Consider the following 116,741-nt stretch of genomic DNA (forward strand, 5'->3'; position numbering starts at 1 on the left):
GTAGACAACACGCCATTTTGAATTCTGCAACGATGAACCCCGATGGTTGGGGACTCCTGCGCTGTTCTATTGTTACTGTGCTAGAAAGTGCCATTTTTTTGTTCAATGGACTTATCATGAGGGCCCTTATGCCATGGACTCATAAACCTTCTGTAATACAAGCAAGTAACGGCAAAATCGTGAAATAGGCCCCACCGCAGTGCGCGTGCACCCGTGCGTTAGCAAGCAAGGGTAGGTCCTAGGGTTAGGGTTAGGGTTAGGGTAAGGGTTTTTAGGGTTAGTTAGGGTTGTGTTTATGGTTAAATTGGCCGTTAAATTAGTCGAGGGACATTAGGGATCAAGGGAGTCCTTCCGACAATAAAAAGTTGAAGACCAATATAATGCTGTGGAAATCGGCCCCACCGCTGTAGCAATCTCGCGTAAACGCCGTTTGGTGGGGCCGCATTCACGAGTATTATACTGTGGAAGGAAGCCCCACCGCCGTGCTTACCTACCGATGAACCCCACACGGTGGTCGGTGGGGCTGAATTCACGAGTATATTATAGGCGAGCAGCCGTAGTATTTGTACGGACACGCAGTGGCGGGGCCTATTTCACGAGTATGCCCAAGTAACATATGAATTTTCATAAATTTTGTAGTTGTGTTGTGGTTCCCCACTTTGAAGGTGCATGCCTCGACTGTCAGACGCTGTAAATTAATGTATTCGCACAGCGTACACAGGCTCTGGTCGGGCTAGTGTACTCCAGTTGTAGGCCGAGTGTCTGTGCGGCTATTTTAGGGGGTCCGGGTCTACGTACTCTGTCTAGCTCTAAAACCTACGTCTACTGATCTTTGAATGCCATTGAAGTTTCATAACATTAACAGACATCGTACAAGGGAATGGGCAGGAAGGGTTCCATAAGTCGAACTGGCTACTCACTTATTTTAGGGGAATCAAATGTCGATACGCAACCGGCGTGCGAGTGCTGTACACAGCTTTCTTTCCCATTCATTCATACGACCAGACTTCTCACTCGCTCAATTACACCTAGCACACATGCACAAGGTAGGAGTCGTGCGTCGATGGCTGTGCTGTGTCCCCTCACATCACACGCACGGCCTATTATAATTGCGCGCAGTTAGTCTCCTTCTCAAATGCAGACTGTCACGAAACTAACACTTCCTAAAACTGTCGAAATCATCGTACCTACCCTGTTCTTTACAGCTCCAATGTTGGATAAGATGATAGCTTAGAGATTTCATGCGTTCACATTTTTCAATTACTCCTCAGTAAAGGTAAACTTGCATTTTCCTTGATTGGAAATCCTCGCTCTCTTTCAGCGGCTCGGAGGTCTCTCAGCATCATCAGTGCACAGTGTCTGCTACGCGCGCGTACCATCTTAGGCACTATACCACGTTACATACAATACATGTACGAGTGGCGCGCAGCGTAGTAGCCGACTACGACTACGTCCGCCCGATGCACTCATGTACTGTACTGATCTGAAATGCTGCTTTGAGCTCGATGGCGGCAAATGATGTTCCGACGCAAAGGGGAAAAAGAGAACAAAATAACAACAAAAAGGTCAAATGACCCGGAAGCAATAATTGGCGTCGTTGTTGTCATTGTCTTCTAGTTGACTTTTTGTTCTGTAAAGAACACAAATCAAGGTACAAGTAGGGCTTACCAAACTTACATGAGTATTATTACAGTGATTTTGAAGGGGAAGTTTCTTCCAGGCCACATCCCTTCTGCCTCTCATAAAACGTACGATGTAGGACCGACAATTGAGAGAGAGGGAGAGGGAGAGAGAGACGGGGGTGGGGGGGGGGGGGGGGGTGGGGTTGTTAGTGAAACAAGAAGACAAAACAAGATTTCATTTCATTTCATTTCATTTCATTTCATTTTATTTCATTCTTCTCCTTTTTCCAACAGACCATAACACAGTATAAATTAGGAATCACGTCACAATCGTATACATACAACCTGCAAATTTTAATGATACAATAATAAAGTTACCTATATATGCATGTATACTTGCAAAATAATACAAGGTCATGTTTCAGTTGAAAAAAAAAAACAGAGAGGTCCACTAAAAAGCAAGCTTCTAGATTGTGAACCACTCAAGAAAAATCTAATGAAATACTTATTTGCATATGCGTAGCACAAGTATAATTTAAGATGAAGCGAGTAAAGCAATGACCGAAACAGCGTAGAAAAATGTTGATCAGTGAAATAAACTGACAGTGTTCAAAGCATAGGCCTATTAATCATTTAGGAAATCTGTCTCCTTCATTCCTGATGGTAGCTATAATTATGACATGGTCGTTTCTGTTGCGCCCTATTCATGCTCTTCCCTAGAGGAGTGCTCGAAGCTGATTAATTCTTTTGTGTGCATATCCAGGGCAACTATAGTACAATGTATCTCTCATAAAACTCATGTGGGGGTTGATCAGTTTCCAGGATGGGGATGGGGAATGGATGCAAAAAAACTTGGAGAATAATTAGTGTAGGCCTGCCCCCTTCGAATATCACAAAATGATGGAGCTTTTGCATTTTCAGAACTGAATTTCAACAGCTCCTAAGCGTTATACTTCAAGTTTTGCAGGCCTATTTCTATTCACTAACGAACCTTTGGTATGAACTAAAGGCCGCGAGTATATTTCGTTTTCGGATTAAAGATGGCTTTCGGAATAAGGATTTTATTTTATTTTATTTATTATTATTATTATTATTATTTTTTGCATTTTCGGACACATGAACATCCGGAACAATTGATACAACTAGTATACCCCCTAACCTTATTACGGTGATGTCCGTTGTTCCTGTTCGTTAATCCAAAAATGAAATAAGGCAAGTTCGTTATGAGTCAGAAATGTTCGTCATTATGAAAAAAAAAAAATCCCCTATTACTGATGCCTTATAGAGGTTCATTAGTTCGAAAATGCATGAAAAGGGGGTTCGTGTTACATCCGAACAGTGGTGTTATTAAGAAAGTTCGTTAATCGTTCGAAATATCAGCTATAACGGTGCATTAATTCAAAATGACAAGAAGGAGTGTATGATTTTTATCGGAGAGTTGATCGTATCACCGGACGCTTTTTTTTTTTTCGTGGCTCTGAATTCCGTACTCAGAGGATGAAATTTCGGTCAAAAATAGCACCAGTTATTCACAAAATCCTGAAAATTACGAATTTGGCAAAATTATGAAACTTCACTACGATTTTTTGAAAATATAGACTTCAAATATACCCCTCTTCAAAAAGTTGTCTTTTTGCGTGGTGTAAAATCGCATTATAACAGGGGCCCCGGAACCGGGGGGGGGGGGGGGGGGCTGAAGGGCTGCAGCCCTCCACACTTTTGGATCGTGAAAAAAAAAAGAAAGAAAGGGAAAAAATCACACTACCCGAATTTCTCACAAAAAGTGTTCTTCAGATCGCTTTATCTTTTTAAAAACGCAAAAGCTCCGTCGAGTGGGAGGGGGCATCCCCCTCCCACACCCTCCCCCTCTACCTCATTAGACTTTGTACATACACATAGAATGCGCACGCGGAATAAGAGCTGAATGCCGTGATTTTGCTATTAAAAATTTTCCTGAAAAAAAGTCCAAATTATTTCCAGAAATATTTTTTCTTTGGGGGGGGGGGGGGGTGGGGGAACTATGAATAGAAAAAAAATCCAAGTATTGCACCAAAGGTTTGCACCAGATCGCTGAATTTTAGGTCTGAAAATGTAAAATCACCTTCGTGTGGGAGGAGAATTATCCCTTTTGTATACCATAATATACCCTCGTGAGCATGCCTTTTCTGTTTGATTGCTTAATAGGCAACGACCATGAAATTAATTGTAACAATAGATTAATACAAGAAGTTTATTTAAATGCTACCACTTTATAGACAAATTGTTCAATGATAATCCACATCAAAATATCCTGTACCTTAAACAAGTGGGGCCGTTTCAAGTCGATAAAAGACGGAAAAACATGCATCAAATTGCACCATTTACAACATAAAAATGCAAAAAGTTCTCACCGTGATGGGAGGGGGAACACCCCCCTCCCACACCCTCCCCCCCTTCCTTCCGCTCGCTCGGGCTCGGTCGCTTCGCTCCCTCGCATAGTAACCCTCGCCCTCCCAATATCACAAAATCTCTATCCAGGCTATAATACGCCGGTGCGTCCAAGCGGGGGGTTTCAAGTCGATAAAAGACTAAAAAAGATGCATCAAAACTGCACCATTTACAACATCAAAATGCAAAAAGTTCTCCTCGTGGGAGGGGGAACATCCCCCTCCACAGCCTCCCCCCCCCCCCCCCCCTTCCCTCCGCTCGCTCGGGTTCGGTCGCTTGGCTTCCTCGCATAACCCTCCAAAGATCACAAGATCATTATCCAGGCTACGCGCACGCCGGTGCGTCTAAGGGGGGGGGGGGGGGGGATGACGTCTTTCGCACCTTTTGGTCCATTCAACGTTCTGTGAGGCTAATCTATGCAGTCTCGCGGGTATTGAATGTCATTAGTGCGCAAAAAACATGTGCGCGTCCGGAATTACCATGCTGTCTGGTTATTAAGCAAATAATCAACGTTGGTGAAGGTGATGGGACAAACTATCACTTCCGAGGCGATCTGGATATAGCTATCTTTCCGAAGCGCAGCTGAGGAAAGATAGCGTACACATTCAGATCGACGAGGAAGTGATAGTTTGTCTCATTGCCTGAAACTAAAAGTTGATTACTTGCTTTATATTCCACGTCTTACAGGGTCCTAGAAATTCCCATTTTATTCCACATCTGAAACCATTTTAGCTGTCTTTAGGTATCCTTAGGGCTTAGGCTTCGTGTGCGCGTATAAGATGACAAAACAATGACTTTGCTGCGCGCACCGCGCGGCACCGAAGTGAAAGTGCGTTGCACTGTGTACTATCAAGTGACCTAGGCCACATGATAGTCCACAGTGCAACGCACTTTTATTTCACGCGTACTCATCTTGCGTTATGACTGTGTGGAGATCAGCGAAACAAAAGGGACTATCAACATAGAGTGTAACGAACTTTTCTTCTCAGGTGATGTGATGGGCAAAACTACGCTTCATCACGTGATCAGCTCTTGACCAATCCTATTGCAACATTCTTAGTATGTGGAATATAAACCACAATATCTGTGGTATAGCCTTCGGAATTTAGAACCTCATTTCGTTTTCGGAATAAAGCCTTTCGAATATCTTTTTCATTTTCAGAGTCACAACCTTCGAGATGACAAAACTTCGAAATAACTAAACTTCGGAAACTGTAACCCGAACCAATGTGACTGTTTTTGTGAAACACAAAAATACTCTGAAATTCAGTGAATAGGTCTATCTGCGTTTGTCTTTATCAAACTATGCCGCTTGCAATTTCGTTTGCTTATTTTGTAAAAGAGGCAAATGAATCAGTATATAATTATAACATGCATGGAGTGAGATTTTTTTTAAGTGTAATATTAACTGATCATTACCGCAGATTGTGATGTATTCTAATTAGGTTATAGAGAATAGTTTTATGATAAATATGATTATGACATTGTATGCAATACATAGAGCGTACATTATAAGGCCCATGAGAGTCGCAAGATTTTTGAATTAATGATCATCAATATAGGGCCTATGGATTCCGGAATAATTTTTTAGCTCTTATGAACATTTCGAACAAAATTGTTGATGCCTTTGAACAAAACTCATTTCTAGCTGGCGTATTAATTTACCTCTCAAAGGCATTTGACATCATTAATCATGATAAATTAGTTTGTTATATGAATTATGGAAAACGTGGCGTCGCAACACTGACTGGTTTCACAGTTTATACCTTCAATATACTAATTGTATGTCTATTTTATCGGATTTTAAAGAAATTGTTTGTGGTATCCCACAAAGGTCCTCATAGGACCACTCCTACATCTATACATCAATGACATATAAGTAATGTTATCGACGCATATTCTTATACAGTATCTAATATGCATGGAGATGTTGCTCTCTTTGCTCGGAGTATGATTAATTTACTCTGTGAAACAATAAATCATAATTCAATTTAATGAATAAATGGTTGAATGCAAATCGACTCTCTGTTGATATAATCGACAAATGTTATTTAGTAATCATTTACGATCCCGTGCTGATCTAACAATATTCAATCTTACTTTTTTTATATATAACATGCTATTGTGAACAATAGTCAACAAGGCGTAACACTATAAGTATCAAGATCATGCATACAAGATCATACATAACAACCTCATGGCCTAATCAAGGGTTCACAGCTTTAGTTTACTTTGAATGGTGTTAATCTTCCACTCCGTGTTGATGTAACGAAATTTCTTGGAGTATAAAGATATGGATTCTAGACTATCGTGGAAGGATAATGAGGTTCAAAGGAGAATTTCTAAACATACCGGTATCATAAAGCAAACTTTTCACATAGGCCTATATTGCCGAGTAACGTCTTTCGAATAATATCTTTTAGTGATGGTGAATTCTGTAATCTCATTGGTCAATCACGTATGATAAAATCCGGTATTACCTGTGTTACTCAGACCAACCACCGAACATTTCCAGTATTCCGTGAATAATGTCATACTGTGCGCATGCGCTAAATCCGCCACTGAATATTTTCCGTATTCCGTGATATGACGTCATGATGGTACACAGGCAAAGACGCTTAATTAATTATCTTTAGATTCCACATACTAAGAATCTTGCCATGGGATTGGTCAAGAGCTGATCACGTGATGAAGCGTAGTTTTGCCCATTACATCACCTGAGAAGAAAAGTTCGTTACACTCTATGTTGATACATGTATAGTCCCTTTTGTTTCGCTGATCTCCACACAGTCCACACAGTCCTAACGCAAGATGAGTACGCGCGAAATAAAAGTGCGTTGCACTGTGGACTATCATGTGACCTAGGTCACTTGTTATAGTACACAGTGCAACGCACTTTCACTTCGGTGCCGCGCGGTGCGCGCAGCAAATTCATTGTTTTGTCATCTACGCGCACACGTAGCCCAAGCCCTAAGGATACCTGAAGACAGCTAAAACGGTTTCAGATGTGGAATAAAATGGGAATTTCTAGGACCCTAGATGTGGAATATAAAGCAAATAATCAACTTTTAGTTTCAGGCAATACACAAACTATCACTTCCTCGTCGATCTGAATGTGTACTCTATCTTTCCTCAGCTGCGCTTCGGAAAGATAGCTATATCCAGATCGCCTCGGAAGTGATAGTTTGTCCCATCAACTTCACCAACGTTGCTTACTACTATCTTTGGCACACAGCCAGCTGCGCGTGTACGTATGATGCGCGCATAATCAGCTCGAGAGACGTAAGTCAACATGGCTGACCGCCGGCGATTTCAACATTATTCGCGAGAGGAAATCAGCGAGAAGAAGTTTAACCCAAAAATTGCCTGTGTAACTTTACCAGTGAGATTACACTACAGAATTCATGTAGATATAAACTTAAAAAGATAAAATCGTTACCCCCTGCTTGTTCTTACGAAATACGGGAAATATCTACGGTCTGGTGCCATATTCCATTCGGCCTCTGGCCTCATGGAATATGGCACCAGACCGTAGATATTTGCCCGTATTTCATGAACAAGCAGGGGGTAACTAATAGTATTCTTATATTCTTCCGCTTTTATCGTATTGTAACACAGTACGTATTGGCAAACACATCAACTCAAATCTAAAACATTCAATAGTTATATACAAAATAAAGTAATCCGAATAATTTCAAGAGCACAGCTACGATCACAATCATGTTAAACCCCTTTATCACGGATTGAAACTTCTAAATTTTATATATTCACTCAGCGTATGCAATACAAAGAAGATATTTTTATCTACCTATACCATGTAGTGGGTCAATGGCCTGCTGCCAACTCAATTCTCTAATTTGTTTTCATTTACTGACTCTCATTGTCAATACAACCGTTCCTCTCTATCTTCGCACCTGCGCATACCACGCCACCGGACCCTTCAACATAATGTCAGAATTACTGCAATGGCCCAAAAATCTTGAACGAGTTGCCACCCTGCATAAAAGCTTCCAGTTCGCTCAACAACTTTAAAACTATAGGTCTATATAAAGACTCATCTTATTTCATAATGTTCTTTAATTCTACAATATAGACCTACCCACTTTTTAAGACTATAAGCGTGTGGCGTTGTGAATGTATATAATTTTTTAAATCTTTTTAAAGGGACTGTAATACACACTGTAAAAACATCGGTGTTAGATTTAACACCAGGGGTGTTAAATCTAACACCGATCAAACTTCAATATAGGACCACACCCACAGGTGTTAAAAATGCACTGTGATGGTGTTGAAAAGTGTTCACTTGACACTTCGTGGTGTTAATTTGACACTGTACCTGGTGTTATTTTGACACTGTACTGGTGTTAATTCAAAAATGACACCACATGGTGTTGATTTGATATTTGTTGGTGTTAATATCAATGGTTTAACACCCGTCCAGCTTCAATAAGAGACCACACCAGCTGGTGTTACTTTGGTGTAAATTTATTTTCACATTTTTTCAAAAATCTAGTATTTTAATGTAAAATTCTTGATCGTCTTGTTTAAATGAAAAATCAACAAGAAGTGCAGTTACTAAGAAACTCTTCAAAAAACAGTTTAAAATTTGGAAATGACACCCGGAGGTGTTAATTTAACACCGTAAATGAGCACTGAAAATTTAACACCAGCTCGGTGTTCACTATTTAACACCGGACTTTTTGCAGTGCAGTAATGGTTTAGGTGAGGATTCAGCTTTTTTGTAACGTTTTGCAAGATATTTAGAAACCACTCTATGAAATGTTAAAGAGCATACCAGTTTTGAAATGACTGAGACATAGAAAACAAGGTTAAACAAAGAAATCCTAATAAAAGTTGTGCCTTGTCAATTTATTTTATAAGGATCTTTTTTTTTTAATATCTCCGCCATTTCAAGGCCAATTTTCGTCAAATAAACGTTGTATCCTTCTTGAAATTACACGCTCTTTCATATTTCATGAGGTTTGTCATTATCTCACAAAAAAGTAATAAACCTATATCCTCGCCTCAACCAGTACTGTAGAGTCCGTGTAACTGTCTGATTGCTGCCCTCCACCCCCTCCCCCATTTTACATTATTTTGTATACCCTCTACAATCCCCCTATATGCTACACGTTAAACTTGTAGGGACCCATGTCCCTATATCGTTATACAATACTATATAGTACTTGTATAAGTCGAAGTTGATGTCCCTGTCAATGCCAATGTCCGTATTATTATGTCCCTGTCTTTGTTTCTGTTACTATGTCTCTGTATCTGTTTTGTCCTATATAAATAAGCCATATCCTCGGTTTTTTATTTTTATTCATATGATACTGCATATCGAATTTAATACTTATGTAAAGTCACACGCGTCACAAGTCTTTGTACTTAATTAGAGATGCGCCCCCAGCATGTTCAAATTGACCGCATGTTGCATGTATACTTATATATTCCTATTTGCTGGAAATAAATGTCATTGAACTTGAACATTAATGGTCGTATAAAACATACAAATTACACAGAAACTGGAGGAAAGCAGATGATGATGGAAAACGAGAAAGTTCAGTTGGGATTTGGTTATGTTATTGGATATGCCTATTAAAGAATACATGCGATGACTTATTCGAGTCTCAGCTGAGTAATGTTTTCAATAAAGCAGCATCGGACTAGTTAGCAGAGGAAAAGATGCAGAGAATTATCATTCAAATGACACATAGGCCTACATGGACGACTTGCGGGGCTTCAGTGAAGTGCGAGGCTTCAGTGAAGTGCGAAATGCAAAGTAAGCCTTAAATATCGTCATCTAATATTAGAAGCCATTAGTGATAATGTCGCAGTGAACGTTGTGATAATTCAATGCTTCGGGATAGGAATCCACGAGTAAAGTGTGGTCCCATGGAGAGTATGATTCTTTCAATAATGGGTATAAACAATGAAAAAATAAACATGTATTATGCAAGCAGAATTTAGAGTTTAATGAATAGTTCGTAAAATGTGTCTCAAGAAAATAATCACAAGAAGGAAAACTGTAAATATAAAGGATGTAAAAGCATTACATCTATTGGTATCGATTACCCGAGTTACAAGAGCTGTCCTGGAGGATCTGTGATGCTTGATATTTATCTTGTATACGATACACCCTCATTCTGTTGGTCTTTTTTGATGACAACGAGAAATGTATATGATTGTATCCCAATCAAATGTGGGAAGAACGGCATGTTGTATTTAGATACATTAGCGCACGGCGCAAGATTTTGACGTACGGACCTAACTATATAGACTGACAACAATGATAAAACCCGTAACTTCAAAAGGAGTTGTAAACAGTACATCTCGCTGTATTTTAAGACATACACAATTTGTCGGTCTATAGTAACTGTTGTATATTGATTCAACATATTCATTGCAGTGCGTATTATAGTTGAGTTTTAAAAGTTATATTTTAAGACATAAGACATTTTAAGACATAACTATGGGACACTATTGTCGGTCTATCCAAGATTCAACATATTCATTGCAGTGCATACTATTATTCTAGTTGAATCTACACACATCGACAATAATGATAAAACCTTATACATTGTACGTTAAAATACAGTTGTCAAAAACACATCTCGCTATAGTTTATGGCACATGCCACAGTGTTAATACGTGTAGTTGAATGGGGCAACTTTAAAAATCATATCATATTCTTCATAATAGATTATTACGTGCACACTTTTGTTTGTGATCAATGCTTACTTTTATTGTTTTTTATTTATGCGGCCTTCAACGGTTTGCTGAAAATGAGTCTCGTCTGATCGTGTATTCCACTCTGAGCCTTGTCTCAGACTGCACTGAATAAGTGGTCCAAAGATGCGCTTTCAATCTGATGGTGTGTATCTCTGATATCATACAATGTTGGTAGGCCTACCACCATCGTTTAAACGTCTCAACAGAACTATTGTCAACACGATTACAAATGCGTTTGAGCATTGGGAAAATGCATTTTTTTTTTAAACGGAAAATACAATATCTTTCCAGGACGAAACTCTCCCTCTTTTTACCTAATTTCTTAATTTTACGATCCTGTCATAATAAGGCGAGAACATCAATATCACATTTTTCATAAGCGATTGTTACCCATCTCGCTTTGTTTTCACCGGGAACACCTTTTACAGTTGACGACTCTAGTGTACTACAAAGTATATTATGTTCTCTTTGGTCGAGTCAAAAAGCTGGAAAGTTGTTTAAATTCCACTCACGTCCAGTCTGATCCCAAGGGTCTCGTGAACAAATTAGTCAATGAGGTTCAAGAGATGAGTTCCAACGAGCAACAGTTATTTTTACACATCTGCCAGTTTTCTGCATGGATGCTCAAAATAGTTCACAGGTGCATTGTGTCTTTGATCTTGGCGTTTAATGCTGCTATCTTTCTGAGCAATTTGAAGATTCATTTTAACAGCGAACATAATATCGAGTACATTTTGCTTGTTTATTCGTTGAATTGAATAATCCTCCAGCCAATGATAAAATACATGTATATGAAACAAAAGTCAGTCAGTCAGTCGAAAAATGTTGGCAAAAGTGTAAATGTGAGCTATATGTTGTGAAGTGTTTGAATAATATTGTACCTTCCTGGAAACCAGATTTCATCACTATTCCAATGATTAAGACAAATGCAAGTGAGTGGTAAAATATTCAAATATCAGTTCTTTATAAATTAATACGTCAGATTCTTGTCCAGACAATGTCCAGACGAGTAGGGCCTTGTAGGTTGGTATATACACACACAAAGTATTCACATTTATATATAAGTTCATAAAGCTTTTTCGCGTTAAACTAGACAGACAATACAACATTTTCCTCTCCCTATTAAAATTCCGGTCAACTGCATGCAACAAGATTTATGTAGCTTATTTTATACACTTTATTTAAAAAAAAAAAACATCCGTTACGGCCACGCTATAAATAAGCAATCACACAAAGAGTTGTTATTTAATGTGATTTCAGTTTTGTTTATTTCACTATTTGTATAAAATTTCATCCCGGTGAACGAATGAAAAATGCAGTACTGTACAATGCATGATACCAATTACTGTATTCTAAAAGAGCTTCCAACGAACATTCGTATTACGGGGATGGTGTGGCTATTACACACTATATACAGTAGGTCATCAAGATTTTCGTTAACGAGACATACAAACGCTTTGACCTGCATCATTCAAAGAAACGTCAGAAAATGGCGTGTATTTTCATTTCGTCATTGTTGAAACCACATATAAAAAATAACCACGACTAAAGTGTACACATAGCGCTGCAAATTTGTTTTGACAACTAAACAGTATGTATTGATATCATGTTTATAACTTGCCTTATAATAGTGTTATTTTTCACGATTTTTCCCCATGGGAAGCATATCGCATACATCCAACATGATTATCTTTAATGTAAAGATCTGAAGCCATGTAATAGAAAAATAAAAGCGATCAATATACATATCACAAGAACGTGGCAGTTTTGACTCGATTCTCCCATATCACTCCCCACAGCCGAGTGTTGATGACCTATTAGCACCTGACTTGGTAACTTTCACACAACAGAATATGCCCTTAAAGTGATTTATGCGGCATAAGTTAAAAGATATTCACAAGATCATTTTATAAGTACTAACAGGCTGAGTGACAGCGTTATATGATAATATGAACATAAACATCGAACAATACAAATTCTTTTTTTTTTAGTCGAAATCACATGCTACCTGCACTGATAGTGTTCTGATACACAATACTAATTAGCATGAAAAATCGCTTAGTCGATTGTAACTCGTAGAATTGATCCTTCGTATATCTATTACAGCTCCACATCTGAGTTCAGCATACAGTGTTCCTGTTTGGCATGGACAAAATATTGCTTGATTCATTTCTTTGGTATAGAAGTTGCCAGGAATTATACCCGAAAAATGTAATAGGCTCGAATCCCTTGAAATGACACATTGACATTTAAATCAATGGCAGACACATTGACATTTAAATCAATGGCAGACATCTTTCAAGACATATCTTTTCAATTCAAATTGGTAGGATCCTTACGCACCGTTTTCAATCCGGTTTTTTTTTTCTAATATCAATAAAAACATCACAAAACATCCGTGTATTTTGCGATGTATGAAAAGAGATAATTAAGATGATGCTAATGGTGATGAAGATGAAAGAAAGTACACGCTATACACAAAATCAATGAAAATCTATGTTCGGGCCAACGAGATATACAATTTGAATGTCATTATACCCTATCTAACAAGGGATGAGGCCACTTCAAAAGAGAGTGGCTTTGACGATGCTCGAGCAACTGTCGAGTGGAAATCTTGAAAACTCCTGAGCTTCATTATATCATTATGAGTGAAATGACCACAGTGTCACATTATCTAAGTTCCATTTCTCAGTGAATATCATGCTCTGGATATCTTTTTTAAAAGAAAAATAACAATAATTATTTATCATCAGACAGAAAGGGAAGATAATTATGCTGAACGTGTACAATTTTGTCAAGGGGTAAAACCTTGATCTGCCTTTGGCGACCTTTGAGGTGTAATCTGCGCAGATTAGGGCAGGATGGAAAGGAGGATGTGCTTTTGCGCGCGTCCTAATAGAAGGTGTCTGTGTCTTACCAAACAGCACTTAATGGTGAAGTGAGTTTTTTTTTTGTTGTTGTTGTTTTTCTAGTTCTTTTTATTTTGCCTCAGTCCTGTTTGGGCTTACTACTTATCATACGTCTACATGTCAGTTTGCAGCAACGACAGGTTAATTTGCACGTGTAGTAAAATATGACGACAAAAAGCAGAAAGCAGGTGAAAAGGAAAGCATAGACATCTATCAGGTAAAGTTGCACAAAGTTCAAATCTTTGACGGGTGAGCGTAGGTCTTTCCCACCGTATTTCATGACATGTTCCACCCAAAAGGCAGCCCGATCAGCAGGGGACTGTGGCCGGTCGCGGTAGATTGCAGACAGTCGCTTTGCCGTTTTCATGTACCTACATGGGAGATAAGTATGACCAGCATAATGGCAAACAAAACAAATGAAGTTATACCATATGATAATATCGCATTGCACTGCCTGGTCACAACACACACAAAAGCCTAAAAATGGACATTGAAAAAAACAGATGCCCTTCTAAAAAGCCCTTCTGAAAATAAAGTTGAAAGTTGAATCAGTTCTTGTCCGTAAGTCACACACATCGAAATAAGGCATTATGCACAATGCAGAGTCTTAAAAAATCCAACAAACTCTAGAGTTTGCAATACATTGTACCTAATGACATGAAAAAAAAAACTGCACCACATGGCATCATGTATGTTGGCATCAGAGAAATAATAACAATAATGATAATAATAATAATAATGATAATAATAATAATAATAATAATAATAATAATAATAATAATAATAATTGCATTTATATGGCGCTTTATACTGGTGTTTCTAAGCGCATTGGTGCTATTCATACACAATGAAAAAAAGTACGTGTGATACAGTGATACAATAATAAATGACTGACTGGGTGCGCCTCCAGAAAAAAAAATAATATGGCTGTAAGTTTGATATGCTACTCATTGACGCTATTTGACTTTCATTGAAAGCAGCAATCACATCTAATACGATGTAACTTCAAGGACACAAACTACGGCGGAGGATACGAGTTTCGACTGCAATTTTATACACCTGTATAAAACAAGAGACCCGCGGGTATAGCGCTCACCTGAGTATCGCAAGTTCACCTTTCACGCAGTCACTAATCTAAATTATTCACAGCTCTACCAAAATTTGACCAGGCATTCTCAAGTAGAAGATGAAAATGTACAATAAATGCCAAAATTTTTAAAGATTCCTTAATTTGGGGGGATTGGGGCCCCCTGGGGCCCTCTGGGTGGGGCATGGTGCCCATTTTGATAAATTGAGATCCTGACCCCCTAGGGATGCTACCTGCCAAGTTTGACGAAAATCCATCATGATGTTTTCAGGAAGAAGATGAAAATGTACAATTCAGGTCCCTATTTGGACCTTCCCAACCCCCCCCCCCCCCCCCCTGCCCCCAAGAGGGGCACCCCTGGATCTGCTATGAACAAACTTGGAACTACAGTCATTAATGTACTCACTCATAGTATTATCTTAGCTCTGAGCATAGTTTCTGATTCTAGAGAAGATTTTTAAAGATTCCTTTTTTTGGGGGGGGGGTTTGGGCCCCCTGGGGGCCCCCTGGGTGGGGCATGGTGCCCATTTCAACAAATTGAGATCCTTAACCCCCTAGGGATGCTACCTGCCAAGTTTGGTGAAAATGGGTCATGGGGTTCTCAAGAAGAAGATAAAAATGTACAATTTAGGTCCCATCAGGTGAGCTAAAAAGCGTCGGGAAGTGCTAAGGTGATGCGCAAGTTTACCAGCTCCGACTAAGCCCAGGGCACTGTTTCATGAAAGTTGTTCGCCCTGACAAGTTGTCAGTCTCTGATAATTCCAGTAAAATCCTTGGTTTTGATTGGCTGAGAAGTTCGGTCACGGACCGTTACTACGGTAATTGTCAGACTGACAACTTGTCAGGGCTGAGAACTTTGCTGAAAAGGTGCCCTGGTTTGTTCTAGTACACTCACGTGTTGTTTTGGGTGACAGTGTTAATAGCCGCCTCCAAATTCTCTGCAGTGATGGAGTGGATACTGAGTGACACGCCCATTCCCTTTTCCGTCACTCTAGCTGCTACACTCAGCTGATCGGAAAACACTGGTAGCACCACGATGGGTACTCCGTGGTATAAGGCCTCGTACAAACCGTTGTTACCGCCCTGATACATGAAAAGCCTTGTTTGGGGGTGACCTGTAAATACAATAATCATTATTCGACTTATTTGCGATGAGAGATGGGTAAACGTATTAATGTGTGCAAGACGTTTCTTGTCGCTACCTCACAACACACCGTGGCTTCAGATCATCAGTGTGTGCGCTACAGGCCTACGCAAAGAAAGGTTAAAAAATCTTTCAAAGTTTTAATACTAATTTCAGGGCAGGTGCATTTCTAACGGAAATGAAACATGCATTCCCAAAGGACCATTTCATAAAGGGGGTTTACATTATCGGCAGATGCAAGAATTTTTGTTGCAATAGATATAAAGATATTCAATCACCAAGTGCCGTGTGAATAAGTTTTCACCATGCACAATTTGAAGTGCAACTATTGCAGCTTAAAATGAGATTGTAATCGCAAACATTCTTAAAACGCGCCCACGACATCATTTCTGTCGTTTCTGCTTCATTCTACACTTGGGCCAATTAATGCTCAAACGTGTTTGTATATTTATGCATACATCATGCAGATGTACTCAAAGTATTATATGATTAAAATGAAAATATGATAAGGTTCATCAATTCGAAAATGTATAGAGACGGCGCGCACTAACGAACCTTATTTCATTTTCGGATTATTGAACCTTTGGAATAATCAACTATAATATAATCGATCTGCGTATATAGATTTATGTGCGGAACAATAGTTTCTCTATAGGTGTGTGCCAATCACACAGAATCACTACACATGATACTTATGCTGAAAAGCGTAAATAATAAAGCATCAAGTCAGAAGAGTGACTTTACCAAGGAGATCATTTTGAGGCAGCCATTCCATGGTCTTGATGTTGTCTGCAAGTTTTGTCGGAGTCCCGTCAGGAAGCTGCCACACCACTTTCTGCGGAAGTCTCGCAAACACGGAGGCGAAAAGATCGTTGTATCGCTGCGGCATGGCCTTGACGTATGTCCCCAAGGAGAACACAATGACGCCCTCATCGCCAGCACTATTCATGAAGTCATCGAGTTCCTACAGGAGAATTGGTTCAAAGAATAGAAAGCGACGATTCAAAGGGGGCATTCCAGACGATTTTCGTAATCATGTAGTACATAAATCAGAAGTTCCATGTATAGACTTGTGGTATTTAATTCAAATTATTGTGGCCCTTGAGTATAGAGATACCAATAATCTGAAAATCTTAAACAAATTACATTGAACAGTCGTGATGACTCAGAAGCCTCACATATTTAAGAAATGTATAAATGTAATATTATTCCATTACAAAACTGGTTGCTTAACAACTTCACTTGTGTACAATCTATTCGTGCCCCCTTATTTTGCGCTGCTTCCTGGAGCCCCAACTCATGCGTTCTTCTGGTGAGGCTGCCATGTTACCATCCTCGTTCATTGCAATGTTACAAATTTTGAGAACATTATCATTCCTCATTCCAGTCTCTATAAATTCTGAAACTCTGTACTCAGTACATTTATAACTTATATATATATATATATATATATATATATATATTTAAAGGTCCCCTTTAAAGGAAATGTTCCGATTTGGAAAGGAGATGCGAGAAGAGATTAAAAAAAATGTGCGTACGTATTGATATGTATACAATTTACCATTCTACAGGACACACACAGCGAAAGAGGTGAATAAAGTATTACTATACAGTGTGATACTTCATATCACTGATTCCTGTCAACTAAGATCATTTCTAATGATTATCATTAGACAATAGTCAGTTAACCAGTAAAATGTCGTATTATGCTTTTCGTGACGACGCTGAAAAATTTTACATTTTGTTCCCAAAATGTCTGAAGAATGAGCGTTGTGCAAAGTTCAACCTTTTCCCTAACTTTATACAGTATTTCAATGTCTCCTACACACAAAAAACCCCACACAAAACAACAAAACAAAAACACACACACACAAACATGAACAAACAAAATCCAAAAACGAAGCAAACAAACAACCAACGAAAACCCATGAACAAAAAAGAAAAGAAGAAATCAAGAGCTTAGTATCATATCGGCAAACGCATTTAGCCCTGCTATGATGTTCGCATTGTTTTCTATCCATTTTTTTCTGACCTACTGTTGTTTGGGGTTTTTTTTACCGCAAATCATATTCTTCCATAATTCTAGAGAGAGAGAGAGAGAGAGAGAAAGGGGGTTATAAACTGTATAATCACTTATTGGGAATTGCGGACAAAAATTATGTTTATCTATCGTTGTTTATCTTTTTATTTGAAACATACGTCGGCGGCAAAGAGAGCTTCTTTACTAAAACACACACACACATACACACACACACACACACACACACACTTACTTGCTATTTTGAGTGTTACGATGGTAACTGAAGGAAATGAAAACTAATCTTGTGGCCGTTGTTACGGGGCATTATTTCCCTGAAATTTGTTTGCTCAAGCGTGTACAATGTTTCTCATGTAGACTTTATATGGAATGACGAAAATCTTACATTTTGCAGGTATACGAACATAATGTATTGCCATTCAGCTTAGTGCTGTACAGTTTAACACTTTTTTAGATGTTGTGCGTACACACTACTGTTCTTTTTTGTGTCCACACACACCGACCGAAATAACAAACCTGTCCATAACACATTCTTGCGCCGTTAATCGCTGTGACTGTTACGTGTTAGGCCTATACTGTCGCTCAAAACTCAAACCAATGTAAAATGGATGCTCCAAACTTTCAAAAACTACCTTCTCACAAAGATTTATAGTATTCTCTCATATAGAAAGTGATTTTCACTTCCTTTAATGCGAAAGTATCAAACTTTGCGACATTCCTATTTCGCAATGCTTCATATCGACCAGGCCATACTTATGGTTTCTTTACTATAAACAAAACTATCAACTGAAAAAACCCCAAACGTTGCATCTGCTGTCTGCATATTTTATAGGCCTCAGATTACGATCAACCAACTGGCTCTTAGCAACACTCACTAAATAGTGAGTTACATGTATTATTTCATTTTTGCTCACTGCATTTATACTGGTATCATTGACGAATGTATCGGCTGACGTCGTGGACTGTTTGTGAATCATTATTAGGAATAGATTTTCAAATTCGATGGTTTTGTTTTTACTATTCAGAATAAAGTCTGTGGGTTGTCTGCTATGACAAACTGCATGTATCCTCAACAGTCGTCTGGCAGACTTAACGGTAACAAAATGTACATTAGTTCCCCGTATTACTTCCACGTGACTTCCGTATGCACACGAATGATAGGTGCGTTTATTATTATGCATGAACTACGCATGCATCTAATCAACAAAATATAAAATATGTCACTATCAAGGAGATTTATATATATCTCTCTCTCTATCTCTCTCTCTCTCTCTCTCTCTCTATATATATATATATATATATATATATATATATACAGTGTATGTACTGTTCTAATAGGTCCTTATCTTATATTACCATGCAGTTTACATGCATATGTGTGTTTGGGTTTGTTCGCAAAAGCATTATAAAACCAGAGGTGACGTATTTCTTCTTTATGTTTTAGTACACTTTCTTATGGAGAACCCTAGCTGAGACTTTAATGATACGTACCCGAGTTAATTTGTTGGCAGGCCTTGTCAACAGGCCACCAACTTCAATGACTGATGGAGGCATCGGGGCCACTAAATCGATCACAGGATCGGAGTTTGTCAACGTCAGTACAGACTTTTCTAAAAACTCTGTCATCGTCTGTTCTTCCATTATACCGAACTCATGACGAAGGGGATTGGCAATTCCCACAAAATATTCCATGATGAAGTACCTGGCCAAAACGGTTATGATCAAACTCTTGAGTCTCTGCCAAAAGTTCATCCTCTGTGGAGTGCCAGAGAGGCCTTCGGGGATGACTGCAGGCATGAATGGTGCACCGGCGAGTTCTGCTACGGAGTATTGGGAAGCTAGAGGATTATAGAAAACGGTTGGAGTGCCAACATACGCGTTTAAAAGGATGCTGCATCCCCATGTAATATCAACGATAGTGATGTCAAACTTTGCATCACGTAACCTTCCCATCAGCGCCTCGTCGCTGAGAGCCGCCCGACAGTCCCAGACTAATGGCATTAGCCATTTCGACGGGGATAAAATGAGATCGGTGTTAAAATCTGCCTGGAAGGCAAAGGCTGCAATCTCACGCGTGCGTCTGTACACCTTCTCCACGGGAACGGAGTGGTTGAAGATCTCGTAGCGAAAGAGTTTGGAGTGTACAGGATGTCTTGCACGGTACTCGTATGCATTGCTAATCAGGTAGGTGACGTTGTGACCCCGCTTCACCAGGGCTTCGCCGATAGCTGTGGACGAGACGTAATGGCTACCCTCACCGTAAGTTACGGTTATGAACACGTTGAAGGGTAAAACACCAGCAATAAGAGAGGCAAAGACAAGTAATATGGCTTCATGTCGATCCGTCCGTATCATTCTTACCCCCATTGTGACTGAAAATTTGCCGCCAATCATCAAAATTACGCGATGTGTATAATTATTACACTAATCTCCGACAGGGAAAGGCTTCCAGCTAATTCACGTAGGGCCCACTGTTAGTGCTTCGATCGCTTTTCCCGCACGTGTTATACGGAAGCTATTTTTGCACTGCCCGGCCACACTGTTTGCTTACTCGCTTTGATCAAACAAGGTCAGGGCATAAGCCGAAATTCACACGCACATTTTTATAGGGCCTATCATGTTCATTGCCACTATACTACTGCAACTAATGTCGTTCAAAACGGATCCCACATAGGCATGAATTCATGAGATCACAATATTAGCCACTCATCCGACAACCAGGACAACCGTGGAAACGCAAATTATGCAAAAGAAAGAAATTTCCATATTGCGATATTCAAATCACGTGGATATCACTTCTATTGTCCACTTTAGTCAAGAGTGAACATTTCCACTCATTTTCTTTTCTCGAGAGAGTATACCTCTTTAAGACGATGTTGGCACTGAAGACGATAGTCACATAAGACGATAAGCACCACTGTCTCAATACCATACCACTTGATAAGACAATATAAACCACTTCCAGTGAAGACAAAGTATAAGTACATTGTTAAAATGTGTTCAGCCTGTAGGCAAACCGAAAGACTGTTTTAGGTGCTTGCGTATAGGCTATAATAATAACTATCCACGGAAGGATTATAGTAGCAGATTACCATACATCGATGTGCACAGAGTACACCACGAAGAATCCTCATTATTACATGCATGACTTCCCTGCTTGGAAATTTCATTTGACATGCTTGGGGTGTTCAGGGTTTCCATAGCACACACACTACACACAAACACACGTACAATCCATATCATAGAAGATGCCTGTTGAGATTTGACTTATTAAAAGTTATAAGAAGCTTTGTCAAAGACGTTATTTTCTTCATTCTTCGCTAATGCTTTTGCAATCGACCCCTTTTATCATTAATCTAATGGAATTATAGCTTTTGGAAATGCATGATAACATGACTTGTATCCCTTTTTTAACATGTCTGTGTCGCTAAACAGGAAAATAGTGATAAACAGGGGCTTAATTTCCTGATGGTGTAAATAAACATACCATATATTATATTATATAGCAAAGAATCTCTCATCTGTATCATCCACATGTTGACTGAATGGTTTCGTATTCACATAGACCTAACGTGAGATTCTTGTCAGAGTGGGGAGGGAGAGTAGGCCTATAGAAGACATAATACTCAGTGTGTACATAGCAATTGCTTACTATCGCTTAAAATATTCCCCATCGAAATTTGACATACATGTATGGAGCTTTAACTGAACTATGACACATCAGTATCAGTAAATCAAAAGCACGTGATGTTTAATGTACACGCTCGTGATCTTTGCCCCACGTCTATCAGGGAAGTGTTACAAATAAGTAACACCGATATCACCGAGTACACTGCAAAAAGTCCAGTGTTGAATAGTGAACACCGAGCTGGTGTTAAATTTTCGGTGCTCATTTATGGTGTTAGATTAACACCACCGGGTGTCATTTCCTAATTTTAAACTGTTTTTTGAAGAGTTTCTTAGTAACTGCACTTCTTGTTGATTTTTAATTCAAACAAGACGATCAAGAATTTTACATTAAAATACTAGATTTTTGAAAAAATGTGAAAATGAATTTACACCAAAGTAACACCAGCTGGTGTGGTCTCTTATTGAAGCTGGACGGGTGTTAAACCATTGATATTAACACCAACAAATATCAAATCAACACCATGTGGTGTCATTTTTGAATTAACACCAGTACAGTGTCAAAATAACACCAGGTACAGTGTCAAATTAACACCACTAAGTGTCAGGTGAACACTTTTCAACACCATCACAGTGCATTTTTAACACCTGTGGGTGTGGTCCTCTATTGAAGTTTGATCGGTGTTAGATTTAACACTCGTGGTGTTAAATCTAACACCGATGTTTTTACAGTGTACCTCTTTCTGTGCCAATGGGTCAAACCTTCACACTCATGGCCTGGAAATCAATGTGGCAAGAAGAGGGTTAAATGGCCGTCAGTTTTTCTCAAGCAGTCACTATAGTGAGCTCACGAGCATATAGCGAGACATTGAGACAGAGCAATAAAAACGTTTGAACCACGATGCATACTGTTACAAAACGTTTATCATTTTGTTCTGTAGTTACGGAAATACAATGTATTTCTCTTAATCAAAAATGTTTTGCAAAAAAAGAGGGATTTCAACATAGCTACGGCTATATAATTCCTACCCTGTGGTTTGTTCATCTTGCTTAAATAACAATGGATAACCCAATATTTGATACCTTTTCTACCGGTAGAGCTGGCCTTGTAAGAAGTCCGCCAACTGCGATGACGGATGGTGGGAAAGGAACAATACAGTCTATCACTGGGTCCATGGCCATAAGAGCTAGATGAATGTTTTCTAAATATTCTACCATAGATTTGTCTGTCATGAGGTGAAACTCTTCCCTCAAGGGGTCAACCAGGCTAACATACCAATAGAACATCCGCTTCACCATAACCAACGACACTGCATTGGAAACTCGCTGGAGGAAGGTCATACGCTGTGGAAAATCAAACAGTCCTGGTATTACAGCCGGAAGAAAAGGTGCTCCTGAGAGCAAATTTGCCACGTAATACTGGGACGCCATGGGGTTGAGGAGCACGTTGGTTGTATTCAGGTATCCACTGAGTAACAGGCTACATAGCCACGTGGTATCGAGAATTGTCACATCAAATTTGGCGCGTAACAGGCGATCCATAAGATCTTTGTCTCCCAGAGTGGAGCGACAGTCTTCTATGTAAGGAGAGATGAAATTAGAAAAGTTGACTAACAGATACCACTCAATACGCCACTCAAGAGCACATTTTACAGCTGCATCTGGTCTATTCTTCACTTCCTCAGCGGGAAATGGATGTTTGAATATTTCAAACGTGAAAAGTTTTGAGTGGATTGGATGATGAGCGCGATGTTCGAAGGCATCACCGATCAGAACCGTCACGTTATGTCCGCGTCGTACGAGGGCTTCTCCCACAGCAGTGCCCGCCATGTAGTGGCTTCCCTCTCCAGCGGTTGCGGTGATAAAGACATTACCACCTGATGAAAGCGACACACAACCAGAGACTATCGCCCCTATCACGAGAATTGCTTCCCTGATTTTGTACATCATACTCATGGATCGTACTTATGGTTGTATCAAAGTTATGTAAGCATCGTATGCGCAACACATAAAACAGTGATCTTTCACAATCACATCGTGTGCAGGATCCCCACTGTATGATAAAGCACGTCAAAGCGCTATCCATGCGTAGTCTACTTTCCAGGCGGTCTATTCATTCCAAAATCTGTCCCAACTTCCAAGTAACTGTAGGTGTGAAACGCTTCCACGTGAAAAAAAGACTATCCAAAGTAGAAGTTATTCTTAATCTTCACAGAAAAACTAGCGTTACTTTGAATTTACATTACACCACTCTCTTATGGGTTCCCATAACGGTTAATGCTTTTTATGAAAAATGTAGGGTCCAAAGTTTCTGTCTATATGGACTATTTTATATGTACACACATCATTTTTACTAATATGTTCGTTATTCCTTTCTTGATATTGCGTCATGCACTGTGTCAGGACACGGGGAAAAGACACTGACAGGTAAAATACAATTTAAACTATATAGGAAGTCAATATTAACGTCACTTTGTAAATGATATAACTGCAGTGTCACAGATTATGAGATTTTATGTTTGTTTGGGTTACAGATAATAACAATAAGCTCTACACCATTAATTTATCAAGTCATTAAAGGCACTATTCACCATTTGCAGATGCAACAAAAACACTGCTTTAGTGCTTCAGTTTTTAAATGTGAGTTAGGGATAGAAACAATCAATGTAAAAAAATGAATAAGTATAAGCAATGGTAATTATTGTTAAATATACAAAGTATGAACAATACTTGTAACAAAATGTTTCTAGACTAAACCGTCTATACGGTTATCATAATATGGTTTATTGAGAAAATAGTGATCTCCTTATATTTTAGGCTTTCTGGCGAAATTTTTATATGGTAGAATGTTTTGTGATATAACTAAATTACACTAAATACTTCGAACTTTTTATATGGCTGCGCCCAATGGTAAACAGTTTACCTTTAAACATAATGACATTCATAGTCTATTTAAGTCCACAGTTGCCCATGACTCATCACATACTACATCCTTCACTGCGCTGACTGAATCTAACTTACCTAGACACAAGTATATACCCAATGAATATATCAAATGGTGAACACTTTGAGAGAAAAGGAGTATTGCTTACCATGATTCAGAATAAGGTTTATGATCGATATAAAATTCGGGAGTGTGAAATGTCTCTTAAATCACTCTTTCGCAATTGGATAGCCAATAACAATGTAAACATTGCCTTTATACACAGGCCACGATAGCGAGTTCCGTAAAACCAAATAGGGTCCTACATTTACATGACAATCTCATCTTCAACCACAAAACAAATCAAACAACCCAGAAACAACTTGAACTACCCTAAAAGCGAAATGATACTTCACCTTGTTTAGTTGTTGAGCTGGCTTTGTAAGCAATCCACCGACTTCAATGACAGAAGGAGGGAAAGGAACGATAAGATCCATCACTGGATCCATTGACATCAGAATAAGGGAAAAGTTTGCCATGTAATCTGAGACAGATTTGTCTTGAAGTATGCCAAACTCGTCTATAAGTGGATTAATCAAAGTCCCGTACAGGTGGAATAACTGTTTTAAGACAGTAAACCAGACTACATTGGTCACCCTTTGGAGGAAGGACATTCGTTGTGGTAATCCGAGTATTCCTCCTGGTATTACAGCGGGAAGAAAAGGTGCACCTGAAAGTAAATTTGCTATGTAATACTGGGACGCCATGGGGTTGAGGAGAATGTTGGTTGTATTCAGGTATTCACTGAGTAAAATGCTACATAGCCACGTGGCATCAAGGACTGTCACGTCAAATTTGGCGCGCGACAGGCGATCCATGAGATCGCGATCTCCAAGAGTCGCTCGACAATCCTCAATAAATGGAGAATATATTTCGCTGAAATTCGTAATCAGTTCTAGATTGAGAGTCTGCTTGAAAGCCTGGCTGATTATTTTTTCCATTCGTGCGTGTACCTCATTAGCGGGAAATGGATGTTTGAATACTTCAAATTTGAAAAGTTTTGAGTGGATGGGATGGTGAACGCGATGTTCGAAGGCATCACCGATCAGAACCGTCACGTTATGTCCGCGTCGGACGAGGGCTTCTCCCACAGCAGTGCCCGCCATGTAGTGGCTTCCCTCTCCAGCGGTCGCGGTAATGAAGACATTGCCACCTGATGAAAGCGACACACAACCGAAGACTATCACACCTATCACGAGAATTGCTTCCCTGATTTTGTACATCGTACTCATGGATCGTACTTTAGGTTATAAGGCACCTACAGTGTATTTATGCGCAGCACATAAAAACACTGAGCTTTAAAAATTTTTCACAATCACATAGTGTGCAGGGTCCCCGCTATACAAAAACACGTCACAGCGCTATCCGCTCGTCTACTTTCCAGGTGTTCTATTCATTTCAAAATCATTGGCCCGTATTCACGAAATGAAGCCATGGTTTGAACCTTGGTTTAAACTATGGACAAAAACGATGGAGCGCCAAGTTTAGTGTCGCAAGGAATATTTCGTTACGAAATTGGTCATTTCGTTGACAAAATAACCGTTTTGTTAACGAAATCACCATGGACGAAATGTTCATTTAGTTACAGAATGTTGTCATATCGTTACAAAATAATCATTTCACCGACGAAATGACTGATTTCGCAACGAATTATTCCATGCGACACTTGGCGCTCCATGGTTTTTGCCCATGATTTAAACATGGTTTCATTATTTTGTACCACCTTCGTGAATTCGGGCCATTGTGTCCCAACTTCCAAGTAAAACACTGTGGGTGTGAAACGCTTCCACGTGAAAAAAAAAAAAGACTATCCAAAGTAGAAGTTATTCTTAATCTTCACAGAGAAACTATAGATTTACTTTGAATTTACATTACACCACTCTCTTATGGGTTCCCATAACGGTTAATGCTTTTTATGAGAATTGTAGGGTCCAAAGTTTCTGTCTATGGACTATTTTATATGTACACACATCATTTTTACTATTATGTTCGTTATTCTTTTGTTGATATTGCGTCATGCACTGTGTGAGGACATGGGGAAAAGACACTGACAGGCAAAATACAATTTAAACTATAATGTAGTCAATATTAACATTACTTTCTAAATGATTTAAACTGCCGTGTCACAGACTATGAAATTTCGTGTTTTTTTAAATCTTAAGCTAATACAGATAATAACCATTATTTTTTAAGCTATAAACCATTTATCAAGGCATTAGAGGCACTATTTACCATTTGCAGATGCAACAAAAACCCAGCTTTAGTGCTTCAAAATACTTCTGAAAGTAATGTGAGTTAGGGACAAAAACAATCAATATAAAAAAACTGAATCAGTGTAAGCAATGGTAATTATTGTTAAATATACAAAGTGTGAACAATAGTTGAAATAAAATGTTTCTAGACTAAACCGTCTATGTACGGTTATCATTTTATGGTTTATTGAAGAAATAGTGATCTCATATTTTAGGCTTTCTTGCGAAATTATTATAAGGTAACAGAATATTTTGTGATATAACTAAACTACACTAAATATGCATTAAATGTGATACCTCGAACATTTTTTTAGTGGCTGCGCCCAATGGTAAACAGTATACCTTCAGACATAATTCATATACAGTGTATATTATAGTCCATTTAAGTCTATGACAATTACTCATGACTCATCGCATATTACATCCTTCACTGCGCTGACAGAATCTAACTTGCCTATCCAACACAAGTATACCCAAAGAATATATTGTATGGTGAACACTTTGAGTAAATGAGTATTGCTTACCATGATTCCGAATAAGGTTTATATTCGATATGAAATTCAGGTGTATGAAATGTCTCTGAAATCACTCTTTCGCAATTGGAGAGCCAATAAAGTCTTTGCCTCTATACGCAGGCCATGATAGCGAGTTACGCTTAAACCAAAGAGGTTTGAGAAATGGAGTAACAACAGTCTCATTTCCTTTGATCCCATGTTTCATGCCGCCACTCAAAGATATTTGAAGTACGTGGTAAACTGGCGATGCCCCACAGATAGGAAGACAATTGATTCATGTGTCATTGCATCATGACTCGTCACTCTCAAAGGAAGATATGTCTTTATGATGATAATTGATTTTCGCCGTCCCTTCTTAGAAAACAAGCGGCACATTAATAGCACAGGCACGGGGATGTGCGAATAAACATTTTACAAAAATTGATGAAATGAAAATCAAAATTACTCATTTTTACATGACTTTACACTAATCTAACATATAGATGTATAAAGAACAATACTCGAAAATTACACCATATCAGTTTCATTTGTCGGAAGCGATCGGAAAGATGATAAAATCAGCTTTGTAGTGGGGGTACAGTTACAGATATTTTCACGACATACAGCTCAGGTTTACATTTTTGCGCATAATCTTGGACGGGATTTACTTTTGTTTCATATGCTTTATCATTAAGAGAACATTCATTCTATTTGACAAATAAACAAGCAGAATATAGACGATAGAATGTTAGAGTTTAAAATGAATCTTCAGATTGCTCAAAAAGACGGCGGCATTGAACCCTGATCATCAAAGGCACAAGTGCACCTGTGGAATTCTTTTGTGCATCAATAGAAAAATGGCAGCTGTTTGAATAATTACAGCCAGTTGGAACTCCAGCTCTTAAACCTCCTTGCTTAAACTAAATAGGGTCCTACATTTACATGACTCCTCCCCCACAAAACAAATCAAACAACCAAGAAACGATTTGAACTACCCTAAAAGCGAAATGATATTTCACCTTGTTTAGTTGTTGAGCTGGCTTTGTAAGCAATCCACCGACTTCAATGACAGAAGGAGGGAAAGGAACGATAAGATCCATCACTGGATCCATTGACATCAGAATAAGGGAAAAGTTTGCCATGTAATCTGAGACAGATTTGTCTTGAAGTATGCCAAACTCGTCTCTCAGTGGATCAATAAAAGTCCCATACAGGTGGAATAACTGTTTTAAGACTATTAACGAGACTACATTGGACACCCTTTGGAGGAAGGTCATACGTTGTGGTAATCCGAGTATTCCTCCTGGTATTACAGCGGGAAGAAAAGGTGCACCTGAAAGTAAATTTGCTATGTAATACTGGGACGCCATGGGGTTGAGGAGAATGTTGGTTGTATTCAGGTATTCACTGAGTAAAATGCTACATAGCCACGTGGTATCAAGGACTGTCACGTCAAATTTGGCGCGCGACAGGCGATCCATGAGATCGCGATCTCCAAGAGTCGCTCGACAATCCTCAATAAATGGAGAGAATAATTCACTGAAATTCGCAATCAGTTCTAGATTGAAACTCTGCTTGAAAGCCTGGCTGAATATCTTTTCCATTCTTGCGTGTACCTCATCAGCAGGAAATGGATGTTTGAATATTTCAAATTTGAAAAGTTTTGAGTGGATGGGATGGTGAGCGCGATGTTCAAAGGCATCACCGATCAGAACCGTCACGTTATGTCCGCGTCGGACGAGGGCTTCTCCCACAGCAGTGCCCGCCATGTAGTGGCTTCCCTCTCCAGCCGTCGCGGTAATAAAGACATTGCCACCTGCTGTCAACGAGAAAAGCATACATAAAATCAATATAATATGCCATTCCATAGCAGTTCTGTGATGGTTGTTGAAGCAACATAGGTCAAACATTTTGAATATGGTGCACTTGTGGTGCAAAGGATTTCCGTGTAGTGATTTCTTCTCTTCCGGTGTCTCGGCGCGGCGACCAGCATACAGCTTTTCGTGATTGAGTGATCAAAGTGTGTTGCACGCGAATTGATGTCAACATACTAGCCAGCCGCGAGCGCGAGGTTTACTTGTACATGTACACTTGACGGTTGATAACGAACGTGCACTCGGCACTCCAAAATCTCCATGGCACATTTTCTTTTCACTGTCCACCCCCACCCCTCCCCGTTTTTATGGCAAGCCAAGTGTGTGTAATATGCATTGTCTTGTTCACGGTGGTTTCTGCAATAGCTCCGAATCGGGTGTTCTAAACGCTGAACCACTTACACAGTTATGTAGTGTTAGAAGAACACGATGAAACAGATCTGTGTTCCTATTCGCATGTGAATTTAAGATCAGGCTCAAAACATGACTCGATCATCTATATTTTTCTTGTATTGCTTGAAGGTCTTTTTTTCTTTTCTTTTCTTTGTCTTCTGTTCTGGTGCATGGATAATGTACATTTATTAGTCCGCCAACATTGTAAGATATCACAGTATAGAAGTTAAAATTGCAGGCACACAGCTCAAGAGAGAGAACAGACGGAGAGATTGTATGGAGTGAGATATGGCAAGCATGGCATGATGGCATATCCCTCAGTGAAGGGTTTGACAGATCTAATGTTTCGATTTCCCTTGGGGAAGGTTATACTCCAAACAGTTCTGCTTATACTCACGGGGGCCCCTAGAAGGAGGAAAGGCCGCCTCTGTATGCTATTAACCACAATGATGGCAGTTTGTATAGTTCATGTATGGTGTTTGTTAGGCTTGTTAAAGGACAAGTTCACCTTCATAAACATAAGGATTGAGAGAATGCAACAATATTAGTAGAACACATCAATGAAAGTTTAAGGAAAATTGGACAATCGATGCAAAAGTTATGAATTTTTAAAATTTTTGTGTTGGAACCGCTGAATGAGGAGACTACTACAGCTTGTGAGTCATATGCGTACAACAGTATAAAGAAAATGTAAAGAAAATTCAACATATTTTCACTTTTTTCGCATAATCAAAGAGCACTTGACTTGACTCTTTCTAAAGGCAGGGGGAATAATATTACCCATAACATTTGTCGGTAACGAGTCGGGGGAATGTGTACTTTTTGCAAAAGATGAAATTTTGTGAAATTCTCTTTATATTTTCCTTATATTGTTGTACGCATGTGACATCTAAGTTATTCACACACTGCAGTAGTCTTCTCATCCAGCGGTTACTGCACAAAAACTTCAAAAATTCATAACTTTTGAACGGATTGTCCAATTTTCCTCAAACTTTCAATGATGTGTTCTACTAATATTGCTACATTCTCTCAATCCTTATGTTTATGAAGGTGAACTTGTCCTTTAATGCGGCAAATGCATCAAAATAAAACGACTATCCATCCTGCCCTCGCCGCGAGAGGACGTCAGCCAATGTGAACAAGTTTTCTTCTACTAGTATTCTTTTGTACTGCCACTCCCGAGGTAAAACAAGAAAGTGTGTGTGTGTGTGTGTGTGTGTGTGTGTGTGTGTGTTTGTGTTGGTGGGGGGGGGGGGGGGGGGCAAAGTGCTGACATATCGCTATGTATTCCTATGTGTAAGGGTTCAAAAAAGGGGGAGGGCCCGATCGAGCCCCCTGCCCCCTCCCCCTGTTCCGCCGGCCCTGTATAGAGTCACTCATGGTGCATGGTGAAAAGTAATTCAAAGGCAAAATTCGTTTTATCATTATTATGTATTATATTGATAACATACGAATCAACGTGCGGTTTTACTTGCCTACTTCAAAATCATCATCAGCAGGCCTATGTTAAAATGGTAAATATTAGGTGTATTACGCACTTAATCTTGCTACATTTTTATAATTATCCTTTTTGACTCGTGCACAGAGAATCCACTAGCCTAAACAAATCAAATTATAAAAGACGCTTATTTCGTGCACTGTACCCAAAATTCATAATCAGGTGATGTTCGTTATTTCGAAATGCACAAATTCGTATACAATGTACCTATAGATTTTCGTGAATCCAAAAATGATGAAAGTGGGTTCCTTTAACCGCTTTTGTGGTGTTTTTAAGAAGCTTCATTGTTTCGAAAATGAAATAAGGCGCGTTATACTGCAGGTTCGTTATTCCAAAGTTTCCTTAATCCGAAAATGAAATAAGGTTCGTTCATTCGAAAACGAAAAGAAGACATGCGCATGTGTCTTTTTGCTTTTTAGGGGACCTCTCATTTTTTTTTTTTTTTTTTTTTTGGTCAACTGAAGCATAACTTTGTATTTTTGCTAGTTTGCATTCTTATGTTTATCTGTATCATTATTTTTATCCATTGTAAAGTCAAATGTTTATGACGAGTTACGAACCTTATTTCGTTTTCGGATTAACGGATTTTCCCTATGGACTAGCGAACCTTTTTTTTTTTTTGCCATTTTCGGAATTATGAAATTTCGAAATAACGAACCTCCGGATTAACGAACCACATAATCGTTTTCATCTTCGGATTACGAACATTCGACGCCTCACTATTCCTCTGTGAGAAAAGTAAAAAATAAAGAGAGAGAGAGAGAGAGAGAGAGAAGGCATAAAAAGGCAGATGTGATTTTGTGTAGCGTACATATAATTTTACATCAATTCAAAGACATATACTGCCGAGCCACGGTGAATAAAGGGATATGGCGCATGCATGGCTAACATAACAAAAAGGGTTATGATACTTGAAAATATACGCCTGTGCACATTTACGATTCCTAACCAAACTTGACCTGTTTCAGAGCCAGTCGTGATAAGTCAGTGTGATATATGCCTTTGGAGATCCTTCTACTTGATTCCTACCAAAATGATTAATACAGGGTAAGTTAACAGTCTTACTTTCATGCGCTTCCATGTGCTATCATGGTCATGCATACGTCTTTTTTTTTTGAGAGAGAGAGAGAGCAGGTGATTTGAGGGCTAACATCTCTGTAATGTCTTACCATGTAGTTACCGTATGCGATACCTACATATACGATATCACAATGGTAACAGGACGTACGTAGTATTATGGTCATAGCCGGTAATAAAGTGCCTCAAAGTACTTCACGCTGCACAGAAGTGATCCTGCTACTGTCCCTGCTACAAAATCATCTAGAAATGCACATGCACTGCATAGAATGTTCCTCTGAAATGTAAACTGGGCTACGTAGTTGTTCATCTGAAAAATTAATGTCACGTATATCTGGCTAGTTAGCGGAATTCGAAAATATCTATTAAAAAAACGGAAGAAAAACATTATTTAAATATGAAAGCTACATCTCTGGATTGGTCGTCTGTGTGCCATCGATTGCTCAGAAATGATACATGTACTGTCATATCAATCATAAGAATTTAATATAATTATTATCTATACCATCATCTTTTCAGAATTTCACAACCCTATCTACAAAGAAGTTACTGCATGAAAGTCGACTTCTGAACTTCAGATGAGATAATACGTTATATATTCATTGCATGTGAACGTATTTTGATCCTTATATTCGTGAGATTAGTAAGGAAGCATCACAATACCTATCTTGAAATAGGGAAAGAATGAAGCAGCTTTATCTAGACGCGTCAGTAGACGATAGCTACACATGCAATATGTAAATAAGAAGGGCTTATGACCTGGAATAAAGATTAGGTAGAAAGGCAATTTCAGTTCTTTTTCAACAGCACACATGCCACATAATAGATGAATAACTTAATTAAAATACAGGTAGATTTATGGCAACAAGGCATGTACTGGTTTACTGTACTAATTTAACAGATTGACGAGCTTTTAGACATTTGAAATCATGGCTGATTAAGAGACTATCGCAGTCGATTAACACCAATAGCACAGTCTTTTGATAATAAATCGTACGCAAATGCATCGCACGAGCGTCTTAAGGGCTTTTTACACTTGTGTTTCTTAACCCCGGACTTTCTCTGACCCAGGACTATCGTTAGTCCCGTACCAATTTTTTCAGCTTTTTACACTCGCCAATTAGTCCCGTACTATCTCTTGTCCGGGGCTAAGGAGAAAACTGACCTTTTTACACTCGTATTTCTTAGCCCCGGACTTTCCAAACCCCATGAATATTCATAATTACGCTGTGTACTGTACACGTACACGCACGCACCGGCAGCACTTGATTACCTCGTTTCTGATTGGTCAGTGAGGGTCGGACTTCGTCTCCGTCGCTTAGCCCAGGATTATTTTTTCGTTCTGTTTACACTCACTTGCTTGGCACCGCAATTGCGGTGCTAACCCCTGCTATTTTGCAGGGCCAGATAGTACCGTACTATCGGTGGGGCTAGCCCACTTTGGCAAAAACGAGTGTAAACAGAAAGTGGGCTAAGGATAGTCCCGTACCAACGGTGGGGCTAAGGCCCCCCCCTTAGCCCCACCGTTGGTCCGGGGCTAAGCAAAAATTTACAAGTGTAAAAAGCCCTTAACTTTTTCTTTTAAAGGACAAATTTGTTTGGTTATACATTTTCGTTTTTCAAATTCCATTAAACCGTCTTATCTGTCTAATAATAATATCTCTATATTTGATAGCTATATAGGGTGATTCCATTGAGAACTGAAGAAAAGTTAAGGAGAGAATTTCTAAATCATTACCATCCCATCTGTCGTCATGTACTAGAGCCAAGCGAGTGTTTAGACATGTTTATCAGCATACACGTTTGAGAAAGTATGAATTGGCTAGTCCACATAAAATAATGACTTCATTAAGATTGACATTTCCTTATAGCAGAAAATGCAAATTAAGCAAAAACTTTTAGCACTTTGGGCAATTTTGCACTGTATCATTAAGTAAACATGTTCCTACAATATCTGACAAAATGATGACTGCATTTGCTCCATACTTGTGGAGACTTAATATGTTGGTCACGAGTAAATGATAAAGAAAAATATTCAAAGTCCATTTCTGGTAATATCTACCACATAATGTTAAAGAAGCATATTCAAAGTCCATTTCTGATAATATCGACCACATTGGCCATCTATTTACAGCGTAAACCTTGAACAGCACGTTGGTATTATGAACGTTGGAATTTGGAAGTGTTTGGGTCAGTAAGGTCACACAATCACTACTAGTATGTCAAGAGACGTCAATAACAAATCGTCACCTCCTGAATCAGGAGGAAAGAGGATGCATGTACTAGTACTCGACACGATCTCTCGTTTTATGCCAATATGCCGTATGAAATGTTTGCGCAATTAACATAATTTTACAAGTATATAGAGAGGGCCGAGGGATTGGTTTTAAAGCAACTATACGGTGCACTTGATCGGCAACACCATATATAACACACAGTTATGGACTCACCCAGTTTACATAAATATACATGTATAAATAAATAAATAAATAAATAAATATATATATATATATATATATATATATATATATATATATATATATATATATTATATGCATGCATACATGATGTGTGTGTGTGTGTGTGTGAAAAATGAATAGATAAATATAATGTTTAAAATTTTCATTTTGATATACAAATATAATCATAATCACGTTTTTATGTTTGCATCAGAAGTCTCCACGAATCCCCTTATTGTGCTAAAGGCCAAAAAGTGATTGAAAACGAATCATCGTACCATAGCAGTTGCTGCCATGAGGCAAATATATATACATTATGGATGTATAATATATATTTTTTCAGCTATAGTTTCGATTTGAAACGAACTCGAAATCAAACTGATGGCTGTATATAGACCTGTTGAAGCCTGCGTATTCTCTTTTTTTTTTACCATTTTGAAACATTCTGAAGTTTATGAGTTGCTTTGTAGCATTTACTTTTTTGTAATATAACAAATTATCTCTCAAAAAATGTTTGAAACCTTCAGGAAACTCGCTGGAAAGACATTGTTCATCACCGGGGCGAGTCGAGGCATTGGGAAGGCCATAGCACTCAAGGCAGCCAAAGATGGCGCCAATGTTGTCATAGCAGCCAAGACCTCAGAGCCACACCCAAAACTTCCTGGAACCATCTATACTGCAGCTGAAGAAGGTTTGTTTGTTTCGAATTGTTAACCCCCCCCCCTCCATTGTATAAATGTTGTATGAAATACAAGCCCTGCGTATAAAGGGTGATGGATAGGGATAATAATTGTTTGCTGCAGTATCTTTTCTTATCAATAATATAAGACTTCGAGTAGGAAATAAAACATGGCACTATTATTGTTTATTTATTTATACTTTGTCTCTTAGCTTGTTTGTTTGTTTGTTTGTCCTTGGTTCCCTTTTCGTTGCCACAATCAAGCTTTCTCAAAATCTGTGCGTGATGAAAACGATAACTACATATACTAAGCGACAACAATGCACCACACGTTTCTCCATGCAGCGGATTACACGAACAAGTTTCTAAATTGCTATTTGACTTTGATATCTCTATACAGTGTGAGGCGATTAAATTGAACACATAATTTTTTTTATTATTATATGTATATGTATATATATATATATATATATATATATATATATATATATATATATATTCATATATACTGTATATATTCCAGTGGAGAAGAACGGCGGACAGTGTCTGCCGTGTGTGGTAGACGTGAGAAAAGAATCCCAAGTTGTGTCTGCGGTCGAGAAGGCCGTCAAAACCTTTGGTGGCATTGACATCCTCGTCAACAACGCCAGCATCGTCAGTCTTACAGGTTCGTGGATTTAGCCATAGGAATAGTTTTTAATTTGATCTTCATGATTTAATGGTGGGTAAGACGGCAGCACATGCCAACAATAGTGTGTTTCTCATTCCGTTGTATATGTAAATGAGTTACCATTGACAATCTACATAATATTTATCCAATATGATAAAAACGTGGACATTTAGCGCTTACAGTTAGTTATTTCGAAGGTTTGTTATTTCGAAGGTTTGTCAATTTGAAAATAAAACAAGATCCGTTATTTCGAAGGTTCAGTCCTAAAATGAAAACAAAAAGTTCCTTATTCTGAAGGTTTGCAGATCCGCAAAAGAATCAAGGTTGGTAATTCCAAAAGTTCGTTAGTATGACCAGGGGCGGATCCAGGAATTCCGTAAAGAGGGGCGCGTTTAAAAAAATTAAAGGGGGGGGGGGGGGGCGCACGCACCCCTCCCCTTTTTTTCTTTGTATTTCTTTTGTTTCAACAAAAAATAAAGGGGGGGGGGGGGCGTGCGCCGGTTGCGGTCCTCCCTGGATCCGCCACTGATGACGGACCTTTACCACTTTCGGATGAACAAGCCATTTTTCTTTTCCGGACTAACAAACCTTCAAAACAAGGACTCTTATTTCATTTTCGGACTGGAACCTTCGGAATGATAACGAATCTTTGGAATGATAACGGGTCTTCTGAATAACACACAAATGTTAAGTTAAACGAACACAACTTCATTTTCATATTAACGTTTTCATATTAACGAAGAGAATCTAGGTATATTATGGAATTTGTGTGTTTCGAAACAACGGACCTTCCGGATAGGGAAACTTATTTCATTTTTCGACTAACGAAACATCAGAATAACGAAAGCCATTCCATTTAGCAACAGTTCTTGCTAGTGGAATGGAGCTAGCGTAATCCATGGCAGTTGTATAGTTGTCTTTCGAAGCATCAATTAAACCTGGAAGTATATTGTATATCGCATGAACGATTGCTGTTTTGTGCGTGTTTGTGTGTTTGAGTGTTTAATCTAAGACCTTATTTCCTTCGATACAGGCACCGCTGAGACATCCATGGACAAATACGACCTCTTGAACTCCATTAATGCTCGGGGCACGTACCTTTGGTGAGAGCAGGGTTTGACTGATCATTTCTTTGTTTGTTTGTTTCTTTATTTGTTTTTAATCATTGTTAAATACTGATTTCAAATGCAGAAGGCAGGTACATTAATTTACATATCAAGGTTATATCAAAATCACAGCAACGTATCAGTATTTCCAATATTTAAAATCATTTCCTGAAAAAAAAAAAATGATTGTATAGGGATCAAAGACGGGGAATAAGAGAGATAACTCATTATTATATCATCGATCTTTAAGGTTGTTGCAGAGGTCGCATCTGATTGCAAAGGCATTGGTTTTAGGTGTTCTATGTTATGAGTTCATTCCAACCATCAACCAAGCATTCATAGCAAGTGACGAATAATATCACTCGATGAGATATGCTTTATGCTCTTTTGATTGGGCGCCTCCCAACATGAACCACATCCATCGAATACAATAACCGTGGGCTGTATTCTATGTGAAGTAATGTGCAGTGAGTTGAATGTAACGTAGCTGAAAACAGTCAAACGTTGTTGGCAATGATAAGATTGAAAATATTTTGACCAGAGCTTGTTCTACATGTACATTGTAATCTGTGACGCGTTGTCTATCATTAAAAAGAAAACAAGTTTCATTATTCACCTAGAGGGCGGCAGACTTGTATCGTTGTCATTATGATATCACGATCACAGTTCCAAAGTCTGCCTCCCACACCTGAAGAATGGAACCAATCCTCACATTCTCAACATCAGTCCACCACTGAACTTTGAACCAAAATGGTTCAAGGGCCATGTCGGTAAGACAAGATACACGTGTAGTTATGATTTAATTGTTTTATCACAATATTGCCTACACAATACCGTTTTTAAACCTACCGTAAATTAAACTTTTAAACCTTGGTGTAAAATTTTGTTGTTCTTTTTTTCAAATTGAAAAACTGGCATTCAAAATGTAATTTGACCACAAAAAAAAAAGAGAAAGAAAGATGTAATTAAGGACATTGGAAGTATTCAGCAAACACATCTACTTTTATGTGAGATGATTAACCAACATACACAAAAAGAAATTCAAACAACTTTTAGACCCCAACATCTATATTATTATTATCATTACATGTATCTATTTGGCATTTGCAAGACAATACAGTGATAACATATAAGATTTTATTGTGATGATAACATAATTTGCCCCATTTATGTTAATGATGTATTATATATATATATATATATATATATATATATATGTATGTATATATACACATGATTGTGTGTGTAGGCCTATGTTTATGTGTATACATTGTACATACTTATTCCTACTGATCATCAATATCTTGAATCATTCCACTTTTTAAACTATGAATAGTATGAATAATATGAATACCATGAATAGTATTCTCAAGTAATCAAACCCATTGACATTAAATCTGTCTATTATCATGCATAGTCGAATTGCATCTACCTTCTGTAGAGTTGGCCAATCATTATGTCATACTTTGATTATAGCCTACTCCATGGCCAAATATGGTATGTCACTGTGTGTCCTGGGAATGGCCGAGGAGTTCAAAGCAGACGGGATTGCTGTCAATGCCCTGTGGCCACGGACTGGTGTGTATTTCAGTATTTTTACCACGATAATGTAACGCTTTTACAATATGTGCAACAGTAGCGCAAGGAGTGTTGGTAATCTCAAATTGAAAACAGGAAATGGAATGATTGCAGAACTTTGATTTTATATTCATTTGGCATGATCCCACATACGTATGCAGACAAAGAATATGTAGGCCAAACCATGTGTAATTTGCCAAACTGTATTAATTTTAATGTACCGGTACTCACTTTTGGGCGCCATGGTCATGGAATAATGTTAACTGAATGCATTCAAGTCGATTACTAGAATAGCCGACAACAGTCAGAGTTAGAGATGGGTTGTTTACTCACCAGGGTATATTCTCAAGAATACTTTGTCAGTAGGTATTTTAAAGATGGCTGTTGGCTTAACTAACCGGTATCATCGTTTTCTAATCTTGGCAACGCGTTTGATGGATGAGTCTCTTAATCATTGTGGATTAAACCAGAAAGTGTTTGTTAATCGGATCTTGAAGTATCAGTCATACTATGACCATCGCTGAATCCTACTCTTTCCTAGCCATCTGGACTGTATCCATGGACATGTTGGGTGGATGGAATGAATCCACCATAAAGGGTTGTCGGTCTGTTGACATCATGGCTGATGCAGCGTACGCTATCCTCTCCAAAGACAGCCAGTCCTTCACAGGCAACTATTGTGTTGATGACGTCATTGTCAGGGCGGAAGGAATCAATGACCTTGAGCAGTATGCTTGTGTCAAAGGTCAGTCTTCTTTACGACTTCAAATTTTCACTCCAAAATATTTTTAAAAAGGGAAATGGATATATACCCTCATCAATATTATGATTTGCATGCACAGTGTAGAAATAAAACTAAATGGGTTATGATGGTACTGTATATTGCAATATGAACCTAATACATTGTACATGTACTTGTTATTATGTCTGTTAGAAGTATACAGTTGCAAAATTTCATTTTTTTTTTTTTAACATCACATTTTCTTTTTAAACACTACAGATTAAGCCCTATGATTTCCGGTATAGACCAGTCATGTATCTATCCCACATGAATATGATACATGTACGTGGCATTGTTTACCTTCAACTACTTGGGTAGTGTGGCCTTTTAGAAATTAATACCTTTGATATAGATATAATGTACTGTTAAAATACACTAATTATACAGACAGCTGCTGTTGACGGAAAATAATCATTTTCATATAACATCTTGACATCTAGGCCAATGTTGAATACAGAAAGCAAAATTCATGAATATTAAATTGATGTCATAACTACATGTATGCTGATGTCATACATTGTTTTCTGTCTGGTCTCTCACAGGACAGCCTCTCATTCCAGACTTTTTCCTGGAGCCTGATCCAGACATGGAACTAGCTACTGAAATCATCAAACTCACTGCTAAAGAGTAAGGCTGAAAAACAGCTGATAGTGGAAGGTCAAAGTTCAAATGATCTACTGGATGGATTCAGGAAGAATGGATATAGAACCTCGGGTACACACACAAAAAACAAACAAACAAACAAACAAACAAACAAAAAAAACAACAACCCAAACCTTAGTACATATATCCTGGAATATAAATGTAATGTGAGAATCGATAGCACATTATACAGTGCATCCAGGCAAAAAACAAAAACAAAATTCCTAAAACAAAGGCTTAGTGCAGAAGCAATGGGGTGTATCTACTTGATGATTTCGAAGTTGAAGCTTATGAATGCTTATCCTGCATACACTTACATGTATTACCTGTTACCTAGTCAGCTGCATGAGACAAGTACCTCTAGTATCACTACACTAATCCCACTTTGTATGTCGGTCTGCTGTATTGTATACTGCACTGCATTGCATTTTAAATTACATTGCACTAATTAGTGTAAGTCAATATTCAGATTTTAATGTCCTCTATCATACTTAATTTGTCCAATAACAAAATGGGACTGTGGGGACTGAGATTTAATGAATTCTGTGCAGCCATAACAGAGTTATAGTCAACTTTGCCCAAGTCTGCCTAACATAAGTCCAAAAAATTCAATAAGTTAAATAAAATTTTACCTCAGATATACACATGTGTTAATTCTATTGTGTAAGTCAAAATTTATGTCTCAAAATTTTCTCTTGTCCCTTAAGATTCTGCTTAGGTGAGGTTGACTGTACAGCATTTATCAATATTAGTTTAATGTGTTCAATAAATGCTTTACAAAGCTTGATTCACAATACACAATAGACATTTCATTTGAAAGTATAAATTTCTTTTATTTGGCTTCAGAGAAGACAAATTAATAACATTCATAGTATTTTTACAAACTGAAAGAAACATAATTTGTCAATAGACAGCAATATGAAACTTGTAATATTTCTGGGATTGTAGATGTACATTCAAAGTTTTTGTTAGGCCTGTGACATTTAAAATGACACTTTTGAATGTACAAAATGAATACATCTACATTAATTAATATTACTGCTAATAAAATGTTGTGTATGAAAGGAGATGAAAACAATTTATTTGTACCAAATGAATCTCATCAAATATAATTGAATACAGGATCTTACACTGAAAGTTAATGCGGCAGAACATCTCATGTATATCAGACTTGTTAATATCATCCTTCTAGTAGCTAGAAAGCGATACAGGTGTATAAACAAATTTATATGCACAAGAGAGCTGAACCAGTTTGTTGACAAACCTCACAGAATTGCTTGTACAGTGCACTCCTGTTATAAATTCTTGTTACAACAAAGTACAAATTAATATCTCAATATTCTCATCAATCTGCATATCTTTATATGCTTTTCTGTTCGGCTTTAATGAAATTTTGATATTAAAAAAATAAACAACAACAACTGCCAGTCCCGAGGACTTCGTTATAATGAGAGTCGCCTGTATTAGTCACTATCACTGCGAAAATTGGTCTGATACTGTTGCCCTACATGAACACTGGACATTCAATGTTTGAAGTTGCTGCAAACATTTATGGATAAGAATACTTCAGAAAATATCATGACCCACATTAAACCTTAAAATGTGTTATGATTTCTCCTCCAGACTTCATTTCTATCAGGAAAAAACACAAACAAAACAAAACAAAAGAAAAGAGAGAAAACTCCATGGAGCTGATGAGATAAGAAGAGGAAAGGAGCCAATGTGGAAGACGCTGATAGGAGCATTAACTATGTTATAGCTTCAGCAATCATAATACTGTTTTGTTCCTTATTTCAGCTCAGATACACTGTGAGCTTGCTTTAGATGTGTGCTGGACGATACTAGTCTCCTGGCACTCAGAGAATACATGGTGAAATCAGCTGTGTGGCCAAAATGACACCACACAAATCAGGACATAAAAGCACACATTAAAAGCTGACAGAAAATAGGCTTTTACCTATTCTCCACAGACAAAGAGACAAATATTTTGTGCAAATCACATACATACATTAAATTTTCTACTGTTTGGTGGCCAGAAACAAGTAGTACTAAAATCAATAACCTCATTGAGAACCACATACATGGACTAACATAGACTACATGTGTGAACATAAAACAAAAGCTCCTGTCTGACATAAGTACAAGCACTATACACACATTAATATATTGCCTTTTCATTAAGAAGAAACAACAAAGCTAATGCCAAGATTTCACCACATTCAAGTCAACTATAACTAGCCTACTCCACATAGTCAACAGATACATGGATGCAAACTATACAATGAATCAAATAAATTACTTGCTGTACAGTATAAAAACGTATTGGCACCAACCAAATCAAAATGTCTGTAAGACTTCCATACATATAGCTACAATATATGTCTGCTCCCTGTGTTCATTTAATAACAAACAAGACCAGACATCACCATAATCATACATGTCCACTAACATGGCAGTACATCATAAAAGCAGTTGGAACAAGCTGACTACTCACACTTGTGGAAAAATAACAGTGGCAACTTCTAAACAAGCTGCTTCCTCATCAGAATACTTAAAGATTTTAGGAATTCAAATGGAATTTTGTGCACCTGTCATGGACGGTTAAAAATGCTTTTGTGGTTTTGCTGTCTACCTTGAATCAAAGTGTACTAAATGTGAATAAAATGTGACTAAAATTTCTAACAACTATTCTATAACACTTTTTACTTATCAAATGAATGATAGGACCATGGTGATCATATCTATACTGATGTCATAACCAGTTCTCATGTGGCACTCACGATTATACCACAAATATATATAATTTTCAAAGAACTTAAAAAGCTTTCCAACAAGCTATGATCAGAGCCCACATAATTTTTAATAAAAATGTCAATAAGAAGTAACTTAAAAAAATATTTTCTTCCTGGTGTCATTGCCAAGTACATCTAGAATGATATCCTTGTGACAAGTTTACATGTCTATGAACTTCTGAAGACTAAGGGACATCAGCAGACACTAATGACTGATTTCTACAATAATGTCATACCATCTCTTTTTGTAATCATTAAAGTCTTGTCTATTCTTTGCACAAAACACTTGGTGAAAAGCCAAGTACCAACATAATAAATATTGTTGACTTTGATTGTTGGTCAATTTGTGTGATTCCTTCTGGTCTGAAGTGTTTTACAACAGCTGTGATGCATTTTAGGGGAAATATTTCTTTTTTTGAAGGTGTTTACATGTCAAGGAGTACTGAACCTAGTAAATCCACCAAGGCTTACATACATTACACTGTATGTGTACTATTTCTAATATAGTGGTATGATCCATTGAGAAAATATTTCAGTCCTAAATGACATCAAAAAAGATTATTTCCCTTAATGGCAGATGATAATCAAGTTCCCTGTATAAGTCATAACTGTACACATAAAGCTAACTTGACCATAGAATTGAAGTGATTGTACTGGTATTCAATTAATATCTACTCATTCAACCATATGTGACAGAATTTAAGTACAATACGATATAAGTACAAGAAAGTAATTCATCCCGCATCCACTGTACAATCACAAAACATATGATCCATGCTTTTAACACAATAACATGTTCTAACAAATTTGTGCGAATATTTGGGGGAAATCTTGAGAGGGCCCCAGTGTTTACTCACTGTGCATTTAAAAGCAGTCAAAATCCATCTAATATTAAAGGGACACACCATCCTAATATCATGTTGCTTTGTAAAAAAACAGAAAATATCATAAATGAATTAGTGAAAGTTTGGGGAATGAATTGGACACACAAAAAAAGTTCTGAATTGATAAAGTTTAGAGAGTAAGAAAAATTGGCAAATCTGTGTGACGTAGTCATTGAGCAGCTCTCCACTTGGATTGTACACAAAAAGTCAGCAGTTTTCATATTTTAGCCGAAAAAAGAACAGACCTATTCTTAGTATAATTATAATAAGAGTAATACATTTCTGCATGTCCTTCTCAGTGATTAAGTTCTGTCTGCACCAAAATATTTACTTATCAATATATATTTTAAAAATGAGAATTAGTGAGATTGTGTGTATAAAAAAATATAGAGCTGCTGAACACCTACATCACACAGAGTTACCCATTTGTCTTAATCTCAAAACTCTGAACAGGTCATTACTTTGTATGTCTGATTCTCTCTCCCCCCCATCTTTCACAGATCTACTTCTCTGATTTGTCTGTTTTCACACAAAGCAACATATCAGGATGGAATTTCCCTTTAAAATACTAAGGTGCAATCACTATACTGCTTTCCATTATTCAACACTACAACTGAGATGTTTAACAAATTGTATTTGAGTGACATAAAGTAAATCAGAGGATTACCCTTATGGACAATCTATTGTCTGCAAAGTTAGATTCACCATTTCTCTGGCTTTGTCTCAAGTTGTTTACCATGCATAACATGACATAAAACATTACAGCTGAAAATATCTCAGTGATAGACCACTTGGTCTATTAATAGTAGAAAAATGTGGTCAATGAATATCTCACTTGCATCATGTATGGAAATACCAACTAATACAACTAATTCTTTGGAATAAATACAATGTAACTTTTTGTATTTTCCTTGCCAAATGTGGTGACATTTCACAAATGACCCACCCCCTCCCCCTCCCCCCCCCCCCAAAAAAAAAAACCCTAACAAACCAAAACAAATGATATTTTACTTTTACTGTATTTATGCTCTTCCATCAATTCCAAATATAATGTACAGCCAATAAACTCTACCCAACATTTACACAGCGTTGGTACAGTAATTAATACTACAAATTTACATTAAGTCATTTGGCATGGTATGGAATAGAAAAAGCAAATATGCCAAGTACTGGTAAATAATCTGAATAAGTACATGTGCAAGGTGTTGCTTTATCATCTGATTAGAGACAAAACACATGTGACCTGCACTTCATGTAAACATGTCAAATCTAGAAGCTCAAGTCAGCTGTTCTGTCCACTTGCCATCCCCTCCTACCTTTCACATCTAGCATACATTTTGTCCATGGTAATCCATGATCATCTTTCAAGCATCATATGTGAGAAACTTGTGTGTCAGTTGTGTTTTTACGAGTCATGTAGGAAACAGCTTAAAATATCTCAGGTCGAGGATTACATCAGGCTGGTACCAGTAAGTCATGTCATGGATCAAGTACAAGGCACATGTGTTTGCAAGGTTTGGTTGGACAAAAGGTGAATACTGCTGGCAGAGTTTTGCTTTTCCTACACACAAAACGTTTAAAGCTTGTTTAATTGAAGATTGACACTTTTCTTGGCTAACTACATCATTAGCACCAACACAATGCTAGCAGTGCAACGAATTATGTAGTCAGACAGTACCAACACTTACTGTGACGTCAGTTTATATTTGTCAGTAATGGAAGATATTAGTATCTATATTCCTTACTACAGTACAGACTGACACATCAAATTGACGTATACACATATTTCAAGTACACCTTCAAAAGCAAAATATACAGAGTTGTAATGCATAGGTTCATTACACAATGGAATGTTCTGAACTTTATATTTGGATCTCTTCTTCATTTGCTGTGGGGTGAGAGAAGACAATGCCTCCTCCATTATAATGCAATCTTTGAGGAGTGGTATTACCTGATGCTACTCTACTGCTCTGGGAGCTAACTCCTGTGGATGTCACCAGGGGTGATAAGGATGGAGATCCTGGCGCAAGGGGTGAGAGTGAAGGGGAGAGGTCTGGTGAGACAACAGCAGGTACGAATGCACTCTCCTGGACCACCGGTGACCTTGGCAAGTGATGTGGATGATTCATTATGGAGGTATTGTTCAGCACTCTGTGTGCTACGGGCTTGATAGGGCCCTGTGGAGTGTTTGTCAGTAATGGAGGTGGGTATGTCTTTACATTTGCTTGCAGGCTCTTCTTCTGCTGTAGTCGCGAGTCTGTGGTCTGTCTCTTGGCCACAGTGTCATCCTTCAGCTTGGCAATTTCTGCAAAAACATGCGCTAGTGGCTGAAACTGGGGACCCCAGTCTAATAAGTAGTCCCAATTATAGCTACCTGATAATTCTTCATCACTGTTCACAATAGAGCTTAGTGAGCCTGCCATGGATGGATGGCCATCTTCAGTGAATCCAAAGACTCTGGTGCCATCCATGACTGCATTGTCTTCTTCAGCATCCACCTCATCCAGCCTGGCACTGATGAGGTGACCGATGTCAAGGCCCCCTCCGGCCTCCCCTCCTCCTTCCTCTCCAAACACATGCATGCTTTCTACGCTGGTGGAATTCAAATAGTTCAGATGCTTCTCGCGTGGGGAATTAATATCAGACACACTTCCATCCTCATGGTCATGGGCTATGCCCGAGTCGATCACTTTCTCCCTGACATTGCTCTTTGGTGCTCCAAGTCCACCCTCATTGATTCGTCTGATTTCTTCATCTTCCATGGTTGTTGATCCCCGACCACTGGAAGCAGAGTTGGACGGTTCTGACACATTGGTACGTGCCATAGTCCCCCCTGCACCAGGTATTACATACAGCTGGCTGTGAGGGTAATGACCAGAAGAATTCATACCAGGATTCACCATTCCTTGATCACCCATCTCCACTGGGTCCACTGGGTCAAGGGTCATGTCATATGAGCGTGGGGACATTGACCCAGCAACACTACGCTTGTCAGCTTGAGCTTGTTTTTTCTGACGTTCTCTGCGGTATCGCCATACAAAGATTATGATGAGAAGGAAGAGGACAACCACAACTGCTATGACAACACTGACTGTAATGACCAGTGTCTGTGGCATCTGTGTAAAGGAACCAGTTCCTGGACCAGAATTTATCACCGTCACTGCAGCTGATGTGTGAGCAGAGCGAGAACCAGATTTGCCAGAACTTGCACTAATTAATAGGGCATAGATAACAGCACTGTCTGTTTCTCGCTTAGAACGCTCCTCTGATGTAAGGTCAACATTTCTCCTCTTGCGAGAATTTGCTGGTAATTGTTTGGAGACCTTCACAATACCCGACTGAGGTTCTATGTAGAAATATTGATGGACCAAACTGTAAATGACAACCCCATCCTCACCACCATCTCTATCTGTTGCTGTGACTTGACCGATGGCAGTATTGACGGCTGCACTTTCATTGACTTCAAACTTGTATTCCTGGTCCAAGAACTGAGGGCTGAACTCATCTTCACCAGTAATGTTGACTTCAGTCTGGACAGAGTTGCTGAGTCCACCCAAATCCTGAGCTTGAACAAAGAATCTATAGCTGTTGGTGGTCTCATAATCAAAAACTGCTGTAGTATAGACTGCTCCAGTGGATCGGTCAATGGTGAAGTAATCTACACCATTGGAGCTTGGGTGACTTTTGTTGGTAATAGAATAAAAGATTTGACCATATTCACCAGCATCTTTATCCAGAGCAGTAACAGTAAAGACATATGTCCCTATTGGTGAATTTTCTCTGACCAGCTTGGAATAGAACAGGACTGTGAAGTATGGGGGGAACTCATTGAAGTCTGTGATATTGATAGTTACTGAAACCAGTGATGCTAGAGATGGGGTGCCTTTGTCACTGGCCTTCACAGTGAATTCTACTACATCATATTCTTCCCTATCAAGGCTTCCTTTGACAGTGACAATGCCTGTATCTGGGTGGATTCTAAAGAGATCTGTGTTTGAACCTGACGTGATGCTGTACACAATATCACCATTTTGTCCAACATCCCTGTCTGAGGCACCAACCCTCAATACTTCAGTGTTTGCAGTTGCATTCTCTGCAATTGATCCAAAGTAGTGCACATGATCAAACACAGGCTTCTGGTCATTGACATCATCAATGCTGATTACAACCTCTGCTGTAGCATTATGCTGAGGATCACCACTGTCAACTGCCAGAACAATGAGGCTGTAGGAACCCGTTTCTTCACGATCCAAACTGCGCAGTACAGTGATGGCCCCAGTCTTGGAGTGGATCTGGAACATACCCTCCTCATTTCCACTGATAATACTGTAGTCAATATTACTATTCTCTGGCGAAAGATCGATGTCATTTGCTGTGACGGTTACAACATTTTCTCCCAAAGCAGCATTTTCAGGAACATGGCCACTATAGATGTCTTCCTCAAATTGAGGGGAGTTGTTGTTAACATCAGTTATCTCAATTCGGACAGTGGTAAGTTGAGACAATACAGGATTTCCATGATCTTGGGCCTTGACATACAGCTGGATGGTGGTCTCACCCATGTTGAACACAATGGTCTGGTTTGTGTAGATTGTACCTGCATATATAAGTAGAAAATCAACACAATATTTCTCAGTACTCAGTGATGTCTTGGTATCATTCCATATATGTTTTACTTTAGACTGTAGTGAAGGCATAATAGTGAAATATCAAATGAACCATTACAGCCTCTACAAATGTGCCATTCAAGAACAAAGAAATACCCTCTCACATTTTGCAAGACATATGAAGCTAAGTCAGAAAATCATTCCATTACTTCAGGATGTTCACATTCTCCTCCTAAACTAATCCTATCCACTTTTTAAAGACTTTAAGAGCATGTGATTCTAAAAATGGTGAACATGTTTACATCAAACTCGTGCAGAAACTCTGATACAACGAAGCCATACCAGCACTTAAACTCATGCAGTCACAATATTTCTCAGACAGTCATGTACCAAAACTGGCAAACTTACCTGATTCAGGACTGATGTAGAAAGCCTCTGTGGGATCTACAATAACATAGGTCAGCTGGGCATTCTGGCCACTGTCACTATCAGAAGCATTGACAGTAATGACAGGAACATTAGCTTGTGTCAGCTCAGGGAGGGTCACCTGCAGGATCCAAAGAAATCATACTCCAAAAGTTAGTAATGCAGCCATTGATCACAGACATTCAAAAGGAGATGCATTGTAATGAACACCATATTTTTCCTGTTTCATAGTACAAGGTGATAGAGGAAGATACATGTTACGCCTGCAGCACGATTCTGAGACTTAAACGACACCACTCTGTGATTGAAATGACAATTATGTAACATGCCGCACTCAATCCAATCTCATATTTTGCCCACCTGATATGATTCCTGATGGAAGACAGGCTCATTGTCATTCTCATCCAAGACAATGATCTCCAGTGATGTTGTAGCCACATGTTGACCATCAGTAGCCTCCAGCCCAAGGATGTAAGATTCCTGCTCTTCACGGTCCAAACTCTTAGCCAATGTGATCTCTCCACTAAATGGGGCAATGGCAAACTTGCCCCCAGGGTTTCCTCCACTGGCAAACCTATACTGGATGTTGGGATCTGTATCTGCATCACTGGCAGTCACCGTAGTAACCAAGGTCCCCACAGTACGACCTAAACAAAAATGTACATCCAGGAGTAATTATTCCTTAAACTGACGCCATTCAAATCAATCATGCAACAGATGCAATAAACCTGTTTTGTAAAAGTGAAAACATACTAGAAATAGATGACAGCTACAAAAGCTTGAATCATGCTAAAACACTTAAAACAACAGCTTTCAATTAGGCACACACACACACAAATTATGATGGCTCATGAAGTCACTCTGCTGCATTGAGCTGAAATTAGTATGTCTTTCATCACCCAGACACTAAACTCAATTTAATGAAAAAAACAAAAAAACAAGATAAAGTGAAATAGATTTACATTTACATGGTATTATAGACATAAGTCAGAAGATTTGCTTCTTGCCTAATACTAGCAGCCTTATAACATAGAGAACTTACCTTCACTGACACTAATAGGCTCCATAGTCCCAAACACTGGTTGGTTGTCATTAACATCCTTTATACTGATTCGTAGCATTGAGGTGCCAGTAAGCTGGGGTGTTCCTCCATCTTTGGCAATGATTGTCAGCCGATATGAGTCTTGAATCTCATAATCCAGACTTGTGGCTGTAGTCAGGATGCCTGTTGACTGGTCAATGTCGAACGCGTTGTTGGTGTTACCACTGCTGATCTCATAATAGATGGCTCCATTTGTTCCCTCATCTGCATCAGTGGCTGACACCTGGAAAAAGCAGCAGCAAACATTGGATAGTTGGGTCTTGCAAAAAAACAAACAAACAAACAAACAAACAAACAAACAAAAAAACAGCACAGTACTGCAAAAGTGGAAATTTTCGCAGTGTTGAAATTTTCGTGCATTTCGCGCAACCAGAAACTAGCGCAAAAATAAGAGCACACGAATTTATTTGCCTGCCATATGTTCCTGTGCATGATGTCTTGATTTCGCGGAATGAAAAATCGCGAAACTCTTCTTACCCGGCCAAGCGTGAAAAATAACTCGCGCAAAAATATCCACTTTTACAGTATGCCAAATTGGATCACTGTCGATAGCATATTTTATTTTGTTTTTTTAAATTAAATTCTATGATTAATGATAAAATCAATTTTAGCCAATTAAAGCCTTGAGCAGTGACTGCACTGGAGAGTGTAAACTCTTGCAAGACATTTAACATACCGAAGAGTGTTCCTTAGGTTGTAATCATTATTCAGTCAGCCTATATGCCAACAAGAATTCTTATTTCATTCAAATCAAGAACTAAGCATAAAGTTGACAGAAGTCTTGTAAGTTAGCATGTATTTATTATCATAGTGACATTGGCAACAACAACAATAACAAAAAGCTGATGTTATGACTTAAGGGTTTCACCTGAATGACATAGAAGTTAGCATTGGGGCCCTCCCAGACTAGACTGTTGTAGCGGTCCTGGGCAAACTGAGGAGCATTGTCATTGGCATCCTGCAGCTCAACGAGGACAGTGGTGTAGCCATACTGGGGGCTAGCACCCTCAGGGGACAGGCTGGCTTCCACAACAAGGCGCAGTTCTGGCTCTGTTTCGTAGTCCAGCTGGCTAGTGTCTGCCACCATGAGTAGGGCATTGACTGTGGAACAGAGAACAATCAACATACTCCTTTTCAATGCAAATACCAGCACATAATTCTGCCATACCTGTCACAGTCCATTATAATGCACACAATTTGATTTTAAAAGGAATCAACATTTTTTAACAGATTTTCTGCAGTTATGTAATCATCTTCACATGACAAAGTATGCTGTAAACTGGGGATAACAAGCCATTCACATGTTAACATTACAACCACAGAAGTCCAGGTAGAGCGTCAATGTCTGTAACATAAAGAATAAACACAAGAGTAATTTAGCTGACCTGAAGAAACCTGGATAGAGAAAGCTTGTTTCTCATTGCCACTGACTAGGCTGTATGTGATGCTACTTGAGGCTGAGCCATCAGAAAGTCGTGCCTGGAGAGATAGGACTGTCATCCCATTCCCTTCTGCCTCTGACAACGCCACAATGTACTCAGGCTGTGAGAACTGAAGGCCACCAGATGTGGATGAGCCAACCCATACCTCCACGATGCCTGCAAGACAAAGAAATCACATTCTGGTTTACATCGTTTGGACATTGTTTAGCATTGTAGGAAGAATTGGAACATTTTTTGTCATCCCTTAGGGAGAAGGCCATAAGAATCTTGAGGGAAGATAAAGAGTCCCAAATTCTGCCACTTTTTCTTTCATCAAGAGCCCGGTAACTGCACAGACTGCAGCATGATGAATAAAATTTGTAACAATCTCTACAGGTGGCTACCAAGACATTTGATGTCTTACTAGAAAGCACTAGGAGACTTTCACAAAGCAGCTCATTTCCACGCACATACATGCATGCTGGAATCGCCCTTATTTCCATATGATAAAGAAGCCTTTCTGTTAAGTCTCAGAAGGCGTTTTCACATCAGCCCAATGTTTCGAAATAGCGCGCTATTTTCTGACATGAGAAGTTAAAAAATATCTCGAGCTTGGATTTTTATCGGGCTGATGTGAAAACGCCTAGAGTCTACCTCCTCAGCAGCTTACTGACCAATTGACAGCTGACAATTTACAATAACAATGACAATTATATCACTATTCCTCGTCACCCTTGTGGAGTATTGGGGAGAACAATGAATACATTTTACTGCAGGCTGTGCCTGGAGTGCATGCTCATCAGTGCCTGTAAATGCGCACCTCAAATACAAACAGCTTGAATGCCCTGGTGTGAAGGTCCCATTTTCAAATGATTATCCTTAAAAAAAAGAAAAAAGTATCCTGTATCCAGATGGCAAACTGGATCACTACCAACATTTTATCATCCGTTCCTTGCATCGTTATCAAGTTTTCCTGTAAATCTAATCCACATCTGTTCACTACTTTTTGAGTTATTTTGCTAACAGACAAACAAACAATGCCGGTAAAAATGTAACCTCCTTGGTAGAGGTAGACTAAACTTCTTTCCCACAAAATGGCCATAACAGAAGTCACAAAAGCCTAAAAGGCTCATTAGAATAATATATGTAGTTTACTGATTTCCTTACCATTAAAGGGATAGTACAGTATTGGTGGAGATGAAAATTTGGCTTTTAAATTTTTGCAAGATACCAAGAAAACACTTATGATATAATTCAGAGCATACCATTTTAAGAGGAATTCAAAATTTATTTGATGAAAATCGGGTTTGGAATGACTGAAACATCCAAAAACAAAGTAAAACAAAGCGATCGTGATAAAGTGTGGGTCCCACACTTTATTAGAATTACTCTATTTTGGATATCTCAGCCATTTCAAAACCAATTTTCATCAAATAAACGCTGAATTCCTCGTAGAATTAAATGCTCTTTCATATTTTATAAGAGGTTTCTCATTATCTCACCAAAAAATGTTAGAAACCTGAAATTAGGTCTCAACCAAAACTATACAATCCCTTTAAGATCTTTTTGTGCTAGAATCATCTCATCATTAAATCGTAGAATATGTATTGGAGTAAAATCATCAGAGATTCTCCCCTGGAATAAGAAATCCATCTATGTACAGTTCCTTCTGCAGAACACACACACACTCACTACAAAATGTACTTCAATTAGAATCACAGCACTGAATTACAGCACCATGTTTCACCCTTATAAAGTCACATACCAGTGCTGCTGAGTGAAGGTGAACCCCCATCTTCAGCCACCACCTCCAGACGGTAGAATGTGACACCTGCCACAAGATTCTTGGTAGTAATGACCCCATTGGTGGCATCAATGGCAAATGCTGAGGACTGCTGAGCAAGTCTGATTGACAGAATGACATAAGAAGTGAAATAGTTCTGTTGCTTTGCGCTTGTCTTAAAGCAACTCAATATTCACACTAGAAAAGTTTAAAAGAGTATTTTACCTTTTCAACTAGTACAGAGTCCCCATGGCAATATACAGATAGTGAATGGTCACGAGTGTGAAAGTTTGTTCCATTGCATGAGTAAAGACCATACACTATTTGTTTAATACAACATCTCGGACATCAACAGATGTGGTCCACACAGATTCTTGAATTAAGCACGGAAAAGGCAACCATTTTTTGGGAAAGGTAAATGAGTAGCACAGTCTTGGTCAGTGTAGTCGTATGTGTACATACACCACGCGAAACCGATCGGTTGAAGTTGTTTACAGAATGAGTGACAAAATGGACATTTGTAATTGTTGAGTGCACGCAGTAAATGTTTGTTGAAAGTGACATCAGAGCCATGCAGTGGAACAAAAACTTTGAGTTAAATGCCCTATTCATTTTTGCTCAAACAAAATTGCGGGGCGGCTGACAGCAACAGCATGCAATGGAATTTCTCACTGCATGTCACATGGTGAGCAATCGACCAATCGGAATGCTACATTCTTTTTAGATGTTGTATAATGTCATAGAATCTTACACTTAGCTTGCCATCCTGTGAAGATTGAGATGTTGTCATTCAATAAACAAATTTTCAGAGATGGAAGTGAAATTCTTGTCATAGTTTGAGAGATACCTGTACGTGACTTCTCCATTGGTGCCACTGTCTTTGTCCTCTGCCTGGACAGCTGCAACCAGGGTGTTGGGGGATGAATCCTGGCTTACATTGGCTCTGACAGGGATTGTCTCAAACACAGGTGCATTGTCATTGACGTCACTGATATCAATTCTGACCTGCACTCGCTCACTGCGGGGTCCAAACATACCGTAATCAGTAGCTGTAACCTGGAAGGTGTAGTGGGTCTCCTTCTCATAGTCAAATCTCCTGTGGAAAGATTCAGATAGTCTGGCATTATGTAGTTGAAGCAGATGAGTAATGCAGGTAATGTTCATGTGGATGAGAAGTTGTAAATTGAGATTGTTGTCATAATAACCAGACAAGACCTTTCATCATCGTCATTGATCCAAATTCTGTAAGAAATAATTCATGAATGTACAATGAGCTATCAAGTGCCTAACATTCATGGTGCTTATCAATTCTTTCTCTTTTTTGTTTTTGTCAGAGGTTTATACATTGGTGAATCTTGCTATAATTCAATCTTAAGTCATCACCAACTTGTATATCCATTGATGCATTATGAAACAATAAATAACCATTAAGTTCAGGTAAGTGGAAGTTCTGGTGTTGTTACTGGTTTGATATTTCAAGAAACGTAGATTCCTACCCTGTGGATGTGATCTCTCCTGTGTCAGGGTTGATACTAAACAGTCCAATAGTGGTGTTATCTAGAGTGTAGAACACCTCTCCATTGAGTCCTTCATCATCATCCGTTGCACTGACTGTGAGTACTGAGCTGTTGACTGGCAGGCTTTCTGCAATGCTCTGGTAATATGATGCAGACTCAAACACAGGGTCCTTGTCATTGAGGTCTGTGACATGAATCTGTACAGACGTGGCTCCACTACGGGGTGAAAGCCCCTGATCTGTGGCAGAGATGATGAGTGTGTACATGGACTCCACCTCCCGGTCAAGAGGCTTTGCAGTGGACAGATCTCCACTCACGGGATCAATGGAAAAGGCATCCCCTGTGTTTCCACCTGTGTCAAACCATTAACACAGATATCAGCCATGATGATAATGGTGACAGATCAGTGGAACTAACACCCTCATTGCAAGTTTGAGGTACATACTCTAATATTTCACAAATAGACATTGGTAGAACTTTCATCAAGGTATTCCTTACCAAATACCAATAAAATGCAATGCTTATCAGGTTTTGGAGTCTAAGCTTCTATTTATGACTTAATTGAATTATATAATATGTTACATGTAACACAAATGATAACTTCACATCATGATAGAACTTTGTATTTTGTATGAGATCAAATTACATGTCATTACATATAATCTCATCTCCTCACAGCTCAAACCGCTTAGGACCAGTTTAGCTGCTGAAAGTCTCACCAGCAATAGAGTAGATAAGGTCACCATTGAGACCCTCATCATTGTCCACAGCAACCATGTTATGAATGATGCCTGGAGGTTGGTTTTCAGGAAGGCTGATCTCAAAAGACTGGGTAGCAAAGGTTGGATTGTTGTCATTTACATCCATCACAAAGACTAGAACGGTAGCCATGTCATAACGTGTTGGGAAAGCTCCATCCATGACGTATACTGTCAATGACGAGAGAGAGAAAAAAAAATGTTCATGATGATTACATCAGACTAATCGTCTCTTAATGAGGTGTAACTCAACAATAACATCAGGTAAAAATTACAATACCAAGCAGAAACTATGTACACATTCTTCACATCACATTGAAAGACAACATATTTGATCACAACTACCGGTATATTAAGACTGTGAGGCAATAAATAACAGGTGAAATTAGTCGGATACTCTCATCAAAGCCACATCTACTTTAAGAGCATAGCTCCTACCATCATGCTATACTTAAGATTATTCACTTTTGGAAACAACAAATAACAAGTACAATATCTCTGATGGGGTCATGCTTCTGGTAATATACCTGACATATGAATATTAGATATTGCCATTGCAAACACTATGTGTGCATTTATTTTTGCTCACCAGTGACTACATAAGAATCCTGGGTCTCTCTGTCCAGTGGTCCCTGGGTAACTATCACCCCAGTCATTTCATCAATGGTGAACTTCCCATCAGCTATCTCCTGTGGGATCTCATATGTTAGCTCACCATTTATTCCTAAAATGGAAACAAAAATAACATTACATATCAATGACATCACACAAATGATATCAGCAATCTCAACAAAATAATTTCGGAATGGCTATTCACTTGAAGGAGATTATTGCTTCTCATAGAAAAACTAGAAATGTCGCTATGGTGACTGGTATGCCTCCGCCATAATGCATGATTCTCCTAATAGGTCTATAGTACATGTGGACAATGTGTGATTACATTTTCACAAAATTGGCAAAATATTAAAATGACATGTTTGTCACAAATGTATTGAATGTTTACCTTCCTTGACCTATGTTTAACTGGATGAATAGGAGAGCATGTATTTGGGGATTTAAGAACTTTAAATTGACTTTGACCCTTTCATAAGTTTATGCACTGAGTAATTTTCAAGGTATGGAGAAAAAGTGCAATTTCTGTATTGAACAGTAAATTGTTATCATTTTCATCTGGCCTTTGATTTATAAGAGAATCACTGTCAGTCAGAACATACATAAATATGTACTAAGTTTCAAGATATTCTTGAGCCACTTCCGAGATATGGAGAAAGAAGTAAGTGGCAGCACTTTCAATTGATGTTTGACCTTTTGACCTTTGGTCTTCTTGGCAAAAAAAAAATCCCAGAGAATCTCTATTGGGTTATACATGCATACATCAAGTTTTAAAAAAAATAATCCTGCTGGCATTGCATAAATATAAGGAAAATAGTAAAAATTTGAAGTATTGCCCTTGACCTTTGACCCCTGACCTTTGACCCCATGAACCCTAAATTCCCTAGATAACCACTGCCAGTCAGTACATGCATATATACTATGTTCCACGAAGATACCTTGAACAATTTTCAAAATACAGAGAAAAAAGTGAAATGTTAACATTTTACTTGACCTTTTGACCTTTTGACCTCATGACCCCAAACTTTCACCAGAGAATCTTAATTTGGTAATACATGTATACACTAAGTTTCAAGAAAATATCTTCAGGCATTGCATAGATATGGGGGAAATAGTGAAATTTTAAGCATTTGACCTTGACCTTTTGACCTTTGACCTTGAGCATGTGCACTCAAAAGTTGATAGGCACAACTTCACCCCCTAATACACATACATGCCAAGTTTCATTAGGATACCTCAAAAGGTTTTGGTAGTTACCCTGTCCACAAAATTCATTACGGACGGACGGAAGGACGGACGGACGGACGGACGGACGGACGGACGGACGGACGGACAACCCGAAAACATAATGCCTCCGGCACCACTTCGTGGCGGAGGCATAAAAAAAAAAATTGTTATGAATGAAGTGCCAAACTTGATTACACAGAATAAGTACATAACAAAGTGCCACTCCAGGAAACAGTGTAAGAAATGGTGTGAAATAAATGACTTGAAATCAATGAAAATAATGAGTGATTTGAATTTACCATCATCTCCATCAGTAGCAACAACCTGACCAACATACGTCCCAGCTATCTGATTCTCGGTAACATTCATGATATAAGTAGACTGCTCGAAGCGCGGTGGGAGGTCATTGACATCAGAGACTATGACAGTCAGGGTCTGAGAAGCAGTGCGTGGTGTGGTGCCATGGTCACTTGCTTGGATGACCAGAGAGTATGATCGCTTGTGCTCATGGTCCAGAGAGTGAGCTATGGTCAGCAAACCTGGTTAGGAAAAAGAAGATCTCAAAACTAAGTACATGTATCAAAATCTTGTACACTGTTTATGTGTGTATTGTCAGGACAGTTTTCCAGTGCAAATTAGTCCATCATGCCCCTACTCTATGGAAGCAAAACTCAGCCACATCTGTTGTTTTCTTGTGTTGGCTTCATTAGAACTTGATCAAAATGTCTAGACAAAATAGTGATTGATTAAAATGCTTGATTAATCATGTCTTGGATGCATTTCTAGCAACCCTAAATGCACACTTACCAGTTACAGAATCAAGACTGAACTTCCCGTCTTCGTTTCCAGACATAATCTGATATCCAACCCTGCCATTCTCCTCACTGTCTTCATCCATTGCTATAATGTGAATGACATTGAAGCCAACTGGTTCATCCTCCATGACGTACACCTCGTTCGATGACACAAAGACAGGACTGTTATCATTGCTGTCATAAATGAGAATCTCTACGGTAGTTGTGGCAGCTCTGCGCTCAGATGGAACGAGAGCCTGATCCTTTGCCTGGACAACTAGGAAGAATGTGTGGTTGACTTCATGATCAACATTCTGGATGGTACGAAGTGTGCCTGTGTACTCATCTATGCCAAAAAAGTCTTGCTGTGTGAGGATGCTGTATCTAATCAATCCATTGACACCCGAGTCCTCATCAGTAGCAGACACAGTCCACAAAACATGATTAATACCAGTGTTCTCCTGCAGGGTGAGGAAGATCAGGTCCTGGACAAAGTCTGGAGAATTGTCATTTTCATCCAGAACATTGATGTTAACAGTCATTGTGATGGAATGTGTCTGAGGGATGCTGTTGTCTTGAGCCATGATTGTTAACTGATAGTGTGCAGCCACCTCATAGTCCACAACTCGTACATTGAAGATATCACCTGTAGTGTGATTGACGTCCCATACGTCCATGTCATTACCCTCTGTGATGAAGTAGTAGATCTTGCCATTGTCGCCAGCATCTCTATCTATAGCAGACACTCTTCCAATCACAGTTGGTGGTGTGATGTTTTCGTCACAAGTGAAGACATAGGCTGTATTGTTGGCTACAGGCATATTGTCATTAACATCCAGTACTCTGACCCTGACAGTGGCGCTTGCCTCCTGAGGAGGGGTCCCTCCATCCTGGGCCAGGACTGTCAGGGTGTAGAAGTCTTGCTGCTCTCTGTCTAACACAGCTGCAGTACTAATCATGCCTGAGGAGTCGATCATAAACTTTGCGGAACCTGTGACAAAGAGAAAAAAAAATAATGCTTGATTAAGATCTTTTTCATCTAAAGAACAAGAGGTTCAATATATTGCTTGCAAAAACTGCACAAAGGTTCTGTTTCCCAAACTTGTGACATATCATGATGTAAATAAGTCAGATAAATTGTTAGATATATAAAAAAAAATCAACAACACAAAGAAAAAACCCATAAAATAATACTAATGGGAGTGAATTTCATTTTTAACTCATGTCTTTCTTGTTAGGCAGTCAATTCCTGAAAATTTTAACAGACTTTTGCTTATGCACCCAAAACAATAAGATACATAGAAATGTTTTCTTGGTTACATTTCCCCTATATCATCAACTGTAACAATTACTCAATGCTAAACAAACCATTTCATCATGCTATTTCCATTCTAAGTCATATGATCAAATTATATATCAAAGGCCACGGAACCCTAACCCCTACAATCATTCCACGAGTCCTTGATTTCACCCAACGCTTTCCATGGAAACGGGTTCAAAGTTATATTACCTGGAGAAATATGAAAAATGCAACAACAAAAAAAGAAGTACAAAAATCACTCTATTTGCAGAATAAGCTATGATTAAAATATCATTAAGTATATAAATTTGAATATACATTCTAAACAGCATGTCAGACACAATGTTATGTGTATGCAAAGTTTGGTGGCGTTTGGCCAGCAACAGTCAAGATCTCAGGGAACCCCCACTGCCTTTCACCAGTCTTTTGAACCTCCTAAAAAGCCCAGTCATTGTTTAAACATATTCTCCATACTAAGACTACTAGATACTTAATGACAGCCTCTAGTAATTAGGTTTCATCTTGTCAAACATGACATATAGGCCAAAATTCATGAAGATGGTACAATTGAAATCATGGTTTAAAGCATGGGCAATTTGTATGGAGCGCCAAGTGTCGCATGGCCTATTTCATTAAATCAGTCATTCATCGACAAAAAGACTGATTTCGTAACGAAATAGGCCATGCGACACTTGGAGCTCCATACAAATTGTCCATGGTTTAAACCATGGTTTCAATTGTACCACCTTTGTGAATTCGGGCATCAGTGTTCAATCAATGCCATGCTGTAACATTTGACAGAATATGTCATTTGGGTCATTCAGGGCACCACTTCAGGAAAGTTGACAGCCCCGACAAGTAGTTGCTTTCTGACAATTTCAGTAAAACTCTTGGTTTTGATTGGCTGAGAAGCTCTGGTCATTGACTGTTACTGACAACTTTCATGAAACAGTGCCCTGAAATGCATAAAGAAGAAAGCGACATACTTTCAACCAGTGTGTATGAAACATTTCCCAGCACCCCACTGTCAGTGTCGGTGGCAATGATCCAAGCTACAAAGGTCCCCACTTCCCGCTCCTCCTGGACTGAGGCTATGTACGTTCCATCTTGGGAAAACATCGGTGCATTGTCATTCAGATCATTCACATTAATGTAGACAATGGCAGCTGAGGAAAGAGTTGGGTTTCCACGGTCTACGGCCTCCACTGATATCTTGTAGCTGTAAGCTAACTCGCGATCAAGCTCCTTGATTGTGCTGATGGTACCTAGAGTGAGTAAACAGAATATATCAGCACTTAGTTTACGCATACCACATGGTAACACATGAGCAAAATGATTGAGCGTCATGTAACCCTTGTGATCCATCAGAGTACAAGGTGCATTTCAATCACAGTATATATAACTCACTACTTCAAGGAGCATACTTTGATTTGTGTTAAAATCATGATATGGACATCTTGTCACAAATACAAAATATAATCATATACCTAGTAAGGCGGTTTTTCAGCTGCACCTCAAGGTTACTGGAAATTTCATTCTTTGTAATATTTTTCACTTGTTTATGCCAAGTACTGTCCAAAACAGTTCTAATACAAAGAAAGCAAAGACTGTGTCAATGATGCTTCTTACCTGATGAGTCAATAGTAAAGTCCCCAGTAGAAGACAAGGAGTAGACCACCTGTCCATTCAGGCCTTCGTCTGGGTCCACAGCTTCTACTTGGCCTACCTCCGTGCCAATCGGAACATTTTCATTGATGTGGAAGTGGTAGCTATGTTGGAAGAATTGGGGCGTATTGTCATTGAAGTCCTCTACCGTCACCTGGACAGTGGCCGTGGAGTTCTGAGGAGGGCTACCACTGTCAGATGCCACTACCTCAACCACAAAATTGGACTGCAGCTCACGGTCAAGGACCTGCCTGGTGTAGAGCCAGCCGCTTTGGGGGAAGATTGCAAAGAAGGACGAGTCGACGCTTGGAACGAGAGAGTATGTGATAAGGGCATTCGCACCACGATCATTGTCTGTGGCAGTGACTTGAATCACCCGGGTGCTGATGGGTTCATTTTCCACCACAAAGACATGAGAGAAAGCCTGGGTAAATATGGGTCCGTTGTCATTGACATCTTGTATTAATATCAAGAGGGTGAGGTTATCTGTCAATGAAGGAGACCCCATGTCATAAGCTTGGATAACAATTTCATAGCGACTCTGATCATTGTAACTGACTTCCTTTGCCAATGTGATTTCTCCTGTTGTCTCAGATATTGTGAAGACATTGTTGGGATTTGACGTCAGTCGATACCTCACCAAACCATTATCACCACTGTCACGGTCAGTGGCAGAGACAACATAGACTGAATCACCCACAGCCGTATTTTCAGGGATGCTAGTGACAGTGGATGTGCTGATGAATTGAGGAATGTTGTCGTTAAGATCAAGAATGGTGATATTGACTTGCACATCATCATATGTTGCAGGCATCCCACTAGCAGCTTGAATCGTCATCAGGATGTAGGGCTGTTTCTCATGGTCAGGTCCAGTGCCTCTTGTCATAATCTCTCCACTTGTCATGTTTATAGTGAAGTAATCATTAGGATCTCCTGCTGTTATCGTGTATGTGATTGGGAAGGCATTACCTGAAAGATAACAAGATAAATTGCAATTTGTAAGGACATCAAGAATGCAACTCAGTTAATGATGGTGTTCTTACATGTTTGAACACACAATATGCATGACATAAAGTATACATACACCAGTGATAAATGTGACAAACCTAATGATAATTCTGCTTTTCTTAATTGTTTGTAAAAGAGTACAATAATCATTATAAATGACAAGATTGCAGATATAGTCCACATGTACATAATTCTTTAAGATATTCAAACATTATCATGGCACAGAAGCCTTCCAATACAGCAATTTAACAGGAATAATACATTTTCATTACTTAAACTGTGTTGATTCCTTTAACATGGAACCCCACATACACCTGTGTAGGAATTTCTTTGCGTAAATACCGGTAGAGCAAATCTCTGAGGTATAACTCACTTGGAGGAGAATTTTGGGCACGGACTCTTCCAACCACTGCCTGTGCAACATTTTCCCGTACAGAGAAGGAATAGGATGATTTCTCAAACAATGGGGGTGATATGTCCGGTCCTGCCACTGTAATAGTGACAAGGGCATTGTTGGTGGCTGGCTGTCCTCCCCCATCGGTGGCGGTCACTTCAAAGCTGTACAGATCTTGCTGTGTCCAATCAAGTGGTCCCACAAGGGTGATCCATCCTGTATTTTGAAAAGAAGAGAACATAGAATCAATAAAACTTTGAATAATTCTGACCCACATAGACTGAAATATCTACAACAGTATTTCAGTAAAAATTTCCTCTCATTAATTGGAATGTCCATTACAGCTCAGAACTCAGCCATCAGTTTTACTTGGAAAGTTGATCTAGTTGAAGAGTCAATTACTTAGAAGCCATACTCAAATAACCGTGATTCTATATTGTTAGGTAAACTAAAAAAAAAAAAATAATAACAATAATTCCCTTTTGAAACCAGCATTTTTTAAGTAAATAGTTCACAGGTGGAACCTACAGAGAACTAATTCCAATTAAGGAAAAAAACAAACTTTGCAACCAATATAAAGAGCTATGCTCTCACCAGTAGTCTCATCTACGGCAAATGTTCCATCACTTGTTGAAGGGAGGATAGAGTAAAAGACTTGTCCAAAGTCACCAGCATCAGAGTCTTGAGCTGTCACCATCTTCACCTCTGTTCCCTGGGGAGCATCATGATCTATATGACCTGAAATAACATAACAGACAAAAGAACATGTGTACTGAGACATCTTAAAAACTCCATGACTAAAATTATGCAGTTGGGAAAGGTTTACTTAATGTACAACTTAAACATACCTGGCCTTTTGCCAAGGCCCTATCGCTGTATGGTGGTGAGCGATGGGGGCGAGCAAAGCGAGCTCAGCTCAGTTGAACAGTGCGAGGGCCTTTTGAGATTTAATTCGCATCCTTATGTTAATCCTGTGAATTACCCTTGCTCCCCGAATTGGGGACCAACAATCAACCAATCTACATGTCTGTCTACCTGAGCCTGATTTGCATACGGCGAATGCACGCCACAGACTTCCACTGGTAGTCGGTAGGGACTTTTTGATTGTGTGGACAAGGACGTTGTTATGTACAAGAGCGATTCCAAATTGCTGCAGCCCACTCGATATGTCCACGGTATTATCATCCATTTTGATTTTCAGTGCAAACCATTCACAACGTACTGTTAAGATGTCACAGCCCTGGCCCCTCCCACTGGCTGGCAATTGGTGTGCCAAGCAATGATGTCATTCCCATCCTGAATCTTGGAGGACATGAAATCCTTGGAAGACGCGTTCTTGATTCTGGCGTTGGACATGCTGGAAAACCTGGAGCATGGGCAGTTCTTTGAATTGACATCATTATCTCGTCGTCCACATCCAGGACGTGAAATCGAAAAGTCCCTAATGATGCATGCAAACAGGCAGGACAACACCAAGACGGGGGATTTGGGGAGCATGCCATTCCATTGGTGAACCAGAATCCATGAATACGACTATTCAGTAGGGTTCATATGTCACAAATAATAATGTGTGAAGCAGATCTCAAAAGGACCTCGCGCCGTCGCAGTCGGCTGGGATCACTTCGCTCACCCATTATAGCTGTCATACAGCAAGAGGGCCTTGACAAAAGGCTAATACATATCCAAAAAGAGCATTAATCAGAGACCATGACATACCAATTGGTATGCCCTTTATCTGCTGCTTTTCATTTAATATTTTTGATCTAAGTTACTGGTCTATCTCCTTGTGTTAGTTTTTTTTTCACTTTCCTAGTAAATCCCTGCCACATGTTTCACCTTGACCTCACAGGAGCTTTAAATCTTAGCATGAAATTGTTTTCTGTTACCATTTATCCATGCATATAGTCCGAGATTTCAAAGTTTTCCCATTGACATAAGATGAGCCTAGGTTTTGACCCTGATCTTTGATCCCATGGCTGAAGACATGTCAAAGTCAGATCATCTTAATTACCTGCTGCCATTGTTTATACCTGTTTGAATATAGTCTGTGAAATATTTCTTCTGTCTTACTAAATATGTTGCTTAGAATTTGGCCATACACTCATGTTTTGCAGACATGCACTGTTCTGTCACAGTTCTTATAGCATATGAAAATAAGGTAGGGGGAAAATGTGCCCTCCTTGGGCTTTATAGGGTTAACTGTATCAAATTCAGTGATTTTTTTCTTTTATGGGAGGGGGGGGGGCATTTAACCAACTATTTCATAGATCTGAATTTGCCCTTGACCCTCACTATATCTATCCCAAATTGGACAAGAATCTAAACTTCATGACTTGTCTTTATCATACTTTCATTGACTTCTAACTTCTAATCCATGCTTCTAAGCTTTTGCTTCAAACTTAAAAGATTTTGGTCTGTTACATTGACCTCTTGAACTCTGATTATTGACGTCATGTCCCAAAGTCTAACCATTATATCACTGTACTAATATACACATTTTTAATAAGTTTCACTTAACCTATAAAACATAAATGATCCATCATATTGATGTCATGAAGTATTGAATATGTTCCTTCTTTTTAAAAAAGGACAAAATGTGCAGCTTCCATTGCTTCAGACTTCAAAGAGTGCTTCCTGACAATGTACATGTTGATTTTAATCAAGCACACTCTACTGATATTTGCTGGCATGAAACTGGCATGCAATGCACCTAGTCCTTTCTTCAACCAGTGGTGACCTCAGCGTATTTGTATTAGCTATTCCGAGAAAGTGTACGAAGAAATTGCAGCTTACACTTAAACGCTATTTATGGAAAAGAGTAAACATAATGATTTATGTTATGTTTATCATGTAAGTTAATCTTTTTGTTCTTCAATTTTTTTGAGTTCTTCATATTCATGCTGAAATATCTGATGTTCATGCAACAATAATCACAAAAGTGTTATTTCAATAGGCAGCACCCCCCTCTATCTTGTTAATAATATTCTAGTGACGACAATTTGAACAAATCTAACATTTTTTTTTTCTCACTGCAGCAAAGAAGTTATCTTTTTGTTAGATACTATCTCTCCGGTCCATTGGTGGTATAAGTGATATAATACATGGAGTATGATGGTGATATCTCCCTACCTTTACATTGTAGTATTGAGAATACTGATTCTTTATGTTGGGGAGTTTCTATTTCTATGATTGTGAGTGTAAAAATTGATGTCAGAATACTAATGTCCTCCTACCTCTGTAATCAAGTGTTGCAAATACAGGTACATTATCATTGATGTCTTCAAGAAGAACTTCAATGAAAGCGTAAGACATGAGTCCACCACCATCTGTAGCCTTGACAGGGAATTGGTATTCTGTCTGTCCACTGTCCCTGTCCAGTCTACTAATGGCACAGAGTTCCCCTGATCTGGAGTCGATAGAAAACTGGGATGGTGGTGGAGCAAGTCCACTGGCCAGAGAGTAGGACACTTGACCTGATGACCCTTGGTCCAAGTCAGTCGCAGTCACCTGTAAAAAAAAAGAAGAAAAAAGTCATATTTAGAAAGATTCATTTGTATTCAGTCATATAACGTTGGAAAAAAAAGAACCTTTGTATTTTAAGTCATGGGCACAAAAATAACGCTAGTCATAATGATATGAACAACACATCATCATTCATTGCGTGACTTGCAGTCGTTAGAGATACATGAGCAGATGCAAAGATCAGTTGCTGCCGGCTCTGTCCTCTGCACTGTGCATTACTTTGGGGCTATCAAGTTGTGTCCTTTGTCCTGTGCAACAATACATGCAACGCCTTTTACAGCAACATTTTGAAGTGCTTTACAGTTTAAGATGTATTACAATATGAATACTGAATTAACTTTAACAAAAGAAACAACTGGGAAGTCAATTACAAGTTAAAAAAATGAATTGCAATATCTTCATTATTATCATTTATCATACATAGTCTGCTTACAATCAACATTTACGGGGGCCTACATTCTTAAGAGAAGGTGACACAGGTTGATAAGAGTATGGTGTTGCACTGAATTCTCATGTGTTCAGTAAGGAAAGTCATAACTGGCTGTAAGACTATTTTGAGAATAATCAGAAGACCGCATGCTGGCTCTACCACAAGCCTCATGTAAGCAGAACGAAAACCAACAAAATTATCAGGATATTGATACACTTGTAAGCAGTGATAGACAATATTTTGGAGAAAACTCACGCTGCATTTTGCACTGAAATAGAGATTAAACCTATGTCACATATGGGGGATATGCTTCTTGGGTTTCCCTAAGAAGTTTTCAAGGATAAATGACAAAAAAGTGACAAAAAGCTTGGGTGAACAAGAGAGACTTGAAGCTGGTGTGTCACATTCCTGGCAGGTTTGAAAACCATCACAGAGCACTGCCTCCCAGTGATTCATTCTCTCTTCACAAACAAGCTTTTGGCCAGACTCAAGGAACTTGTCTTGTGACAACAAGCTGCAGTGAGATTTTGCTCAAAGCGCAGAGAAAACATTGCTTGAGCTTTGTTCCTCTCTTCAGACCGACAAGGGAGATGAGGAGAAGGGGAAAGGGGAGAGGGCTCTGTGCGGCTATCAGTGTGCTCCTACTATTGAGAAGTATTAAGCGTCTGCCACAGGGATTGTGGGATGTTGTTAATGGTGTTCTCACATGCACACTCTCACACAACTGACTCACAGCAAATCATATGGTATGTCTGCCTACAAAATAAAATATAAGAAATCCTACCAATTCTTGCCTATTGGCTCTCATAAAACAAAACAAAGACAACATACAAAAAAAAGCAACCTTACAATACACATTCTCTACAATTCTCTGTCACAGTGCTATTAAAATGCTAAGGGAGAGCGCAAAGCAAAAGAAAAGTCTACACTGTGACCTAATGATATTACAAAAGACAATTCACAATTACAACTTGCAAACAAGGTGTTACACACCATGTAACATGGAATTCCACTTACTAGAAGGAATCCAATTATATTTTGATGACCCATGTGACTTCATCACAGTGGTGTCAATAAATCTCTGGTTTCCCAGATGAAAAATTCATGCATGAGTCTCATTTGTGAATTTGTATACTATTGAAGAAATTGCTGCAATAGGAGAACATTGATGCACATTTGACATAGCAGTATGCAATCTAGAGCAAACTATAGCTGTGATAAATATATTCTCCCAACTTGAAGGTGTTGCAGCTTTTCCCCACTGGCAGAAGGGGAGAAGAATAACACTGGCAGTAGTAAGGTCCTCCACTGGTCTAAAGGAGATTATAGACTGCCTGCAGCTTGTAACTTGCTTGTCTTCCCAACAGTCCAAAGCTTCGGTAACAAAAGAGTATTCCAAGCCAAGTCGTACTCTTAACTTACAGGGCTTCACCACATCGACCTCAAAGTGTTTGCCAGATTGGATTATTTACTGAAGTCTTGCAAGCATTCAGGATACCCAGAGTTTCAGCTTTATTATGACAAAACACCTCACCATGTCATGAAAGCCTGAACACTCTACATATTTAAAGCCGGAAGACAAGATTCTGTTCAGAGAGTTCCTCTGATAAATGCAGAAAAAAAAGCGATATTTTCCAGATGCTTCTATCTGAATCAATATGGGTAACACACAAGAGACATGCAAAACACCTAAGTCATCAGTATATCAAACAATACAGTGCACTCCCGTTACAACGAACACGGTTATAACAAAATTTCGTTATAACGAAGTAAATCTTCTGGTCCCAAAATTATCACCATTAAAGTCTATGGTACAAAATTCGCTTATAACGAACACGGCTATAGCGAAATTTCCGTTATAACGAAGTCTTTTCCGAGCGCCACAGACAAAGAAAAACAAAAGAAATGTGCTCCGTTATAACGAAATGCGAATCGCTTTCGAAAATACGTAGCGGAACAAGCATATAGCGTTTCTGCATGGGTGAACGCTTCTCACCACTGTGTGTTCGCTCCTTGTGTCACACACAGTTTCTGAGGGGAACTTGCATTTATTATTGTAATACAGCTATCCCATCACATTTCACAGAGCTTTCCAGTGTATGATGAGTATTCAGCAAACAGAATATGATATATATATATACGTGGTTTCCTTGTTTTTGTTATATATTGTATTTGTTCGGTTATAACGAAATTTCGTTATAACGAAAGAAAACTGCCGGTCCCGAGCATTTCGTTATAACGGGAGTGCACTGTATTTTAATACACTTCATCTACAAAAGTAGTTCTCGTCCACTGCATTTCAGAACATTGCTTCCTGGTAAAATGTTCATCACTGCACTTTTCTCACAACTTGCCGAGTTTGGGTTTTTTTTTGTCAGAAATCTCTGCTCTTATCAAATTTCTCTACATGTTACCAATTGGGAGAAGATTTTATCACAGATCTACCTACATTCCGTTAACACATAATCCCTCTTTGCTCCACCCTGATCTTCCCCCTGAGATAACCTATTTTAGGGCATGGGAAGGAGGGAACAATATCAAATTCAACTGCAAAACACAGCCAGGCAGCTTTCTACCAAGGTTGGGAATATTGACGGATCGACATGGGTTCCCTATTGGAAGTAACCGAGGCTGAATTGATGTGAAAATAATGACACTGGGTTCAATTAAGTCTCTATCAGTGTTGCCTGTATGGCGGATTCTATCACCTATCTCAAAAGATGACAAACACAATTCTTCATCATCATACAACCATCACATTTGATTAGAATACCAGATTGTAGCCTTGCAGGAATTCAATTTCTACTGTCTTTGTTACTAAAACAATATGAATATTGAGGGGCTCATAATTGTTATCTTAAGAGGCAATTAGTACGGGAATTGTAATTGCATTCATGCTGTAAGCAGATACTACACAAGATGACAGTGGATAGCATGGTACCTTGAGTTGCACTATTAAATAAGGCCAGAGTTCATTTAGATTTTTCATAAACCAGATGATTTTTTAAATATAGGCCTATTGTTTACGAAGAGGCTTTGAGGAGACATGCTGACCTCAATCTTGTATCATCAACTAAACAAAATGTGCTTTTGGCTATTAAACCAGAAAATAAAGTCTCTAAATATATAAAAATGCTATATTCCTAGAGCAGATGGTAAAAATCAACGTTGAGCAAGCAGTGTGTCAATGAAAATGTCTTATTCCTGATACTCCTTTTTAGTAATACAGCCATTGTTAACAAATATTGAAGGACAAATGATTTAGGAAGAGTACTGATGATTGGAATATCTAATGAATCCAGCATCTCAAATGCTTCTCTTTCTTGGTTTGTTCAAAATCTGTTCCCCATCCCCAGCCTCTGTGACTAACTCACATGGGTCCCTTTCATCACTACCCAAGACATGTTGGGAAATTGGAGGCATGACATAATTCAAACCATCCTAAGAACACATAACGCATGTATTTGTTGAGGGTAGACTTTAGTCAAAGGCATAATACAAGCATTAAAATGGTATATAATATGTCGGCTATGGAAGTACTGCCCTATGAGAGAAACACACATGAAGGCAATGCTGCTCAATGACATGCATCTACATTATAGACAAATGACAACCATGTCAATGTGCTACCAGATCTGGAAAGCACCATGCCACAGCAGGCATATTATCTTATTTCAAATGGAATGTGATACAACAAAGAGACTGATAGAATGTGACACATAATTCCCCTTCCAAGTCAATACAAAACAAAAGGAAAGAATGAATATCTGAATAAATCCTGGTGTAACAATTCTGAACCGCTGGATACCATCAAGAAATCATAAGCATGACATGTTTTACTTCACACAATTTCACATTCATTACAATGTACATTGCGTGTCGTACTGGCCCCTTAATTTTGACCAGTTTATAAATTTCCAAATATATCATGCACTTCTGTCAAAGATTTTATGAAAGATACTTTCTCATACATGCAGATATCCTTCTTCTGTTGTTTCAACACATTGATTTATTATTAACAGAATTTAACCCACATTTGTGCCACATCCTAACCATTATCTGCTATTAAGATGAATGAACTTTCATAAATGACCAAATAACATTGGATTTTCTCTGAAGGTGGATCTATAGCAAAGCTTTTATTTGAAAGAAGTGAACCATTAACATGTCATCTCTGGTAGACACATAAGCTTTGCCAAAAAAGCTGCCACTGCAAGGAGTGGCTAATCACTGCATAAAATGTATGGTAAGTTCCCATGCGACAGTACTATGGCTTCAGGTATTTGTGGATGCCACAATTTTCGCATTACGACTCCATACACTAGCAACTGCATACTCCTAAGACACTGAGCACTGCAATACAGGCCTAACAAATTATGAAGACAGTAGAGGCACATAACCGGGTAAACCTTTGAAACTAGATATTTTCAGTGACAATAACAAGAAGAACAATTATGTTAATAGTCTTGATATTGTTCAACACTACACTGATATGGATTGTGCTAGAGGACTTCTAGACTGTAACTCTTCACTTCAATCATACCTCTCAGCTTTCAGGACAAGGAAACATAAAATGAACCATAATGTGAGGTTTTATGTCATTGCAATGAAGTGTAGAATAGCCCTACTGATTACCCACCTATCAGCTCATATGGTATGCTTTTACAATACAATTTCACTGCATCCTGAGCATATGAAACAACGAATGTAAAACTGCATATTCCATAGTTCTCATCCCTTGTGCCATTTTATCTACTGAACATCACAAGCCATTCTGATAAGCATCCTATAAAATTCTAAAAATAGTTTAGACAGTGAAAAAGTCAGAGCCATCACCTGCCTCCTCTTGTATCTCATTTTACTCCCAGCTATTGATCCTTGCACTTTCCTTTCCTCCTATACATTTTGTACATTTGAATTTGACTTTTTGCACGAAGGCTAGCCTTTATATGCCACATTAAATACTTGAAGATAGAGAATGTCATACTGCCTACGGAAATGTGAAAAGTTGGACAACTCTCACTCAACGTATGCTATCTAATGACAATATAAAAAACCCTCCAAACTTTGAAGGGTTTTTTATTGAGGGAAGAACAGACAGACAGAACAGCAAATACTAGTAATCTCTTTGAAGAATCCGTCATTTCTCACATGGAGACATCTGGGTTGGAGTCTATGAAGAAATTGGTCAGATGAGCACCAAGACCTAGAAATAAACATCCACAGTGTGAAGCAATGGAAACATTTTCCATCCTGAATCACAGCTTGCACTGAGTGTCTAAATCAACTCTGAATGAAGTGTGAAATGCCCAACTACTAAATGAAATAATTCCATGAGGTTAGGATGCTAGCCGTACAGTGTATGATGTAGTACGGTAAATGTAATTTTCTTTTATTCTGAATGCTACACAAATTGCTCCTTCATGGGGGGGGGGGGGGGGGGTGAGTGAGCACTTATCTCTTTTGCATCTATTTTGAAGCTCTGCAGCTTAAACTTATCTTCTGTGACAAAAATCAGGATTTTAATGTTGTACTTTGTGTGCTTGTTATAAACTCAATGTCTGGGAGAAGACGCCACAGCAGATAAAAGATAACAAACAGAAAGAGGAATAAAAGATCTCCTGATCAGAAACATTTCATGGCAGAGTTGATACACGGATTTCTTTCTTTTCTTTCTGTTTGTTTACAAACAATGAGGAAGAAGCATCTCAGTAAAAGTTATTTGGCAACAAATTCCGTCTAATCTCCTTCCTACTTTTTACAGGAAGTTCAACAAAGAGAGAGAAAATAAATTCCTTAAAGGGAACGTAAACCCAAACAGCAATATGGATTGAGTGAAAGCAGCAACATCAGTAGAACACACCAATGAAAGTTTGAGGAAAATCGGACAATCAATGCAAAAGTTATGAATTTTTAACACTTTGGTATTGGAAAAGCTGGATGAGGAGACTACTAGAGGTTATGACGTATGAGTGGACAACAATGCAAAGAAAATATAAAGAAAATTCAACAAAAATTCACTTTTCTAGCATCATGAAAGAGCACTTGACTAACCGCTTTCAGAAAACAATTGGGATAATTGGTACCCTTAACATATGTCAGTATGAAGTTGATGGAATTTGTAATTTTCATGAAAAATTAATTTTTGTGGAATTTTCTTTATATTTTCTTTATATTGTTGTCCACTCATACGTCATAACCTCTAGTAGTCTCCTCATCCAGCGGTTCCAATACCAAAACTTTAAAAATTCATAACTTTTGCATCGATTGTCCGATTTTCCTCAAACTTTCACTGATATGTTCTACTAATGTTGCTGCTTTCACTCAATCCACATTGCTCTTTGGGTTTACGTTCCCTTTAAAGTCTTTTAAGCATTTGTTTCTACAGCATTACACTTGGACTAATAAGAGCATTTGGACAGCAAATCTGTATTTGTAGGTGGGTTTGATTTACATTGTACTTAGTGGCTTGTTGAGTAGTCAATCATAAATGAGTACTAGGAAAGTATATTGTATTAGTCACATTGTACCAATTAGTCACACTGTTAGTCACATTGTACCTATGAAGCTTTATCACCCATTCAATGTGACAGAGGAAAAGTGGCTTCAAGAGTAAAAGATAAGTCTCCTAATAAAGACTACTACTGGCATTCAAATCACTTGTGTACACTTTACCGTACACAACACAGGGGGGCAATGCCCATTGTTCTGGTCTATGGGTGTTCAATGGGTGTTACCCCAGCTACCTTTGGTCTGAGAGACTGACCAGAGAACAATGAAAAGCCCCCAAACAATGTGAATGAGAGTGACCACAGCGTACAGGGTCTGTATGCTGGGCCAGGACCAACAGTAGAATGAGAGGTACGTTGTAGACCTGTATCTTCTCACAGTTCAATGAATGGTCCACTGATCAAGCGGTTAGGCTGATGGGATTCGACTGTCTCACCTCCTGATCTATACAATTGGCTAGTTATTTTGCAGATGATGTATGAATCAATCCATTGAAAACAAAACAAAACGAAACATGATTTGATTATAATCAAAGCAATTGTGACTATACAGGGTGTATGTAGTCAAGTCTTCCAATCTGACATGCTATTACGGTACTGGCACATTGATGACTCCTCTTGATCACAGGGCAGTGACATTAACATATTAAAATTTACCAAGACACAATAACTACACTCCTACTCAAAAGGGAAAGAAAGACTAATCTTCAAAACTGATGCAGTATAGATGGAAAAACATTACTGACTCAAAGAAATGTAAGAAAACTCATTCTTAGGGAACTGTTCTTAAGCTTTTTTACTAGATGACAAAACAGCTATCTTTAATTCTTTGCTTGAATTTTGTTTCACACTGCATTTCCTACGTTGTAATTATCCTATTTTAAAAGAGTTCTATTCATCAGAATTTACTTCCAGCTGATATCTGATTGGCAGCCTGATATTTTCAAACTCAAATCACTCAGTTACGTACAACATGTATGGAGACTACAATCAAGATGAGGCTATGTAAACACCAGCAACAAAGTCTTGAAACCAGAATTATTATTAGGCATCCATAATACAGTTTGTTCCCAAAGATTTATCATGAAGCAAACACAACTTGAAATGGTAAGGCATTTGGTGAATAAGAGAGACACACACACAAACACACATAAAATGCTGAAGAGCCACCAGTATGGGCTGATTGGCGTTTGAATGATCATATTATTTTCATTGTTCTTAAAGAACACAGACAAAAACACACACACCTACACACAGAGCTCAACCACATTATAGCCAAAGTGTTTGGTAACATGAAAAGATTTCCCTCACTTGTGGAATTGATGGAAAATGTCATGATGCATACCATCCAAAATAACAAATAGATTCAATACAATAGTCTGATTTCAAAGCTTTCCACTAGTCGTCTCAACTTCTCAATAAGAAAGCATCCTACTTTGTATGTACAATGTATGTGTTGCACAACTTTCAGGTTCAACAGAACAACCCCACCTTTGAAAACAAACAAACAGAAAACACCCACCTATACTGTAGAATATAGCTCAGCCTTCACATTGCATTGGTTATTAAAGACCAGACAATTGTGTATATTTTAAAGAGTACCATGGTATCTGAATGTGGCTATTGTGGTTTTTCACATGGCAATATGCAATTATTAATCAAGTTTTTCCCTCCTCTGACTCATTAGTCATCTGGAAAGAAAAACCAATGGTAGGAAATCAATACATTCCGAAAACATTTTTTTTTTTTGAGTGAATAATGCAGTCTACTATGATTATGAATACAAAGCCATCACTTCACAATCTCCTTTCTTGATTCTGTGAGCTACCGTATTTACAAAACATGACCTTGTTTTAATGAGATTTTGTATCCTGTCTCACTTAGAGTAACATTATTATGAAAGGTAAATGTTTCATTTCTTTCACAAATGACTTTTATCATTGCACAGCAGGAATGTCAACTTGTAAACAGCATTTTTACCTTTCCCTTCAGTAGACATTTGTGTAATAGTATAGTTTGGTAACAACAGTCTTTTACATGAAACCTGCAGTCTTTTGGGCAAAAAAAAAAATAGTACAAAATACTGCAAAACATATCAGCTGACAAAGCTGATTGTGTATAGTGTATTTCATATGGCAGCTTACACTTCATTAATGTGTGCAACATATACACACATCTGAGAAAAATATCTTGTGACGTGCTTCATATTTCACAAGGCAAGATGGGGAAGTTTGAAGCATACACAGCATGGGACTCAACCAACGAAAGTTGTGACATGATCAACACATCATGACTCACACCTGTTCTTCCTGATTTACTGTGTAAAATAGCTACTTTTAAAACATCACTGAGATAAATAGTAATAGATGTAATGAGTCCAGTGGGCATAGCGAGTGGATGGTAACCATTTGCTGATTCTTCTCCTCGTCCACATAATCCAAAAAGTGATGTCATATCTGCCATAACCAAAATACAGACTTCTAAGAGATTAGACAGAGGCAACCTACAGCGGCATATTTTTAGACTAAACGGCAATTTGAAGATTAATGATCCACATACCTATTTTGAAACAGGAATGTGTGCATATGGAGAAAGCGTGGGAGGGTGGGCAGTTTGTGAAACAGAGAATGGCTAGGTGTTCACTAAATCACAATACCATCTCGTACACTGTCAATAACAAACAGGGAAAATGGCTGACTGGAAATATTTTTGCAGGCGACAAATGTCTTTCTGATGCCAATCTGAATTTATCCTGATGTTAACAAAACAGTATTTCTCTAAAGCAAATTGCTATCCCACTGCCACATGTACTCCAGAGTCTTACAATGGAAAACACAAAAATGAACATAGATCTTTGTTGTGTGATGGTGTGAGAGAACTTTGACCAGAAGTGAAAGAAATGAATATCACAGACATGTGGCAGTCTGCATTTGTTGTAAGTTATCAACAATGCATCACAGTGTTGACTAAAGGGCGTAAGTCTGATCATCCATTAGTTCAGACACCTGGCCAGTGACAGAATGATGGATCCTTTCACTCCCCGTTACTTCTTCCTACCATCCACAACTATCATACTTTGTAGCACAGTATGCTGCTCCTGAGGTTGTGATTTTAGAATGATCTTACACCAAACATGCAGGTATTTCAAAGATGTAGGGCCTACATGTAGCAATATCAGTCTCATCCTTTCTGTGGCTCAGAAATGTTAGGCTCAAAGATATTTTCCACTGATCATCGCTGGGTTGACAAGAAGTTGTATCTCAAATTTTGGTGAAAATGACTTTTTTTTTACTTATGGTCAAATAATCGGTAAAATGATATTGTGTCCAAATCCTAACTGTCTGTACCCCAAAAATGAAGCCACCACGGCATGTCAAAGGAAAGGCTCTCCCATTTGCTATGGTGTTTTGGCCGCCATGTTTTTTGGCTCTACTCCTGAACATTTGACATTTTAAAGATACGAGGTCTTGTCGCCCCGGCAACATCAAGCTGAAATGCCAAATATTCAATGACCAGATAGGTCACATACTGAAACCATAGATACAATGTGTCGCGCAAATGGCATGATAACAAATGTGTAAATTGCACATGTATGGCCTGTGGTGTAAGTGTGCTAACATGGCTATACAGTTCTAGTGTCCAATTCCCAAATTTTTCTAGTTGCAGATACATTATCAATCAATATTGATATCATGTCTGTTTGTACACTTGATACTTCGAGACACACTTGGGTAATAAAGATTAACAGGTTGACCAGCATTTTCTGTTTGCAGGGGGGACATACAGTACTCTTCATCATAGGTACTGACAGGACTTCTCATAAGGCTTTACACTCAAGTGAAACTAAAGAGAATGATATCAATGTCTAAATATATAAAAACAAAAACACTAGAAATGTTGCTATGGCGACTGGTGTGCCTCTGCCATAATGTATGATTCTCCCAATAGGTCTATAGTATATCTTGACAATGTGTGACAACAGTTTTACATAATTGGCAAAATATCAAAAAGAAAATGCTGCAAAATTCTGATTAGATTGTGACAAGAATTAGCTATCTGGATCCTTGTCATGTTACAGAGCATCAGAATTAGTCTGGGTGCCAAAGCCACTTTTTGGGCCTAACCTTGTTTTACCGTCCACCCAATGTTTTTTGATGGTTTAACCCTATTTCGGGGGTGCTGAATCCGAATCTGGATGATGCAACTCTTGCATCCTTGAGGGTTTTGAGATATTCAAGATGGCCGCCAAAATGGCCGCCAAAACCGGAAATTCCCACGTATTTCCTTCTAAATGGTGAGATATTGAAAACAATTGATGGTATTACCCTATTTCGAGGGTGCTGAATCCGAATCTGGATGAAGCAACTCTTGCATCCTTGAGGGTTTTAAGATATTCAAGATGGCCGCCAAAATGGCCACCAAAACCGGAAATTCCCACGTATTTCCTTCTAAATGGTGAGATATTGAAAACAATTGATGGTTTTACCCTATTTCGAGGGTGCTGAATCCGAATCTGGATGATGCAACTCTTGAATCCTTGAGGGTTTTGAGATATTCAAGATGGCCGCCAAAATGGCCGCCAAAACCGAAAATTCCCACGTATTTCCTTCTAAATGGTGTGAAATTGAAAATAATTGATGATTCTCCCTATTTGAAAGGTGCTGAATCCGTATCTGGATGATGCAACTCTTGCATCCATGAAGTTTTTGAGATATTCAAGATGGCCGCTAAAATGGCCGCCAATTAAAACCGGAAATCTCTATGTATTAGCTTTTAAATGGTGAGAAATAGAAAACAATTGATGGTTTTACCCTATTTCAAGGGTGCTGAATCCGAATCTGGATGATGCACCTCGAGATAGTCAAGATGGTCGCCAAAATGGCCGCCGAAACGGAAACTCTAATGTATTTCCTTCTTATGAATAGTGAGAAATTGATAACAATTGATGGCTTTACCCCATTTTTTTTTTTTTTTTGACTGAAAGATTTCAGGTTTTCGTCAATGGCACAGTTTGAACTTGCTGTATATACAGTGAAACCAGCTCTACCGATTATCTTTGAGTTGGTACGATACAAGTGTGCCAGCTATGAACCCTTCAAGACTACAGATGCGGTTGAATAATTGCAAGATTACACTGTTTCCTCTAATTATAATGGATAAGTTTTGAACACTAACAACAAATGGACAAGACATGTTCATCTAAATCATGTTGTGATAGTGATGTAGAGAAGTGTACTGAAATTACCCAACATTACCTGTCTTAATCCATGAGCAGTTTTAATCTCTTCATCCATGAACACTCAAATTGGTTATTTGGTTTATATTAGTGGTCTTGATGACATTGTTGAAGACACGAGTGGGACATTTTTATAGTTATGATTCAATTTTTTCTTCAATACGATATAACATTATGTATGTGTATACGTATATATATATATATATATATATATATATAATCTATTACAAACACCCACACGAGGGGACGGACAAATCACAGGTAACGCGCCGTGAAAAAAAAAACTGAATAAAAAAAACATACGACAACATGGAAGGTAATAGTTGATAATCCAGTACTTACGAATATCATAATCGCGCAGAGTGCTTTTGAAATTACCCTAATTGATATCTACTATAGTGGTCATGAATGCAACCATTTCCAATGACCTAATCAGAATATGCGACAAGTTTCATATGAATACGAGGCGAGACTCGTCAGAATACAAGACAAGTTTCAACACCAAATACCAACATGCCATTATCTAATTTTACTCTATTGATAGCCGAAAAGGATTAACTTCACATCTGTGGAGCCATATTATTGGCGACCACAAGCATTATTTTCCAACAATTATGCATAAAGACATTTTCAGTCGTGTCTTTCTTTGTGTTTGTACGTTTCAGTATGATGTCAATATCACCTTTTTTCCAGTATGTGTTAAAGTTTCGTTTGAGACATATCAGAATATCTCAGTATATTACAATACCAGTGTGACAGTCATTTTGGATGTCAATAATTTTTGGCTGATTTGACAAATTCGCTCAACTGGGTTGAATTTAAGAATACGAATTATTGCTTTTCACCCTGCATGGGTTTAATCCCCCGCTTCGCGTTAGAGCACAATACTTCACCATTTCAGTATAAGAAAATGTTAAGGAGTTTTCGTTCATACAGGACATTTATAGATGTCCGAAAACCTTCAAAGACCCTCAGCACCCTCGAAATAGGGTAAGACCATCAATTTATTTTGATTCAAATTTTTACCATCAAGAAAAAATGTATTAACACTGGAATTTCTGCCACTTATTTTGGCTGTCATCTTGGACGTCTAAAAACCCTAAAGAATGGACGAATTTCAACAACCAAGTTTCGAGGGTGCTGAATAGGGCCTAATATTTACCAATTTTTGACAGTTATTTTGGCGGTCATCTTGGACATCTCAAAACCCTTAAAAAAGGAACACGAAAGTTGCATCAACCAGGTTCGGATTCAGCACCCTCGAAATAGAGTAAAACCGCCAATTGTTTTCAATTTTAAACCATTTACAAGGTAATATAGGGCTTACATGGAAATTTTCGTTTTTGACGGCCATTTAGGGGCCATTCTGCCATCTTTATTATCTCAAAACCTTCAAGGAAGTAAGAGCTGTATCCTGGAGCTTCAAATTCAGCAAACTCAAAATAATGTGAAACCACCAACTGTTTTATATTTTACACCATTTAGAAGGAAATAGGGGGTCTACATATGAATTTCCGTTTTTGGCGGTCATTTTTTGGCAACCATCTTCATCATCTCAAAACCCTTAAGGATGCAAGAGTTGTATCCTGAGCTTCGGATTCAGCACACTCAAAATAAGATAAAAACCACCAATTGCTTTCAAATTGTCACCATTTAGAAGGAAATACATGGGAACTTCCGTTTTGGGCGGCCATTTTAACGGCCATATTGAATATCTCAAAATCTTCAACAATGCAGGAGTTGCACCATCTAGATTCTGATTCAGCACCCTCGAAATAGGGTAAAACCATCAATTGTTTTCAACATCTCACCATTTAGAAGAAAATATGTGAGAATTTCCGGTTTTAATTGGCGGCCATTTTGGCGGCCATCTTGAATATCCCAAAAACTTCATGGATGCAAGAGTTGCATCATCCAGATTCGGATTCAACACCCTCAAAATAGGGCAAAACCATCCATTATTTTTAATTTCTCATGGGAATTTCCAGTTTTAATTGGCGGCCATTTTGGCGGCCATCTTGACTATCTCAAAAACTTCATGGATGCATGAGTTGCATCATCCAGATTTGGATTCCGCACCTTCCAAATAGGGAGAATCATCAATTATTTTCAATTTCACACCATTTAGAAGGACATACGTGGGAATTTTCGGTTTTGGCGGCCATTTTGGTGGCCATCTTGAATATCTCAAAACCCTCAAGGATGCAAGAGATGCATCATCCAGATTCGGATTCAGCACCCTCGAAATAGGGTAAAACCATCAATTGTTTTCAATATCTCACCATTTAGAAGGAAATACGTGGGAATTTCCGGTTTTGGTGGCCATTTTGGCGGCCATCTTGAATATCTTAAAACCCTCAAGGATGCAAGAGTTGCTTCATCCAGATTCGGATTCAGCACCCTCGAAATAGGGTAATACCATCAATTGTTTTCAATATCTCACGATTTAGAAGGAAATACGTGGGAATTTCCGGTTTTGGTGGCCATTTTGGCGGCCATCTTGAATATCTTAAAACCCTCAAGGATGCAAGAGTTGTTTCATCCAGATTCGGATTCAGCACCCTCGAAATAGGGTAATACCATCAATTGTTTTCAATATCTCACCATTTAGAAGGAAATACGTGGGAATTTCCGGTTTTGGCGGCCATTTTGGTGGCCATCTTGAATATCTCAAAACCCTCAAGGATGCAAGAGTTGCATCATCCAGATTCGGATTCAGCACCCCCGAAATAGGGTTAAACCATCAAAAAACATTGGGTGGACGGTAAAACAAGGTTCAGCCTCTGGCACCCGGACTAAATGCATTGTGCACCAGGCCACATTTCAGACATCTACATACATGTAGGTCAGATAGCAAACCAAAAGTCTTGTGACATCGTATGCAGACATGACCGGCTTGAAGTCAAAATCTGGAGATCTACCAGTACTGGTACACTTCACTTCGCTTCTGGATCATGGGTCAGCCGTAAAAACCTTCTCAGAAAGAAAGAACAGGAGTCTTGCTTTTTCATCACACAGACACTGCGTTCACATTGTCCCCCGCGCCGCGGGGAAAGTCCCGAGCTGTGGGACTTTCTCCTCCAAAACCATAATGTGAACGCTCGCTGGGACTTGTCCCCTCGTCCCCGCGAATCAAGTCGGGTACGGGGACAAGATTTGGAGGGGAGAGTGACCTTGGGGCGAAATTGATAGCGTCCAGCTGTGGTCATCAAATGTGCGCACGCGCTATGCCTGGCAGAGCTCGCCCCAAGCCCCAATTGCCCCCACAGCTCGGGGACAGATGAGATACCAATGTGAACGGTCAGTCGTAAAAAAGATAAGATCTCTTGAGGCTGTCCCCGCGGCGCGGGGGACAATGTGAATGCGGGGAGAGTTGCAAACCTCTAGGAGGTGGTTGGTGGTTAAGTCATTACCCACAGGGAAGTAATGAGTTTAAAAGACATGCTCCTTGGTGATAGTGAACATGAGCTGTCAGAGGTGGGCAGTGCAGAGTTCATCACATGTCACAACTTGGCCAGCTGTGATAGCTATGCCTGACTTCCAAACTGAATTGATTGAGATAGTATAACCAGTCCTCTCTACCTCCCTCTAATCACTGGAGCCATGCTGTGTGTTCCAGCAAGACACATGTAGTATATAATACCAGTGGGAGAAGTAATGTGTCTGGAAAACCCCCGCTGATCATATGTTTATGACATAGCCTTTATGGCTGCTATGTGGCATTCATACTAGTATCCATCACCCTCACCCAAAGAAATCATACAGAAGAAAAACAGACTTGTCGTTACTTACAAAGGCAGGTATGGAAAGTCTTGTTTTCCCGAGCTTTGAATACATAGGCCCTGTTAAACACGTACATGTAGGGACAACACAAGTGAACAAGTACTGTATCAAAAACCAGAAATTTTTGTGTGCATGAAATTTTTGCGAATTGAGGAGCCAAGATTCATGAAATTAGAATGCACGCAAAAGTTTATGCTATGAATATATTTGGTTTTACAGTATCATGTAGTTTGTCAGAGAATACTTTCTCCCAAACAAATTATTACTATGGATAGATAAGAATAAGTCAGCAAATAATCATTGAAACTAATTGCTAAATTCCACAACTGATAAGGCTGTCATGACCACATAACAAAATCCCTTGCTCCAAGCCCTTTGATTGCAACTGATTGCGATGTATTAAGAAAGATGACCCCATGGCCGGCTTTCTATAGTCTTAAATATCCTGTGGCTTAGGTTTACTGGATCCCACACTGTAAGTCATTTCCAAGACTACCAGCAAGGCAAGGGGTGAAAAATGTGAGAGAATCATGCTCCCCTTTGAAGGATTTGGAGTGCTTTCAATTTTCTCTACTGATATGGTAGCAGCCCATCGGCAAGGTTCTCCCTCAGTCAGTCTACACTGCGTACAAAGATCTCATTCGACTGAAGTCAATACATTCTGTGTTCAACGGGAATGACACACATAGGCCCTACATGAATCTTCACACTAGATATGGGAAGAGTGCGAAAGACAGAGGCTATTGCCTTCATTGCATCCTCTATTTTGTATAATAGGGGAACTACAATGTACATCAACACTGTGTGTATTTGTTATATTTTGCAACACATTAAAGATAGCATTTCCTCCAATGACATATCAGTTATCATCATTATCTAAGTTTACAATTCAAACATCCTATTCTATGAAAGAGAAGAGATACTTTGCTGTGATGGAAGAATTGGAAACAATCCATTTCTTCGGACTGGCCAATCGGCACACAGTCCTGAGAGGCTGAGTGGCTGATACACTCTCGTTCAACCCCGACTTCCCTAATATCCAGCATAGAAAGCTAGTCGTGATTTAATCAGTGGATGTGGATTATACCACAGTAATCCTAAGTCACAAGGCCTCACAAAAGGCTTGGCTTTTTTAGGCTCATGAAGACGCCTATCAGCCACTCGCAAACTGTTTCTACATATTGGAGCGATAAGTGCACGGGTATTTTTTATTTCATTAGTATTACTATTTTTTTTTGGGTTCACATACAGTACCTCTCAATAGGGACATACATGCTTCATGTTCATGAGAAATCATCCAGCTTTACAAACATTAAATTATATGATTATAGTATTAAACATGCATCATATAGCATATCTGGATTTATGGTTTTTCTTTAAAATCATGTCAAAAATACCCGAGGCACAGAGACAGACAGACAGACAGATGGACAACATGAAAACATGTACACCTCTGCAACCCTTCAGGGGGTAGAAGGCATAGAAAGACATTCTACTACACAGATGTATTTTTCATCTAACTGAATGAGTGCAAAGTATCAACCTTCAACCCTAATCCTTCACATGACTGAGAATCAAACATTGTTGTTGGAAACATGTCATCTTGATGATCAAACATACCTACACATACCCACCAAAAATGAGATATGCACTACCAATATTTTCCCTAGAGAGACAGTATCAGTCTGGCATCTAGCATATACCCTTCAATCCTCTTATAGGGTGATTAGAGAGATGCAAACAAGCGATGAATTCCAGCAAAGAGCTACTGACTATAAGCTCTTTAGCTGTTGATAAAACATGTGCACTGGAATCATGGAAGTGTGAAAAGCTTTTCCATCCTAACTATTACAGGGAGCTTTGACTCGAAGTAAAACCTTACTGTTGAGACTGTACATGTAGCAGTGAAGTGCTGCAAGATAATCAAATTCCTCTTTGTTGCTCCATACACTAAACTAAACTAAGGGCCCTGTCACGCCCTTCCGGGCAAGCGACACGGGCTTGTTGAGTGTTGGGACTTTGCGGCATGCAGCATAATTTTCTGCGGGCAGACAAGACTTTCGGGCAAGTTTCGCGTGCATCATACCTGCTGGACGCACTTACGTTCTATTTACATTCTAGTTACGGAAGACATACGGGCACTAACAGGATTAGATTCAGTGGTCTTCCCATGTTAGAGCTTTTCTCCTCTAATATAAAGCACCAAGACAAAGAGCAGGACAGCATCCCACACAAAATGTCATGCGTAGGCATTCATGGCATCGTCATCCAACGCATCTGTGACCCAACACTAGACACCAAAACCAGCTACTAGGTATATCTGATACACTGGGCTACTGTTTCAAATCCACTCGAGTACAAGTGATTTGCCACTAGCGTTGTTCTTGTAACCTTCCCAGCATCTAACATTATATCACATTATCATAGGCCCTACGCTTCTTTTTTTTTTTTTCAGTAGCAGAATCTCAATCTTCTTCACTCATGACAAATAAATTTTCACACTTTTACTGATGTGTTCTACTGAAATTAATGCATTCACCCAATCCACACATGAATAAATGTGAACTTGTCCTAACAGGACACATGTATGAGTATGGAGTATGTAGACACCAATTTGATGCTGGTGTGTGGTGATGTGTGGATTAGGTGAATGCATCAATTTCAGTAGAACACATCAGTAAAAGTTTGAGGAAAATGGAACAATTCGTTCAAAAGTTATGAATTCTCGAATTTTCGGTGAAGTGACTTGCATAGTTTTCTTTCTTTTTTTCGGAAAAGAACACATTCCCTTGACTTGTCACTGACGTATGGTAAGGGTAAATTATTCCCCTTGCCTCGGCAAGTCAAGTGCTCTTTATTATGAGATGGAAGTGAAAATATGTTGAATTTTCTTTTATTTTCTGTATATTGTACTATGCATGTGACATCACAAGCTGTAGTAGTCTTTTCATCCAGTGATAGCAGCACTGGAATTTCAAAAAATGTATAACTTTTGAACGGATTGTCCAATTTCCACTAAACTTCCAATGGTGTGTTCTACTAATGATGCTGCATTCTCTCAATCCGTACGCAGGTGCACTTGCCCTTTAAAAGAAAGTATTTTGCAGTCTGAAGCTTCTTCCAGACAAATATCCAACAGACCTTTTTTGTCACAACACTGTGTCAGAGTTGTTTCTTTACATCAGCATGGCACACTGTAAAAGAACCCATCCCTGACAGTTATTGCTACTACGGCTGGTTTTTATCACCACTATACCATGGTCTTTTATCTTCCTCCATCTATCTATTTATAATACAAGTATATCTATCAATCCATCCTTAGCACAGAAATACACACTCGCGCACTCCTTTTTCTCTCTCTCCTATGGATAAACACTTGTACTGTAAAAGTGGAAATTTTCACACATTTCGTGCAACCAGAAGCTAGCCCGAATAAAAGCACATGAATATTTTTGCATGCCATGTGTTCCAGTAAATAATGTCCTGATTCCATTGAATTATACACACATTGAATAAATCTTACTGAACCAAGCGTAAAAGAAAAAAATTACCCACATGAAAATATCCACTTTACAGTAAAACAAACAGCAACTACATTTCTATCAAAATTTTATTCATTTATTCTTCCATATCGCAGTACTTCCCATATTTGCACTTTGGCAATCATTTTTTCATATACTTCATCAAGCGATGCAGGGAGGACACATCTCTGTGACAATGTCTAAAATATACTCATGGATGTTTAATCTAATCAAAATATGGAAAATCCTACCTCATTCACCTTACACTGTGAATGCATCGAATGATACAGTGTGGGCTTACACCGTAAAATGCAACTGATGATGACAAACTGCAGTTCGTTGGAAAGTATTGTAAACACAGAGCAGTCCATAAATTTTCACTGATTTTACAATACTTTTGGCTGGTGTGAATTCTCCAGCAACTCACAAAATTTCTTCATGATTTTGTATGCACATTTTAATCTATGGGTTGAAGTGTGCACTTCATTTCCTGATACATGTAAATGATGATAATAATATGGCACTGGATGCATTCAACAAAACTTTGTTTAGAATCATTGTAGGTATCATTCTCACCTTCAATTTGTTACTTAAAGGACAAGTCCACCTTCATACATGTATACATAAGGATTGAGAGAATGCAGCAATATTAGTAGAACACATCAGTGAAAGTTTGAGGAAAATTGGACAATTCGTTCAAAAGTTATGAATATTTTAAGTATCTGCGCAGTCACTGCTGGAAGAGAAGACTACTACAGTGTATGATGTTACATGTGTACAACTACATGTATATAAGGAAAATAAAAAGAGGATTTCACAAAACTGTACTTTTTGAATAAAGTGCACATTTCTTCGACTTGCTACTGACGTATGTTAAGGGTAATATTATTCCCCCTGCCTTCTGAAAGAGAGAAGTCGAGTGTTCTTTTGTTATGCGAGAAAAATGGAAATATGTTGAATTTTCTTTATTCTTTCTTTATATTGTCGTACTCATGTGACATCACAAGCTATAGTAGTCTTTTCATCCAGCCGTGACTGAGCAGAAACGTCAAAAATTTATAACTTTTTAACGGATTGTCCGATTTTGCTCAAACTCTCACTGATATGTTCTACTAATATTGCTGCATTCACTCAACCCACATGTCTATGAAGGTGAACTTGTCCTTTAACAAGTTTTCCTAAGACAGTGGAGGCTTTCACCACAAATCTTTCTGTGTAACGACACAAAAGATTTGAACTTTAAAGAAGAAAATACCTTCCCAGAGAGAAACACACAGAATGTATGCTATATTTGTATGTAGGTTAGCTTGAGCCAAGAAGGTGGGGAGCCTCCCTGCTTGAGCTGATCAGCAAACTACATGTAGCCACATTAAATTATTTACTTCTAACCTTATTGTACACCCTGTCTTTTATCAAACTATTGTGTTTTTTAAATCTGAAAATGAGATATGAACTGAACAGACAACAAAGTCAGTGACCATTTTGCCTGTGCCTGTATGTCTTATTACAAATGGCATTATACATGTACATCCAGTGGTATATCAGTGCTAATAACTTTCACAGTGAAATACAAAAGAAATTCACATCACTGAGAACCTTCCGCCGCAAAATTCAAGCATCCATGATCTCATTACTACAGACACAAGAAGACAGAGAAATCTGATACATACACTTGTACAATAAAAAGTCGAAATCTGTGCAGGCCATGCTGTGCAAAGCAAAGGATGACTTAGTGGGCTGATTAATGGCAGGTTGACTCTCATGTTGAGACATGGTCTCAAGAGGTAGGCCATCAGAAACCTTTCCACTACACTTCAGAGGTATCAACTTTCTCTGTGACCTGCCAACTTTCAGACGGAGTAAATCACACATCATATCAAATGTATCTGAACACATTGTCACAAACAGAACTTTAGTTATACAGTCATACACCAGATTTAGAGAGACTCTGAGGTAAAAAAAAAGAAAGAAAGAAAAGAAAGAAAGAAGAAAAACAACATTCGAATTTCAACTTTCCAGTGGGATCAATGGAGCAGCTAGCAATGATGTAGAGAATTACCATAAGATGCAAGTAACTATCAAGAAGTACGACAACATCAATACCAGGTTGAATCTCTCGTGTTCACAAAATAGACCCCCCCCCCCAACACACACACACATATTGCTATTCCATTTAGAAATGAGAAACTTGAGAAGTGCCACTGAGAACCCATGCCACAGCAGTGCTCAAGATCTGAAGTTCATAACATATTTATGGCAAATAGTTCAGACAGGTACGGGTTACTAAGCAACCAGTAATGTCTGAGTTCTGGGTTCCTCTTCTGACATGTTATATGAAGCATTGCAAGTCTCAATACTTTAATAGGCCTATAGTATTTTGAGTCAGTCTCTTGGGGGAAAGCTTTACAGAGAATATATGGCACTGAAATTTAATTTATTTTCTTTTCTTTTTTTTAGGGGAATGTACAAGGTACACTGTACTTGTACGTCCTGTTTGTACCATCATGTGTTATAACTGAGCAAACTGTAGTTGAATTTCACTAGAAAACTGAGAGAAACTGTTTGAGTTTTATAGATGATGGTATGAGGCATAGGAATAGTGCCACTGGTGTGACAGGGGCTTATGGGGCTCTTCCATTGGTGCCAATCCATTACAGTGGGTGCCAATCCATTACAGTGGGTGCCAATCCTGTCAAAACTGGCAGCATGTCTCTTTAACTTGAGGAGTCATTTCGACATAGTATTCACACATGGCATGACAGGTTTCAGCAGCGTGGGCTCTAAGCCTAAAATGCCCAAAGTTTCATCACAGCAAATTCATCAAGTCACCAAATCCACCATCAGTTGGGTATGAAGGAACAGCCAGCCATAATAAGCTCTGCAGCTGTTGTTAGCCAAATCCACACCAAACCAATGCCTAGCCCTCTCTGCTTTGTGTCCTAGAATAATTTTGAGTTTGAAGAACCTGACACATCAGATATATTTATTGCACAAATCTATGTGATATTCCAAAACAAGAATGTTGGGATTTCAGCTGTCTCCTAGTGACAGACTAACCATGCATGGTGTACAGGAATCCAGTAGAAGCCAGAAGAAAAGAATTTACAAAAGACAGACATAGAACTTTGGGTTGAACTTGGGTCTCACATTTGTTAGGTCTTTGAATGCCATACACAATGGTTCAATGAAAAATAATCATTGCCTATAAAAAAAAAAAAAACAGAGTTCTGATAAAATTTGCACGTAAGCCATGTCATCATGACATGTGGTCACTTTGCAAATTCTGCATAGCTACATAGGCCCTATTACTTGCTTGCAACTGATCATACATTCCCAACTTCAGTGGTAGCAGAGCACTGAAAGTTCTTTGAAAGACTACGTGCAGAAGTACTCGTGATGAACTCTATTGGTAACACATTCATGACATCGTTATGAATGTGACTAAAAAAGGGTGAATGTTTTCACACTCACTTCAAGGTGCTGAAGCTTCTCAGGGAAGCTAAATGTATGTGAGAAAGTAACGTGATGTTTATGGATATATCCATTTGATTCATAACATTTTTATTTGCTTTGCCTTCACCTTTGAACCTAGCTGGCATCATTTTGGGACCAAGTGATTCTTTGTCGTTGCTGTTTTTTGTTGTTTTTTTTTAAACACAAGATGGCAGAAACTTTTTGGAACAAAAGTGAGAGCTGATATGGGGGTCTATGCATGCTTCAAATCCCCACTGTACACATTCCACACATCCGAGTGGCTTGATGCTCACCTTAGCTTCTAGAGAACTTTGACTGTGCAAGGAGCCCCTACAGATACATGTTTTCATCACAACCCTATGAATGATAGTGCTGATTCTCAAAGTTTACAGTAGGTCCATTCTCACTGGCAAAATATTGACTCTAAAAAATGGCTTCTGTTTCTGCTTTCCATTCACACTGCAACAAAACACTGAAAAAAATGAAAGTTTTTGTGCACATGTGCAAATATGCCTGCAGCATGCAATTACCACTGCGAGATAACAATGGCCTTTGGACTACTCAGCATATCTCATGTGTGGCTATGGATGTAGGAGTACAGGTCATTGTTCTGTGGTGAGCATTCTCAATGCTATCAATTGCCATGGACGATTACAGTGCACTCCCGTTATAACGAAATGCTCGGGACCGGCAGTCTTCTTTCGTTATAACGAAATTATAACGGAACAAATACAGTATAATATTGAAAAACAAGCAAATTATGCGTGTATTATATGCTGTTTGTTGAATACTCATTATACACTTTAATGCTATATCAAATGGGATGCTATCTTTTTAATTTCGCTTAAATATTTAAAAGAGAGCATGAAGTAGCTGGTACTTTCATGCTAGCTGGAAAATAAATATATCATGATGGTTTAAAATTCGGTTACTGTTCGCTATTCCAAAGGTTCGTTAATGACTAAAGTTTGTTATTCCGAAGGCTCCTCATTCCGAAGGTATGCCATTCCCGGGATTCCTAAGGTTTCTTATTCTGAAAGTTTATAATTCAGTTAGAAATATATTATTTGTTTTCCGAAAGTTCGTTGATAGGAAAGTGAAATAAATCATTCCGAAGGTTTGCAAATAAAACAAGAAAGGTTCGCTATTCCGAAGGGTCATATGGTTCGTTGATCCAAAAATGAAATAACGTTCATTATTTCGAAAAAAGTTTGTTAATCAGAAAAAAAATTAGAAAGGTTCGCTATTTCTAAGGTTCCGTTTATATCTTTAGACGATAAGGTTTGTAATCCCAAAGTTTTTGTAAATGGACTCACCTTTTTTACTTTTCGATTAACGAATTTCATTTCATGTTCCAATTAACGAATGTTTGAAATGACGAAGATTCCTGTCCTTTTCACACGAACAAACCTTCATTATAAGAAAGATTTTACACTGTAGGATTAACAAACCTTACAATTTACAAACCTTCGAAATAATGCCACAATGTTCTTAATAGCAAACCCTATTTCATTTCCGAACAAGGAAAAGTAGAAATTACGCAGTGCATAATATATGTCCCCGCCGGAAGTAGCATTTAGTAGCAAAATGTACAATATAGGTAAAAACTCAAGGTCAAAGGTCAAAGAAGTCAAAGGTCAAAATTCTGTGTATAAGTTTTGAAGCCCTCACCTAGTGCCATCACATAAAGCAAACGGAATCGAAATCGGGTTAGAAATAGCGAAGGAGTAGCATTTTGTAGCAAAATGTACAATATAGGTCAAAAATCAAGGTCAAAGGTCAAAGAAGTCAAAGGTCAAAATTTTGTGTAGAAGTTTTGAAGTCCTCACCTAGTGCCATCACATAAAGCAAACAGAATCAAAATCGGGTTAGAAATGGAGGAGTAGCATTTTGTAGCCAATGTACAATATACATCAAAAATCAAGGTCAAAGGTCAAAGAAATCAAAGGTCAAAATTCTGTGTACAAGTTTTGAAGCCCTCACCTAGTGCCATCACATAAAGCAAACGGAATCGAAATCGGGTTAGAAATGGCGAAGGAGTAGCATTTTGTAGCAAAATGTACAATACAGGTCAAAACTCAGGGGCAAAGGTCAAAGAAGTCAAAGGTCAAAATTCTGTGTAGAAGTTTTGAAGCACTCACCTAGTGCCATCATATAAAGTAAACGGAATCGAAATCGGGTTAGAAATGGCGAAGGAGTAGCATTTTGAAGCAAAATGTACAATATAGGTCAAAGGTCAAGGTCAAAGGTCACAACTGAAATTCTGTGTGGAAGTTTCAAAGCTCCCATGTAGTGCTATCATATAAAGCAAACAGAATCAAAATTGGCTCATAAATGACAGAGAAGTAGCAAATTGAACATTTTGATCACACACGGACGCACAGACGGACGGACGGACGGACGCTACGACGGACGGACGGACAGACGGACGGACACACGGACACACACACGTACGGAGCCCGTTTCATAGTCCCCTGCTCAAACTCATTCAGCGGGGACAATTAACGGACATATAGATGTATCAGAATCTGTGTATTTCGTAATAAAGAACCTTCAGAACAGCAAACCTTATTGAAGTTCAGATTACACAAGTTCCCCTCAGAAACTGAGCGGGGCACACGGAGCGAACGAACGCAGAGTGAAATGCTTGTTCCGCTGTAGATCATCTATGTATTTTCGTAAGTGATCTGTATTTCGTTATAACGGTGCACATTTCTTTTGTTTTTCTTTGTCAGTGGCGCTAGGAAAAGATTTTGTTATAACGAAAATTTCGGTATAACTGTGTTCCTTATAAGCGAATTTTGTACCGTAGACTTTAATGGCGAGAATTTTGGGACCAGAAGTTTTACTTCGTTATAACTAAATTTCGTTATAAACGTGTTCGTCGTAATGGGAGCGCACTGTATCATGCAATAGAAATATTGGCATGCATCGAAATAAGTTCCCAAAAGAAAGTCGTTTTGTTAATTGACCCTAGCTATAAATTTGAAATGATCCCCTAGAAATATATTTATGATGTTGAATAATACATTCTTGGCATCAAACATTATCATGGAATTTCATGGTCCAGTACTATTCAATGAATTAAGAATTGATTACAAGTTGAATTTGCAAAAGTATGCAATGCATATTATACAATTCTCTATATCATGCTCATACTCAGCCAGTATTTTCCTCTCTAGAACCTGAATCTTTTGACGCACTAGTATGTAATTTCCAAATTACTATTTTCATATTTGAGTGTTCATGTAACCTTCTTTATAAACTATATTGAAATGTTGTTGCTTTTCAGGAACAACATACCAGGTACATTGTAAAACAAAATCCTCTACAGAAACCCTTTTTTCCCCTGCCTACCCCATAGAAAATCTTGGTAATGTAAGTACAATGTACATACATGTAAGTATGTAGCCACCAGCTGTTGAATCATTAACTGGGAATTCTTAAATGCCCCTTTTAAGTTCTTCAAAATTGAAAGAACTGAGAAATAATATGGATTCTACGCATGAAATGGGAAACCTACAAAAAAGATCTACAAGAAGGTTGATTACATTTCATTATTATGTCAGTAGGTGTGTCTTCATCAGACCAAAGCTCAAATTAGTGGGTCATTTTGTGGTTTGGGAAAATGATCCAATATTACGAATGTGCGTTTTAAAACCAGCCAATTGATGCATGTGTACTTTACATCATTACTCAGCTCAGCTCAATGCATGGTTTGAAAGTGGTTTCCCCAGTTTAATGGGATTGAGAAAATATTGGGCTGATGGAGATGCAACCCAAATAGTGCGGTAATTCACAAATTAGAGTGCTATTTCACAAACTAGAACAAAATTTTGAGAAAAATTTTCCCGGATAAAATAGCACGCTATTTGTGTCTTCACTGCACAAATAGCGAGTAAATTTGACATCGGATTAATAACCTACAGATCTGTAACCACAAAATAGAGCGCTAATTTGAAACTTTGATCTGATGAAGACAGGCCTTTTGAGGACTCACTCCCATCACTAGGCCACACCCACCCAACTCATGGAAGACCGGTGTTTCATCTTCACATGCTGCTCTGATGGGTAAGAGAGGTAAACTCAGAGACCAACAACAATGCTCAGGTTCTGTACCTATTTCACTTTTAGAAATTATGTCAGCCACCTTGGCATCGTTTCCATGAAATTTACCAAACTCTTACAATCACCATAGTAATGGTCAGCGACCAGAGCTTCCCAGCCAATCAAACCAAGGATTTTAATGATATTGTCTGGGTTGACATTTTAAACCTTCATGAAACGGTACCCTGATCTGTAGATAGATAGTGTAGATAGAGAGAGATAGACAGAGATAGATAGATAGATAGATAGATAGATAGATAGATAGATAGATAGAAAGATAGATGGTAGTTTGTTGAGATATTTGTCTCGCAGTCATAAAGACTGAATTGAACGAAGAATTACATTACCGGTATAACAAAGACAGCATGAGCGCATGAAAAGAAACTTGGATGGGTTTACATAAGAAATATTGATATCAAGAGAGCAATTACACACACATATGAACAAAGCAAAATCTTATCACAGTAATTGCTGTCATGGCAAGATATATTCCCTCAGATTACATGTACTGTACGTAGTAAAAACAAACAGACAGGAGAGAATGGTCTATGTTCACTCTCCTCTCACCCTCTCTCTCACACACATACATGATCTAGTGGACAAGTTTACAGTTGAGTTACAATGTATGCAATATCATGCATGACAAGACAATCAAGCAAATTTTGCTCAAGATTCTGAACAATTAGAATTTTCAAATAATAACTATTTGTTTAAAACATATAGGCATGGTTTCAATGAAATTTGCTGAACTTGGTGGAACAGCCCAAGCTCCACCTTCTAAATATCAATGTACCCAGAATAAAACTAAAGAATGTTATGATCCACAAAAGGTAGGTAGGGCTGCCTCAGCTAGTAGAATAAATGATTCAAATGTTCACAGGGCACCACAAGAGATGATTCAACAGTGCCCACTCTGCGGTTGGATAAGAGAGGCAAAACATCACATGTATGCCGCAAGGGTGGCAAAAGGTCTTGTTTGCATGCCATATATGCTACAGCCCTTCTTTGGAGTGCATCTATCACAGGCAGCACTTGCAAACTATTTCAACATGGTGTTAACATTATACACACAGTATTATTTGAATATGATGACATGTAAACATACTTACGTTCCACAAAAGAATTGTTATGAAAGAAAAGTCATGAATACAAACACATTCTTCTTCAAATTTCAACAGTTCCTCCATAATGCACCTAAGAATGTGACTGTTTGTGTGTCAATTTGCTTAGACTTTCAAGATATGAAGGCAATGTTTTAATCTACACAAGGTTGCAATTATACATAAATATGGATGGTACACAGCATTTTCCCTGATGATATACCTGAATTTTAAAATGCTAACTGATTAGAAATAATTTTTTTTTTTTTTTGACAGATACTTCATACATGTAGGCTTTACAAAATGGCATATTACCTGAATGGTGCCTGTGCCAATTTGCAGACATAGATCTATCTCATTTCTATCTAGGATTGAATTATAAACATAGTCTCTAATACTAATAGCTACCGACAAGAATCATTGGTAAAGAAATTGTTTCTGAGAGCAGACGTACAATGAAGCTGTAGGATGATGCTAAAGAGCAAGCCACTTTGATGCACGGCAAGGAAGAATTCCTCTCTTCTGAATACCTTCCATGCAGATAAAAGTTGCAATATTGGGAAAATCTGCTCCAATCTATGTCAATACAGTCTATTTGGGGTCCAATAGATACAATTTGCGGCACAGCCTTGATCTCTTCCCCCAAACTCGTCCCTGGGATTAGTGATTTTCCATGCTGCAGAGCTCCAAACCTAAACCACTTGCTTTGCCATTGCTGTCTCAATGGAACACACCAACAGCCCCAGGTCTTTAGGGGCAAACATTTCTGAATAAATGCAGCAATATTGGAGAAATCATGAGATCCTTCTATGCCACAACAGGGTACATATTATCTTCATCACTTCAATATTCACTGATACATTCAAGTAAGCTCAAGACTTAATGAAACTGAAAACTAGGAGAAAGATAATATCCATAATTTAACTGAATTTTTCACATCATTGAGACTACAGCTGTAGCTGCACTCAATCATTGTCTGTTATATTCACAGAATACAAGTTGTATGTGTGAACTTATTTTGAAAGAAAAGGATTCCAGTGGATAATAATACATGTAGAGTGAGTGCCGTAGAGAGAATGTGAGTCCCATTGGTTACATATCTTGCTTTATCTCTCTTTGTCTCATCTCTTTGTTTGTCTGTCTGAATGTGTCTCTTTCTGACACAATAACAAATGCATATGAACAACATTTTATTTCAAATATCTTTACACTTCTTTGTTCATCCCTTGTGTATACTGTACATGTATAAATAGCGACTAACAACAGGATAATGCAGCCCATTGAATCTCTTTTGATGGCACTGGTGCTCATTTTCTTAAGTTTGCTGAAAAGACTATTTATTTGTACATCATGATGTTGTAAGCTATAAAAACTTGTATCTCACAATATTATCATGTCGAGTAAGCACTTGATGATCCACTTTCATGCTGTCATAAAGAGACATTGAGGTCATAAGATAAAAGGAAAAAAATCACTTGTACAAGCATAAATTGCTTGATGCATAGACATGCAGTATTTACTATAGGAATGCATGCAGTCCAAGTTCCATTCTTTCATGCTGATAAAATTGACAACAATCTTGGGTCAAAGTTTTCCAATAGTAAATACCAATAGTAATGAGGTTGGAAAAATCAGAATTCAATCCCACATGGAGGGTTACGCTAAATCAATGTCAGCATGCATTAGAGACTGAGAATACACTTTGTACTTGGCCAAATTTCAGCATGAAACATTGGACATCTCCTCCTGAACTTCCAATGTACAACTAGCGATGAATACCCAAAAGATGGTGAAAATATGCTTTAATATTACAAAAACATGTACCAAAACACTTCAATACATAAATCTACTGGGCTATTATGAATATACATGTAGGCTATTATACACAGGGTATAGGTTTAGTAACTACCATGTGAGTTCAAACGATTGTTTTTTTTTTATATCACAGACTAAAAGCATTCCCTTTCCAAGTCAGAATTGTCACACAGTTTATTCAGCCACCTTTTGTCTTAGATCCTTTATGAGAACTAGAAAATAAACTTGCTACAAAATGTGTATTAATAGTGACAAAGAACTACACGTACGAAGCATTCAATTTCAAGTTGTAGCACATACACTATTGTATTTTACCCCATGGGACTAAAGCTCACATATACATGTACATGTATGTACAATGGCACTATCAAACCACTTTACAAATGGTGACTACTGCAGTTCTTCAAGTGTACAACTGTGATATTTATTCTCAAAGTGCTACAAATTGTTACTTGACTTGGTACACCGTACAGTTGTACACAATATGTGCATGTTATAAACCTACCTTTGAAATCTAAGAATTATTCTAGCATATTTAGCACCTTTTGGGAAGATGTACTTCATTGTATAGGCCAAGTCCACCTTGATTGTTTGCTGCAAATCAGTCGAACTCATTCAGTCTCTCTCAAGTGAAGTCACGTCCTTGCCTACTAACAGATTCCCTTTGATTACTTGGCCAATCACAGCAAATAGAGAATTCACCCTTTCATTGATGGCTGACAAATAGTGCCACATATTTTCTTTCATCAAACAATGGATAGCCCCTAATAAACACACGATGAACAGCATCTTCTTCAAATGAGTTCATGAATTGTATGAAGAGTGAATGATCAGTCAAAAGAACTTTATGTCACAAGAAAATTTGGTAATCATGTAGAAATGCACACCATGCACACCTAAATACCATTTCCTTCCTGAATTTGTCAATGAAAACTTCTTGTGGCTATCAGAAATGTCAAGATGGACCATATCTGACAGTTTCATTAAATTTCATAGCCAATTACAGAAGAAAAGTAGCTAATTTTGACTCAAAAGTACGCCGATTGACGGTTGTGTCAGCGTAGCATGATGGATGATCGATTATGTGGAAGAACGCTAAAACGATGATAATCGATCGTTGTTTTCAGTGATACAGCCGCTTGTTTGGTGTTTAACCACAATAATCAGTCGGCTTGACAGCAAAAAGTGGAAGAAAGAAAGTGATCTTGATGCATCTGTTTTTTATCGTTTTAGTTAATTTTCTCCTGCGTGTGACTGTAATCTGTCAACATTTTTTGCTGACTTAATGATGGAAGGATGTGTACAAAACAGTAAAAGATACATGAAAAAAAAAAGAAGAAAATTGCACAATAAAATGGACCTTTACTACAAACAAAAGCAAATAGAGACCTGGGGTTTATAATCAGGCCTATCTAGATTACTAGAAACAAATCCCCTTTGAATTCAACTTCCTTCTCATCTTCTTTTCTCTTTCTTTCTCTCTCCCTCCTTCTAATAGCCTTATCTTTTTCTTCCACTTTTCCTTCAACCTCATTCTATTCCCTTCAACACTATTCAAATTAAATTATCAACTTTTGTCACGATAAAATCAATACTTGCCACAATTTTTTAAAGAAAGGACGCCCAAATCCTGGTATGAATAATCTGTATCAATAATTTGAATAGTGATAATCAAGATCGTGAAGATAGTGGCAATGAAAACAATGAGAAAAAAAATACGAAAAAGAGAGTAGGGCCTACACATATTGCACGAGTCGTGTTCGATATTGTTAGTAAGCGGCTAATTAGAGACTATCAGAATCGATAATAATGGTTGACATCGTTCTCTGCAAAATCGAAGCACTACTTACTACGTCGGAGATTATGTTTCAACCGACGTACTTTGCAGCTCCAATTTCTCATTTTTCTTCCCTTTTCTGCTTTCTAATTCCATGAAAATCTCTGATATGGTTCAATTTAGCATCTCCAATAACTGCACAAAATTTGATTGACAAACAGCGAAGCGAACGGTAGGTGTGCATTTCTACATGATTACCGAAAATTAAACACTAAATACAGTTCTAGTCTTTCCTTCCATAAATACACAGACGTTCTGAAACTGTGAATTTTGTCAGGCACAGCACTTTCAAGGTCTGCAAAATATTGAACATTCAAATGACTGTTTTGCTGTGCTACTGAAACATGTTTCACACGCTAGTGGCTGCCATACGAGCACACACATACCATTGTACATAAAAAGCTTCACTTTTGTGACATCTCTACTAATGAAGCAGTGTTTCTTTTACAATATCACATTTTCTCACAAAATGTACACTATTGATATGGCATGACATGCCTTCCTCAGTCATTGAAGAGCTTTATGAAAAGACACCTTGCATTCAGCAAAAGGTGACTGAGTAAACTACACTGCTTGGTATGTGCTTACGTGCAGCCTGACAAAGGCACACTAGAGAATGGCAGACAAGGGGCAACGATGAATCTCAATGCATCTCTGAACTTTGACCTCCACAACAGGAGGGCAAACTCTCTGCCTTCAGGGGGAAAAATGGATCAGGGACCTTCTACAAAAATCACTAACAATCTCATTCACACTTTCATGTTTATTTTTGTCCCATGTATATTCATATCATGCTCTTTCAAATGATTCCTATAGGAAATATGTGAAATGACAATGAGACAAAACAAAGAAAGCAACTACTTTACATGAGTTGGTTGGTATTCAAACATTCTCTATATCATAGAGTTGTGCACAAAGTCTCAAGACAAATAGCATAACTTTTGGTATAAGGAAGTGAGCAAAGAAGAACATTATCAAAGAAAACCATAACAGTTCACCTGAACAAGTCACAAGGTTTATGGAAAAGCACATATTGTGACAAAGGGAAGAATTATGACTCAGTTAAAATTACTGGCAGCTGAAAATACTCCTGAAAGTCTTGTGAGATCATGCATTTTGAAACCAGAGTCCATTGATACATACAACATGTAGTCAAGTCACAATGGCATCAATTGCAGGTGTAGAAGGAAGTACTGTATAATAATAATAATAATAATAATAATAATAATAATAATAATAATAATAATAATGATAATAATAATAATTACAATAATAATAATAATAATTGATAATAATGTATACTTCTATAGTGCAATAGATATAATAAAATTTAAGAATTGCATTTACAAATTGTCCTAAAATCTCTGTAGCACGCCATACAATGCTAATCTACAATTTATCTGTACAGATGTCATCAACAATCCTAACAATAGCACTTACATCCATCATACATGTAGTTACTAAAATCCTTGAATTACATGTAAACTGTAGGTAGCCCATGTGAAAACTGTGAGCATTCATTTGAATGAGATAACCCATCATGGATAATGGGCTGTTTTCAGATAACAAATACACTAAGTTGTTGGTACTGTGCGAACATCCCTTTATATGTAACGAAGTAGAAAAAAAAAAAAAGAATGAAAGTAGTGGAAGATATGTGCAGTAAATTCAATTAACAGTACTGTACTCCCCCCCCCCCCAAAAAAAAAGCAATAAATTCTACATTTATATTGAAATATTATACGACTGTTCCACAATTTTCTTTCTAATTGCTGATCATATGAAGAGCACATTACTGTCCTCTTTCCTATATCACATGGGGCTTACAGTTGTAGAAAAGAAAGGTCTGACAAACTTGTCTCACAAATTATGCATGAAGCATCATTATAATTAATGTAGGTTATTCAGCTGCCTCTCCAGCTTTCTCTCTCTCTCACACAACTCTATTCTTGGGCAGCAGTGTATGTCCACATCCCTGGGTGTACACCTGTGCTAACATCCTGGTTGTCTTGAAGTTTAACAAAAGTTTTTCTTTATGAATGACTGAATTCTGATACAAGAAAGATAAGGTACATGTATCAAGTTTTTGTACCACTTCCCAGGCATCAAAGATACTCATGAGGAGGTGAGAATTATTTGGAAGAGAAATATTTGAATAACACTAAGATTGAGACAACACTACACACACACAAATGCAGATAATACCAATACACCAGAAAATATCATCAGGGTGCCATCCTTATTAACAGCAATGCCATATTCTGAAGACTAAAAAAGGAATTCTTTTTCTTTTTTTAATTGTATTTTTACAATCACTGCAAAAGACATTGTACACAATAATTTGAGAAAAACAGCACTTTTCATTAAACCTCCAGCATATTTGGTAAAAACAATAAATCATTACTGAACAAAAGTATTAAACAGTTGCCATCTCTGTACAGCATGTATGAAATACAGTGATGCCTGGCTTTGCATGACATTCGCGTTTTCCAGTCTACATAGTGATTACATGATCTTTGTGATTCCTTCTTTTCCTCTCTCTTCCATCTCTTTTACTTCATGCCTACACAGGCCAAGATGCGGGCTTGGCGTTCTGGCTACACCACAAGGGGACCAGCTTGCTCTGATAAAGACCTACTGCTGACAAACATGTCATTGCCCTAGAAGGGGCAAACATCCTCTGGGGTTCAAAGACAGCACAATCTCACAGAAAGCCATTTTCTTCATATTAATCATCTCCATATTATACATCAGAAAGATAAAAACAGCAACAACAAACAGAAACAACCCACAATACTGTATATCTGTCCTTGCTTTCACACATACTGAGAGTCAATTTGATTCTAGTGATGCATCATTACAATCATGTTTCCAATTAGGCACTCTTGGCATGGTAGGTGTGAAAACTAGGTAGAAATAATCCAAAATATAGCAATCCTAGACATATTTAGTGAAAATATGATCTCCAAGGACTAAACACACCAAATTCAAAATTATCACTGGCCCATTGATCAATGTGAAGTCAAAACTGATGTCCAAAATGTAGCGGTAAGATTCTATCAGGGCCTGTCAAGACATTACACATGTACATCTGCTACAAATGTACATGATAGATATTACAAGATCATTAAATCATTAAATCACACTATGGTCTTCACTACATTTTCCAAAGTTTCAACTGATAGATATGAGGTAATCCAAAGATTATCTTAAAATCATAAAAGGCCCCTTACAATGACTGAAGTAACTTGACTTAAAAAAAGAGAGAAAAACTTACAAAATTTTTATAACAATCAAAAGCATAAATTGGAATGCACATACATAATTCACTTTAAAACTACTGTAAAACATTCAGGCTAGCTCAGAGGACTGGAAAATTTTAAATTCTTGTGAAATTGCAAAGCAAATTTAAGCTTGTTTTAATAGGGTAGCTGTAAAGTAAACACAAGCTACAGTTCACTCCACACAGTCTAGAAAGATACGCTTGTACATGTACGATGTAGGTCCATGGTAACATGTATCTCGAAACCTTGTCAGAGGGCTATCATCAAATAAATAAATGCCATGCACCTAAACAGAACTTCCTACACTGTATCACCAGAGAGCTATTAGCGCACAGCTGGCACAATGCAGATATCGTATAAGCAGCATGATACATGTATGTATTTTTTTTTTTCTCTGTCTAGATCCAAAACCAATCAGAGAGATGTGCTCATGGCACTCTGTGTGTCTCTGTGTTTTGCTTTGTTTAGATTTTTCAACTAGATGCTCATGTTATCATCAATAATCATTTCTACAAATTTTGAAGAGATGAATAGTAGGTCAGTCCTCCGTTAGGGTGCTGTACCTTGGAACTCTTCAGGCACAATTTGTACCATATGAAATCAAGATACTATTCAGTTGTACATGTACACGTAAACCTCCAGTATGGGCAGCTTGAAATCCTAAGTTTATTACCTCTAGTATATATGCCAAGTTAAAAAAATCCTTAAAAAAAAAAGAAATCCCGCATCACTTCCAAATATTATTCATCTGTTCCTTGTTTCATTATCGACTTTTCCTGAAAGTTTCATTGATGTCTGTTCACAACTTTTTGAGTTACTTTTGCAAACAAGTAAACAAAGCAACGACAATGAAAACATAACCTCTTCCCTTAGCGAAGGTACAGTACTTACATGTACATGTAGAAGAAATAATTGCAATGTACACTAAGGACCACTGGAGCACAGAAATGGTCTCAGCTGCGCAGGTCAAAAAGGTTTACTGGCAGGCAATTAAAATGGAATTCTGAGGTACAGTGTAGTGCTGATGATTGTGATTACAACGCAGAAATATAGAGAATCTACTCTTGAAAGATACTAATGTGCTGATGCTACCACCAAGAAAACAGTACAAAAGTACAATGACCTGGGGCCCATTTCATAAAACTTGTCATCAGTGACAAGTTGTCATAGATGTGACAAGCTACGGAAATCCTTGCATCTGATTAGCTGAGAGCAAATTTGTCATAGAAATGTGGCAGTTGTCACTGATAACAAGTTTCATGAAACGGGCCCCTGAAATGTAAACTACTACACTTGTACTACACTGTAGAATAAAGAATATCTTAGAATGAATTTTGCATGAGCTCTTTCACATTTGAAATCCCATGCCTTTGTTTTCCATTCGTCTGATCTGTCTCCAATGTCACACCCTACTCTCTTTCTCTTAGTAAACATGCCACAACAGATAATAGTATCTTTAAATTCACTTAACTTTCATCTAAAAGCATTGTAAGGTTTGCAATGATACAATCCTCAGAAACCACTGTCTTTCATTCATCATTTAATATGCAAATTACAAAAAAGAATGTCCATCATGACTTTCAATCTAGTTCCTTATTTGAATCAAGTGGTTCAGCATTTCATTGACTGAGAGAGGACAGTACAATTTATGTTCAAAGATACCTTCGTCCTCGGTACAAACTGTACATCGCAATTCACAATGCACACACAATCATCATAATGTTCCTTTCACAAGCCTGCATCAAACGATTCCACAAGAATATGGAAATTCAATTCAAAATTAATTTAGCTCCTTTCCAGCTTGGCAAGCATCCTACCCACTCTGCCTTTAGTCATAACGTTGGCCATTGATTGTCACAAAAGTGGTGTGCACTCAGCACTATTCCAAAGCACTTCCAAGCCATCAGTAGCAATCATCTCTCTCTTCCAGTCATCAATTCAAAACCATTTCTCCCATCAAGATAACTCTCTGGCTCATTCAGTCTCAAAGCAAATTTCTGCCAATTATTCCTTGCCCCATAACTCATCTTTTCCCCTTCCTCCCTCAGATATTATAATATCTTCAATGGCAGAGCAAAGATGTACAACTTGGGCATCATGTAGTTCACTTACCCTATTTCACAATGCCTGAACAGAAGCAAGGCCACAAAGCCAATCAAACCTTCTTCAGTTCTTTGTGTTTACTTCACTGTAGGCACATTTACCATAAAGTTTGTATATCATTGCATATAATGTAAGTTTCTATCACTTTATACGATACAATCAGGGACTTCTACATAAAAAAGAACAACCAACAATGAGCTTTTGGTACTTGCTTGGAAGAACGATGAAGTCTAAGAATTTAATCTAGATTTAGATTGCGATGGAAGACAAAGATAGTACTTGAATGAAAGTTCTAAGAAAGATGAAATGACAGTGGGAGTCACTCTACAAAAGGCAAAGAATATTTTTGAATTTTTCATTTAATGGCAGCAGAAGGGGAATCAACCCACAAAATGGATTTTTTTTTTAAAGTTTATCTCAAGAAGCGCAACTTCTTTTGAAGTACTTTTGAGAAATGGCTAAGAAACGTGCTTAAAATGACATTTAGGGTGTTTGCCCATCAGAAAACAAACCCAGATTGGGAGCATTTTATATCAATGAAAACAAGTTGGTATAAACAGCATGACAGTGAAATACTAGGTGATGACAGAATGAATTCTGACAAGGTACAGTATAGACATACACATGTCTTATGTAAACTGATTGATGGGCTTTTGAATCACATCAACTCTTACACGGCACACTTGCAGCATCCCTTTCAATGAAAGAAAAAAAAATAACTAAAAACAGAACAGATAAGATAGAGTTTCACTCATTTCTTACATTTTTTTTTCCAACTGAAATTACTGCCAAAGTGTGTTCATGAAGTGTTTTTATGCACTGTCTTGTTTGGATGACACTATGAAATACCAGACAGACTACAGTATGTTGACTTCTGCTAGTTACACAATGTACCTCCACTATGTACAAACCAAGACAGGTCTGCACCATTCATCCATTTTCTGGTGTGGGACAGACCATATTGCAAAGAAGAGGCGTATGACATAGAGTCATACCAAATATTTTACTTTTTCTTGTGCATGAGACTTTCATTTTAAGAGTCAAGAGTGTTTTGCCTCTCATGTGTACCATATTGGACCGAACGCAAATCATTTACAAAGGACATTGCTCAGCCAGACTCACTCAAACTCACACCTGAGCCACTTGAATGCAAAGTGGACATACTAACAACTGAGATGTCTCACTCCCCTTCTGAATTTGCATGCATGAATTTAAGGTGCTACTGTGAACTGATTAAAGGCTAATTTGCCTAAAATGTGACTTGGTGTAACAGATGTACAATGTAATGCTCTAGGAGGGAAACAGAAATATTACAGGTATAATAAGTGGGACTTGTAATTGTAACAATACTTTTGACTATTGCACGAAAAAAAAAAACCTCCAAAGATACAATGTACATCAAAATATTGCAAACAAATATAGACAAAACCATTCATACAAAGATCGTACATGAATATTTTGACGTGTTTAGCAGTTATTTAAATTGTATATCAATTGTCTAGTCTGTCTACATGTAACATGACAAAAGGGGAAAATTACTTCAACTTACTATTGTAATGTTGACATTAACGAGACCACCTACGTTATTATTTGTGCCATGTTGCCTTGAACCATTTGCCTCAGAATCTGTTAGGATTTAAATTGTATTGAATGTATCGAACAAGGTGCAAAGTATTTGCGGTACACTGTATTAAAGTTTAAAAATTTCTTAAAAAGTTATTCTTTGTTAGTTATAATGCACATTGCTGAGTAGTGCTAAGAAATTCTGATGACATCAATAGTTCCCTGAGGAATCTATCAATTTTAGCCAATCAAAGATGAAAAAGAAGTTGTTTTTTTTTATTTGAATTTTTTTAATTTGCAGAGTGTAGCTCCCATTTTAGCTTTCTCCTCTAAAGTTTTCCAATTTTGCACTAACATGCAATGCATAAAACTCAAACTCAGTACATGTCAAATAGTCTTTTGCAGATCATATATCTTTGAATTTGTGAACATATGAAATTCACGCCTACCAGATCCCTAGCATTCACATGAACTTAATAAGTTGTGAGTGCCTGAGTTTCAAGTCCGTAAATGTAAGGAGCTAAGACAGTGTTCCTTGACAACGGCATAGATACTACATCACCTCACTGGGTTTATGTACACAGCTAATCACTTCACGTATCAAGAAATACCTCATCAGTCTTGGCAGCAATTAGCTTCATCTACTTGGCAACCAGTTATAGGTGAAGAGGAAAAACACACATCCATTAGCCCCTTATCCTCACACTATTAATTCTTCTATTAGCATACTGAAGTTGTTGGGTCTTGTCTGTAAACATGTCAAAACCAACATCCAGAGCAGCCCTTTAGTGGTGCCTGCTTGGGTCCTCTTCCAGTCAAAATTAATGACACTCTTCACATTACAAAGATCAATCATTTTGATAAAGCATTTTGAGCTACCTACATGTATAGTGTATACCACATCATATTGAAGCTCATCAGAATTATGAACAACTAAATCTACCCTGCAACAACACCTGTGACACACATTAATCACTATGCAAGTCTAATCCCACACCTAAAATACTAAACAAAATAGGACTCCTCCTCCCTGTTCAGAATAATCTGGGCCCTGTTTTATGAAGAGTTAAAATTGATTATAAAGTTGATTTCTATGGTCTATGGCAGCCTGTGTGTTAAGGAAATTAAAAATCAATTCTATCTTTTGATAAAACAGGGCCCTGATGTTTATAGTTTAGGAATTCTTCCACCAGACCAATCTTGACCTGTGCATCTTTCAAAAGAAAAAATGTACAATGTACTTCTTGAAACAAAATCACGATCAAGCCATTTTGTGCATTCTTCCATATCTCTAATACTCTTAATATCATTGTACTATTATGAAGACATAGTTTAAAAATATCTACAGACGCATGTTGTTTGTATCCTAACCGGATCAAATAATACACAAACTGAGCCTCTACTTCAGAAATTATGAGCAGTATCCACATATGTACACATAGGCCTACATGGTCTTACACTTCATATTGCAGTACAGTATCTATCTACATTGTATGTACTCATAGCTAAATATTTCCCATTACGGCATTAATCATATCTACCAGTACTCAGTCAATCTGCAGACATTCTGTAGATTCCTCCATCCCATTCTTAAATATGAAATTTCTATACACTGTATATAACAGCAAGTTTAAAATGTATAAAAGGCCCTTACATCTGGAATGCACTGTAGTCTGCAAAATAGGTCTATACAGAAGTAGTAGAGAAAGCTATAACTGCTTCCATACTATGAATAATTGAGCTTTTCTGTGTATGCACCAACCGGTTACAAAACAACAAAATCAAAACCTAATTTCAGCATCCAAACATCCTATTGTTCATCCTGTTGTTTACTACATGTGTCATACAATGTATTTTCACATGAACATGCTCTCAAGTATGGTAAATCAGTGCCACTGACAGTGGAACTGATTAAAGGACAGCTACACACAGTGTCACTGTCCTTTACCAAATTTATTGTGATATATGTGTTTACCTTTGAATTCTAACGTACAAAAGTCCTCAGCATAGGTATGCATTGCTCACACAAGGAGGAATAGAGGTTTGCACTCACACAAAGGGCCTGCCCTAGGCAGACCCACAGTGGGACAACAATGCATTCATCAGTCTGGTATAGGATACCAAAGGGTAAGGGAGAAGAAATCAATGTGATATTGATTGGTAGCCAATGGAAAGGTACTAAAGGGTATCAAGGGGGAGGGGAGCACACTTCTAGGACACTCACATGATACTTCACTTGGTATTGCAGTGCACAAGTCCACAAATTAAGACGTACAAAACTTTGTATGAAGGTACACAAGGGGCACCTTTGCAGTACCGGTATATTGTAAACCAGATGATACAACCATTAGAAACTATATCAAATTAGAACAGATTTGATGTACAAGTGCGTACATCCCTTCGACAGTTTTGAAGCAGTCTGCATTGGGGATGCTTTGTTTGTATGCAAGTTTCAGATATTGTAATGGCTTTCTTCTGATATGGTGCCTGACAAGGTCTGCCTTTCAACATGTTCATTATTACACAAGGAAAGAAATGACAACCATGCAAACCTGTATAAACAAAAGAGTTCTCCCAGAAATGATGCATATTTGCAGATAATCAGAGACAAATATGTTTGCTTCAAAGAGTTAGTGATTTGAAATATTTTTGCCATTAGTAAGGAGATGGTCATTTACTTGATAGTATTTGAACCTAGCAAATACCGGTAATAGGGCAGTTGAACTGAAAGAGTTACAATTATTGTAGACTACCTCCTGGTCATAATGAGCATGATACACCTCATGGTGCCCACTGTACAAAGTGAAGCATATTAATGCATTTATTTTTAGCTGCAGCTCAAGAATCTTTTTCTCCTAATAGCACAAGGCAGCAAGCAGTGATATTGAGAGAGAATTCTGATTATCAGTTAGGCATCTATACATGTAGGCCTATGTGGTTTACTATGACCAGTGGCCTGCAGCAATGCCAGATGCCCTACAATGTACAGGTGTACAATATTAAAAGGGACTCTGAGGAAAACAGCCAAGGAAAAGATGTTTGCGTATGATGCTGAACTGCACAGTGTGTTAGCTGACTGTGGTACCGGTACTGGTAATGAAATAAAAAAGAAGACACCCTATTTCTCATATAGGCCTAGATATGGTTGTAATTGCAGTAACATACCCTATTGTAAGAAGGGTTCCCATATTGGGAAAGTTTCTTGTATGTATAAATGAGGGTGAATGCTCATTTCATGTACCGGTATTTCATTTTTTCAGCAGTTTCTATCCAGAAAGCGGTTTTAGACAAGCTTAACCATTTGCTTCTCAATATGATGGCATGAATAAAGTACAGAGGGACCAAATAGGCCTACATGGAGTTTTTGGCGCTACTGTGATTACTATAAATGGAGCAGGAAATCATCTAGAGTACATTGTACTATGAACAATTGGTTGAATGTAAATCAAAACATTACGCATAATATAAGTATGACTTCTTTCCAATACAATACTGCTCTTCTGTACATTTCCAAGATGTTTCACATTCCAGAGCTGTAATCTCATTGATACCTCAGTCAGTGCCCTCACTCTGGCAAGAGGTACATGTAGTACTGACAGACAAACATCAGTGAGTAAGGGTACACTGGCTGGGCCTACAATTACAAACTGCCTAGAGCTGCGCATACATTGTAGAACAAGCCATCCCTTGTGTTCTGTTACAAAGTACGGGTTCTGCAGTTCAGGGTTACACATCATTTCACGTAGATAGTAAAGATGAGTATCTGACCAGATTGCTCAATCATATGTTTATGCCACATTCAAAATGATTGATTCCAAGATTCTGAGTATCAGTACATCTATCTGATATCTTGTAAAAAACAAGATTTAAATGTGAAATGTACTCATGCCAGAGTATTTTCACATCATTAATTTGGTACTGACCCTTCACAGGAAATCTAGAAAATAAAGCCCTCAAAAAAAGTTCACAAAGTACCATATAGATAAAATCATGCCTCATGTCATGAAATATAACTTTCCATACTGTACACAAGCTACTAGTACATTTACTGTAGGTGCAGAAGTGTTCCTTTCTAATTACCTCCGCCAAGGGAGGAGGTTATGGTGCCATACATACAAATGCTGTGAATTTGAATATCATCATGATCATCACCATCACTCTCAGCATTGAAACTCCCTTCCCTTAAAATCCAATATTGGTACCTGGTAAGTCAGAAAGTGTGTACATTTGTATGATCAAGATGTTTCAGATGTATACTAAAGATTAAGAAGTTTTCTGGTGAAGTAAATGTTCCAAGTGATTGAAGAAATGCTTGGTTTCTTTTGTCTCACAATGCTATAAAGGCATCAAGAAATTATGGATTTAATACTTCTTTGTCAATGCACTGTAAGTCTTAATGAAAATATTATGCATGCAATATAAAATACTACAAATTTAGCAATATATGACAAAGTTGTTAACCTCCATGATGGTATACATATTGTACAATGTAAAATGTAGAGTTAACTACATAATGGATCTATTGGAGATGATACAGGTTGTTGTCTGCAAATATATTAACCAGGTGCACAATTTGACACCCCTCCTTGCTTAGTCTACAAGTGTACTATATAGGCCTAATGCAGGGTCACAAAAAAAAAAGCTGCTGAAATCCAAAAGTGGCGAGCCAATGGAGTAAAATGGAGTCAAAAGGGACCTGGGTTGATCTCAATCCCAGCAGAATCTTCGTTAGAGGTAAAATGACCAATTCATTTTGCCTCTTCTTACGAAGATTACACTGTGTATGCAACCAACAAGCGTGAAATCAAGAACAAGAACTCTGAGATAAGTTCGAAAGATTTAACCAAAGAAACAGTGTTGGCAGTTTTTCTTCTTTAGCAATGCCTTCATTCCAATATGTTTGAATAACATGAGCTGTACCTTCCATACACATGAAAAAGTAATGAGACAAACTAAGAACATCCCAATAGGCTTTGAGATTAGGGATCAGGGTATATGAAATACAAAAAAAAAAAAAGTATGTGCCCTAATTTTCACTTTTTTATCTCAGTAGAATGCTTCTTCTTCTTCTTCTTCTTTTTTTTTTTTGGGGGGGGGGGGGGGAAGGGGTGGGGGAGAAGGGGTGCCGGTAGTTTCTTGAGTCAGTTCCAAGACTTGCATTTTTGTAATAAATCTTTGCCACAGAATCAACTAGTTCATTCAAAGTGCCAGCACTTTGGTGCTGAATCAGCTTAGTAAAGCTTATAATCCTTCTGAGAAGATTCACCTATTTGGAGTATTAGTGTTGAATCAAGAATAGACTTGACTATTGAAAGAAAAGGCCAAGAGGCTATTGTGCCTCATGCATAGTGTTTGGAGACAGGAGGGATCAGAAGACAGTGGGAGCTACCTCAATCCATGCAAACTACCTATAGATGCATGAGTACGAGATGCAGAATGCCTACATGATTGTGTGTGCTTGTGTGTACACACAGAGAGGATTGAGTGAGGGGTTCACACAAAGCAGCTTCTCCAACCGATCACCTCATTCTGCATAACAATAGTGCTTACACTGGATTGTACAGCGGAGAACTAATAAAGGTATGCAAACCTCACAACTTCAAGCTGAGATACTATAATGTACAATGTACGTAGTTCTGAACCCTGCCAGTGAAATGTGTCACAGAACTTTCAACCACTTAACCCTTTCTATGCCAATGAGCGAAATAAGTGCAAATTTCACACCAATAGACAGGAACCATATGTGGCACATAAAGGGTTTGCTCAGATTCTCTACAGGTACTGTAGGCCCTATCCTCTGAAATAAAGTAGCATTTAATAGGAGATGACTGTTTGGCAAGTTGCAGCACATCTGCATGATTAGATTTTGCTCCAACATATATAATCTTGTGAGTAGTAGCAGTACAATCAATATACTAGCATAGGTTGCGACGAAGAACCACATTGAAGAATGGGACAAAAATATTAAATTTTCAAGAGAAAAATTAATAATTTTGCCCTCGGAGATGATAAATCTATTCTACTATTGGTGTTACAGAAAACTACAGTACATATTCAAGAATATTGTTCAACTTTTGAAATTCAGGAAGATACGATGCATGTTTTGTACAGATGGATCGGCAAAAAAAACCCAGCATTATTACAGTTCAATCTTTAAAAAAAAAAAATAATTAGAGTGGTGAATACACCATGATTACCAGAAAACATGAAAAACTGATTCATTAAGGTGTACATGGTCATGACAGAATATGACCATGACAGAATATGATACTTTCTATCAAAACTTGTGTCACCATATGAATTTACAAACCCAATAAATTAAACTAGCCCTACATGTACAATGTATGATTAAATTTGCACTCCTGAAGTTGAATGTGTCAAATGTTAAAGGGACTGTACAGTTCTGGTAGAGGTAAGGATTTAGCTTTTAACATTTTGTAAGATATTAAGAAACCACTCTATGAGATGTCAAAGAGCATGCAATTCTAGGGGGTATCAAAAGTTTATTTGATGAAAATCGGTTTTGAAATGGCTGAGATATATCCAAAAACAATGTGAAACAAAGATACAAGTGTATCCTAATAAAAGGCATGGCCTGTCGCCTTTTATCATTATCACTTTTTGGATATAGATCTCAGCCATTTGACAACCAATTTTCATCAAATAAACGTTGAATCCTTCTTGAAATTACATGCTCTTTCATATTTCATAAGAGGTTTCTCATTATCTCACTTGGAAATGTTATAAACCTGAATCCCCATCTCAACCAGTACTGTACAGTCCCTTTAAATGGGTATACAATTTCTACATATGTATGGTAAAAATATAATGTACCACAACTTCTTGAAGTACCAGTACATGTACAAGTATTTGACTGAGTATAAAAAATCACTTTCCTTCAAGTCAATATCATTGACAGTACCAGTAACCTTGTTTTATCCAATAGACAGATTTATAAAGGACTTTCCTTTGGGATAATACCAAAACATCAAATTTGATTGGAAGACATGTATTGTAGGTACAACGTGATTACTTTTTCGTGAAAAGCATCACATTTCTAATTGTATGGTAAAATCTGGATACTTACAGCTGTACTATGCGGCCATAATAGGATCACATATGAAAAAAAAAAAAACAATTACTAGGTCACTCTGAATCTTCTCGAGTTTCCACAGAATTTCAAAGAATATCAAACTTTTGTCCATTCATATTTTCATAAAGTGTACATGTTTGCTCTCCATGACCTTAAGAGCCCGAAAAAAAAAGAATAGAATAGAAAAGATGAAACCAAATCCCCTAAAGGACAAAAAATAAATTACATGTATCACTGTAACAGAATAAAACAAAAAACAAGCACACGGTTGTACGCATAAATACAACAACAACAACAACAAAACCCACTTGCAAACAACCTGAGCGAAACTGAGTAGATTCCCGCGCCAAAGAAATCAAAATGGGATGATATAGTTTTGACTGAGATAGAGCTTCAGGATACTAACTTTTTTTTCAGGGGGGGGGGGGGGGGGAGCTGTAGGCCTACAATGTACATCGTATATTTGAGAAACCTCTCATGAAATATGAAAGAGCATACAATTCTATGAGTAATTCAAAGCTTATTCGATGAAAACTGGTTTTGGAATGACTGAGATATCCAAAACAGTTCTCTCAATCCTAACAAAAAGTGGGACCCACCTTTTGTTTAATAAGATTGTTTTGTTTAACTTTGTTTTTGGACATCTCAGCCATTTCAAAACTGATTTTCATCAAATAAACTTTGAATTCCTCTTACAGAATGTATGCTCTTTAATATTTCATAAGTGGCTTTATAATCATCTGGCAAAAAATGAAGAGCTGTAGCCTCATCTCAGCCAAAATTATACCATCCCTTTAATATAAACAAAACACAAACACAGACACGCAAACATCTCTGTACTGCACAAACACACACAAAATAAGCACAAGCAAAATAGTACGAATGACAAATAATAATAGGTCGATGCAATAACTCTGAGAAGCCTACAGTAATTTCAAGGGTAATGGGGAGACAGAGCTGAAAAAGGAACACTGCTATGACACTACATCCTACACATCATGAGCAATAGTGAACAAACATTTAAGTTTTAAACATTTTCACACTGTACTCACACCCTTTCACACAAGTACTCTTCTAAAACATGCACTGAACCATCAAGGTCTTTAGAGTTAAACAGAGTTCATGACAGTGAGATTACATGGGAGATAATATTAGTCATTAGGTATTTACTAGATTCCAGTATTGCTCATGATAAAATTTGGTAACAAAGGCTTAGAAACAGTAAGCATAAATGCTAATTGAGAATGGCACATTAAGAGCAACTGTAAAGAGTAGAAATGTTGGATATAACTCCCAATGAGATGTAGTTTTCTTTGATGGGAAAACTAAATATTTCATAGAAATTATTCAAACTTATCAAAATTGATTATAACCTCATGGGTCTTACTGAGTAAAGAATACATGTACAACTTTGAAACAATGCCCCACCTGCAAGAAAACTAAAAGTCAAGTAAACAGAGAACATAATATGCTAGATATTCATTACATAGTGTGCATGAAGTTCCATGCATTCAGAAAATATTCCAAAACCTCATCGTTTAATGAAAAGTAAATTTATAAGTTGCCTGAAACTTTTGAATTGAAATTGCATGCAATGTTTTTCTTTTCTTTTCTTTATCATAAAGTGAGACAGATATCTAAATTAAAACAAATCCCATTGCAGACAAGAAAAATGTCTATTATTCTTCATCATCAGTCATACAAATGTCACGACTTGATTCTTACCTGAAGGAAGCAATATGGAATATTCCGTTCTTCAAGAATGGTAGCATTGTACGTCCCTGACGAGAAGATTGGCTGGTTGTCATTGACATCAGTGATAGTGATGTTGACAATACTGCTAGATGCCAGTGATGGTGTTCCTTTATCCCTTGCCATGACTTCAAGTAACACAGAGCTGGCTTCTTCACGGTCAACTTGGCGATTTGTAGTAACAAGTCCAGATACTGGGTTAATATCAAACCATTCTGAATGGTTTCCAGTAAAAACTATGTTGTAAATGATCTGGGAGTTAATCCCTTCATCAGCATCTGTAGCATGGACTTGTGTAACTTGAGAGCCAGGTTCAGATGCCTCAATAATGGTAGCAGAGTAAACTAAGGGTTCAAATATGGGAGGATTGTCATTAATATCAGTCACAGCCAGAGTCAAATTGACCTCTGCATGTTGGGGTGGAGAGCCTCTGTCTGTGGCTCGGATGGAAATATCATAGCTGGACACCTGTTCCCTGTCAAATGGACTGGCTGAACTTGAAACAACCAAGAAGTATACTTGATTGCTACTCTGTTCAATGCTGAACTGGTTGGCTCCACCAGTAAGCGTCATGGTGACATTGGTCAGATCACCATCGTCTGGGTCTGTTACAGAGATGCGAGCAAGTGTGGTGTCTGCCACTGCTGCTTCTGATACCTGTGGGGATCCCCCTTCTTGAAGAAATAGGACCTCCAGAGAAGGTGGTTTTTCATTGATATTCATCACTGTTATGGACACAAATGCAGGCTGACTGGACATAGGTTGCTCAGCTTTGTCTTGGGCTATCACTAAGAAATCATGTGATGAAGACTGCTCAAAATTTAAAGGTCGGTTGAGATAGATTATTCCTGTAGCTGGATCAATGCGAAAAAACCCATCATCTCTCTGAAGACTGAAAACAACCTCGCCATTTCTACCTCCATCTTCATCTGTGGCTGTCACTTGAAGAACTGTACTATTCACTGGCGCACTTTCATTGATGATGGCACTAAAAGAAGTTTGGGTAAAGACTGGCGAGTTGTCATTAACATCAGTCACTTCAATAACCACTGTGGTGTTTCCGGTGAGCTGTGGATCTCCTCCATCAAATGCTTCTATAACGAGGGTGTACTCTTGGATTGTCTCATGATCAAGGGTTTTATTGACCACAATGTCCATGTATACCCCATTTGGACGAACTCTCACATCGAGATCAAATGTGTTATCAATGTTGCCTGCAACAATCCTGTACCCCTGCACATCAAAAATGCCCTCATCAGCATCTGTTGCAGTAACTCCTGTAATTTTTGTCATATAAGGTTGTACTGCCTCTGTCACTTGTTTGTGAGTCACAACTTGAAAAAACTCTGGACTATTATCATTGACATCAGTCAGTGTGATCACAACAGATATGGCATAAAAGTTACCATTTTCACTCACAAACACCAATATTTGGTATTCTTTTTGAGTAGCTGTTTCTCTATCTAAAACTTGTGCAGTCCTAATTATACCTGTAGATCCATCCGCTGTAAATTCTGAAGGAACTGCTTGAAACAGAAACGCTGAAGTGTGGTCTGTATCATTTCGAAGATCACCAACAACTGTCCCAACAGGCTGCTCTTCTTTCACATTATAGGAGACACTTTCCTGGACTTGGGCTGAGCATGCAGAGATGAAGCTAAATCCAAACAGTCCTACTGCAAAAAGGAACATTCTCCATGACACATCCATCTTTTGATACACCTGTATCTTATCTCTCGTTCTTCCAGAAGTGGTCATTTGATACCTGTTCCAACATGACTTCTTTCTTCCATTGAAAGGAAAAAAGCTGCAACCAACATTTGTCCCATTTCTACAGTTACTCATCATGATTCAAGACAAAACTGCCATTGCTCCAAGGAACACACACGAACAAAATAAGCTTGTAATATATCAAGTCAAGATATAATCATATTTGTGATGATGCAGGTCTAGTGTGTACTCATAGTAGAAGCCTATTCACCATGAGCATGTGCTATCCAAAGTATGAACACTCCTTCTTTGGTCTGCAGCTTTCAATTACTCAAGAGTCAGCAAGAACATCAACATCAGTTCACTTCTTTAGAAGATGAGGTAGAGATCTGTAATAGACCCCCGCGCACTTTCACTGTCAACAGGTCAGGATCACATTGCTACACAATGTAGGAGCCAGAGCCCTGGTATGTACAGTACAAAAAGTATCCCTCTGCTACTGAAAGGCATTAACTTACTAAAATGATTATGTTCTTCATCACCATTGGCATTGGTCACTTTAGTACATCAGCAACTTGCAGTAGGATCCTCGACCTACATCATGATTTTTGAACGATGCATACACAATCCGGTATCTCGCAGAATGTCTCCCCTTCTAGCTCACGCGATAACTTTCCAGACACCTCCTAGCTCCTCCAAAGGTTATCGCAACTTGGCAACAGAAAGCGTTTTTTGTTGAAGTGTGTAGAAACGAGACGTGCCCGAGCAAATTCACTGTTGTGTTGTATACTCCGTTTTTCACGGCAACAAACTCGCGGTAGCTATTTAAACACTCTTGTAACATGCACTCACACTTTCAGAGTTACAAAAAGGACAATATTGGCGGATGCAGAAGTGATTTGAAGGAGAATTATCAGGAATAATCGACGCCTAATCTGCCCGAACTGAGTGTGAGTGCTAGCATACTCGCCGTATACAGTGAACCAACTAAAACCGGCCGCCGCATTTACTGCGCTAGCAAAGTAGCGCTAGCTGGCTGCTCGCGAGATCTATCAACCGGTTGAGTCCCTGCTGCTGCGAGCTGCACCCTCATACTCAGTATTAGCCAGCCGCTTCGTGCCCGTGGGGGATTTGAGGTACAGCGGAGCAATGATGAATTCACGAATGCGTAGTGGAGAGAACACGCATTCATCCACAAACATTCACGCCACGCCAGTGCCGTAGCGCCAGCACGCGGTAGATGCAAGATATTACTGAATTGTAAGTAGGAGGTTCATGAATTTTCTCTCATTATCATTATTATTATTTATTCAGCCAATGACAATGACAAATAATTACATAACATATAATCACATGAAAATAACACAGTTGATACAGTAACACAAATACACTGTTTACGTCTGTCAAATTATAAACTGGGAAGCAATATGGGCTAGGGCTCACAAAAGTAATTATTTTACTATTTCCCTTAGGCATGTGAGCCCTCTTTTCAGTTTTGTCTAATATTTTCAGAATCCACCTCAAATTGTGATAAAGATTT

The 116,741-nt window shown here is 38.2% G+C and overlaps 5 protein-coding genes across 6 annotated transcripts; 1 reads left to right on the forward strand and 4 right to left on the reverse strand.

Annotated features, from left to right (window-relative positions):
• Window positions 1-13,224: 13,224 nt before the first annotated feature.
• On the reverse strand, window positions 13,225-25,602 carry LOC139733946 (UDP-glucuronosyltransferase 2C1-like). Of its 2 annotated transcripts, none has more exons than XM_071644760.1 (4): window positions 24,926-25,602; window positions 16,666-16,885; window positions 15,673-15,892; window positions 13,225-14,061 (listed from the first exon to the last, which is right to left on the reverse strand). In XM_071644760.1, exons 1-4 carry the CDS (start codon window positions 25,508-25,510, stop codon window positions 13,770-13,772), a joined length of 1,317 nt encoding a protein of 438 aa, XP_071500861.1. In that variant the 5' UTR covers window positions 25,511-25,602; the 3' UTR covers window positions 13,225-13,769. The 2 variants fall into 2 exon arrangements, with proteins under 2 accessions (XP_071500861.1, XP_071500860.1); XM_071644759.1 differs by lacking the exon at window positions 24,926-25,602 and adding an exon at window positions 19,451-20,533.
• Window positions 25,603-25,623: 21 nt separating this feature from the next.
• On the reverse strand, window positions 25,624-29,235 carry LOC139733937 (UDP-glucuronosyltransferase 2B23-like). The gene is made up of 2 exons (XM_071644750.1): window positions 28,335-29,235; window positions 25,624-25,722 (listed from the first exon to the last, which is right to left on the reverse strand). The coding sequence occupies exons 1-2, from the start codon at window positions 29,223-29,225 to the stop codon at window positions 25,624-25,626; spliced, it is 990 nt and encodes a 329-aa protein (XP_071500851.1). The 5' UTR covers window positions 29,226-29,235.
• Window positions 29,236-32,113: 2,878 nt separating this feature from the next.
• On the forward strand, window positions 32,114-40,061 carry LOC139733938 (hydroxysteroid dehydrogenase-like protein 2). The gene is made up of 8 exons (XM_071644751.1): window positions 32,114-32,127; window positions 35,144-35,307; window positions 35,819-35,962; window positions 36,999-37,068; window positions 37,738-37,841; window positions 38,548-38,649; window positions 39,191-39,394; window positions 39,973-40,061. Exons 1-8 carry the CDS (start codon window positions 32,114-32,116, stop codon window positions 40,059-40,061), a joined length of 891 nt encoding a protein of 296 aa, XP_071500852.1.
• A 4,822-nt stretch (window positions 40,062-44,883) lies between these two features.
• On the reverse strand, window positions 44,884-62,417 carry LOC139733940 (protein dachsous-like). The gene is made up of 16 exons (XM_071644752.1): window positions 62,342-62,417; window positions 60,925-61,929; window positions 60,282-60,560; window positions 58,009-58,986; window positions 57,501-57,740; window positions 55,952-56,086; window positions 55,324-55,533; window positions 54,584-54,956; window positions 53,935-54,183; window positions 53,070-53,209; window positions 51,269-51,481; window positions 50,752-50,984; window positions 49,824-50,106; window positions 49,142-49,428; window positions 48,764-48,902; window positions 44,884-48,345 (listed from the first exon to the last, which is right to left on the reverse strand). The coding sequence occupies exons 2-16, from the start codon at window positions 61,862-61,864 to the stop codon at window positions 45,611-45,613; spliced, it is 7,434 nt and encodes a 2,477-aa protein (XP_071500853.1). The 5' UTR covers window positions 61,865-61,929; window positions 62,342-62,417; the 3' UTR covers window positions 44,884-45,610.
• A 98-nt stretch (window positions 62,418-62,515) lies between these two features.
• On the reverse strand, window positions 62,516-115,193 carry LOC139733941 (protein dachsous-like). Its single transcript, XM_071644753.1, has 4 exons — window positions 113,465-115,193; window positions 65,596-65,869; window positions 62,925-63,100; window positions 62,516-62,578 (listed from the first exon to the last, which is right to left on the reverse strand). The coding sequence occupies exons 1-4, from the start codon at window positions 115,181-115,183 to the stop codon at window positions 62,516-62,518; spliced, it is 2,232 nt and encodes a 743-aa protein (XP_071500854.1). The 5' UTR covers window positions 115,184-115,193.
• Window positions 115,194-116,741: the final 1,548 nt, after the last annotated feature.

Source organism: Diadema antillarum, unplaced genomic scaffold (assembly GCF_040938485.1).
Source record: "Diadema antillarum isolate AM-2024a unplaced genomic scaffold, OU_Dant_1.0 seq00000506_RagTag, whole genome shotgun sequence".
In the NCBI taxonomy this organism is placed as follows: domain Eukaryota; kingdom Metazoa; phylum Echinodermata; class Echinoidea; order Diadematoida; family Diadematidae; genus Diadema; species Diadema antillarum.

What these genes read in the sequence shown, in the direction of transcription:
- LOC139733940 (XM_071644752.1), bottom strand. Translation starts at nt 61,864, where the DNA reads ATGACAAGTGGAGAGATTATGACAAGAGGCACTGGACCTGACCATGAG. An exon ending in ACCTTCACTCAGCAGCACTG is followed by an intron (nt 51,482 to 53,069) that starts GTATGTGACTTT and finishes TTTGTCTTGCAG; the next exon opens with GCATCGTGGAGGTATGGGTT. An exon ending in GCCTATTAGTGTCAGTGAAG is followed by an intron (nt 49,429 to 49,823) that starts GTAAGTTCTCTA and finishes ATTTTTGTTTAG; the next exon opens with GTCGTACTGTGGGGACCTTG.
- LOC139733941 (XM_071644753.1), bottom strand. Translation starts at nt 115,183, where the DNA reads ATGTTCCTTTTTGCAGTAGGACTGTTTGGATTTAGCTTCATCTCTGCA. An exon ending in TGCAACACTTGATTACAGAG is followed by an intron (nt 63,101 to 65,595) that starts GTAGGAGGACAT and finishes ATGTTATTTCAG; the next exon opens with GTCATATAGATCATGATGCT. An exon ending in CTCTTTATATTGGTTGCAAA is followed by an intron (nt 62,579 to 62,924) that starts GTTTGTTTTTTT and finishes TTCAAAATACAG; the next exon opens with GATGGATCACCCTTGTGGGA.
- LOC139733946 (XM_071644759.1), bottom strand. Translation starts at nt 20,353, where the DNA reads ATGATTGGCGGCAAATTTTCAGTCACAATGGGGGTAAGAATGATACGG. An exon ending in GCCTCAAAATGATCTCCTTG is followed by an intron (nt 15,893 to 16,665) that starts GTAAAGTCACTC and finishes TTGTATTTACAG; the next exon opens with GTCACCCCCAAACAAGGCTT. An exon ending in ACTGTCACCCAAAACAACAC is followed by an intron (nt 14,062 to 15,672) that starts GTGAGTGTACTA and finishes TCTCCCATGTAG; the next exon opens with GTACATGAAAACGGCAAAGC.
- LOC139733938 (XM_071644751.1), top strand. An exon ending in CAGCATCGTCAGTCTTACAG is followed by an intron (nt 35,963 to 36,998) that starts GTTCGTGGATTT and finishes CCTTCGATACAG; the next exon opens with GCACCGCTGAGACATCCATG. An exon ending in TGCCCTGTGGCCACGGACTG is followed by an intron (nt 38,650 to 39,190) that starts GTGTGTATTTCA and finishes ACTCTTTCCTAG; the next exon opens with CCATCTGGACTGTATCCATG.
- LOC139733937 (XM_071644750.1), bottom strand. Translation starts at nt 29,225, where the DNA reads ATGTTTGACCTATGTTGCTTCAACAACCATCACAGAACTGCTATGGAA. An exon ending in CAGCTCAACAACTAAACAAG is followed by an intron (nt 25,723 to 28,334) that starts GTGAAATATCAT and finishes CGCTTTCATCAG; the next exon opens with GTGGCAATGTCTTCATTACC.